Below are 142898 nucleotides of genomic sequence, written 5' to 3'. Positions count from 1 at the left end.
GAGCACATTTGGGCAAATTTTGGCGGATGAAATTATTAAAATTGTGTACTTTTATTTTTTTTATGATTTTAATTGTGTGCTTTTTATTTTTCTAAAAGTTTAAATTTTTTTTAATGTTGTGTGTTTTTTAATAAAGTGTGTTTATTTTTTAATAAAGTGTGTTTATTTAAATTGAATTGGGTTGGAAATAAAAAAAAATGAAATTGAATGAATAGTAATTTAAGGAACGGTTAAGGAACGGAGGGTTGCAGGTTCCGTTCCTTAGTTAAGGAATGGAGTAAAAAAGTACAGTGGGGCCCTCAAATAGTGGTTTAAGGAACGGTATAGGAACGGTATAGGAACAAAGTTGTGGATGGCCTTATGCCTACTTCACATTATTGCCTAATTCTAATTTCCAAATAAATCATTTTTTCTTATAAAGAAAAAGCTCAAGGCAACATCCGACAAGTTAAATCAAGAATTTTTTTTACAGTAAGCCTCTAAATATAAAATTCAAAATGATCCACAATTGTAGTTTGGTGATACTGTGTATGGACCTCATAAGAACAAGCATCTGACTAAAATTAAAATGACCTTACATGAGTTTCAAATGTTTGTCGTCACAAATTGTCGTTAACCTTATTCGCATACCATTGCCTGACAATTGTAGGGATAAGCAAGGTGGACGCATGAAAAAATGATCCATAGGGCTTATCTTAAGCTTATACTTTGTAGCATAGTTTTTTTGTTCCTTTTCCGCCCGTTACTTACTTAATTGCTAGGACAAGTAGGGGCGGACGCATGAATAATACAAGTGTCAAGACTTCTGTTAAGCGTATGTTTTGCAACAAAATTTGTTTTTGTCTTTTTGATAGTTTCAGCTCTTTTAATCGCCCAACCTCTTACAATTTAACCATTGTAACTGACTTAAGAAAACCGTTTAACTTGTTTTTATGTTTATTTGGATAGGCTTTCTAGTTGGGTCCATCATCACTAAAAATGTTGATAGCTACATAATTGAATGTGTTGAATAATGGACTCTGTGTCTTGGAATTGGGCTGGTTCTATATTTGAGCCCAATGGAATTAATAAGTCCCAATGCGAGGATGAGGGCCGGTACACTAATTCACTTACCCGAGTCCTCCGATGGCCGCTACGTGTGCACTCCACGCGGATCATGAGTTGGAGCTGTTGGATGTGGGGTGTGTTTGGTGAGAGATAAGTCTCGACACTTCCTTTTCCCTCATTCATTCAGTCAGTCTCTCTCTCTCTCTCTCTTGCGATTTGCTCCACCTTCTCTCTACACTTTCTCTCTCTTTCTCACGGTGGTTCCTTGCCGGTCATCTTCTCTGATCTTCTGTTCTCATCGATGATTCTCAGTTTTAGTGAGGTTCTTCAGTATAGATCTTGAGTTGGTAATTGTTTCGGTTTCCTACTCAGGTTTGTGGTGTTGTCTGACCTTAGGGTTAGATTTGGATGTGATCTGAGATGTTCTTGATAGATCTCGTGTTGTGAGGCCGAGATTCAAGGGTTTGTGGAGATCCGTGTGTTGAGTTGGCCGTGGTGAGCGGTAGTCGGTTGGATCTAGGGTTTACTGATCCTTGACGGTCAAGTCCGTTTGAAGCGGCTTGGAGTTGGCTGTTCTTTTAATGGTAAATTCTTAGGTCCAGATGATTCGCTAAAGTACAAGGTCTACGAGATCATGAACTTTCAGAATGCAGTCGTTGTCATAGCAACCCTGCTTCAAAATCTCAACCCTCTACACTATTGGCTAGCATAGGGAAGTCGGGATCGAATCCACGAGGACGGAAGGGTTAGAATGCATTGAGAGAACTTTTGGAGGTTTCGGTTGCGCCAGGCAACAAGAGGGTTGAGTTTTAACTACTAGGCCTGGGAAATTAAATCTAGTCTATTCTAACTACTGGAGAATTGAAAATACGTAAAATATAAATGCATACATGATTTGAACCAAATTAAACCTTAGAATATTCACCAAACTTCTTGGGTCAAGTAAACGAGTTTCCTAAAATAGCTAGACAATATGCATGCAAAAGCAAACGACAAAACAAATTTCCCTATCTGGCTACTGACAGAAATCTGCAATTAACAAACTAAAGCAAACTCGACTATAACTACCGATCGACTTCATCTTCTTCAGCAAACGAACACGAATTTGACAGAACAGAACATAAAAACAGAGCAATATTCAAATTAAACGATGAACGCTACGTTAGACAAAAAACTATCAGATCTATTCTACTGGACCAAGTAAATCAGCAGTAACAGAGGTTTACATGCAGATCCAAACTTACGTACTCAGATTCAAACAATCAAAAGGAAATCTAAGCTAGATCTATCAGATTCATCACCAACTAAACCAGATCCACATCGTTCAACACCATTTCGACTCCGATTCAACCTCAATTCAATAGATAAATTCCGATCTTAACTCCAATCAACAACTCAATTGCGAAAAGCATCCAAATCAATAAAACAGAACAGTAAGCATCAGAATCAAAATGAAAACTGAAAATGGAACTAGATTAACCATAAACTGCAAAATGAGTCACAGACAGTCGCCGAATTTTTGGAAAGGAAATCGGTGAAAGAGAGTACGTGCGAAAAGTAAATTGTTTCTTCGCTCCTTATCGAAGCGGTGTTACACCTTCCAAACTCAACAAAACACCACACTATACTACCCCAGATCTCCCATGGAACCAAGTGCGTAAGCTAAGTGAGTGATTTCCGAGAGTGAACCGAAACACCTAAAGAATTTTCTCTAACTAAGAGCCTCCTTTTTTTCATCAGCTTCCTTATATTTATAGGCGTGGCTCAAATCCCTAGGGCAACGGACTCCGTGATTTGACAATTGTGCCCTTGAGGATTTTGCTCTTTTTCTTCACTTTTTCTCTTCTATTTCTTCTGCCCTGGTAATTGTTCTTCCTTCCCGGGTCTGGCAATTATTTAACGCACCTGGACTTATAAATGCGCGTTAGCACCACAGAAAACACAGAATCATATCTAAAATAGATGCATGAAACGAGCCTTATCAAACTACTCACAGTTAAACCATACTTGTCCTCAAGTATGAAAGACAAGAAAAGAAAGAAATAAGGCAAGTTCCAATGCATCCTCCCCTTTAACCATCCTAAAAACGTAAACTCCTAGACCTAGACGCAAAAAGACAAGAAACAGACAGAAATCACAAGACAAAGTAAAGAAAACACAAGCGCATAAACTGGTATTTTCTTAGCAGCCATCCCCACAAGTTTAAGGTCAATCCAAGCATTTACGGCCTCAGATTCTTCCCCCTCCCTTCTTCTATCTAGTCAAGCTGTCAGTTCGTCTAGACAGCCTCAAATTTTTACTTCCTATTGGATTCGCTCGATCACTAATTCCTCACCAGGGACGTAAGGATCATTCACTCTTCATTTTGTCATACCATTGATGCCTTAAGATTGATGCCACAAAATAGTTCCTTAAGGTCTTTCACTGGGTTATAATGGGGCTAGGGGATTACAGTCTATTTATCGGTGGGAATCCTAAGGGACCTAAGTTCAGAAATATAAGTAAACACGATGCAGACATGTGAACTTAGGGACAAAACTTGGTAACAAACTCTCGTGTATGATTTTATCTTTCCCAACCTTATGGAAATGTTTTCTGGCTACTTAGCCTTATTTTCCTACTTTATTTTCACTGGGCCATAAAATTTTCCCGCCCTTCTCCTCTTTCTCTCTTTCTCTCTTTTTTTTGTTGGTTCACGTAACAACTGTTCCTGCCCATTTTTTGCATTTCTAATTTTTTTTCTTTTTCATGGGCCTGATAACACGTATACATTTTTTTCTGCCCATATTCTAACCACTTTTTCTCGGTTCAAGTAACAGCTTTCCTTGCCAGTTTATCATCTTCTATTTTTTTCATACTTCCTTTATTATTTTTTCAATCTGTCTTCTACCCCTACCATCGAGCTACTCCATCCCTGCCCCCTCGTTCACATGGTATGAAGGCTAAAGGTTCCAATAAATGGATATAATTTAGTACAGGCCCAAAGAGTTCACTAAGGGATGCCTTTCCAATGAGGCATGTTCAACAAGTTCGAAAGGATTAAGCTCAAAATGGTTATCCCTATTGCCTTTAGTCCTTACTACCTGTGTCACTTTTCTCTTAGCATCAATGGTAGCCACTTTATTAGTTTCAATGTGTTTAGTAGAAAGTGTTCTACTCTAGGCTTATAACTCACTTTTTAAGAGGGCTTCACAGTTAGTCTAAAATTCAGGCATTTTCTATCGTTCTTACTTCATCCAACTGACTTTGATTTATTAAGGAAAAAGGGATTCACAATTTAGCATGTATTCTCTCTTCAATTACTCTCCCTAAGGGGTTTTTTGCTATTTATTATACCAGTTATGCATAAACACAGATCCTAAAAAAAAACTTCTACTAATTCTTAGACCTAACAGAATATGTACATGACACTAACTGCACTAACTGCTTCCCCCTCCCACTTCATTTATGCTTGTCCCCAAGCAGTCCTCATGAAGTGGAAAGCAGGGCATTTAGTGGCGATATAACCAGAAAAAATAGAAAAGCACAAAGCACAAACTTCTCACACTTAAACCAAGCATTGGGCTAAGTGTAAGAAAGCAAAGCTCAACAAAATATATACAAAACAATCTTCTCACACTTAGGTCATGCCATGAGCTAAGTGTGAGCAGATACACAAGAAAAACATAGAAAACAACACATACTAAGCACACAAACTTCTCACACTTAGGCCAAGCCATGCCTAAGTGGATGAAAGCATAAAAAAACAACATCCTAGCATGCATACTAAAAATGAAACTAGACTAAGACTAGAAATAAAGCAGAAATTAAAATTAATTGGTTACTGGGGGGTTTCGGTTCAATTCTATCCCTGATCCTTGCGGGGACCAGGCTTCCGTGCTCCTCCTTTGGGTGGTGGTGGTGTCCATCCTTCCCGGCCTTGGACTGGCTTGGTGGGCCGACTGGTTGAGCTGGTATTTGCTGAACAGTGGTAGCAATGGGCGGCTGTGCTGAGGGAATTCGTCGTTCGACAACAATGGCCTGGGTCATTTTCCTCGCCTGAACCTCACTAATTCACCTCTGTGAGTCAGCAGCCTCGCCAAGCTTGACCAGCATTGCTTCTATCCGTTTCTTCCAGTCGTCCTCACTTTCCTTCAACGTTGATGCCTCTTCTTCTTGGGTTTGCTGTACAACCATCATATCCTGTCCTCCTCCATCGTAAAATTGGACTTCATTATCCTTGAGCACAGTGAGTCCCTTATTAAAGAAGAAAGGGAGATCAAAACTCCAGGTGTCACACATGGGAAGGTCTGTGACCCTATTAGCAATTTTCATCACTATGTTTCTCTTGAGGAATGCTCCAAGCAGGTTGCAAATAAAGAGGTGGCGATCAGGATGGGTCCGAACCATATGGAAAGTGTGTGCTATCCAATAGCCCAAATGCACCTTGACTCCATTGACCATGCACCACATAAAGTAGAGTTCTGGTGTGGTGAGAGTGGCCCCAACTTGTCCCAATAGGTTGTATCCAATGTAAACCTGGGCCAATCGGAGGGCGGGGTCAGTGATGTGTGCTCCTTTTGAGTGGCTTGTCTTAAACTTCCCCCATCTTATGTGGGCCACTATCTTCCAGGCTTCATCAATGTTGAACCCCTTTGTCTTCTTGGGCGGGCCAATGGTTCTTTCATTCCAAGCACCTTGTTCGTCCTCATCTGATGTGAAGAGGCCCAACCGTAAGGACAATTCCTTGATACTCAATATGAATTCCCGGTTGAACAGCCGAAAGGAAATCGAATCTGCATCTGGATCTATGGTGGATTTGAACACGAAGGTCGTAAAGAATTCTCTGGGCAGAGTCACGGGAACCTCTTCGGTAAAGTCGCTCAAGAGCCATTGAAATCCAATTTTCTCAAAGTAATTAGTGAACTTTTCATCCACACCTAAATCCTTTAGGTCCTCAAGACACAGCTTCCTTCCTGACTTAGCCATCTTTCCGCTAGACTGTCGCCCTGCGTAAGCTGCACTTTGCTTAGGATCCTCAAATCTGGTCATGTCATACAGCAAACTCTTAGTCACCAGAATTTCTATCCGCTCAAATGCCCCTTCCTCTTCCTGGGGTTTATCCATCTCTACTTCTTCTTCATCATCGGTCCATGATATCTCTGGATTAGATAGCTGATCGAAAGGGACCACAATAGTTTCAGGATCAGACCCCTGGACTCCCAAATTGGCGGTTATTTGGTGGGGTTTCTTGAGAATGGGTTTGACTACGTGTTCCCCCTTTCGTTTCCTTTCTGAGACATAGTGTTCATCCGGGGCCTCCTCTGTAGGTATCTCTCTGTTTTGGGAAAAATCTCTCTCTATAGCATTCGGCTCCAACCCCTCTTCCACAGCGACGTCTTCCAAACGTTTGAATCGCCGCAACTGCCTTCTGGTCAGCCTTTCATCTGCTAAGATTTCTTTGTCATCCGTAGTTGCATCATTGAGTACAATGATCTCGGCTTCTATCATTGTCTTCTCTTTCTCTTTCTCATTAGTGCCAATTTCATCCACAGTGGTTATCGGCTCTGCTTCATCAGGGTTTTCAAGCATCCTTTCCAACAGTTCTTGTAACTCACCGAATTACACATCATCTTCTGTCCCCAACCTATTTTTCCCCGACACACCTACCGCAGTTGGCTCCATATCGCCTTCATCTCTTGACTCTGCAACTACTACACTCTCTGTTCTGAACTCCACACCATCTACTCCCAACCGCGTTTCTTGTTCGTTGATGGTCGTGATGCCTCTTCCCGAGTGCTCGATAAGGGTTTCGATAACGTCTTGAGGAGGAAAGGCTTCTGCTGGAGTGCTAGGTTTTTTCCTTAGCGAGTTCAGTGCCCGTGCTGTAGGAGTCTCAATGAGGGATTGAGGCCTCGGTGGGATTTCCAAGGGGGTTAGGGTTTCGGTGGCCACTTCCTACTGACAAGCCGCAGCCATACGCGCGAAAAGCTCGCCGGCATTTACACCTTGGCCGAATCTACTGAGGAATTCTTTCATAATCTCCTCTTGATTAAGCTCGTCGGCTGTCGCGGTCGCAACATGGGCGGTTGAAGAGGTGGGTCTGCCTAAAGTTGGATTGGCTGCGGTTTCCCCAATTTGAGCAGCAGCGAATCCGACACTTCCAGACTCCTCTCAAAATTTCTGGGCAGCCCTTTGTGATGGCTCCCCCTTCGTCGTCTCCTATGAGTGTGCGTTATTCCGTCGGGGTTGACTAGTGGCGGTTTGATTCTTCATCGCAGTTGTGTGTAGCTACGGCGAGGGTTTCCTTTGTTTCCTGTAAAGAATATTTGTAGCGTATGAGATATTTAGGGGTTACGGGAGAGGGTTAGCAAATTGAAAGGAGTTTATTTTGAGGAAAGAAAGATTAAGGAAATATTGAGGGAAAAACGGAAGGTTGCGCGATGACATAAGCGACCGTTCGTTCCCTTTCACTTTTTCAAATTTCAAAATCAAAACTCCCGCCTTTTCCTCTGCTCTCCCTTAACCTTAACTGCTGCGTTCCTGCACATCTTCTCATCCACACGACTTTAAAACACATCAAATAAAAAAATGAAACACCGAACTCTCAGGTCAAACGAAATTAGATAGAAAAACATTTCAAAGTTCAACTGACCTTTCAAGGGTTGTTCGACATTTCAAAAATATTTTTGGGTTATGAGAGTTTTTTCTTTGTTTGGGTTTGATGAGAGAACTAAAAAAATATTCACAATATTTACGACAAACTGTTTAAGTATTTTTGGGAATATGGTGTTGTCTTTAAAATTTTCACACTTCATATCATTTCTTTGACCCCAGAATTCCCAAAGAATACCTAAACCTTTCAACCACTTAGGTGATAGTGGGGAGCATGCGCAGTGGAACTTCTTCCACCACACACTGCTCCGAACTATCCCTGAATCGCTTGACTTTATGACCATTAACGAGAAAAGGGATAGAGTTAGGAGTACATCCCTGAATTTCCACGAATCCATTAGCTCTAAGGCTCACAACAGTGTAGGGTCCGTTCCACTTAGACTTCAGTTTCCCGGGCATCAACTTCAGCCTTGACTGGAAAAGGAGCACCTTCTGTCCAACTTGTAGTTCCTTCACCTGGAGGTTTTTATCGTGCCACAACTTGGTTTTTTCCTTGTACCACATTGCAGCATCATAGGATTCGAGTCTTAATTCCTCCAGCTCTTGTAGTTGCAGCTTCCTTTCCTCTTCACAGGCCTGAGGTTTCATGTTCATCTCTCTGACTGTCCAATAAGCCTTGTGCTCTATTCCAACCGGAAGATGGCACATCTCTCTGACTGCCCAATAAGCCTTGCCAAACACGAGTCTAAAACGCGACATACCAATTGGGGTCTTGAACGTAGTTTGATAGGCCCAGAGCGCATCATCTAGCCTTCTGCATCCTTGACGGGTTAACGGTCTTCTCCAAAATCCCTTTGATCTCTGTGTTGGAGATTTCTGCTTGACCGTTGCTCTGTGGGTGATACGGACTGGAGAGTCTGTGATGTATCCCGTATTTCTTCCTAAGCTCTTCCATTATCCGATTGCATAAATGCGTTCCTTGGTCTGAAATGGCGGCCATTGGTACCCCATATCTACTGCAAATATTCACCTTGAGAAACCTCGTGACCTCCTTTGCCTCACATATGGCAGTTGCCTTGGCTTCTATCCATTTTGACATGTAATCTACTGCCACTAATATGTAAGAGTTACCATAGGAAGATGGGAATGGACCCATGAAGTCCATCCCCCAAACATCGAACACCTCGCAGACGATCACTGGAATCTGGGGCATCTCATCTCGGGTAGAAATTTCCCTTGTGTGCTGGTATCGGTTACAATTCTGGCAGTACTCATAAGCATCCATGTTCAATGTCGGCCAATAGAATCCGCTATCTAGAACCTTCCGAGCAGTCTTCCTTGGACTGAAATGTCCACCGCAGGCTAATGCATGACAGTGGTCCAGAACGTCTCTTTGCTCCCATTCTGGAATATATCTCCTAATTACTTGGTCGGATCCCATTCTCCATAGATACGGATCATCCCAAAAGTAGTACTTGGCCTCACTTCTAATTTTCATCTTTTGGGCCCGAGAAATCTCTTGAACACTGGGCAGTTCCCCAGTGACTAAATAGTTTGCTAAGTCAGCGAACCATAGTTCTGCATTCAGCGGGTACTTCCCTTTATCAGAAATTCCTGCTCCAGTTGCAGCCATCACCTTATCCCAACGAATCAGGCTCAAGGTCTCTCCTGTAAAGTATAGATGCTCTTTCGGGAACGCATCTGGAATAGCTTCCTCAGTATCTCCTTGGAAAATTCAGCTGAGATGGTTAGCTACCTTGTTCTCGGTGCCCTTCTTGTCTTTCACTTCCCAGTCGAACTCTTGAAGTAATAACACCCATCGGATCAATCGTGGTTTGGACTCCTTCTTTGCCAGTAGATACTTTATCGTTGCGTGGTCAGTGAATACTATTACCCTTAACCCCAGCAAGTATGGTCGGAACTTCTCGAAGGAGTACACGACATCTAGCATCTCTTTTTCCGTGGTGTCATAATTTTTCTAGGCTTGGTTTGGGGTTTTCGATGCGTAGAAAATCACATAGTTTCTTCCTTCAATTCTTTGACCTAGGACTGCTCCGACTGCATAATCACTGGCGTCAAACATTAATTCAAAAGGACAATTCCAGTCTAGAGCTCTGATAATGGGGGCTGATACAAGCCTTTCTTTCAGAAGTTGGAAGGCCCCCTGACATGCCTCGTCAAAGTTGAAGTCTACGTCATTCTGTAGGAGATGGGTAAGTGGTTGTGCTATCTTTGCGAAGTCTTTCATAAACCTTCGGTAGAATCCAGCATGGCCCAGAAATCCCCTAATCTCCTTCTGATTTGTAGGGTATGGAAGTCTTGAAATTACGTCTACCTTCGCCTTGTCCACCTGAATACCCTTTTTCCGAGACAACGTGTCCCAGGACAATCCCCTCCTGTACCATAAAGTGGAATTTCTCAAAATTTAGCACCAGATTTCTCTCTCTGCATCTTTGTAATACCAGATCCAAAGTGGCAAGGCAGGCTTCGAAGGAATCCCCGTAGACCGTGAAGTCATCCATAAAAATCTGACTACATTCCTCCAACAGGTCTGAGAAAATACTCATCATGCACCTCTGAAAAGTGCCTAGCGCATTACACAATCCAAAGGGCATCCTTCTATATGCGTACGTCCCAAATGGGCACGTGAAGGTTGTCTTCTCCTGATCTTCTGGATCAACGTAAATCTGGAAGTATCCACTGTATCCGTTCAGGAAACAGAAAAACTTCTTGCCTGCCAATCTTTCCAACATTTGATCTATGAATGGTAAAGGAAAATGGTCTTTCCACGTGGCCTCATTTAGTTTTAGGTAATCGATGCACATTCGCCAACCGGTTACTAATCTTGTGGGCACCAACTCATTTTTCTCATTCGTCACCACTTGGATTCCTGACTTTTTAGGTACCATATGGACTGGGCTTACCCATTTACTATCGGGAATGGAGTATATGATCCCCAATGACAGCAGCTTGAGCACTTCTTTCAGGACTTCTTCTCTCATGTTCGGGTTCAACTTTCTCTGTGGGTCGCGGTGGGGCTTCGCTCTTTCCTCCAAACGAATGTGATGCATGTAGAGGTCAGGACTGATTCCCACCAGGTTCGACAGAGTCCACCCTATGGCTTTCTTATTCATCCTGAGCACTTCCAGTAATTCCTCTTCCTGCTCCCTGGTCAGGTTGTTGTTGATAATCACCGGGAACATCGCGTTCTCTTCCAAATAAGCATATCTGAGGCCTGGGGGCAATCTCTTCAGTTCCTTCTTTGTTGAACTTGTATCTTGGGGTAACAGACTCTTCTTTACCTCCTTGGTAATTAATCCTTCAGACTCAGGCCAATTTTCCATCTTAGCTACACAAGTTGAATCCTTAGAACCGGTAGCTTTAGGACATTTACAGAATTCCAGAATTGCTTCGACTAACTCTTCATCTGCCATTCCCATTGTCTTTACTCCCTGCACCAATTGGCCACCTCCTTGTCAATGGAGTGACTCAATTCTGAATTTTCCACATGTTCCTGCATTAATTCTGTGTAGCACCCCGAAATTTTGCGATTTCTATTTCTATTAATGTGGATGTTGAATAAGAATTTCTTTTGTGGAAATTGAGTCTCTATGTGTTTAAGTTAATTATGTGAAATTAGTTGTTGTGGGTTATGTGAGTTAATGTGATTAAGCTTCCAATGTGTGAATTAAATTAAGTGGGATCATGCATAATCATTCTAGCCATTTTATTTGAAATTTTCGGCCCTCCTATTTATTGGAAATAATACTTTCTTTCTTGGATTTAATTAATTACTTTGGGATATTTATTCAAATTAAATCCAAACCAAATTATGCCATCCCTTGAGATTTTCGAAATCTCCTAGTAATTAGGAGAATGAATTTTTTTGTGGATTTAATTGGTATCTTGTTTGTCTCCTTCCTTGATTTAAAATCCAATTAAATCGTACCATATCTTACCAAATTTAAATCATATTCCTATTTGATTTGAGGATTTTAGTATTTTTTCCTTGATCTCTCCCATTCCACACGCCTACTTTCATTTTTAATTTTGGGATTTTATTTTATTCCCCGACAATTTAATTATTTTATTTAAGTGTGGGATTAAATCTAGAGAATAAATAAGCCAAACCCTAACCCTAGCCCCATTATTCACGCCGCTCTCTTCCTCTCCTCTCTCCCACACGATTATTTTGTCCCCCTCTCCTTCTCCACCAATTCTTCACCAATCCTTTGTTCTTGCATCAATTTGGAGTTGGAAATTCAAGATTCATCGAATAATCGCATCAATTCTCATTCCTACCGATTGTTTTTTAACAAGAAAGGTATATTTGAATTCTCTTTCTCATCCTTTCCATTGAACCCATGTTTCTTGATTCCCTCATGCATATAGTGAGTGTAGAAATCATAGATCTAAAAATTAATCGGTTGGGATTGATGTTTTGCATGAGAAAGTATGTGGATTTGCGTTTATGTATATGTATGTGTGAGGTTGTGGATGATTCGTTGGTGAATGATATGTGAATATATGAGAAATTGGTTGTGAGATCTTTTTGAAGCATGATTATGTGTTGGAAGCATGAATATATGTGTTTGGATGAATGATAGATAAACCCTAATTCGAATTTGTGAAGCATAAAAACTATGGTGTTCGGACAATAGATTCCGACGTGTGTATGACCTACCAAACGATCTTATTTTGGCACAAATTTTTAACTGCGTAAATTTGAGATGTCTTCTGTGTTGTGTATAAATTTCAGCCTATTTTGACCAACGATGAATTTTAAATGAATTGTTAAAGTTAACTGCGCAGTTCTGTCAGAATTTGTATTCTCGTCCAGTAAGTTTCGTTATTGATTTGACCGACCTAAAGATGTTATTTTGATTTTAAATTTTAACTGGATGATATTTGATGTGTCTACTGTGTTGTGATAAAATTTCAGCCCCAACGGAGCTCGGATGAAGTTTTAATGATTTCTACAAAACGACTGCGCAGTTCTGCCAGATTTCTGTCATGTTAAAATAATACTTGTTGTCAAGTTTTGAGTGAATAAATGATACATGTGTGAATAAGAAACGTATCATATGATGTGGCTATGTGTTACACGTTGATGTATGCTTGAGTGTTCGTTTCATTTTTGTTGATGAACGTTTGGGAATGGGCAATCTAAGAAAACGATGAAAGGAACGATAGGGCATGCATGAGTAATGTGTTGACAGAAAACTGGTTGTGTTGTATTATGTGGTTATAATGTTGATAAGGGTTGTTGTGCGTACGTGGGTACGAAGAGCAAGGATTTCAATAAAGTTGTGAACCGTGTTTGTAAGCAATCGAGGTGAGCTTTCGAACTAAAGTTTTACTGTGGGCTTTCTTTACTAAACTCTTTTACGTTTCAAAAGTATGATTGTGGAGCTATAAGGGTGGTTTAAAGTGTTATGTCATGCCGTGATTGTTTTGATGTTGAGATTGTTGCCTGATGCCTAGTTCGTTTGAGCTTGCTCCGTTAGGCTATAGGGCTATGTTGAGATTGTGCTTAATGCCTAGTTTGTGAGTTCGCTCCATTAGGCTATAGGGCTATGATAAACGAATTCGGATCTGAGTAGGGCCGCAAACCCTATCAGGCTGTGTACATAGAGAGGATCGTGAGCCTTCCTTGCTAGTCGGCCGGTCTCGTGGGTGAATAGTGTGGCCACACTTTCGTCGCACTATGGTAAGAGGATGTGAATGATTGATGGTTGAGAAAGTGGGGAGATTGTTTTGCCTGGCCAGGCTATGAAAATGTTTTGTGATACTCGATGATATTTCTTTTCTGAAATAATAAAACTCGAGTTCACTATGGTATGGATGACATAACTTTTATCAAATATTTTGGCGTGTGTTCACTGAGTATATCAAGTACTCAGCCCTGCATATATTTTCTCTATGTGCAGGTTGAGCGGTGTGTTGCGATGGATGTTAAGTCGGCTTAGGAAATTTGGATGCGTTGTGTCTTCATACATAGGCGTCATCCTATGACTCTCTTTAATAACTTATTTCCGCTGGTACTTTTGAAAACTGATGTCACAAGAGTTTACTTTACTTCATATGACTTTATTAAGTTAAATACTTTGAGACTTTAATCCGCTGCTTATTTCGTTAAACTAAAATATTTTTGTGGACTAAAGTATTTTTTCCTTTTGGGAGTTAATTAGATTTTTGCATTAAGTGTCAACTTTTATTGTGTCCCACATTTCTTCCCCGCTCCTTAGTCCCTTCCCTCATCACGATTTCCCCGTTTTTACTATCCTTAGTGAGGGCGGCCGTGACAAAGTGGTATCAGAGCTTCGTTCTTTCGCTTTGGTCCGAGAGTCTTCTTTTACCTTAAGTCTAGATTAGTGAACTTTAGACTAGAAGTGTCACGAAGGCTCTACATCCAAAGCATCTCGCTCAACCAAAGAAAGTGAGGTATGTTCTAAGTTGTTGAAAGAATGTGAGATCGATATATAAAAATATGATGAGGATGTTTTGGCAAGTGTACGCATGTGAATAAACGTTATGTGTGAAAAATGATACTGTGATGATATGATTATGTGGAACATGATCATGATTGGCATGATGATCTAAACACGTGTTATATGTGTGAATATGATAGTGTGATTATGTGGAATATGAACATGATTGGCAAGATGATCTAAGCACGTGTTGTATGTGCGAATATGATATTGTTATGGTATGATTATGTGGGACATGAGCAAGATTGGCATGATGTCCTAAGTATGTGTTATGTGTGAAAGTACTACGACGTAAGCATGTGAACATAGGAAGCCTTAGGACGGCCTCAAACTTGGTGATGCGTGACGAACTTTAGAACCATCACAAACAACGAGATAAAATATATTTTGGAAAATCTTCGTCTTTTAAGGAACATCTTCGTCTTCGCGTAGATGGTACGAACAAAACAAACTGCACGCAAGAGCGCTCAATATAATGTCAGAACGCGACAAGCATGGAACAAGTACCGCCGCTACCAAAGAGATGAAGGAAAATCTCTGGGAGAGTTTGTCGCCCGTTTCGAAACCCTATGGAAAGAGATCCAGGGATAATATGAGACGGAATACGGTGGCATACGAAAGCTAGTTGGGTTAATGCCCGAGAGTTGGAAGGAATGGATGGAAGCGACGACTAGACGTTTCACTTGGTACGAACAGCGAAGTAACGAGATGGACGGTGACATGAACGGCTTCTTGAAGGCCGTGAAGTACGCTCTAGTCGATTCCCAGTTTGAGCTACCACCGTCGGCGGAAGAGGAGGAAGACGAGATAGTATGGGAGGACAAACACATGATCGAGGTTGGACCCGTGGCAGGAGATGAAGCCGGAGCACGAGTAGGAATGGTTCCGGGCTTCGAGGATGATTATGCATGGGATGCCATGGAGGATGACGAAGACCTTCGTTTTCTTGACGAGTATCACGGAGAAGAGGACCCGGAAGAAGAAGAGAACCCCGAAGAGGAAGAAAATAACGATAGATAATTCGATGTTTGTTTTTGTCTTAAGTTGTTAGAAACGAGTAGAAGTAGTACCTCTTTTGCTTTTAGTCTTGAACGAATGTTTTGTCTTTCTTTTCCAAGCTATCTTTGGAAGTTCCACTTTATACTTAACTTTGCGCACTTGTGTTTTATCGTTTCGTACACGTGAAATAACGTAAGGAAGTTGTGTTTCTGATGACAACGAATACTAACAACAACGCTATCAAGGAGATGACCGAAATTGTGCATCAAATCCGTGCAAGGATCAAAGAAGCTCAAGATAGGCAGAAGTCGTACGCTGAGGTGCGTCGAACGGAGATCAAATTCGATGTTGGTGAAAGTATCCCCGACGAGAAGAGTTGTGAGGTTTGGAGTGAAGGGCAAATTAAAACCACTTTTTGTAGGGTCGTACGAGATTATTGATGAAGTAGGTCCTGTGGCGTATCGTCTAGCGTTACCTCCTAGTTTCGGAAATGTGCACAAAGTGTTCCACGTGTCGCAGTTGAGCAAGTACGTGTTTGATCCCAAGCATGTGATCCATCAAAAAGAGGTTGTCCTGACACCCGATATGACCTACGAGGAGAGGCCCGAAGCAATCTTAGATCGAAAGGTGCAAGAGTTACGAAACAAGTCAATAGCATCCATGAAAGTGTTGTGGGAACACCCTGGTCCCGAGGAAGCCACGTGGGAGTTAAAAGATAAGATGAGAGAGAAGTACCCCGATTTGTTTTTGTGAGACGACCAAATTTTGGGGACGAAATTCCTCTTAAGAAGGGAAGGATGTAGCACCCCGAAATTTTGCGACTTCTATTTCTATTAATGTGGATGTTGAATAAGAATTTCTTTTGTGGAAATTGAGTCTCTATGTGTTTGAGTTAATTATGTGAAATTAGTTGTTGTGGGTTATGTGAGTTAATGTGATTAAGCTTCCAATGTGTGAATTAAATTAAGTGGGATCATGCATAATCATTCTAGCCATTTTATTTGAAATTTTCGGCCCTCCTATTTATTGGAAATAATACTTTCTTTCTTGGATTTAATTAATTGCTTTGGGATATTTATCCAAATTAAATCCAAACCAAATTATGCCATCCCTCGAGATTTTCGAAATCTCCTAGTAATTAGGAGAAGGAATTTTTTTGTGGATTTAATTGGTATCTTGTTTGTCTCCTTCCTTGATTTAAAATCCAATTAAGTCTTACCATATCTTACCAAATTTAAATCCTATTGCTATTTGATTTGAGGATTTTAGTAGTTTTTCCTTGATCTTTCCCATTCCACACGCCTACTTTCATTTTTAATTTTGGGATTTTATTTTATTCCCCCACAATTTAATTATTTTATTTAAGTGTGGGATTAAACCTAGAGAATAAATAAGCCAAACCCTAACCCTAGCCCCATTATTCACGCCGCTCTCTTCCTCTCCTCTCTCCCACACGATTATTTTGTCCCCCTCTCCTTCTCCACCAATTCTTCACCAATCCTTTGTTCTTGCATCAATTTGGAGTTGGAAATTCAAGATTCATCGAATAATCGCATCAATTCTCATTCCTACCGATTGTTTTTTAACAAGAAAGGTATATTTGAATTCTCTTTCTCATCCTTTCCATTGAACCCATGTTTCTTGATTCCCTCATGCATATAGTGAGTGTAGAAATCATAGATCTAAAAATTAATCGGTTGGGATTGATGTTTTGCATGAGAAAGTATGTGGATTTGCGTTTATGTATGTGTATGTGTGAGGTTGTGGATGATTCGTTGGTGAATGATATGTGAATATATGAGAAATTGGTTGTGAGATCTTTTTGAAGCATGATTATGTGTTGGAAGCATGAATATATGTGTTTGGATGAATGATAGATAAACCCTAATTCGAATTTGTGAAGCATAAAAACTATGGTGTTCGGACAATAGATTCCGACGTGTGTATGACCTACCAAACGATCTTATTTTGGCACAAATTTTTAACTGCGTAAATTTGAGATGTCTTCTGTGTTGTGTATAAATTTCAGCCTATTTTGACCAACGATGAATTTTAAATGAATTGTTAAAGTTAACTGCGCAGTTCTGTCAGAATTTGTATTCTCGTCCAGTAAGTTTCGTTATTGATTTGACCGACCTAAAGATGTTATTTTGATTTTAAATTTTAACTGGATGATATTTGATGTGTCTACTGTGTTGTGATAAAATTTCAGCCCCACGGAGGTCGGATGGATTTTTAATGATTTCTACAAAACGACTGCGCAGTTCTGCCAGATTTCTGTCATGTTAAAATAATACTTGTTGTCAAGTTTTGAGTGAATAAATGATACATGTGTGAATAAGAAACGTATCATATGATGTGGCTTTGTGTTACACGTTGATGTATGCTTGAGTGTTCGTTTCATTTTTGTTGATGAACGTTTGGGGATGGGCAATCTAAGAAAACGATGAAAGGAACGATAGGGCATGCATGAGTAATGTGTTGATAGAAAACTGATTGTGTTGCATTATGTGGTTATAATGTTGATAAGGGTTATTGTGCGTACGTGGGTACGAAGAGCAAGGATTTCAATAAAGTTGTGAACCGTGTTTGTAAGCAATCGAGGTGGGCTTTCGAACTAAAGTTTTACTGTGGGCTTTCTTTACTAAACTCTTTTACGTTTCAAAAGTATGATTGTGGAGCTATAAGGGTGGTTTAAAGTGTTATGCCATGCCGTGATTGTTTTGATGTTGAGAAATTTGTCTGATGCCTAGTTCGTTTGAGCTTGCTCCGTTAGGCTATAGGGCTATGTTGAGATTGTGCTTGATGCCTAGTTTGTGAGTTCGTTCCATTAGGATATAGGGCTATGATAAACGAATTCGGGTCTGAGTAGGGCCGCAAACCCTATCAGGCTGTGTACACAGAGGGGATCGTGAGCCGTCCTTGCTAGTCGGCCGGTCTCGTGGGCGAATAGTGTGGCCACACTTTCGTCGCACTATGGTAAGAGCATGTGAATGATTGATTGTTGAGAAAGTGGGGAGATTGTTTTGCCTGGCCAGGCTATGAAAATGTTTTGTGATACTCGATGATATTTCTTTTCTAAAATGTTAAAACTCGAGTTCATTATGGTGTGGATGACACAACTTTTATCAAATACATTGGCGTGTGTTCACTGAGTATATCAAGTACTCAGCCTTGCATATGTTTCCTTTATGTGCAGGTTGAGCGGTGTGTTGCGATGGATGTTGAGTCGGCTTAGGAAATTTGGATGCGTTGTGTCTTCATACATAGGTGTCATCCTATGACTCTCTTTGATAACTTATTTCCGCTACTACTTTTGAAAACTGATGTCACAAGAGTTTACTTTACTTCGTATGACTTTATTATGTCAAATACTTTGAGACTTTAATCCACTACTTATTTCGTTAAACTAAAATGTTTTTGTGGACTAAAGTATTTTCCCTTTTGGGAGTTAATTAGATTTTTGCATTAAGTGTCAACTTTTATTGTGTCCCACATTTCTTCCCCGCTCCTTAGTCCCTTCCCTAGTCACGATTTCCCGTCTTTACTATCCTTAGTGAGGGCGGCCGTGACACTCTGTCTCAAGAAATTCTTGGACCAGGGGGTTAATCACATTTACAGCATGCATATTTTCTATGTCCAGTGGCTTCTTCATAGCCTCATCAATGTTAAAGTAAACTTCTCTCCATGATAATCTAAGCAAATAGTTCCATCAAAAACATCAATGATTGTCTTAGCGGTGCGTAAAAATGGTCTTCCTAAATTTAATTGCATTTGCTTTTAATGTGCTTTTAATGTGCATGAATCTGATGGGGATGAACCTCAGTCTTTCAAACATGCTCTTAAACCTAAGTTCTGGAATTTGTGGCAAAAAGCCATGGAAGATGAAATTCTCTCTTTGAAAATTAATTGTACTTGGTTACTAGTTCCTTGCCTACTGGTGCCTCTGTAGTTGACTGCAGGTGGCTTTATAAGATTAAAAATGAAGTGGATGACCTCAGGTACAAGGCCAGACTTGTGGCTAAAGGTTTTACTCAACAAGAGGGGGTAAATTATACTGAAATTTTTGCTCTTGTTGTGAAATTTACCACCCTTAGACTTATGCTTGCTCTATGTACCCACTTTGATTGAGAATTGAAACAAATGGATGTTAAAACTGCATTCTTTCATGGTGACCTAGAAAAATCTATCTACATGAAACAACCTAAGGGTTTTATTGATCCTAAATATCCTAATCATATTTGCTTACTTAAGAAGGCTTTGTATAGCTTGAAACAATCCCCTAGACAATGGAACATCAAGTTTAATTCTTGTATGCAGAAGCTTGGGTTTGTGATAAGTACCTTTGATGCATGCTTGTATGTGAAAAATCTTGATAAAGTTCCTATTTTCTTATTGCTATATGTTGATGATATGTTGATTATGGGACCATGCCTTAAGTCTATTAAGTCTGTGCAATCTGCTCTGTGTGAAAACTTAAAAGATATTAGGAATCAATATCTATAGGAATAGAAAGGAATTTGTTCTGGTCCTTCACCAAGAACCAGATGTGCATAAGATCTTGCAAAAGTTTAATATGTCTGCTGCTAAATCTGTTTTTGTGCATTTAGCTGCTCATTTTCTGTTGAGTAAAGATCTGTGCCCTAAGTCTGATACTGATATTGCTGCCATGAAAAAGGTGTCTTATGTTAATGTTATAGGTCCTGTGATGTACTTGAGGGTTAGTACTAGGCCAAATATTGCTTATGTTGTTTCTTGTCTTAGTAGATATATGTCTAATCCTGGACTTGTGCATTGGGAGCCCTAAATGGCTTCTTAGATATCTGAAACATACTGCAAAGTATGGTTTGTGCTTTTCAAAATGTTATGATGATGTTGAGCTATGTGATTATGTTGATTCTAACTATGCCAATGACAGGGACAAAAGAAAGTCCACTACTTCCTATGTATTTACTATGTGCAGGTCTTGTATTAGTTAGAAATCTCAGTTGCAACACATAGTTGCTCTCTCCACCACAGAGTCAGAATATATAGCCATCACAGAGGCTATGAAGGAAGCTATTTGGTTGAAGTGAGTTCTCTGTGAACTTAAATTCTTGAAAGTTATTCCTGTTGTGTATTCTGATAGTCAGCCTGCTATACAATTATGCAAAAACCATGTATTTCATGATAGAACTAAGCATATAGATGTTAGGTTTCATTTCATTTGAGATATTGTTGAAAAAGAAGAGGTTTTGTTGCACAAAGTGCATACTGACATGGGTACAAAGTGTTTACCTGTTGATAAACTGCTCACTTGCATTAGGAATTTGCATTTTAATTGTGGCTAGCATGTACATGTCCTGGGGGTAATAAGACCTTGTTGACTCTAATTTTTTTGACTCTTTAAAGTCACGAGGCAATTAAAGTCCTTCAAGACTAATTGGCTTGTCATCTAGTGTCTTGTTAGGCAACTTGGTTACTTCTTGACTAATGAGCTTTAAACTCATTGGTGTCAGGAATAAACCTTGTAGGCTATGATGAAGCAGCAGTGGGCCAAGGCTCTCCCATGCGTCTCTTGATGTAGTCCAAAGTGGAGAATGTTGAATATTGGACTCCATGTCTTGGAATTGGGCTGGTTCTATATTTGAGCCCAATGGAATTAATAAGGCCAAATGTGAGGATGAGGCTCGGTACACTAATTCACTTACCTGAATCCCCCGATGTCTGCCACGTGTGCACTCAACGCGGATCATGAGTTGGAGCCGTTGGATGTGGGATGTGTTTGTTTGGTGAGAGATAACTCTCGACCTAGGCATGCACAACGGTTCCGAACCGCTGGTTCTGGTTCATGAACCGGCGTTTCACGGTTCATCATATGCATGAACCGGAACCGGCCTGCCAAGGGTCCCAGCGGTTCCGGTTCCGGTTCAAAAAACCGTCGATTCACCAGGCGGTTCAAAACCGCCGATTTTTGGCCTGAACCGCCGGTTTCGAGCCGGTTCGACGGTTCAAACGAAATTTTAAAAAAAAAATTTATTTATAAAAATTAATTTTTATATTTAAAAACAATTTTTACAAATAAATGAATACAAGAAATTCATAATAGCCCATATATATTTGATGGGCTTGCGAATTTATGAAACCATTCTTGGTTGTTTCTCTTTTATAGAAACATCCTTGAATATTTTATGTTTCACTTTCGATGTGGGACAAAATCATTTTTGGATGGACAAAATCATTCTTGGATGTTTCTCTTTTATAGAGACATCCTTGAATGTTTTATGTTTCACTTTCGATTTGGGACAAAATCATTCTTGGTTGTTTATCTTTTATAGAGATATCCTTGAATGTTTTATGTTTCACTTTCGATGTGGGACAAAATCATTCTTGGATGTTTCTCTTTTATAGAGACATCCTTGAATGTTTTATGTTTCACTTTCGATGTGGGACAAAATCATTCTTGGATGTTTATCTTTTATACAGACAATCTTGAATGTGTTATGTTTCACTTTCAATGTGGGACAAAATCATTATTGGTTGTTTCTCTTTTATACAGACATCCTTGAATGTTTTATGTTTCACTTTCGATGCGGGTCAAAATCATTCTTGGTTGTTTCTCTTTTATAGAGACATCTTTGAATGTTTTATGTTTCACTTTCGATGTGGGACAAAATAATTCTTGGTTGTTTCTCTTTTATAGAGACATCCTTGAATGTTTTATGTTTCACTTTCGATGTGGGACAAAATCATTCTTGGTTGTTTCTCTTTTATAGAGGCATCCTTAAATGTTTTATTTTTCACTTTCGATGTGGGACAAAATATGTTGAAGTATTTTCTTTTATAACTACATGTTTAGAGCATTCATTCATCTTTTTCCATTGTGGGATACATAGGGCTGGGAAAATATACCGAAATACCGCATTTACCGTACCGAAAAAATACTGAAAATACCAAATTTTCGGTATACCATACTTTTCGGTACGGTATCATACCGTACCGACAGTTTTAGGTACGGTAAAGGTATGCATTTTGTATATACCGCGTTATACCGCAAATAACACGGTATACCGCAAATACGGTATATACCGCAATTGCGGTATACACCAAAAATCACGGTATACCGCATATTGCGGTATACCGAAATCACGGTACGGTATAACGACAAAAGCGGTACGGTAACGATATCTAAATTTTGGTATACCGACAAAAGCGGTACGGTAAAGGTATGGGTTTTGGTCATACCGCACGTTACGGTACGGTATGCGGTATGGCCATTTCGGCGCGGTATACCGTACCGTTCCAACCCTAGGGATACAAAACTTTCATTAGTCTTCTACTTTTCTTCATATTTTGTATGATATATATAAATAAAATTATTATTCAAATATATTCTTGACTGATAAAAATAAAGAATTATTGAGAAATATGATTTGTATATAGAAAATATTTATTTGTATAATAATTATTGTTAGGTTTATACAATTTGTATAAGAATTATTCTTTCAATGTGTATAATATTATTTATTAGTTAACATATACATAAGCAAATCATTAATGATAAAGAACTAATGAATAATAGTTTATGTAATTATATTTGTTGTTAAATTATAATAATAGAAGATAGAGTATTAATATAGACGAAGAATGATGGACTATCTATTATAAACTTACAAATAATGATATATCGTCCATCATTCTTCGTCTATATTTATACTCTATCTTCTATTATTATAAATTAATAACAAATATTATTACATAAACTATTATTCATTAGTTCTTTATCATTAATGATTTGCGTATGTTTATAAATTTATGTATATGTTAACTAATAAATAATATTATACACATTGAAAGAATAATTCTTATACAAATTGTATAAACCTAACAATAATTATTATACAATTAATATTTTCTATATACAAATCATATTTCTCAATAATTCGTTATTTTTATCAGTCAAGAATATATTTGAATAATAATTTTGTTTATGTATATCATACAAAACATGAAGAAAAGTAGAAGACAAAAGAAAGTTTTGTATCCCACATTGGAAAAAGATGAATGAATGCTCTAAACATGTAGTTATAAAAGAAAATACTTCAACATATTTTGTCCCATATCGAAAGTGAAACATAAAATAATCAAGGATGTCTCTATAAAAGAGAAACAACCAAGAATGATTTTGTCTCACATCGAAAGTGAAACATAAATCATTCAAGGATATCTCTATAAAAGAGAAACAACAAGAATGATTTTGTCCCACATCGAAAGTGAAACATAAAACATTTAAGGATGTCTCTATAAAAGAGAAACAACCAAGAATGATTTTGTCCCACATCGAAAGTGAAACATAAAACATTCAAAGATGTCTCTATAAAAGAGAAACAACCAAGAATTGTTTCATAAATTCGCAAGCCCATCAAATATATATGGGCTATTATGAATTTCTTGTATTCACTTATTTGTAAAAATTGTTTTAAATATAAAAATCAATTTTTATAAATAATTTTTTAAAAAATATTCGGTTGAACCATCGGTTCACGGTTCAAGAAATCCCTGACCCTGAACCGGCCCGCCTGAACCGCGAAACCGCCGGTTCTGGTTCCGATTCATGAACCGCGGGCCCGAACCGGCAACTAACCGCTGGGCCGGTTCGGTTTGTGCATGTCTATCTGTCGATCGATAGAACGCCGACTGGAAGGCAACGCACGTATAAGAGGCGGCACAGAAGGGAAGCGGACGAATAAAATATCTTAATTAATAATGTATATTGTGGGAATAAATAAATACAATACATCTATTTTTTGAATTGTTAGAATTCCTGAACCACTTGCAAATAGTTAGAATTCCTGCACTTGCAAAAAAATGAGATTATTTGATATGTACTAGTTAGTTTTGATATTATTAATAAATCTTGTTTCTAAAAAAAATTAAGGTTTTTTTAATCTTTCTATCATTTCGATCATTTATTTGTAGCCAGTTTTAATATTTGACAGGTATAGAAAGGATGTGACGAGTGTACTAGACGCGTGTGTATCAACTGGCCAAGAGGATACCTAGGCCTAGTCATGTCGTTGGGTCTGTGTCTATCTTCTCTATTAAAAACCTTAACTCACTTCTACTGGAAAATATAGTGGTGTAAATGATCGATCCCATAGAGATGGATAAAGGCGTTATACATTTTTTATGACACTTCGGTCAGGTTGGTTTGCTACCACGCTTTTGGGGTTGAGTTAAACTAGACGTGAACGAAAATATGACATACCTATCTTGACTAGTAGGACACTGGATGCTTCATGATGTGGAATGTGTACGTGAAAGTAGTGTGCATGTGAAAAGTAAAAACTTACTAAAAATAGATAGACAAAAGGTAAAAGGAATAACAGACAGTGTTGGCTAACTATTTACCTAGACATGCAGAAAGCTGTAAAGTAGAAGGACACGAAGCATAAAGTAACAAAAAGCAACAAGGTGGTCCCACACTTAGATTGTGACATTATCCTCTTCACCAAGTAACACAAATGATCAGAAAATCAAGATTCCATTGATGAATGCTCGAAATCAACTTCACAAACTTAGATCTAACTCAAAATCAAGTCACAAAATCTAGATCCATGCAGAAATCGACAGCTATATAAACTGACTAACATAAAAGGTGGTGGAATCGAGACAAAACATAGATCCATGCATTTTCGAAAGAACTTAACCAATTATATATAGATGTATTTGATTCCAATGCAAAATCAATGTTTAATCTTGATAAATATGCCTCAAATAATTTAATAATGGTGTTGTGGATGATCTGAGATAAAATATTACTCCCTCCATTCACAATTAAGTCACCTAGGTTTATTTAGCATGGATTTAAGAAATGTAATAAAAAATAGGTATAGGTTTATTTAGCATGGATTTAAGAAATGTAATAAAAAATAGGTAGAAAAAATAGTAGACTGTGGATCCTATTTTTATTTATTACTCCCTCTGTACCAACTAAGTTGAGTCAAAATTTTTGAGCTCGGAAGTTAAGAAATTGTGTTGAAAAATATAAGAGAAATAAAGTAAGAAAGATAAAAATAAAGTGAAGTAGTTGTTAGATAAAATAAAAAAATTATGTTTTATTTTTTGTCAAAAAAGAAAATGACTCAACTTAATAGCGACATCTCAAGTAGAGATGTCAACCGGGTCCAGCCCATCAAGGAAACAAAACGGGCTTGGGTTGGGTTTGTTGATTCTGATGGGTACCAATTGGGCCTGTTTGCAAACCCAGGACCAGGCCATCTAGAAGCCTAGCCCAGTCCAGTCCAGGTGCTGAACCGCTCAGGCCCAGCCCACATCTAACCCTCTTGAATTAGGAATAGGATTACTAACTTACCGTCTATACTAGGCCATTAGGTTCTATCAAACGCCTTTCTTTATTGTGGCGCTTCGATTGTCTGAGCCTGCGATAATCGATTGTTGTCACCGAACCTTACCGTCTATGCTGGGAATCCATTACTTCTCTCAATATTATTGCTGATTTTTTTTTTCTGTTCATTTTTTACTTAATGTTACTAGTTTAGATTATATAATTATTGCTATTTTTGTTTATTTTAAATTTCTTCTCCTTAATTTTTGCTACAACTTTTGTTTGGTATTAGTTAATATCACTATTGTATCGTTGCTTTGATTGATTATTATTGCTGGCTTCTTGTTATTATTGTTAGTTTCTACTTTAGTTGTTTATGTTTCGTTAATATTGTTGTCGATATTTTCTGGTGTAGTCATTTTTATATTTCATGTCCACTAGTTTAGTCTATCTCTGATTTTCTATGGGTTTTATTTTACTTTTGTTAAAACTCTTAAATCTTATCTCACCTCGACTTGGTGATGACCATAGCTTGTCTATATAAATATCGATAACCCTCCCCCTTATAATGTCTTTTAAGGGGTAAGTGGCTCATTTCTAATATGGTATCAGAGCGGACTCAAGTCGATAATGGATTTATCTCTTTATCTCTTCTTTTGCCTACCCACGTGATGGAAGTCCAATGTGTCATTTCGGCCCACACATGAGGGGACGTGTTAAAACTCTTAAATCTTGTCCCACATAAATGACTATTCTATCTAGTTTGTTGATTTATATTACTCCTCTATTAATTTATTTAATTTTATTGTTTTATGTTTTATTTTTTACAAATGAAAATAGTTTTGGAAAAATCTGCCAGTTCATTTTAAAGCATTGTAGAATAAGTCCATACCAGAAAGTAATCTCATATAAGAATTACTCAAACATAGGGCTGGGTCGATAAGATATATCGTATCGAAAATTTTGTATCGTTATCGTATCGAAAATATCGATATGAAATAATTTCGTATCGTTACCGTATCGAAAGTTTTGGTTTACCGGATTTCGGTATACCGAAATTTCGGTATGATAATAGCTATATCGTTACTATATCGAAATTTCGGTATACCGTTCTAAACGGTATATCGAAATTAAATGGATATCGATTTATATATTTTAAACTTTTAACCTTAAAAAAATTAATTATATTATTATTATAATCAGTATAAATGGTATGTATCGATAATTCAATATATATCGATTTTTGATATATTTCGGTATACTGATAATATCGATATATATCGTATATTCTATATAAAACGGTATACCGCGGTATAAGAAAATTCATATCGTTATCGTATCAAAAACTTACGATACGGTATTGTATTGTACCAAAAATTTCGGTATACCAAAAATTCAATATTTTTCGGTACGATATGATCGATATACCGTTTTTTCGGTATATTTACCCACCACTTATATTAAAAAATCATCAACTAAATCTATGACTACTCAAAGGACGCTAATTTTTATATCCGAAATGTTGTATACAAACAATTTTTTAATTTCATCATTTATACTCCATAGGATTCAAAACATAACCCAGTTCGACTCATTTATTTTATGGTTTTGGGCTGGGTCCAGAATATATGGTTGTAAACCTAGCTCGGCCCAGACCACCACCAACATGGGCCTGAGCCGAGCTGGGCCTAAAACAGGGTCGGTCTCACCGGTCATGGGGCAGGCTGTGTTGCAATTCAAGCTCCGATTTAGCTGAACCACAACTATTCCCCAACAACACAATACCAAAAATAGCAACACACAACAATCGAGCTAAGATAAGAACTGAAGGTATATTACGAAAAGGAAATGTGAGAATGATAACAACTACGATAAGCAACAACAATAACGAGATAGAAATGCTATGGATCCTGGATCCTAGACCAAGTGCTCACGCCCCCACACACACAATTCATGACTCCAATTGAAGAAGATGCCCTCTGTATTTATACTCCTCAGATTTGCCTTCTCTCTCATTTCTGTTTTAGTTGACGTGGCATTTCAGCTAGCATATAAGTCTTGTGATCGTAACAGGCTGAGCCGGCCCGACCTAGTTGACAACTCTAATTCCAAAAAGGAATACAAATTAACTTAGTTGAGATGAAGAGAATACTAGCTTTAAAATAAAAATGTGAGTGAGATAGTAAGTGAATGTAGACTCCATTACCAAAAGTAATAATAACATATGAGAAACTTATTCGACGAAAAAGAAAACTTGATACACTTAACTGTGGACGGACCAAGGAAGTATTGTATTAGTTTGCCAATTAAAAAATAAAAAAAAATAAAGAATCCAAGGAGTGTGGTCGAGTGGCATGGGACTCGTCCATCTTTAATCAAATGCCCAGGGATAGATTCGTGCCTTTGGGTATGAAGCTCTAAATTCTTGGCTAGCTGTCTCATCCGCAGGAAATAATCACTGGACCACCGTTCGCCAGTAGATAGATACCCTTTGTAATTATAAAAAATAAAAATAAAAATAAAATAAAAGTAGAAACATTAACAATAAGAAAGGAGATCTCTCTGCTCCAAAACCCCTCAACAGAATGAGAAGAAGCATCACCAAAATCCCTTATCGACCTTCGATTTCCGCCGCTCTCTCCACCTCATCAGGCGGCGGAGGTAGAGGCCGCGGCGCTCCTTCACATTTCCAGTTCACCGTCGACACCCCACCCGAAGACGAATCCAAAAATTCCAACCGCGACGGCGCTTCTCCGCCGCCGCACGGCCATGGTCGCGGCCGAGGTATTCCTCCTTCGTTCTCTTCCTTCGTCAACAATGAATCAAACACCGCCGCATCCGGCCGGGGCCGCGGCATTGGTTTTGTTTCCCCAAATTCCTTCTCGCCGCGGGGAGAAGAATCTGCATTTCAGTCGCCGCAACCTAATCCCAAAGTATCGTTCCTTTCAAAGTACGAAGAAGCAGAATTGGATTCCGCTGGATCAGAAGCTCCTCCTGCCCCAATCAAGTCGATTCCATCGAGTATCTTCAATGTTTTATCGGGTGCTGGTCGGGGGAAGCCCGGCACATCCCCTGCGTCGCAACCGGAGAAGCCAAAAGCAGTGACTCAACTACCCCGTGCTTCGGAGCAGCGCCGGTCATCTAATGAGGGCACTGCTCGAGTGCTATTGAGTGAAGAGGAGAAAGTGAAAAAGGCGGTGGGAATATTGTCAAAAGGAGACGTAGGTGGAGAGGGAGCTGGCCCCGAAGTTAGAGCTGAAAGATGGGGAGGAGGGAGAGGAAGTGGACGAGGAGGAGGAGGCCGGGGAAGAGGAAGAGGGATGGCGAGAGGAAGGGGAGGATACGGTGGAAGCGGAAGGCGAGATGATAGATACGAGGATGCAGAAGACGAACCTGCCGAGTTTTTGGGGGATCCTGCTGCTGAGGAGAAGGTGGCTAAGAAACTGGGGCCGGAGGTTATGAGCAAACTGTCAGAAGAGTTTGAGGAAATGTCGAGCAGAGTGTTGCCGTCTCCTATGGACGAAGCTCTTCTGGAAGCATACGAAACGAACTTAATGGTAATCTGGTTTGTTTTTTATTTAGATTGGATGCCTGAGATTAGTAAACTGGTTGCTTATTTTGGGGTTTGTTATGCAGATTGAATGTGAGCCGGAGTATTTTATGGAAGAGTTTGGCACGAGCCCTGATATTGATGAGAAAGCTCCTATTCCTCTTCGTGATGCACTTGAGAAGATGAAGCCATTCCTTATGGCATATGAAGGGATTCAGAATCAAGAAGAGTGGGAGGTAAAACTTGTATTACTTATGGTTCCTGTCAATTTAAATAATATATAATTGGTTCCTTTAAGCTTTTATTATGTGGCCAAAATTAAGTAGGGCACACATGATGATTTTTCATTTGAATCCTGAAACTTAAACGTATAAGTATGTGCAGAGAATTGAACTTTCTATGTTGGTGTTGTGCGGGTTAATTTATATAGGTCACATATAATTAGTACTCCAATTAGTAGTAGTTGTTTACAATATTGAAGAACTCTTTCATGTCCTAGGAAATTTGAACTACATGTTAGTAAAAGTGATTCTGTTTAAGATGGCAGAGGTAAGTAGAAGGATGTTATTAGGGGGGAAAGCTTGCAGGAGATGGAAAAAATCTCCTTTTCTGCTATAATGCCCTTTTTGTGACCATTCTGTACACCTTTTGCATTTGTCTTACGGTGTGTTTAGTAGCCCCCATTTTGCACTTATTATCCCATTATTTGACTTAGAAATCATACAGTGTCAGTGTCAACAAATAAGTGAGGTTTGTGAGTGAGAAAGATTGGTGGCTTTGTGCTTCAAATTTGGAGGGTCCCTGCTCATGGTAATCAGTACAAGGCGGCTCCATGGTGGTGGAAAAATTGAAAGATATACAAGGTAAAATAAAAAAGTAGATGAAAATTGTAATTTTGGCTTCTGAGGAGCTTTCCTGAGTGTTACTGAATTTCTGCATGTGTTGTTGATTTAAAGCTAGTATTGATTTTAAACCCTAAACCCTAAACCTATTTTTCTTTTTCTTTTTTCCTTTTATTTTTGGGCGAGGTTTTGTAGTTTCAATATGTTTTGTCTCTAGCTTGTACTGAAACAAACTGGAGGATTATGAAATCTGAATCACACATTTTGAATACTCGGCATTATTTTGGGAGGTTCTGAAGTTGGTTAGTGTATCTATTATTGGTTTTATGATTCTTGCAACTTCATTTCTTAACAGTGCACACAACAAACATATGTAGTACTCCCTCCGTCCTGCCATAAGCGAGGGATTTTTTGGGCACAAGATTTAAGAAAATATATTTAAAGAGTTAAGTAAAGAGAATGAAATAGAGAAGTAAAGAGAAGAATAAAGTAGGTGAGAGAATAAAGTTAGAGATAGGAAAGGTGTTATTTTTTGCTAAAAATGGAAATGATTCATTTTAGGTGGGACGTCCCAAAATGGAATGTGAATCGCTTATGTTGGGACGGAGGGAGTATAATTTGGTTTCATCTAGTACAAGTTTTTTTCACTTCATTATTGTCATTCAACATTATTGGTATTATAAACTCCCTTTCTCCCAAGGTAGTTGGGGCATTTCTTTTGGCACGTGAATTAAGTAATTGATGTGTTAAAGGTTAAAGTAGAGAGAGTAAAGTAAGAGAGGGAATAAAGTAAGAGAAATGAAGAGAAATGATTCATTTTAGGTGGGACAGTCCAAAAAGGAGTACGACTCAACTACCTTGGGACGGAGGGAATAGACGAATGAGTACTGAGAATGGTTGTGTGGGTTTTTTCCTATTGCAAATGCAACTGCACTGAAACATGTGTTGTGTCGAATAGAAACTACATTGAAAGCGATTAGAAGATGTCATATCTATTGGTGACTTTTGCATTGCATCTTTGTTGTGAGTCTTCATTTAAGGTTTTGAGTTTTCAGCTGTCATTGACTTAGTGAAAACATCCTGAATAAGCAAACAAACACTGGTTCCATGTTAATATTATTAATGAAATACTAAAAAATGAATAGCTTCTCCTGCTGCTTTAGCATTTTTTATAGTAATAAAACGCTTATGTCTCATATATAATCGAATTCAGGACACTGATTAATTTTCTGTTGAAGTTTTATTATTATTATTATGATTATGATAATGATCAATTGATCATCATCATCATCATCATCTGCTGCTGCTGCTAGAGAAGACATGTAAATTATTTGATGTTTGCCTTGTTTTGCATCAAATTACATTCAAAGAATGAGATGGCTTGGTTTGTTTTGTTTTAATTCCCCTTGGATATGGCGATGGTCATATTGTTTTATGAAGTATTCCGTAATTTGTTTTAACAATTGACACATTTTTAGTTGCTGTATGAAGGCATGTTTCATTTCTTATTGCAAGCATGTTACTCTTATGCGGTTCTCACTCTTTTACTCTCTTTTTTCATGAGATTAGGATGTTCGTACTACATCCTTTGCATTAGTAACTTTACTGGTTTGACTTATGATCCATCCAGGAAATTATGGAAGAAACAATGAAGAGGGTTCCTCTTATGAAGTCGATTGTGGACCATTATGCTGGTCCAGATAGAGTGACTGCGAAGAAACAACTAGGAGAGCTTGAACGAGTGGCTGAAACTCTCCCAGCTAGGGCACCTGCTTCTGTGAAACGTTTTACTGAGCGTGCTGTTCTCTCGTTGCAGGTAAAAACTCTGGCATCTTGAATGTATTGGCATGTAGGTGGTCCCTTGATTTGGGTGTGGCATGCTTAAATGTGATCTGCCTTATATTTTGATGGCATTGTTGTGCCACCTATTAGGGAAATACAGTTATATAGAGTACACCTTAAGTAATTACTACTATAAATTAGCTATAGATTAAAAGTTCTAAACATTTTAGTTTTGGATGACTTCTTTTACGTGGGTTGAGCTATAATGAGAGCTTCACTGGATAATAAACTTATTCCCAGGTGTTGATAAATGATTGAATTGATAGACTTGAGGTGAATTTATTTAGACAAGAAACAATTAGAAATTTAATTCAACACCTCGCACAAGGAGTACCTAGAAAACTCGTGCCATAGTATAGCTGTTCTTGAACAAACGATAAACCAGAATTAATAACCCTAGATGAAAAATGAAATATAACATCCTAAGCCCGGCAACATTTTTATCCATCCCAAGCCAAACTTCCATTATTTTGTTTTTTCTAGTTGTCTATATTTTGTTGTTCTATTTGTCTCATTTCAATGATAATCTAGAGTTCAATATATTTTATTCTCGTAGTAGTTTTGTTTGAATTCAAGCTTTAATTTGTTGGAAAACTTGAATGTTTTAAAGGGGCACTGCTTCTGGGTATGATATTTCATATCTCATTGTTGTCTCGTCTTTTTCATTTAACCAATTTGAATTATACAGAGCAATCCGGGATGGGGATTTGACAAGAAATGCCAATTCATGGATAAGCTGATAATGGAAGTTTCTCAACAATACAAGTGAGCTTTGGATCCTTGTATATATTCTGCTTAAAAAGAAACTTGATTCTTCCAATGATTGAAGAAGGACTGTCACTCGGTTATGTCCTTTTAAAAGTTGATCGCAGGTCAAGGTTGTCGGATTATCTTTTGGGATATTCGTCATGTAGGAGATTTTGTCCTGAGCACTCTTGGATTAGTTGGTACGTTTCATTTCATAAATTGATGTTTAAAAGCCCCAATCAATACAATAAAATATAACAATATTATACAAATTTAAAATATATAGTCTCTATTATAACATTTTTTTGTGTCTGTCCATGGGTCTACGAGGAGGGTAGGGTCCGTTCATAACATGAGATTGAAATTATATTATACGGAATTAAATTATAATTCAATTGGTGTTAAGAACATAGGTCTGTATCCAATATCTGGCTATGGTCCACGAAAGGCAAGTTTACTACTACATCACAAACAAGCAAATGAAAATATAGTAGTAAGTGATTTAGTATGAAAGAGGGGTTGTTTTGAATTTGATATACATACTACAAGATGAGGTGGCAACTATATCGTAGGAGTAATACTATACATACTACTCCTTGTTTTCAATAGATAAAAGCAAAGATGACTAATGTTTTACTATAACTAGTTTTGTACAATGTATATTGCAAGTTTGCACACAGATGAAGGTGAAAAAGCATGTGACAAAAAGCTTCATTATTCACATCCCATATCCTGTTTTTCGAAGAAAATTTTGGTGAGGATTTTCTTAGTCTTAGACTTTTTTAGGGGCAATCGGTTGGTTTTATGTTCAGTTTGAAAACCATTGTTAATACTGTAGGTTTGAAAACCCTTTAATTTTTAGCCAATACACAAAATTGATCATATTTGTGAATTAGTGATTTCTAATATTGAGGATTCTTACTAATCAAAAATATTTTTGATATTGCAAGTGGACTGTGTCGAAGAGTATATAATTTTCGTTCAGTATGAAATAAAAAAAAATGGTATTTTCTTGAGAGAAAAAAAAAGTAGCGCATAAAAACTTGACAAGCACTTAAAAAAAGCTGGCTCTCTAAGTATTTTATTTACCGTTATTTGAATTATGGAAATTTTAGTGACATTAATTACTTTTGACTGAAACCCTATATATACACTCCGCTTTCTTGCTTCTTTTACTATCTTCAATTATACTTTTATAATCCCTCTCTCTCAATCATCTCTGAATTCTGCTTGAATGGGGCGCGGGAAGTTAAAAATGGAGTTGGTTAAGAATGAGAAAGCAAGGCGGGTAGCTTTGAAGAAGAGAAAGGAAGGGTTGGTGAAGAAAATAGAGCAACTGACTACTCTCTGCGACGTCCCAGCTTGCATGATCATCTCCACCAACTCCTCCTTCATTTGGCCGGATGATTTCTCCCAAGTCCGCCGCCTCATCGACTCCTACAAGGACAATCCCGCCGCCGTTAAGCCGTATGGCCTCTCCGATTTCTTCAAAGGGCGGCAGAAGACCAAATACGACGATCGCCTCGGCCTCATGAATGAGTCCCAGTTGCGGGAATTGGGCCAGGCAGTGCGATCAAGAATCGACTTCTTGAAACGGGAGGCGATGGTGAAGAAGGAGAAGGATGTGGTGTTGGATTTGGACGAGTTTGAACACATTGATCAAGATTATATCTTTTCTGCTGCTGATGATGTTATGGTGAAGAAGGAGAGCGATGTGATGTTTGATTTGGATGAGATTGAAGAAGAAATTGATCAAGATGACATTTTTTCTGCTGCGGAAGATGTGTTTATTGATTTGGATAAGGTTGAAGAAATTGATCAAGATGATATCTTTTCTGCTGCTGCTGCTGCTGCTGCTGATGTCATGGTGAAGGGGAACGATGTGATGTTTGATTTGGATGAAGAAATTGATCAAGATGATATCTTTTCTGCTGCTGATGATGTTATGGCTGCGATGGTGAAGGAGGAGAACGATGTGTTTATGTATTTGGACGAGATTGGAGACATTGATCAAGATGCTATCTTTTCTGCGATGAGTGCCAACACTCAAGTTCCGGTGCCGGACTACTACTGCCCACCGCCATTGATGGATCACAATTATCTCAGCTATGTGAATGAGAATGTGAATTGGTGTGTGGATCAAAATCCCAACTGTTCTTCAGTGGATGTGAATCAGAATGTGAATTGGTGTGCTGATCAAAATCTCAACTGCTCTTCAATGGATGTGAATTGGTTTGCTGGGGATGGTGGTGGTGTCTTAGCTAGATATCTTTGGCACTAGATGCTGCTGCTGCTATTTGTGTATCCCCGTTTTTCATTCTTTTTCCATATGTGGAATTTTGTCAATTTAACTGTATATGGTTGAGTTAGATTATAAATTGTTAATATTCAAGAAGAGAATTGCACTGAGTTTTACATTTGTTAGAAATAATGAGATAAAATTCTCAAGCCGTATACAGGCGTTAATCTAACAATTACAATTAAAAGGAAACTTGCAACAAAAACACGAATGAAAATTACAACGGAAATAAAGCAAACTAATGACCACATGAGAGGTCTCGGCATTAAGGTAACTCATTATGCATTTGAGGGTTACCTAAGATGAAAGGGAATATGTCTTGGCCACATCAGAGGTCTCCCACATTTTCCACTTGTTTCTAATAATCCCCCGCATTGGTTAGAGTGCTGCCAACTCAAACCAAGATAAGACATGTATGCATGCAGACTCTTTGCTCAATTCTCGAGAAACAATATTGCATTTGGAATAGTAGCTTGGGGCTTTGAACTTTCCGTAGTCAACACTATCGGGCATATCGGCGGCCTGCTGGACGTGATGCCTTGAACCATTCCTCCTTGGTGTATACCGAGACAATAATATTGACACAATATTATTTACAAACTCATCAGTTCTCACGTTTGTGTCCTTTACTGGCCATGGAACACCACTTTGGACTCATAAGTGATTCACATGTTGAAGCGGCCTACACTTTTTCACTTACATAGGAGATTCTTTTCCAGGTATCCTACAATACCCACCTCATCGAGGTTTCTAAGAATCATTAAAAGTCAAAACTTAGCCTCTTACCACATGCAGGTTACAATACTCAATGCTTTCTAAAGAATGAGCGAAGATTAAAAATCTTCCGAGTGTTACAACTAGATTCATATAGCTTCATTTTCCCATTGAACCAAGCCCATGGAATCTCCAATCGTATGGTTGGGTTACCACTATAATCATCTTTTAAGATGTGGTTTTCAGTCTCATTCCTTTTAGCAATTTATGCATTTGATCAGGGTTTAAACCTTTCGTTAACGGATCCGCTAAGTTATCCACTGACCTTACATAGTCAACTGTGATAACACCACTTTTGATCAATTGCCTGACGGTATTATGTCGCCGACGAATATGTCGAGACTTACCATTGTATAAACCACTATGTGCTCTCCCTATAGCTGCTTGGCTATCACAGTGTATAAACTCGAATTCCATGGTGAATCGAGCTATACACGTCTGTTTCGTTGACTTCCACGAAACAGCTCCACCCCCCACAGTGAACACATAACCACTCGTCGAGAATGAGTCTTTTGAATCAGAGATCCAATTTGCATCACAGTACCCTTCAAGTACTGAGGGATATCTTGTGTACTGCAACTCAAAGTTAAGAGTATACTTCAAGTATCTCAAAACTCTACGCAGAGCTTTCCAATGTTCCTTGCTTGGGTTGCTCGTAAATCGGCTCAGCTTATTCACCGTACACGCAAGATCTGGTCGGGTGCAGTTTGTGATAAACATCAAACTCCCTATGATCCTTGCATATTCTTCTTGAGCTACAGGCTCACTCGTGTGCTTACTCAAATGCACATTGGGTTCAAATGGAGTTTTAGTTGGCTCACAATCAAACGAGTGAAATTTCTTTAGAACTTTCTCAATATAATGAGATTATGTCAGAGCAATTCCCTCTTGATTCCTTTTAATTTTGATTCCGAGAATCACATCAGCTAAACTCATATCTTTCATGTCGAAATTTCTCTTCAACATATTTTTGGTTTCGTTGATAATGGCAATATTGCTGCCCATAATCAACATATCATCTACATAATGACACACAATAACAAAACTGTTATATGTGTTCTTAATGTAAACACATTTATCACACTCATTGATAGTGAACCCATTTGACAACATCACATTGTCAAACTTCAAGTGTCATTGCAAAGGCGTTTGTTTTAATCCATATAGAGACCTCACTAGTTTGCATACCTTCCTTTCTTGGCCAGGTACTACAAACCCTTCAGGTTGCTCCATATAAATTTCTTCCTCTAATTCATCATTCAGAAAGACAGTTTTTACATCCATTTGGTGAATCTCAAGATTATGCATAGCAGCAATTGCAAGAAGCACCCGAATAGAAGTGATTCACGTAACAGGTGAATGTGTGCCGAAGAAGTCACATCCTTCTAGGTGCTTAACGTCTTTCACTAGGCGAGCTTTGTACTTTTCAATAGTACCATCAGTTTTATATTTCCTTCTCAGTATCCACTTGCACCCTAAGGTCTTACAACCTTCTAGCAAGTCTACTAACACTCATGTGTTATTTCTTATAATTGATTCAATTTCACTATTGATCGATTCTTACCAGAATGGCGCATCTGGGCCAGACAGCGCTTCATCCACTGACTTTGGTTCGTCATCCAACATAAAATTTATGAAGTCGGGACCAAATGTCTTAGCAACTTTAACTCTTTTATCACGTCTTAGTTCTACATCATCGGGACTTGACCTCGTCCTTTTTGGCGGATTAGAACTAGTGGATTCATCCATCATTCTTTCACTAGAACGATCCTCTTGCCTCTTGCAAGGGTAAACATTCTCAAAGAATATAGCATTCATTGACTCAATTGTTGTTCCTTCAGCCACACCAGACACAGCTGGCCTATGGACTATGAAATGATAAGCACTATTATTAAGTGCATGGCCAATAAAGATGCAATCGACTGTTTTAGGGCCTATTGCAACTTGTTTCGGAGGTGACACTTCTACGTTCGCTAAGAACCCCACACTTTGAGGTATGAATACGAAGGTTTCTTCCCTTTCAACAACTCATAAGGAGTCACATCCCTATTTTTTTGTGGAATCTTGTTCAAGATATAATTTGCCGTTAACACAGCCTCCCTCCACATGTTCTGGGGTAATCCTGAATTAATCAACAGAGCATTCATCATCTCTTTTAGTGTTTGATTTTTGCGTTCAGCAACACCATTCGACTGAGGAGAATATGGAGCTGTGGTTTGGTGAATTATACCAATTGCATGGCATAATTTAGCAAACGGCGCTACATACTCACCACCTCTATCACTTCAAACACACTTAATTCGACAATTAATTTGATTTTCAACTTCATTTTTAAAGTCTTTGAACGCTTCAATTGCATCATCTTTACTTCTTAATAAGTAAAGGTAACAATACTTTGTGCAATCATCTATAAAAGTGATGAAATACTTTTTATCACCTCTTGTTTGCACAATTTTCAAATCGCATACGTCTGTATGAATCAATTCAAGAGGTTTTGTGCTTCGCTCTACCAAATGGAACGGCAGCTTAGCCATTTTGGCTTCAACATACACTTCACATCTTTATTGTGAGTTAAACTTATCTACTTTAAGTAAATTAAGATTTACTAATCTTTTAATAGCATTTAGATTTACATGCTTTAATCTATTATGCCATAAATCAGAGCTCTCAAGCAAATAAGAGGATGTGTCATCTTCCTTATTGCTTATTTCTTTCCACGGTGAATGACCGTAACATTCAGCTCAAAAAATCCATTCACTAGGTGGCCTTCACCTATGAACTTTCTATACTTGGTCAATATAACCTTTTTCACACTCAAATTCTAGTGAAAATCCATGATTTACTAGAAGTGAGCCTGACACCAAATAATTTCGGATGTCTGGGACATGCAGCACATCCTTAAGGGTAAGAACTTTTCCAGATCCTAATTTTAAGAACACATTACCCACACCAACCACCTTAGAAGAGGCTTGGTTTCCCATGCGTACTTTTCTACCTCCAACAGATTTGTAAGTAGAAAAAACGCTTCTCTCAGAACACACATGACATGTGGCACTTGTATCAACAAACCATTCATTTGGATTGTTACCATGGTTCATGTCGGAGACCATTGCGACCACCTCGTGATCTTTGTTGTTTATAACAACACATTCAAATAATTTGCACAATATTGTTTTCATCAATAAGTACACAATTATATTGAATCATATGTGCATTGGTATATTCAACAACCCATGCATCCCAATTACTACCACCAAGTATAAATTGGTCTTGCTTGTCAAATGACAAACGATAAACACAATTCTCAAGAGAATGGATCTCAAGGAATTAACCACTTCGTAGCCCATGAACATTGCGACGGCTCGTTTCTTCATTCCAGCTTTGGAGCTCGTGTTTCCTCCAACTTTGATTGGTATAATCATGTCTTAGAAGAGTACACTAATTTGTCTTGCGATTGTTAGAAATAATGGGAAGAAATTCCCAAGCCGTGTACAGCCGGTACTCTAACTATTACAATCGAAAGGAAACTTGCAACAAAAAGAGGAATGAAAGTTACAACGGAAATAAAGCAAACCAAATTTATAAGTCGAGTCGAGGAAAGCCCTCTTTCCGCAAGACAAATTACGCCCCGGCTAGTGCTCACAGAATGACGTATTGCCCCCAAAGATAAAATGACTTCCTCCTAGCGTGTGTAGAAGCACCTCAAACCCGCTAGGCACCGGCGAACTTGATGGAGTTCCGAGAATCGAGCTAGACAATGCTCCTAAGATGCACACTATGATGTAGAGAGCTTGAGAGAAAAGATGATGATTTCTTGATGTGTATTTCCTCTCTCAAACTCACACCTATTTATAGGATTGGAGTGACCACATGAGAGGCATCGGCATTAAGGTACCTCATTATGCATTTGGGGGTTACCTAAGATGAAAGGCCATAGGTCTTGGCCACATCAAAGGTCTCCCACATTTTGTAGATGTTTCTAAAAACATTATCATTCAACTATATATAAAAAGATCTCAACTTTAAATTTTTGGTTTTACTCAATCTCTAAAGCAGAAAGATTGATGATGATGATGACACGAAAGTTAAAAAGCTGTCTTTTTTTAACAGGTGATCTTCAAAATTACATGGTACACAAATAACTATATCCAAACATAAGTTAATTAGATCCTCATAAAGCTTTTTAGTTGTGGGTAAAAACTCAGAAAGCTTTGCAGAGATAGTAAAGCAAATACTAATACTACGTAGATTTTCAAGCAAGTTCTTTTTGGCTCTTCTTCTGTCAGTAAATTTGTGTTTGTTGGTAAACTCGGCCAATTGGTAGTCTGCAGCACCATTCTGTGTCAGCTCTTCTTCTATGACTTGAGCTGAACAGATATAAGAAGACTAACATAACTGCATCTCAGTATATCATTCATTTTCATTATATGCTTTCATCTATTGCAGAAACACCAGAAGCAAGGGATGCTCTAGTCTCCCCATTGATATAGATTTGATTTATTATGGAGATTTAATTACACTTTTAGTGTTTTTTGGCTTTGCTGTAAATAGTTTGGGCTGTTAATATTTTAAATATGAATCTCTAAGTGCATCAATTGAAATACTCCAAAGCTCTAACTACAATGCTTGTTCATGTTCTTCCATATTTTGGATTACATACATATGCCAAAATGCTGCTGGTGTTTTAAATTTATTACAATTATTTCCAAATTGATGACACTTGTTAAGTTTATCATCAAGAATTGTGCCTTGAATGTTTGCCTTGTCATTTGTTTTTTTTACCTATGTTTTTTTACCTGTTGTTTAATGTATACTTAGTGCATGTTTGATAGGGATAAAGGGTAAGATAATTAAGTTATCATGGTTAAAAAAGTGTTTGGCAGCCTAATTAATTTATCATCATGGACCATGTTTATTTAGCGGCCCGCCTAAGGCCCGCCTCTTAGATGGACCCATGCTTCTTGAAGTCTTTAGATCATGATATCATAACTTGGCGGTAATATGGAGACAAGGATGGCGATAGTGGTTGATACATTCTATTAGAGCATGCGCAACACAATTTTTGTGACCCGTTCCGAAGGGACGGACCGCACAAGGGTTGTGTTGCAAAGGGCGGGTTGTGACTGGCGTCACAATCTGAAGGCAAAGAGGGTGAGATGTCTCGCCACTTGCCTTCCCCTTCTGCTCCAATAGTGTTGACGGTGAAGGCTACCCGTGTGACGTGCGAGTGTCAAACAACTTTTTCCTGACACTTGAGTGAAAGTTTTTATTGATTTTTATATGGTTCAAATATGAAAGTGAAGTCTAGCCTATTAGAAGATACTCTTTGCTGAAATATAAAGGTTGTGGGTTCAAAACTTGTAGAGTTATATGATGATGAAGTGTATATCACTTGGTACTTAATAGGTCGACGATTCGAGTCATCTAAGTGTGTGTCGCGCGTTTGAACGATAATATAAAAGACCTGGACCTATTTAAATACTAGAACTTCCATATATATATATATATATATATATATATATATATTTATTTAACAATAGAATTTCCGTATATATGTATACACATACAAGTAGTGAAATTAACAAAGAAGGAACTACTAATGTGTGTCCACATTATTCATAATTTTCATGCAAGCTAACTTTTTTTCAAATTAATATGCAACTACTTTTATGATAATTTTGTCTAAGCACCCATAGAGCCATCCCCTCCCTTATTAGCCACCCCCTCCGCCCCCATAGCCACCCCCATGGCCACCTCCTCCACCACCCCCATGGCCACCTCCATAGCCACCTCCTCCTCCGCCCCCATGGCCACCTCCTCCACCACCCCCATGGCGATGTCTATACCAGTCTTGGTTGACGAAGGAAGTTGTCTTCTCAGTATCTATAGCTGAGTAAATTCACATTGAACAAATATAGTTAGATTGAGTTGCCAAATTTTTATTTGGATTGAGTAATATTATTTGAAGAACAACTTGTATTTAATTCTTTCGGTTATATATGTAGTGTGCGGGATAAATCATAATACAAACAAGTTGAAAATGAGGGGAAAAAAAAGAAGAAAAATTCTTTAGGTGATTTACAATATATAATCTATATATAGATGAAGTTCGGAGTTCATTGTTTTCTTTATAAATATAGAAAATCGAATTTTGTTGTTAAATGGAAATGTTTGGTAATGTATTTATATAGTATAATTAAAATATTAATTTTTTTTTGCCATTTATCCTCATTTTGCACGTTTGTTTACAAGAAAGTAATAGATTGGGGCTATTTCTCCTCTCATAAATTAAATACACTAATAGACTTGGTTATGCAATGTTTTATGAAATGGAGGAAGTATTAATCTTACAATACTTTTAAATGGATAAAATAGAATAAAATTATTTAACAGAGTTATCTAAATTGATCTGCTCACACTTAGTTGTGTATTAATTTGTAATTTATTATAATCATCAAATCAATTTGCAATTGAAAACTTCATCTGTAATAATAGTACTGTTCAAACATTTTGCACCAATGTGATCATAAAACTTCCTCTATTCCATTTAAATGGCCTATTATATTTAGGTATAAATGGTCATTAATGAGTAGAAATAGAAATAGAATTAGAATTAGAATTAGAAATCAGCTTTTTTTTTGGGAGAACACGTTTTTGTGGGGTTTAATTATATGTTGAGTTTCTAATTTGAATGGTGATGTAAACAAGGAGTTTCAAACTTTTTCCAGAAAATCACTATAATTAATTCTATATATTTTACTTGCTCTGTGCCTATAAGTTCCATTTTACTTTGATATGGAGTTTTAATAAATGAAAAAGAAAATAGATTGTAAAAGTTAATATATACAATGTGAGATCTACTTATATATATAATAAAAATGAAAATAGACTTTTAAATTGGATCGAACAGAGTAATATTTATTGTTATAGAAAAATAGCTTACATGGATTGACGACATCTGAACCAACTTTATTACCATAATAGCCATCTCCACCGCCATAACCACCACCGCCTCCTCCACTACCAGAACCACCTCCATAGTCGCTACCTTCACCACCTCCACTGCCAGAACCACCTCCATAGCCACTACCACCACCACCTCTGCTGCCAGAACCACCCCCATAGCCACTACCACCACCACCTCCATAGTCGCTACCACCACCACTTCCTCTGCCAGAACCACCTCCATAGCCGCTGCCACCACCTCCGCTACCAGAACCACCTTCACCTTCTCCATAGCCACCCCCACCGCCTCTGCCTCCGCCACCATAATCATTGTAACCGCCCCCGCCTCCTCCTCCTCCTCCTCCTAGTCCGTATTCACCGTGTTTATAACCTTTATAGTGAAATTTTCCAAAACATTTGGAATCATTTACCTCATTACTCCCTTTGCCCTCATTACCTAAGAAAGACGCCGACAAATACAATTATGTACATTTATCTTTATTCTATTGAAAATTATAAAATATGTTGTTTTGGTAAAAAATATTTAATTACATATATAAATTATGCACATAGAGCTTACGTGGGACATCGATTGTGTTGGAAATGCGAGTCGAATCTGAGAAAACAAGAAGAAGCATAACACTCAAAATGGCAACTCCAATATTAACTTTGAAACCCATTATTGCAAAGTTTGCAATAGAATTAGACAAGTGATAAGATTAGTTATATTTCTCTTACCTATTTATATGAAAATCTTGGCGATTGATACATGTTTTTTATTGGATAATTTATGACAAAAGGCCAAAATTAGTTGGCTGTTGAAAACAAGAGTCACAAGACTAATCCAAGTCCAACCTATCTTAATTTAATTAGGTAAGAATAACTAAATGCTACTAACACTAGTGTTGGGACATAATCTAATTTTATAATTATTACATAGAATTCACTAATCCAACAACAATTTATTGTTCGTTTTGTAGTATTTCAATTGTAATTTTTGTGCTACAGAATTATTATTTGGGGTGAATATTCCTAACTACATTAATTCCATTTTTTTAATATAATTAATTAAGATTTATTATATAAGTAGTAAAAATATTATTTTGGTATGATTATAATAATAAAATATAAATAATGTGAATCTCTTAAGTTGTTGTGACGCTTTTAGTCTTTTTATTTTTTTGTCTTGTGTCATTCAATGAAATGCAATCTACTGATAACCAACTTCAGTAGCTATATTTATCAACATTGCCGAATTTTGAGAAACTCTACATCGTTATTTTAGCTTTTAATGTAAAATTTGGTAAACTATTTTTATTAATCAGCAGTTAGATATTAATGAAGAACAAGATATATATACATATGAATGAGAATTATTGCCTCAGAAGTCAGAACCTGTATGGTAATCTCCACGTAATTTACAACTTAAATTCGAAAATTACATGTGACGCCCCAGAATTTCGTTCCTTTCTTTCGAGATAAATTAGACTTATTAGCCTAATTAATTTTAGTTTAGAGGACGTGTGATCGTAGGATTACCGTTGTAATCCCGACTTTTGAAATTATAAGTGCTCGATCTTTGAGAATAAGAAATTATTCATGTAGAGGAAAAGAGAATAAATTAGTGCAGTACTTTGTTAAGAGGATTTTACATATGTTTTGGGAAGATAAAGTGAAAGAGACTACACTATGTTGCTTACATCATGTGGTACCACAATTGTGGAATGCAAAAACCTCCACTTTAAAGATTCTAACACCTAACATTTAGTTGTTAGCTAAAAACAGTAGTAAGATAGATTAGGATTGGGACAAGTCCCTTCCCTTTTCTTCTTCTCGATCGACGGCCACGTAAGACTCCAAATTTGACAACTATATGCCTCCTTCTCCTTGGCAAATTCTTGCAGCAACATAGGCAAGAGTACCTACATTTGTGATACTAAAATAGTTAAAGGAAAAAGATCAAGTATAGTAAGGACAAATATGACATCACCAAAAAAAGGACTCATGAGATCAACTAATTTTAAGTCATCCAAGAATTACACAAATTTGGCAAGAAGGCTTTTTAGCTCAACTCAAAAAGAGAGGTGAGTTGGTAGCTCAAAATAGAAATTGGAGCTCTTCAATGCCTTACACCAAGGAGGCAAGAGGCCTTTGTCATACCAAAAGGAAAGGAACCCATAGCTAGAAATAGAAAAGCATCCTTCTCAATGCTAACACCAAAGGGGTAGTAAAGCTTTTATCTCAAATTCAAAAGATGAGGGGATCTTTATCCCAAATTATCCACAAAATGCCAAGACTTTTCTCCTATAAAAGCAACCCACCACCACCTTCCTTCACACACCTTCCTGGCACTCAAAATTCACAATTCATAAGAGGAGCAACAAGGGATGGGAGGAATGGCAAGAGAGCAATTCAACAAACAAGAGGAATTACATAAGCAAGGTAACCAAAATACTCCCCTCTGCATCATAATAGAACCTCATGCTCAAGAACTTAGAGCTTTAGGATTTCCACATCACACGATTTGAAACCATGCTTGAAGTAAACATAGGTGTGAACAACAAATAGATGCTTTAAAAATCACATTGCCACTGCCCAAGTCTAAAAAAAAAAAAGAAATGCCAAGTAATGAAAGGGGAAGTGGGGAAGGAGACTTAGCTTAAGAAGAGAAGCAGCTCGGCGAGGACGAAGACGGCGGAGCAGCAGCCGGCGAGTTGCTGGAGCCGGCACCGAGCAGCCGAGGACTCCTCCGAACTCGACGGAGGAAGAGAAAACGATGGAGAAGTGAGTTGGAAATGTGAAGGGACCGATGGGTCATGTAATTGGAAGTAAGAAATTTAGGCCTAATGAATAAAAAGGGAATTGGGCTAAGTCCCATTTAATTGAACAAAAGAAGTGGATTGCCTCCTTTTAATTAGTTGGGCTCAGAGATGGCCTACAAATTAAATTAATAGTTCGAGCCAAGAATCATTTAATTGATGAACCGAGATTGAATAATTGGGCCAAGAATTATTTATGTTGGATTGGAATTAATTTAAGAATCGAGTTAGAGCTTGATTAATTAATTCCCGAATAAATTATTAAATTCCCAAGGATGGAAGCGATGAAGTGGGAGACGCGAAGGGCAGACCGGCGTCGTCCCGCGACACCATGGGCGGCCTTAAGAAAAATCCAAAGAAAAAGGATTTAAGAAGGGATTTTTCAAGAATCCATATTTAAGAGCACAAATAATTGTGTTAGAGAAAATAGAATTTTCCAGAATTAGTAAAGAGAATAATTAAACCCTGCAGAGCAGTGAAGCCCGAGGTAGGATTAAGAAAATCCTATAAGCCGAGACTAAGATATAGGTGCTATCCTTTAGGATGCATGCATCCTTTTCTCAGGAAAAATAGTTCAAGTACTAATTAGCGTAGTACGCTATTTTTTTAAAGGATAAATTATTCAAGGGCAAATGAGGCCAGACGAGAGTTGTTAATTGGAGATAAGCGTATCAGGTGAGCTTTCTTTTAATATCCATCACTATAGTGTGAATATAAAGCAAATATTCTTGAAGTTATGAAATTTCATCTTTTCTCAAAATGGAGCTGTGATTATTTGAAAGTTGTTGTCATGCCATAAAATGTTTGTTTTCGAGGCCTATCTGTTGGGGCTACATGCCGAGAGTTCCAAAACTCAGTAACGAATTCGGTTCCCAATAGGACCGCAAATCCTGTTTGGAATAACGTGCACAAGAGTCGTGAGTAATCCTAGAGAGGTTGGCCGGCCATGGTGCCCGTTGGAGGTGGCCACCTTCACGGTACACGACTTACAGACATGGTAAGAAATTTGAAGAACTTAGACTACAGTCAGACTTTTAAGATCACAAAAGAATTTAGTATGCTCGTGCCTTTTAAGAAAAACCCGCGTGTGATACTGTTGATGGATGACAACTATATAATGTATGCTTTGATTTTCGGCAAGTGTCCACTGAGTACTCCTGTACTCAGCCATGCATGTATTTATAAATGTGCAGGTTGAACGTCAAGAGGAAGGAGCATTGATCGGAGTCGATGTTATTAAGTAATCAAGTGGATTTCTCGACGATTCGTGTCTTCATACACGAAGTCGTTTAGCAATGACTTATTCTGTTGTATTTTGTTAAGTGAGAATTTCAAGTCTCACCTTCGAACTCTGATTTAGTTGATAAGATGAGTTATTCTATTTTTGAGACCATGTAATTGAATACTTGGCTCTTATCTTATGGTATTAATCGATTTGGCCTTTTCGGCAAGTTTCTTGAGTTCACTTCCTTTTCTTTCCCCGCTTCGTTAATCCTTCTTATTAGTCCCAGATTACCCGTTTTCACTATCCTTAGTAAAATAGGGTCGTGACAGAGTGGTATCAGAGCGCTCAGTTTCCTTCATGCTCTGAAATCCACACATTTCTTCAGTCAAGATTTAGACTTGTTCACTAGATCATTCCAAGTAATCGACTCGATCAATACTCCAAGACGTTCAACCAAACAAGTTGAAAGATGAAGGAGTGGACATTTTGAGATAGCTGAAACAAAGTGCGATGAGAATATTTTACCTAGTCAAGAAAATAGAAAGAACCGAGAGGGAATAAGTACTCTCCCTAAAGAATGAAGTTCAAACTGGGACTACGAAGGATGAACCATAAATCCAATTATTGTTTTCCCTAATAATTATCTTTGAGATGATGCAAGACAGAGTTAAGCACGAAAGTGTGACCCAAGTGACACGACTTTTCACAAAGAGATCCCATGCCCAATGCATAAGAGCACAAGAGGGGCAATTGTTGAAAAGAAAGACCAGAAACGATGCTATAAAGGAGTAGCACAAGGTAGATCCTCACTGTGGCCAAGCCACTCGTATAAATCCGAAGGAGATTGTTGACTCCATCACGTTTCGCGAGTCCCTATAGAAACGTTAGATTTGAGATGTGAACTCAGCTTGATGATGTTAGATCACACAGTATAATGACTCTAGTTGATGACTTTCCCTACATGGATTTTCATGCATCAATTCAACATGGATGAAATAGACAATTTTAATCAGCAGTACTTACTTGGATTCCTAGAAATTTCTTTCTTTGAACATCCTTAATGGAAATACTCCCAGCTTATTTTACACCCTTGATCGACCCGCGTTTTGCAAATCAAGATGACAATACTTCCCTTTTCCTATGAGAGTTGTGACCCATTTCCAGTTCAAAGATCACGGTTAAATATTCAATTTCAGACACTTTGAGCAACTTGCATTGCAAATCAATGTGCCACTTCTTATCTTGGGTACATCATATCGCTATTCACTTTCAGTTGCATGAGCACAAGCTTTGCTCTTGTATTTTCAGATATGTCGATTGACAACAACTTTTCTTACTCATCATTCGTATGAGCAATATTTTGACTTCGCAAGCCCAATCGCATTGTTATTCTAAATTTGTTTGTCTCCAGAACCTTCAGACTAAGCTCGTTTTCCTAGACCTCGTCTTTAATGAATGATGTATTCTCCTTGGAACTTCCGTCGACCCTTGTTATTTTGCGAACATGTATATAACAAGTTCTTTCTTGGAAGAATGAAATTTTCTCATGTTCAATTCCACTGCATGATTGTCCTGTTTGGGGAATTTTTACCATGTCTTCAATATTCGTTAAGACTAGCATACTCACTTCGTTCTTAACGAGTTACTTTGACTGTTACCCCAGAGGTTTATCTCCTTGGAAATTTCCTTTGACAAACTTGAGAATTCTTCAATATGATTCCCTTCTCACTAGCTTTGACATTATTGGAGAAAGGTCAACGTGAATTCATGACAATTGCCTACACTTCTACGTACTCCTGCGACTGACTCTTTCAAGCTTTAACGCGTTTGAGCCATAATACATTGGTGTAAAGATCTTTTCAAGACTGAACGGTCAATTAAACTATCTTATTCGATGCCTACTATGAGAATTTAAATTTAATTCGTTTCGTCCTATTTTGGAACATATTTCATTTCCTTCGAGAAACCCCCAAAGTTCTATGGGTTTTCTTGAAACCTCTTAACCAGTGGGATCTTTTGAAAGAATGTGATTAATTCACAAAGTCAAACCAAAGAAATTTTCAAGTCTACTTGAGCTTAGTCATGGTATCTTTGTAAACCAATCATTGAGAGTTGGCAATTTTAATTCACAAAGTCACACCAGAGATGTTATTCTTGCCACCTAGAGTAATTTGAGTACTCTCCTAAGACAATGATTTCTTTTCAGTATTTCATCGACCAAAAATCAGTACCATCCAAGTTAAGGCTGTTTGACTAAATTTCCAATGGGAAACTCTCAAAGAAGGCAAAGCCTTGATCATTTCAAAATATCTATGAGAAATAAGTCCTGATAGACAGACATGAATAAAGATGATACACCCAACGATCCCGTCATGCCGCGTAAATTAGATAATAATCGTTTATCGGCGGATACGCGTATAACGAATAGAAATAAGTGAGCTGCGAGAAATGGAGATTCACGCCATGGTTATGCAAGATTAGTTAGAAAGGAAGTACAAGTAGTCTCACAGATTACGTGCTAACGATTAAATGCCGACAATAAAAGAGGTGGTGAATTAGAAACCACAAGTATGAGACCACCGAGGGAAGAAAAATGGAGTCCCCGCAGTAGGAAACAAGCACGGCTGTCAGTGACGGCTTATGACCGGATATTTTGTGATATGGCTCGATACACACCAGAACAGTTGAAAACTAATGAAAAGATGACTCAAAGATTTTGTACCAGTCTGAGGTATGAGATTCGCATGGCACTGGCCAGAAATTGAGGACTGTCCTACTCAAGGACTCTGGGTAGAGCACTATACATCGAGGCAGCCATGCCGGGAGAGGAAACCGGACCAGCTGTGAGTCATGCTCTACACCCAGCACATTCCCAAGCATCCAGGAACAAGAGAAAGTGGGAAGGACATCGAGCCCAACCCGAGCCTAAATAGGAACGGACAGGGACTAAGCAGACCACTAGGTGGCGGATACCAAGCTACCCTAGACCATTCAAGGGAAATCCACCAAGGTCCAACCCATGCCCCAAATGCAAAAGATTGCATGGCGACATCTACAAGGCAGGGACATGCGTCTGATTCCAGTACGGAGAGAATGAACACTTTACGCACTGCCCAAACAAGACTCCAAGGATGGGAACAAGATCTCACTCGTCTGCATAGCGCCCCCGACTGCGCGCACTTCATGACCAGCCTGGAGTAGATCCACGATAGTCACCTAAGAACCATTAGCCGAGGCCGAAACTCCCGACACAGGCTCAAGCTTATGCAATGAGGCAGAAACAGCCGGAGGCGAACCAGGGAAATTTGTCAGGCATCGATAAGCTCTTCAATACACCTGTATGCTTCTGTTTGATACTGGTGCTTCGCATTCTTTTATTTCCGCTCATTGCGTGACTACCTTGAAACTCGCTACGAAAGAACCCGAACATAGAATGGAAGTATCTTCCCCAGTAGGAGGACGTATAGAGATCTCTCGTACTTGCTCGAACTTAGGAATCACTCTGGGCGAATTTAAGATTGTAGCAAACAACCTGAGTGTTATGATCATGTGGGATGTGGATATTATAATAGGAATGGACTGGCTGGCTGAAAACCATGCCACGATCTTGTGCAAGGAAAGACAAATTTCTTTTAGAACCCCCGAAGGTGAAGCGACCCTCTTTCACAGAATTTCCATAGGAGCGCGAAAATCTGTAATCTCGATGCTGCAAGCCAGTAAGCTGATGAAGAAAGGATGCCCGGCATATCTTGTCTACCTGAACAAATATGAGAAGGAAGGAAGAAAATTTGAAGAGGTCGAAATCGCTTGTGATTTTCCAGATGTGTTTCCTGACACACTACCTGGTCTACCGCCAGACCGACAAGTAGAATTCACTATAGATCTAGAACCAGGATCCGCCCCTGTATTGACGGCACCATATCGAATGACCCCAAAGGAACTGGATGAACTGAAGGTACAGTTGGAAGAAATTTTGGACCTGGGATTCATCAGACCCAGTGTCTCACCGTGGCGAGCACTTGTACTGTTTGTTAAGAAGAAAGATGGGACCATAAGGATGTGCGTGGATTACCGAGATCTTAATAAGCTAACACCCTCAATAACAAGTACCCGTTGTCAGAATCGATGACCTGTTTGACCAACCCAAAGGAGCCAATGTATTTTTCAAGATGGATCTGAAATCGGGATATCACCAGTTGAGGATCAAACCAGAAGATGTTCCCAAGACAGCATTCCGGACCAGATACGGTCACTACGAGTTTAGAGTGGTGCCGTTTGGACTAACCAATGCACCGGCAGTGTTTATGGATCTAATGAATCACGTTTTTCACACATACCTCGATAAGTTCGTACTAGTCTTCATCGACGATGTGTAGATATAGTCTAAGAACAGAAAGGAACACGAGAAGCATTTGAGGACTGCACTAGAGACGCTGCGGGCGGAGAAATTATACGCCAAGTTCAGCAAGTGTGAATTTTGGCTCAATGGTTGGTACGCGAAGCGAATTGAATTGATCAAGTTATATAGAAGATAACCGATCGGGTGGATCAGTTAGCAAATGTCGTTGCCCCTTGATCAAGGCGTTCTCGCTCTCGCTTGCCACCAATGTAATTTATAACTCCCAGACTCGCACTACTTTAACAGTAAAGCGGCAAGTACGGGGTCGATCCCACAGAGAAACCGGTGTATCGAGTGGGTGAGTAGTGAACAGGGTTCGGCTGCTGCCACGCTTTAATTTGGGAGTTTTTAACTACTTGATTTACCTTAGGCAGAATGTAAACTAACTACTTGATCAAGCTACTCATCATGCTGACACAATTTAATGGATCAAGTAAGCGACATGCGGAAATAAGAACTTAACTACCTAGGCATGCTACGAAAAACACAAACACTTTGTCGTTCATCATGATTAAACACTGAATCGAAGACGAAAAAGCAAAACTGAACTGGAACAGTAAACAGGATGACGAAAACAAAACAACTCCGATCTTTATAGCTCAGAACAGTGCGGTGAACATGTGGAATACAAAAAGATTAAAACTTGAACTACGGAACAACACTGAATTTAAACTAAGCTATCAACTTCAGAAAGCAAGAAAACGAGTAAGGCCGAGGAGCTCTCGGTTGGAAACTTGGGACGGAGCCAAACAGATATTGAGAATTCTATCGCGCTCCCTTCGGTCGCTCTCTAACTATTTCTTTAACTAAGCTAACTTCGGAACTGGAAACTAAACTAAAAGAAAATGAAAACTAAGCTAGAAGTCGAAGGAAGAAGAAGCTCCTTCTTATGGTGGCACATCCTCTATTTATAAGCTCGCCGCAATGACCTCCAGCTGGATAACGATCTCGGAAGAGGATATTCGCTCACGCTGTGATCGAGCGTCTCATCGATTGATACGTGCCTTCCTTCTAGAATGATGTCGCTCCTCAATAACAGAATGGTGACTCAGCTCCGTCCTTGCGTCTCGCGTTTCAGCACGTGTCCCCTTCTAGAACGTAGTCCTTGATAACAGAATGATGATCATCATCCAGCTCATTTGCCTCACGTGTCCTCACGTGTCAATAATTAACCAAAAACACGAATAGTCATTATTAACTAGTTTTAAGGTATTTTATAAAATTTAAGTTTAATGTCATTTTTAGATCATTTTAGGTCATCATTTATTAAAATGACCTAAAAATAGACTAACAATGACCTAAAAATGCCCTATATATGATTTTGGTCTTTATTTTTTATATTAATATCTAATTTTGTATATATCAAAACCCCTTACTATCATATTTATTTGATGAAAAATAACTTTGACTAAATAAGAGCCATGCTTAAATATAAGGTTTATATAGTGTAGGTAGAATATTGTTTTATTTTATCTTTATTTTACTGTTGTATTAATACTCATATTTTCCACCAATGAGATTATTTTCTGTAAAGAAAAAGAATATTATATTTTATTTAAAAAATGAAATGACTCAACTTAAGTGGAACATTCTAAAAAGGGATAAAGTCGCTCGTAGTAAAATGGAGAGAGTAACTTTTAAGAAACTCATGAATCAACTAGTAAAAACACATTTACCTCAATCCACAGCGAAGATAAACATTTTGTATAAGAAATTAGTAGTAATAATTGTGCCTCTGTAAAAATTACTACAATTTTGTGGTGGCATTACAAGATTATTCATTGTTATCAACTACAGTGTCTTTCGAAATTAGCCTATTCAATATTCATATAAAACAACACATCCCTGCACTTTTAATACTACATTTTTGTGTACAACACAGGAACAACAATTGCAGCTAGAATCATCAAAATGGCCAGGCCAAGCAGCATCACTCTTTGATCACACTTCTTCACCAGAGCCACTGTTTGGTTTACTTTCTCCGACAATCCTGACCATTCAATTTTGTTAGTAATTTGGACAACTAGTTACACCATGATAACGAAACCAGGCATCATAAGATGCCCCCAATTGAAATCTGACGTGACATCAGAATTTTTAGGCGCTTTCATTGCCATCAAAAAATATGATGCCACGTCAGTTTCATTGCGAAAATCGTCAAAGTTGATGTATTTATTCACCAATTTTATAGATTATGGGAAAAGATTGGATTTAGGCCTTACTATCTAATGTGAATGGTACTAGACCTTGCTTTGCTGCTGCTCCCTGCAAATGTAGCTAAATTCAAGTTGGAAACCATAAAGCAAAGCAACTGACAGTCATCATCTCAAGACACAAATTTCTCCACTTACAGAAGATGTATCTTGCTCCATCTTGCTCATCTTAGCAATCATACTGCCATAAAATTGTGCTTCTTTCCTGTTGTATTCCTTCACTTTCTCCATCAGAGTTTTGTATCCCAATTTCACATCCCTATCATTTTAGAGTGGTTATAAAGCTTTGCCAAACACCGTCTACATCGACGCCAAAAAACTTCAGAAAAGAAGAATAGAGGTTAAGGAAGGGTACCTATTGTTAGGATCTAACTCAAGTGCTTTCTTGATATCCTTTTTGGCCAATTCAAACTCAATCAGATTGGTATATGCTTGTGCCCTCCTATAAAGTGCTTTAACATTGTTAGCATCAACTTCTAGCACTTCACTGCATAGATTTTGCGCCTCCTTGTAATTCTTCAATTTCAATTTGCAAGCTGCATTGTTGAGGTTGCATGAGACTTTGAGCACTTTGGCCTGTTCCTTCTCTTCCTCGCTGAAAGAGAGGTCATACACAATAAACCCCACAGCCTGATAGCAATCTTGTTAGATTATTATTTGGCCAGAATTCATGGAAATTAATTTCAAACAATTTATCATGAGCTTACCTTTTCGTATCTCTGAGATGCTCGCGCATATTTTCCAGCTCGGAACCATGTGTTTCCCTCCTCCTTTTTCTTCCCTGAAGCTGCAATCTTTTCCTCGTTGTTCATATCCCAGGATTCCTTTTCCTACAAAGATGGGATGTTTTTCTAATGTGATGCGCGAATACATAACCAATGGGAAGCTGAATGTTTTAGGAGTACAGATTCCATAATATCACCAACCTTAACAAAGGAAACCATCTCAACTTCATAATGTACAGTAGAATTTCCAGGTACGACAGCGAGCTCCTGTGTAGAGTCCGATTGCCCAAATGCATATTCAGGTAGTATTATTACAAGGGAAACTTCTCCTTTCTTCATTGTCTTTACAGCTCTATCAAGACCTTCTATTACTTGGTCTGAGGGAGTATTTTTATAGGAAAATCACAACACTGCACAGATAAACCAAAAGAAAAAGGAAATGCTTCTAGAGTTGTAGCATGATATTACCTTCATCCACCCTAAACTCAAATGGTGGCTCATCATCGTAACCTTTTCTCAAAAAAGCCGTTCCATCAGGCAGCTTTCCTATTAATTTAACTGCCAAATCACAGAAATAAAAAATGTTAAGTACTGCAAATGTGCAGTGTAGTTTATCTTAGAATGAATTTGGCAAAGTTCAATGCTCTACGGCACTCATGATAGACATTCTCAGCATGTGTGCTTAAAAGTTCGCCATAAATCATAAATAGTGTACAACTTATTGTTCAGTAATCTTCATTTCTTTCTAAATTAATCAAACCTTCACCATGACATCATTCACTAATCACAACTCAATATGCTTTTTAATAAAAAAATATCCAAAAATCAATCAAGTACAGCTATGTCCTACTCAGCATCTCATGTTTACCATCAATAAAATAAAGCTAACCACACAAGACTTTTACTATGAGCAGATATGCATCTCACCGTGAACAGTGGTACCATCATTTGGACAATCATAACCCTCTCCCTCCTTCAAAATCTTTTTAATAATTTTCTGGTCTTTGGCAATATCAGACACTGTTATCCAGGACACCAATTCCAAGTTAATTTCAAGAGACACGTTGGGTGGAACGTTGCCTTCACCACTGCTGACTGTTTTTCCCATTTCTCCAAATCCATCTGTCGCAGACACATATGGTGTCAAACCTAATTGAGCCTCTTCTAAGATAGCCTTATTAACATTAAGTCACTTACATTGCGGCTTCACGGTCAGCAGTGCTTTTTCTCCTTTCTTCATCGTCTTCACAGCTTTGGAAAGGGCATCACAGAAATAACCTGCACATAGCACATATAACATCATAAATACATCCTGCCTCATGGCTCATGCTCAGAACAACAGTAAGGATGTTCATTAAACAACACATACCGTCTTTCACTGTAAATTCCACCCCATCTTCTTTTGACACTACTGTACCATCTTCAAGCCGGGCTTCATATTTAACTGTAATAGGAGATAAAGAACAGATGTCATTAAAAACTCTTTTAGTGCAGAGACAGATATTTAGAGCACAAACCATATACTTCATCAAGGTCTTTAGGATTCTGCCAGCCCTCTCCTTCAGCCAATACTTTCTTGAAGATACCACCATCCTTGCATATGTCTTTAACACTCGTCCAAGAGAGCAATTCTACTTCGAACTGAAGGGTTGCATTGGGAGGTATGGTTGGAGGGGATCCAGACTCTCCATAGGCAAGCTCAGGAGGAACGGTAAAGAGAGCCTTTTCACCTTTCTTCATTGTCTTAATTCCTTCATCCCATCCTTTTATTACTTGACCTGCATAAGAAAAAGAAAGACAAATTATGATCAGAAATCTCTCAAATCTCAAGGCTGCCATGCATTCATTAAATGGTTGATTCAAAAACACACAGATAATAATAAAGTTCAGAGTCAAACCATAATCATTCATTTCCAAACTGAAATTTCTATGGCATGTCAAACTAATTGTATTTCTAATTGCAAATGAAAAAACTTGTTTACGATATCAATATTGAGGAGAATCAATGATGGATATTCTTAATCAAAATAAAGTTTTTGACATTAGCTCCTATGTTTTTTAACTTGCATGCTGTTAATCAATATTTTACCTTAAATAGCACATAATCCAGAGTAAGGTTAACTTAAAATAGATTTTCAGACAGGATATCAGACCAAACATGAATAATGTGCTGGGAAACTTCTCTGTGAACCTAGATACAAACAAGATAAAAACAAGATACTCTTTTAAGTAGAATCTCAGATCTACATCTGACGAATTGGGTTTGAACTTCAAATAGATTTGATGTTTGAGCAATGAATATGCAGGGATATGGAAAACTTTTCAGTCTACGAGGCTTGTCCACATTAGGATTCAATTCAATACATCGAGATCAGAGGATGCTATATAATCCTGTTAGTTGTTACACATCCAGATTATATATCTTACACAAACCACTACATTTTTATAGAGATTTCAAATTTAAATTTATCGTGATTCTGAAAAAACCAACAATATAACGATAGATAGGTCAAAGGATGCACTGGACGATGCAAACTCGGACTTATACAGCATTGTATAGTATACTATAAATCAATGTGGATAAATTGATAACACAGTGCCAACTATAGTATGACAGTGCAATCTATATTTCTACTCAAATGTTAAAATTCCGATTAAATCTGTTGAATCAATTTACAAGTAGATAATTTTCATTTGTTACCTGCAATTTTTGTGTATAACATGCCTCTTTGAATTCAACATATAGCTTATTTCAAATTGAGCAGGATTAGTGCGTACTTTGAGCAAAGCAAGAACCATCTGCTTAAGCTCGGTTCTTTGCAGCCAGTTATACTAATTCACCCACATAGGAATCTATTGTTCATGATGCAAACCAATACAATACGGTAAGACTCAAGCAAATTATTGGAACATTATCCACAGTCCACACCATGTTGGATGTGGGTTCTACAATTAACATAACAGAAACTAAGTCTATGTAAAATGCACAATCTTATTCAAGAGTTGAAAGAGTCTGAAATTTTTATGCTCAATCCACCATAGCATTTCAGTAAAAGGCAATCCACAAAGAAAATCAGTTGACATCAACATAGTGGGGGATACCAGCTATGATAATGCTAATAATCAAAGAAAGTTATAACTGATTAACTGTATTGTACTATCTTTGAGTAAAGACAGAAACCAGCATCTTGAAACATACCTTGGCCTAACTTAAATATGAATGGATTGCCACTGTCGACACTGGAATCAAACTTAGTCCCATCCAGTAAAGTACCCACATAATGAACTGCATCATTTCAAACAATCCATGTTACCACTATATCCTTCACAATATCATATCAGCATAAAATAAAGGATTGATTTCCTGTAAATACACAAATTATAGAAAATTTTGGGTTTTATCCAATTAAATAATCTTGGTCAAAAATTACATAAGCTTTCTAAGTGTGGAATTCGACATGAATCCAATTTCACTGGCCAATAATTCAATTTTTTTTAAAACTAAGGACAATCTTAAATCTTAATTAGTTAGAACCCACAATTAGTCAAAAGTTTGCATATTTACATGGAATTTACCAAAAAAAAAATCCGCCAAAAATAAGAATAGCAAACAAACACAGTTTAGAAGAGTGGAAAGCTCAATTCAAAACTAAATGGAGAAGTAAAAGCATGAAATCGAAAAATCAAAGTATACCTTGGACTTCATCACCGGATTTGGGATTCTCCCAGCCCTCTCCGTCTTTGAGGAGCTTCTTCTTCAGACCATTGTAGCCGATTTCTGTCTCTTCTCCCACTTTGAGAAACGGGTCTACCTCTGGAAGGTCAGCTGCCTCCATTTCGTTGGCCCCAGCGGTTGGGAACTCAAAATCGTCATCCATATCGAAAGCCATCTATGCAAATACTAGCAATGATTTGATCACAAATTGAAGATAGATTGATTGCTGATGGAGAGAAGGGAGTTGGATATGTAAATGGGGGAGTGTTTCTAGAGAGTTCTATGCTCTCTCGTCGCCATAGTAGACTAGTAGATGGGTGTTTGATCTAAACAGTAGCCCAACAACTATAGAATTTAAATATACTCCTATTTAACTACTTCCTCATATATCTTATATATTTATGCAGAACAGATTTTATTAGGTGGAATAATTAGTATAATGTGGGTATATTTTTGTAGTATATCAATTTTGTAATAAAGATAAATAGAATGTAGAATCTAATTACTAAAAATAGTAAAAATATAATGAGACATTTATTGAAAACTATTTAAATAAGGAAATATAAGACATGGGTAAATGGAAAAAAGTATTCCTCTTATCCTATATAAATCTATAAACAGATAATTTTTAAAAATTCATACAAAAATTTCATATTTTTGTATGAGTAGGAGTACAAAATATACTCAATAAGTCAATATTAAATTCAAAATACAATCTACTCAGAATAACATTTTATTGCTCGAGAACCCCTGAGTTATATACTCTCTCTTCACAAATAATTGTCAATTAATTTTTTGTCTTATTCGTGTAGATTTAGATAAAAAAAATAGATTAGACAACTTTAGTCAAACGATTCGTGCTTTATTGTAGCAATCGGTCAGGTGAAATACTTATTAGCTTCTTAAATACTCCCTCTTATTCAAAAACTAAAAACATTTGATGTACAATTGATAAAGTAAATAAGAAAAATTAGTAAAGTATGATAGAAGAAAAAAAAAGTAGAAAAAGTTGAGTTAGTGGATTATGGGAATCATGTCCTAAAATAAAAGGATTCTAAAGTTTCTATTTTCAAGTAACGATCCAAAATGAAAAGAGTTGTTATTTTTTAAAAAACGGAGGAAGTAAGTAGGAATCATTATAACATGATTAAACACGTCCAACTACCCCTATTTGTCAATACAAAAAATGAAAATAAAGAAAACGATGTATCTGAAATCGAAATTAGTTGATAATTTGCTCGATCAACCGGCGTGAAAAAGACTTCTATCATGATAGTTATATCGGATAGTAGAAATTGTTTAAATTTTGAATATTTGCAGTATTCAAAGTTTTGAGTAAAAAAAAACATTCAAAGCATCATAGGAAATACTGAGTTACAATTCCAATGTTTTAAGAAAACAATGAATAAAGTTGCAAATGAAAATTTGGCATCCTTGGTGTGAGGGGACACATTTATAATGAACACACCCTGACGAAGTTGCCTATAAATTATTAACCACCATGTTAGCTAATGCACTTAATTATATCAAGAGTAAGTAAAGAATTCGATGGTTTAACTACCACGTTTATCCAAATTTGACTTGGTTAGCACTTAAATAAAGTTCAAATATACTTATGGACTTCATTCTCACTTAGTGTAAACGAAGTCATGTGCATATAAATAAGCTTTCCTAGCAGAAACATTAAGCGAATCTCTAGGATATTGTCCTAACACCATGAACGCAGTCAAAACACATCAGTTGATATCAGTAAAACTATCAACAGTTGGAAAAATGTAAACTACTAGCTGCTCGGATATGAAACGCACCATCATATATACATGAAAAGCATCCTTAGCCGGGTGATTGCCCACGTCCAGTGCGGCCACCTCGTACACTACGGCCACGGATTCGGCCACGACCTCTGGCTGGTGAAGAAGTAGCCCCTCCCATGCCAGCCTGTCTCATTTGTGCTCGCTGCTTTGCTCTCTCCTGTAGATTAATGGTTGTTGAACCACTGTTCAAAGGTGACACGGGTTTTCCACCAGCATCCTGTGGGGGAGTCGATCCAGCTTGATCTGAAGATCCAGCATCAACAGTAGCAACAGCAGTGCTAGTTGATACTTCCTCAGATGGAGGGTTGGACGAACCAGGTGCCCTGTTGGTTTCTGCGGTAGAATCTGCACCATGGTTAAGCTTATCAGAACTGTCAGTTTCAGCTATGGGCTCATTTAAGTCGCCTATCTTATCTTCCTCAAGTGTCTGGGCCGGATTAGTCTCCCCAGCTTCCATGCCCAATGGTTCAATACTAGGTGATTTCTCAGGATCAGTTGATTGTTCGCTTTGAAATTCTTCATTTCCTGGCCCTCCGGTCTCATTAATTGCACTGCTATCACCATCATTGTCAGTAAAATCTCTAACAAGCTGCTCCCCCTCGTCTTTCTCACCACCTGACTCTACAACTATGCGCTGAATATCTTGTTCGGTTTGATCTCTCAATTGATCATCAGATATTATAGTGTCAGTTGGTTTCTCCAAGTCTTCATCTGTGGCATCGACTGTTTCACTGAACTCATCATCTTCTAATGGCTCCTCAGTTTGATCTCCTCCAGTGTCAAGCTCATCCTTTTCAACAACTTCCTCCTTACCTTGCTGAAGGTTGCCCACATCATCTGATGATTCGACAGTGATAACAGCTTCAGGAAGCTTTGTAGGAGCAGCAGCTAGTTCATCACTTGCCACCTGTAGGGTATCTGGAGCTTTTGGCTTTTTAGGTAAAGGTGCTGGGACATCAGAGGCAGTTTCTTCTGAAGTGAGCATTTCCTCTTGCATGCGTTTACGTGCAGATGCTTTTGTGGGAGCTGTTACAGTTCCTTGAGTCTCTGTACTATGGGATGGTAATCCAGTATTAGATTCGACTCCTTCTGTCATCTCCACATCCCCTTGAGGATCCTTGGGCTTTGTAATATTAGGACGCACCAGCTTCCTTCCCATTTTCAGGGTTGCCTTTGTTAAAGCAGGTCTTCTCTCTTTCTCCTCAGCTCTAGCTGCAGGAACACTGGCAGCCGGAGGTTCAGGGGTTTGGAATGATGATAAGGCTTGACCAGGGGGAACTGCAACAGATGTTGCGTTATCAAGAGGTGGAGCATCGGTCGTGGTAGAATCGGGACCAGTAGTAGAATCCGGACCAGTACAAGCAGACTGTGCTAATTGTTCAAAATTATCCACAGCCTGGAAATAGGCGGAAGCAAAATCATCCAATATATTACTAGAGAAATGTGGGACCCCAGATGCATTCTCTGATTGACTGCTTCCAGGGTTCTTTATTTTTTCCACTTCATCTTGAAGTGCTTTCAAAGCTAATTTATGCTTTGTAAGATCATCTGAGAGTCTCATCTTTTCCTGATTGACATTCCCATGAGAGTCAGTTATCATTTTCCGGATGTTTTGAAATTTTTCTTTTTCTTTAAGATGGTCTTCTTTTTCTTTCTTCAGTTCATCTCTTTGCTTCTCCAGTATTTTTTCTAGTGTTTGAATCCTGGTATCTTTCGCCTTTTCCCTCAGCATATGTTCTCCTCCGGAATCGACACTGGTTCGTTTTACAAGTTTAGCCTCCTCCAGTTGTTTCGACAAGGCCTGTCTAGCTTCGTCTAATTGTTTGGACAAAGACTGGACCTCTTTGCTCATCTCTTGTTTCTCCTTTTCAAGATTATCAACCTTCCTTTTAAAGTGATAATTTATCCGCTTAAATTTATCAGATTCAGATTTCAGAGAAGCTGCAGTTTGTGAGACTTCATTAATCTTGTTCTCTCGTTCACCTACCTCAGTTTTGCTTCTAGCTAGGTCTCGCTCTAGAACTGATAATGTTTCCTGCTTTTCTGATAAATGTTTCTTAACCTCCTCCAACTGACTATCTTTTTCCCCTAAACTCATCTGAATCTGCTGGAAAGCTTCCTTCAACTGATTATATTCATTTGCATCAACTTCCTTGCACTTCTGTACCAACTCATCTATTCTGTTTTCAAGATGTGTTTTTTCTGCCTTAAAGATTTCAATTTCTTTTCTGTACGCTTCCAGATCTCTGTCTCTGTTTTTAAGAAGCTTCTCCAAATTCTCAATTTCAATCTTAGCATTCTGAAATGTTTCACGAAGTTTCTGGCATTCTTCAAAATTATGCCGGTTTTCCTCTCTGAGTTGCACATTGCTTTCACGCAATAAAGTTAGCTCTCTGACCTGTAGTTGAAGAGATTGGAATTCGTCCTCTGTATACAATGATGCCCGTGATTTCTCGCGTTCTGTTTGAAGCAATGTCTGTGCAGACTCAGCTGACTTCAAAGCGCTCTCTAACTGAGATTGCAAACGATGCTTTTCTTGTTTCAATAATGAGATTTCTGTTTCAGCTATTTCCTTTGACCGTCGGAGATAGCTCAAAACATTTTGCAACCCATCATCATCTCCAAGGTTCTTGGAATCGCTTCCAGAAGCTATTCCTTTCTCCTTCTCAGCCAACTTAATGTGCAAGGCTTCAAGTCGACAGTGCAAAATCTTGTTCAGTTCGTTTATTTCAGCATACCTCTTATCTGCTTCATTCCTGTATACTTCAATAGCTAACCTTTCCGTCTCCCACTTAGACTTCAGCTCCGCCTGCAAAGACACATAATTAGAATCTCACAGATTGCATAAACCTCTTGCAAGAAGAAACAGCATAACAATACTAGGATGGAATGTAGTCGAAGTAGCATAAACGACTTGCAGTGGACCTACAAGTCAATAGCACATTGAGCCTATATAGCAATTTGCAATGTTTGCTTAGCATATGTTTAGTAGGGTAAATAACTCATCTAGAGATGGAATTCTATGAACTAAAATGTCTCTAGGGATGGAATTTTTTTAACAAAAATGGCATCCCTAGATGAGCTATCTATCTTACCAATCAGTAGTGTAGAGTTCAATGTAGTAATTTATCAGTGCAAGCTTACTCACGTATCTCAAACTATTTGAACCACGCCTTATACATATGCCACAAGGAAAATAGGAACTTTTCGTACTTCTCAACTCCATTTGTACAATCAACTACTATTATGCTTCCAAATAATTAACACCTATCAAAAGAATAAAAGGGAAAATCACATATGCAGTGGAAAGGGGTAATACATTTTCTGTTTCGAGCACATCCACCACTTTACGGAGCTCAGATGCCCCTTTTTGTGCAGAATCCAAGGCTTGTGAAGTTTTCGTCAGCTCTTGAATGGTTTCTGACTGTAGAATAACCTGGAAGAACAAACATAAAAAAGAATGGTGATATCTACCTTTTCAGAAAACCAGCTACTGGAAACAAAATATTGTAGATACATAAACAATAAAAATAAACTTGATGCTCTTACATTGTTATGGAACAATTTGTTTTTATATAAGAAACAATTTTTATTACAAAATCGAAAAGAAGTATGAAACATATACGATGGCTAAACCTGAAATGGTGGAAATGGTTAGAAATCCAAAATGACAGGGTAAGTACTCCCTCCATCCCGACTTAAATGATACATTTCATTTTGGCACGGGAATTAAAAGTGATCGTTAGTGAGTTATATGGGAAGGTAATAAAGTAGGAGAGAGATTAACTTGGAGAAGAAAAGAGAGAATAAAGAGGAAAAAAATAAGTACGAGAGAGCTAAGAGTTAATTTTTGTCAAAAAAAGCGTCACTTAAGTTGGGACTTCCCAATAAGGAATACACATCACTTATCTTGGGACAAAGGGAGTATGATGGTATAATTCCAACATATTACACCTTCAATACACATTGTAACATAAAAAAATTATTATGATCATATAAAATGTTAACACTAAGAGAGAGCAAAGTGGCACAGAATAACCTGTCTCTCATAGTTGTCTTGAGCATTTCGCCATTTCTTATGTTCTGACTCCAACTCTTCTTTCAATGCAGAGATTTGGGATTCCATTACCACAATCTGTGACCTGTCAAAATACAGGAACATTAAAAACTTGTTACATAAAATAATCTGGCATGTAAGGAAATAGTAGTATATGATATTTACTCGACCATGTTTAACTAATCTTCTTTTGACCTAACCACTAGTTTGCATATTCCTATTGTTTAATGATAAGTGATAACTAAATTATTCCATCATGCTTATGACTCTGGCCTTACATCTTAGTAGCAAAGAGTTTTTTTTAAAGATAAGATACAACTTTTTTTTAGAAAGACAAATTTAGAACTTATGAAGGGTGACAAATTTTCCCATCTCTAATAGCTAACACATAAAAGACTGTAAAATCTCTGTCATCTGAGACACACCAAGCAATTATAATCTTTAATACGCCTGCTCGCTCTACAGAAGCTTCTTGTCCACAGAGCCCAACTATAAATAGTGGAGTAGCAACGATTTCAATGCTCTTTTGCCCAATTTTCAGTCACAGTGGGAACAAAGAGTAATTTTGATTTAAAGCATTTCCTTAGAAACATCTTCTTTATTCAGAAAGACTAACAATATATCAGTATAAAACTTTGCAATTTTGGTTTGCCTAATTCTGTCATGCTGAGACAATTCAGTAAATTTTCAAGCCTTTTTTTATTTGAGCCCCACCAAGCAATTCTAAACTTGACTACTCTAAAGCTCTTCAGTATAAACATAGACTAACCATACAACAGTAGCAAAGTTTGCAACGTTGCTTTGCCAAATTATGTCATGAATTCATGATGGAATGGTATATTTCTTACCATCACACTATTAAAACTACAAAAGAAAATTTGCAATTTATATCCAACATAATACACCTTGTGCTTTCCAAGTTTATTTGCATCATCTCATTTAGTCAATTATACTCTGCAAATTCTCCCACATTATTGGAATCACTGGCCTTGTCTAACTGGACAGCTTACTACACAAACTTTGCCTACTTTCCAGTATCACACACAAATTAATACACCTTGACATCAGCTTGTATATTCTCAGACCTTCAAAGAATACTGTAAATTATCCACCAAGAGGGTGTCACATAGGGCATAAGAAAGCTTACATTTTAACAGAATAGTCATCCTTCACACTGGCAATCTCAAACAAAGCACCAGCAAGAGCCTCTTCTTTCCCAGAATTTGCAGAAATAGCCTCTTCAGTCTTCAGTTTACATTCACTGTCAAGTTCAGTAACATGCTCCCTGAGCAAATGAACCTCATTCTCTAGAGACCTCTTAAATTCATCAGCCTATAACATGAACACACATAAATTGCACCGGAAAATGATGTCAACAAAGCACACAATTAAGGGAGAGTAAATGCAGCAATACCTCTTTCCTAAAATTCTCATGTGCCACCTCCAATTGTTTGAGAGCTTCTTCATTGACTTGTGCAACACTCTTGTACTGGCAGACAAATGAAACTCAGCACTTCCATCTAGGCAGAATATAACCACCCAAACAGGACAAGAACATACCTGAAGCATGTGATTTTTGCTTGCCTCAGCTTCCTCCCTTAATTTCTGAATTTCATCCCGGAATTTTGCCAACATCTAGAACATGACCGTGAACAATACAGTTTTCAGTGTGTAAGAAAGATGTGTTCATTACAGTCAAGTAAAGAAATCTAACAAACATTTACAGCAATTAATTTTGGAGATTATTTTTAACGCGTCTTATGATTATATTTCTAATTCCATTAGATAACAATATTACAAGTTCGGATCAAAGAGAAAGAATAAAGGAACAGAGATTTTGATTAACTAAGTGTAGGAGTGTTTAGCCCACACAGATTCCTGGAATATCAAATTATAGGTCAACCCTTCCATACAAACATGTTGGCCGAATCTTCTCAAAAAGATTCTTAAAGTGTTGCAAGCCCAGGAGACGGTTATCAGAATCATAAAGATATACCAAAAACTAAAAGCAATGATGTTACAAGGCTACAAGCTTACAGCATGGTAGTACACCTACAGTGCCTGAAAGTAAATATTCCTAGACCAATGATGAAGCAGTTAAAACAAATGAGCTATAACTTTGTCAATGACATGCCTACACTAGTTAATATTAGTGAAGCACTTGACGCAAAAGGGAAAATATCATGTGAGATTTCATTCTAATTTTTAAGCCACTGCCATTCATAAAGGAATTCAGAGATTTAGAAAGATCATATATCTACAACTGATTGTAGTTGTGCGGCAGCTAAGTGAGTAACAAGGCCTGAATTCTGAAGACCCATCTTATCAATAACCAGGTCCAACTGCAGGTGTGCGGTTGGGCACAAGGGTTTCTCCCTTCTGATTGTTCTGGTTATTGTTTGAATTAATTTATTTGGTTCATTCAACTATTCTCATAATTGGTATCACCTTATTAGTTTTAGTTCTCCTATACTCTAACAAATTGGTTCCACCTTTAAGATTGGTTCATGCCTAAAACACAAATTGTTGTTTGTATGAGACGACATTAGAATAAGGTGTTGAAGGAAATGAGGCTGTCCGGACTGAAATGGAACAGTGGCACCATCGGTTCGAAGAGATAGATCTAATAGATGACTCACAAGGTAATATTATGGATGACGAACAGGAAGAAAATAACAAATCTCGCTAGTCCAACAGAATGGGAAATGCAAACACTGGCGCATGCATCACACCAGGCATGGGACAGACAGCCACTGATATATATGGATGTTGGCACAAGGCAGCCTTGGCACCATGATTGGATGCCTGAGGGCACAGAAACAAGTGTGGCGCTTGGCGTGGGTGCAGGGTAGAATCAAGAATTCCAGGGCGCTGGTGCAAGGAAGCATGTGCATAGCCATGTCTGCCACGTTCTGCTAGTTTATGATTTAGTTATTTTATTGTTTGCTTAGTTAGTTTGGTACTGTATTATTTTTAGTACTTAGTAGAGCAGCAGGCTCCCTTCTGGGGTTTGTTTGGCCTAGGAAATGAAAGGGCTTCTTCTTACTAGAAGAACCGTCCAGGTTTTTCCTTCTGAGATCAGCATGGCTGTGCGCATGGGAAGATAAATTCTACCTTCCAAATGTTCTGTTAGTATTCAGTTTATTAGAGTACTCTTGTTTTAACAATCAGTGTTAGTTCTCCTTTTACTGTTACAAAATTTTCCTTCAGGTTCCCTTTATTCAGTCCAATTCATATTGGAACTTTAAGATGTTGTTACTTTTGCTGGTTCTTCTTTTACTCTAATACCAACCATCCTTGACCCAGATTGTCCATAAAAACTAAAAACGGAATAGGTGCAAACAGCAACTTCATGAAAGACTAGAAATAGTACATTTATAGAGGTCATCCAAATTATCCAATGTAAAAACAATTCAAACATATGACATTTACACAGACAATCCATTTCAGCAGATGTATTCTCCAATTGATTAGGATATCTAAAAGTTTAGGTGTAAAAGCATGATTTTAGAACTCAATTCCATAACCACTAGCATGAGGATTGATCAAGGAAAGCCAATGTGTTTTTTGCCGTACTTATACGATTCATCAAAGCCATATATAATTGCATGTTTTAGCATTTGCAGTGTAAGAATCACTGAAAGATGGGACACATGTTACAAAGTCAAAAATGTTGATCTGCACCAAGTTTTATAGGGTATTATTCAAGTCAGCACACGAAAGATAAGATACAGAACAAATATTAGAAACCTGAATGTTTTAAGTACCTTTTCAGTAGAAGAAGAAGATAGTCCACTATCAACACCATCGGAATCCTGCAGTGTATAGAAAAATATGAAAAACAATGTCAGAAACATATAGTGTCTTGAGGGGGGGGAAAACACTCTATGACCCATCAATCATTTGATCATATTCATGTCGAAAAACTGAAGATGTATCTTGAAAAGTGACAACAAAACATTAGAGAGATTTCTGAAATTTTTTAACAGCTGTTTAATAATTTATTCAGAACTCACAGAATTTAATGGTATTTGAAATTTTCAGTAGCTAATATTACCACAAAAAAATTTAACAGAATTTATAAAGCTCACTAATCCTTTAAACTAGTTATGAGGAGAATATCTCACAAGAGTTCATAATTACCAATTATTATGATGAAAGAAATTGCAATTTCATTCATACGGGATTCCTTGTAATTGTAAATTCCAGACACATGAGCTAGCTCTTCATATACATCATTAACTTCACATCATCACTCCAATTTCATACCATTCTCACCTTATTCCATTCATGCATACCAATCAATCTCCTAAATTCCATAGAACTCTTGAAGTAGTAGGATAACTCACGAACGTGCACGCAAATGTAAATTATTATTATAAATGCCAATGCTAATAGCAGTTCATCACTACAAATCTTTCATACTTTGATGTGTATTATGCATGACTGTTTCCATACTATTTTCTGACTGTTATGTGGGAATGAGCCAAGACAGATCCAAAATGCCTAGATCATACCTTTGTCCTTGTAGATTCCACAATCTTCTCCAGATCAGAATAACGAGCCTGGATAACATATTCAGACCAGTCAATAAGACCATTGACTCAAAGAAAAGAGAGAGAGAAAAAAAAAGATGACGGCATCAACTCAATATAACAATCACTAATAAAACTGAAGCACCTCTGCAATTGCTGCTCTAGATTCAGCATTTGCCACAGATCGCAAAGCATTAGCTAATTCTTTATTCAACTCGTCAACTTGTTTTCGTGCATCCTTCAAGTCACTATCATGCTCAAGAGAAAGGTTCCGAACAAGATCCCGTTGTTCCTGAAGTTCTCTTTTTGCCTCGGCCCATTCTCTCTGCATAGAAAGTATTTTATAATGTGTGACCAACAAAAGGAGCTTTTTCATGTTGACAAACTTCAAAATTGAATCACAAGACTTGTATGCATGCTGGCAATGTTTGAGAAACCACGATCCTGTCAACTGTCTCAGTATGCAATAAATCACAGTAAAGAAGTACCTCGATTTTGTTTACATAATCTTCTTGTTTTCTCCTCTCAACACCTCTAGCCTCCTAAACAATGAAGATGTATTAGAGTCACAACTGCTAACCATAAAGAGTAACAAGATGGCGATTGAATAGATACCTCACGCACTTCCTCAGCACTCCGCATGGTGTCCAAAGTGGCCTGAATAAAGATACAAGCATGGTTAAAATATTGTCATATCAAAAGTGCAGAGTACATAAATTCAATCATTTGATAACAATGATGTCGAACTTGCTGAGTCCAGATACCCACGTAGGTATCTAAAATGAAGTCCTAGTTATATTGCATATTGTAAAATATAAGACAAGCTGACCTGAAGGCGATGAACCCTCTCACTCAAACTACAAACTTCATCAGACGCTCTCTTCTCAGAGTTATGAAGCATTTCTTTTTCTTGATTCAAAATTGATACCTAAAAGAGCAAAACAACATTTGTAACCAATAAGAATCTTCGAGTTAACATGACTAAAGAGAGAGCAAAAAGGATACCTCCATTGTTAACTTCCTAGATAGTTCATTGGCAGCATCCAATGACTCAGCACTTTCGCAGAGTTTCCTTTGGTAGTCAACTATTATCTGAGAGAACTCAACATTTCTTGCTCTAATTCCATTATGCTCTTCCCTCTGGTATAAATCATAAATTAAACAGATGCATGTCATGCAGCAGATAAAAAGGTTACCCAACACTGAAATCAATACAAAATAGTCCAAGCAAAATAATTTTCCAAAAACTTCCACAACTAAAAAGGTTAAGACTTAAGCCACTCATAAAGTAAAAGCTCCAAATAAATAAACCTGTTGCTCAAACTCCTTCAGAAACCTGGCAAGTTTTTCTTCTGCAAAAGTCGCTACCATTTGCAATTTATCGCGATCAGATCGCAATGATATGATATCATTCCTGAAGCATAAGAATAAATACAAGCCAATTAGTATATAAAGCTAAGCTTACTAATGAGTAATGACCGAAATAACTGTTTATATATCCAGGAGACAATTTAGTTAATGTGTTAAAACTTAATACTAGAAAGCATAGGAAGTCATCTTACTACCAGAAGCATCTTCATGGGAATCATAAGAAAATGTTGTGAAAAATCAACTAAAAACTTAATTTCCTAAGCATTCTCAAATAGTGAAGGCATTGGAATTGCATTGATTTCTAAACAATTGGTCTGAAATCAAATCCCATTAACCTCAAAGTACATGTATCTTGTTTACCTATAAGACTAACCAAGTTCATCAACTTCACAAAAAAGAGGTAACCTTCGTCTGCCTATCCTCTCTGAGACAGATCATCATCACCACGTTCCTAATAATACTATAAATTTGCTTCTGCTCTATCCAGTAAGGCAGTAAGGTATAGCAAAATCTAGGAAATCCAATCAACAGTAGTGGGACATAGTCTTGGACAATGTTTACTTCATTGCAAAAGTCTATCTGAGATATCTATTAGAAAATAGAGCTAATGAACTACACTCAAATATAACTGCAATGCCCCTGGTGGCATATTATGAATTACAGTTCCGCAGTTAAGAACATACACATGTAAGTAGATGTTGATGAAATAATATATTGGTGTAACAAATTTTCCCAAACAGATTAGCTTCATAGGTAGCAACCAATCATATTAAAACATGTATACATAAAGGTACAAAGTACACACAAATGCTGCATTAAATTCCACACGTAATACCCAATTGGGATCGGAGAAATCTTACATCTTAGTAACTGAAGGAGCCATAATTTCTTAACAACCTAAGATACTGTATTACCACTCTAGGCATTAGCATTCTGTAAGTTGTCATCCATATTTGAAATTCCACTACCCAAAGTAAAAGTATAAAGCTAACATACCATGATCTATTGATTGATAATCTAACCCGGTGCTCTTCAGACATCAGAAAATGTCTTACTTGCCCAGGATGACCTATAAATTAACTTACATTGTGAAAGACTGCAAGTTTAATCATGCTTTACCTAAACTTTACTTCACCACTATGGAGGTTGATAAAGCCAAGCAACTTTGCCTTAGCTTTAACAGAAAAAAGGGAAAAGGTGCAAAACTCATCTTACAGCAACAAAGTTACTGACAAGATTATCATTAAATATAAACAAAAACAAAATATGAGCAAGACAACATAAGTAAGAAGTTAGAAGATAAAACACAAGCATATCATATGCTTACTTGGACTTCGCCAAATCCTCTTCCAGACTTCTCAGGCGCTCTAATGTATGTTCATGCTTTCTTGATGTCTCCTATCAATTATCACATTATACAAACAAGGCTGAGGAATTCGAGACAGAAGAACAAATGTATGTAATTATTATCCTAAGGAGATTTTCATGGAACCATACATGGATACTTTCTTGTATAGGTATAATCTCCCTGCTTCCTCGCTCTGCAAGATGAATAGTGCTAATGAATCACCAGTTCTTTAGACAGAAAGTGTTGCCTTTGGAACAATAGAAAAGGGGAATTTTTTAAAGTGTTGTGCAAAACAACAGAAAAGGGAAAGCTTTTAAAAGAGTGTTGTAGAAAACCAAAGAAATGGACAAAAGCTCAAATAAAAAAGATAGTGTATGATGCATTGTTCATTAGTTAGAAAAATGAGCTTAACAAAATATCTCAATGTTGGGATATACAAAACCCAGATGAAGCTATTGTATTAGAAGCAACATAGAAGTTAGTATGTCCAAATACAATATTAGAAACATAAATCCATAAAAACGTATCCAAAGCATGTTCAAAATTTCTAGCTACATTGATTTCAACAGCTTGTAGTTTTAAGAAGTCCTGGTAATAGACGATTCTAGACCAAACATCCATATGATGACAGCGCTCCTTTCACTTTGCACTTTCTTTGTAGTCAGTATCTTCCTGATTTTGTAATATACTGATAGTAAGAAGCTTAGTAAAACAGAGAATTATGCAGCACTTCCCAAATATCCAATAAAGTAACAAAATCCAAGACATTCTAGTTATGAAACTTCAAGAAACCCTAGTAATAGACACAGACACTTCTAGTTTGTAGTATCTTCCTGGTTTCGCGATAGTAAGTAACTTATTAACACAGAGAACTACGCAGCATTTATGGAAATTTACCAAAATTTGATGGAATTTGGAGGATGAATAAAGGACATGAGAAAGAACACAGCAAAGAACTTATAACAGCAGGAAGAACCTGGAACTGTTTCAGGCAGATGAGTAGGATAAGCATGGAGTTTTTGCTCCTCTTCATACAGCTTCTTGTACATGGCCACCTATTTTCATATCAAAATAACTTGTCCAATATAACTTCAACTCGCACAAAAAAATACTACTACCCCCATCCACAAAAAAAATAGACAAAGTTGTAAATGGCCCCGGTTTTAATGCTCAACTGGTAAAGTGTGTGTGTGTGTGTGTGTGTGTGTGTGAGAGAGAGAGAGAGAGAGGGAAAATGTGGTGAAAGTAGTGTAGGTGGATTGTGGGGTCCACATTATTAGTAGTGTTTAAAACTTTCCATTTTTTATAATTAGTTTAATTTTGGTGGAAGGCCCAAAATTGTAAAACTAGTCCATTTTTTGTGGATGGAGGTAGTATGAGATTCACAAACCTAGCATTTTAAAATTCTTACAGAGGTATGAAGTGACTCAATCATGCTCTCCTGTTCCTCTGCCCTTAACAATACCGCATTAACCTTAGACGCAGTCTCTTCCATATGCATCTGAAGCTCCTTCTCATATTTTTCCTGCAAGTGTATCAAGATCCAAAACAAAGTTTAATACTATCACCAAAATAAACACGATATAGAAAATATAATACATCATAGAGGCTGCATATTGCCTTCAACTCTGCTCCGTTATCTTCAATCTGATCAGATAAATTGCGAACAAGACTGCGCAGCTGGACATTCTGTTCAACTAATCCATTTATGTCTTTGAAGGTTAACTGCAAAAGTAAAAAAGTTCAATGGCCATAAACTCCTCACTCAAATAATGCAAGAAAACTGGACAACCATATACCAGGTGGTCTAATATGATGTTCTCAGCTCTGGATTCAGAACCCGCTGGCACAGAAAAACCACTAATGAGCTCATCATCTTGATAACGGGTAACTGATCCACAACGCAACTGAACATCTCGACACTCTTTTAACAGTACAGCCACCTAAGACAACAAAAGAAACAGGAAATGAATATAAAGGCTCTCAACCTCAACCATGCATTACCTGCTGAAGAAAGCTACATTGTTTGTATACAAAGTTAAGAGTTACCAAAATTCTATTTTCAAAGTCTCATAGTATCCAAGTTGTACTTATGATAAACCATCAAAATATTATTGTATTCAGAAAATGAAATCTTTCAGAACCAAACCTGTTGCTGGAGCTCAACAATCTCCTTCTGAGCAACCGCGAAGTCACGCTCCTGCCTCTTTAACTTAGCCTGAAATAGTAATCGGAACAGCTACAACGTAAAGAACAGTATCCAACAGAGCCAATGCGCTAAGATAAAAGCGTTTCAAAACAGACCAAGAGACAAACCTTGAGCTCCTGAATGGTAATCTCCAGAGTAGAATGTCCAGATAGTGTCTGCTGCAGTTTCTGATCTAAAGCAGAGTAGGCCTCGACAAGTGTTTCATGTTCTTCTGCAAGAATAGCTTATTTCTTATGGCTTTGACAAAACGTATAAAATTTGAGGATGGACTAAGACTTAAAGAAAACATGAGAAACACTCCCTGATTGCATCAAAAGAGAATTATACCAGTAGCTGGTATTTCGATAAATAAGTATTATTCAAGATGGCAAGAGAATACAAGAATAGAAGCTTGAAACACAGGAAAGAAGGGAAGGACAGATTGACAGGCCAGAGTATATATAAGAATCAACTTGTGCTTAGTAATACATTAATGTTTCCATAACAAAGCATTTGATCAAAAACCAAAACAGCTTCATACAAGCATCGTATACCTCTTTCATCCATAATTACTCCAGCTTTTTCTTCTATTTCATAAAGTACCTACAAACAAAATCAGAAGGTAAGAAAAGAGTAGTAATTCAGTAAAGAACATTAAAATTACTTCCAACAGCTGCAAAAAAAGCATTTATATTTTATTGAGATAATGGCCCAGAGAAATCGTACACGCTCCAATATAGCTTGGGATTGCTTTCTCCCCAACTGTTCATGCTGAAGAGCGTCAACAGCCTCTTGATATTTGGCATATATTTTCCCCAGCTTCGGAAGGTATAGAAAGAACAATGTTAAGGAAGGATCAAAAGTGTCAATCAATGAGCTAAAGTTAGCCCCACGAAGTTTCTTCGCACAAAGTACTAAAGTGAATATTATACTTCTCTCTAATATATGCATAACAAGAACCATAAAAGACAGTACTCACACTCCATCCATCCCTAAGAAGTGAAGCTGCCAATGCGGTTCCAGAAACTCCGGCAGGAATGCTAGGAATAATTGCTCGATCATCCAAAACCATTTCATCATCGTCAACTGAATTTGTCAATCTAAAATAAAGAACGTACAAACAGTCACTATAATTTTCGATTTAGTGCATGTTAAGTACAGAGAAATGCAACCACACAAATATGATTGAATGGTCAAAAACAGCTTTTCATCGATAATGTTATATGCAATCATTGTTATTATGGTCAAATTAGACAAAGCAAACGAGTATAAGCTACATGAATTTTTTCTAAAGCAAATAGCCAAGTAGCAATATGCATAAATAAGCAGGCATACTAAGTTGCATTATCAAGTACTACCTAACAAATCATACAGCAATGACCCTTCAATTTAGATTGGCAAATGTAATGGTAGGCTACAAAAATCCAAAAGAAGCAAAATAATAAAAATAAGGGGTACTAACAAGTAGTACTACCTAATAAACTCATAGTGCAATGACCCTTCAATTTAGATTGGTGAAGGTAATGCCAGGCTAAAAATTCCAAAAGAAACAAAATAACCAAAATATACTTGGAAAAATTGAAGGCTTGGGTTGCAAAATCACACTCCATCCAGGGTCCAATTAAATTAAGGCAATCCTAGAATTATACTCCCTCCGTTCCACAAAATTTGTCACATTTCACTTTTTACCATTTTTGGTAATGGACCCCACATTCCACTAACTTATATCCACTCACATTTTATTATAAAACTAATACTTTAAAAGTAGGCCTCACACCATACCAACTTTTTCAACCCACTTTCCATTAAAACCCGTGCCCGGTCAAACTGTGACAAAATTTGAGAGACGGATGGAGTACATAATAATTTGTGTATCTCAAATGAATAAACTAATTTTGAGGAAACGCATAAAAGTAAGTCATTCTGCAGAACGCAACTTCCAAATTAACTGCAACTATACTAGAAAGGCAAATCATAACAGAGTTATGAGCTATGTATATGAGCACAGATTTGCCCACCAAGCATATGTAGAACAACGCATAAATAAATCATATACCATAATGTAGTGGCATATTTCCCGCTTACACAGCAACTTTGACCGACTTAACTATGTACTAGTAAATATTAGAATGAGGGTCAAGAGACTACAAGGGTACCTGGTTGACCCGTTTGGAGACAAGGGAGTGGAAACGGAATAAAAATGGTGGTTGATACAAGGAATCCGTTAATGAACAGTGATTTCATATCTCATTCATTTGAAATTAACCATACCACCCCCTATGTTAGGACTTAGGAGGCATTCTATCATTTTTTATATATTTCCCATTTCCATTCCACCAATTTCATTAAGCACCAATTAAGAAGAAAATACTACATATTGAGGATTCTGAATAAAGAAAGAACCAAGAGCTGATTAACATATAACAAAGTCAAGAAAACTCCGCCTTCAGCTGTCTCACCATGAAAATGGGCAACAAAACTAAAATAAGGGAAAGCACAAATATCAGCTTGTCAAATATGCACTTAAGTGCATTTAAAGATCCAAGGAAACTCACAAGCCAGTTGTAAAACTACTCAATGGAAGATGTTGAAGCTCATTTCTTCTTTTTAACTTCTCCAATTCTGTTTGGCAACTCTCTAGCTGATATTTCAAATCAGTAGATTCCTACTCCAGCAAAAAGAAAATGAATGCTTGTTAAATATGGCACAATCCAGAAAATTGAACAGGTAAACTAATGAAGAACTTGCTGACATATATACCTTTTCCACTTCCTTCCTCGCAGACACTTCTTTATCAAGCTTATCTTTATATTCAGCTTCAACTTGATTTAAGTGAGTCTGCATAGAAAAAGAAACATAAATTATAGCATCAACATGCATAAAATATTTAATGAAGCAAACTGGTTTTGAAAATAATAGCTATAATCAGAGCGCACTTCAAGAGCCTTGATGACTCCCTCAAGTTCTCCTGCCTTCTTGGACCATTCCTCCGAACTTTCTTTATATAAGTCAACAAGTTTGGTTACCTACAACGATAATGGCCTTTAGACTGCATGGGTACAGCAAACTTATATGCATATGCATAGATGACTCTTGTCACTCACATCAATGTAAATTAAAACATAAGAAGAAATACAGAATATTTAACACATTCGAGATCAAAATGTAATAACGATCTTTCCACCCTAAACCTCTTCCCTAAACCTCTTCAAAGTCCTGTACCAAGTTTGCTTCAATTTAGAAATTGAGCCAATCAGATAACAATCAAAACGGGATAAGACAAATCCATGACTGACAGAGTGCAAAAGTGTGCAAACATTTTTACCCAATGCATTGATAATCTTTATATTACAAACAAATATTATAAACAGTGGTGAGTGTGACTAAAAGTAAGTTCACCCACATAATCAATTTAGAAGAGATGAACGAAATTCATGCAGCAGAAAAGATAGGTGTCTGATTCAATCATTCAGATGAAATCATAAGCATGACTACAATGTGAAACTCACTGTTGAAATTTCGGCCAAGGAACGTTGCTCAGCACATGCAGCAGCATCTTTAGTTGACAACAACTCCTATACAAACAAGACAGATAACACATATTAATTTAACATTGATGTGACTGAAAGAATTTGTAGATTAGATATGGAACAGGAAGTCAGGAACACACTCTTTCCACCGATGCCAGTTTCTCCTCCAACTCCCTCGCTCGGTCTTTGTGAAATTTCAAAGAATTGGCACTGTCCTTCAATTTTTGCTCAACCTGGAATAATAACAACTAAGGTAATGAAGCATATTCCAGAAAAATAAAATCAAAAAACAGAAAAAAGAAAGACTATGCATGCTAAAATTATTGAATCATTCTTCCCTTTCTCAAGAGGTACAAGAGAAACTGAATCTTACATCTGCAAGTTTACCAGAAACATCAGCTTCACGTTCTCCATATTCTTTCCGAACCTGGATCAGATTATTAACCTTAGTCGTCAACTCCTCATTAAGCCATGAATTATGCCTCTCAAGAAGCTCCTTCTCCTGGCAGCTCCAAATCAGAATATTATGAGTACTACTACCATACACCAAACTCAAGTCCACTAGGAAAGAAATATCAAGAGGCAATCTTTACAGGTCTAAGTATAGAAAGCATAGTATAGCACAAAACATGGGAAAAAGACATTCGGAAGTCAAATCAAAGATATTCTCAATTTGAGGGCCACCAAGTACACATACTATTGTAAAACATGTGCTAAATCCATTTGTATTTTCCCACCTGTAAAATACGGTCTGTTGTTGCATGTAATCGCCCCGATTCAGATTCTAGGTCTCTTATCTGTGCATCTTTTGATGCAGCATTTTCAGTCAAATCAACCTTCACACCAAGACATTCAATAAATAAATAAGCAACACTTCTTGTTATTGAAGGAGTTTGGAATTTGGTCAGCATTCTAAAGCACATATTATCAAAAAACGTTCTTGTCAAAAATAAAATGAGAAATAGGTTACAGAAACTATAGGTCACATTTCAATGACCTGTACATATGGAGCAACATAGTCTGAATGTCTGATAAATGTATTCCACTAAAGCCCAGTAAAAACATATAGAGGTAAAAATAATGAACTATGACTGCGTACAATTTTATCAAGATAACTCTTTATTGTGGCATTTTTCTCGTTGATTTCCAAGTCCCTTTGTTCCACCAACTCCAACAGTTGCCTCTTCGATCGATGAAGCTCTGATGCTTCCCTCATCAACCTCTCTACCTCCCCATCCTTTTCAATCTAGTACCAAAACAGAAAGCAACCGCTAGTCAACAATTATCCAACAATCAACCAAACAAAAAAAAGTAGAAACAAAGACTCACAGACTGAAGGAGAAATCGCTGCTTCTCGACTTTCAGCTCCGCGATTTCAGCATCGCGCTTTTCGAGCAAAGCATTTATCTCGGAGTTGTGCAGCAGGAGGGAGGAGTACTCCGCGGAAAGGGAAACGTATTTTTGTTCGTTGAGAGCGCACGTCTGCTCGAGAGTAATGGAGGCGGCGTCGGCCTCCGCCTTCACCGTCTCTATTTGATTGAAGAGTCCACGGATGAAATCGTCCGCCTTCTCCGTCAAAATCGCTGCATCGTGCGAGCACCGCCGGAATTCTTCGTCAGATACGAAAAGCGGCATCTTCGATTCAAACGGAAATCTCTTCAGAAATGTATCGCATTCAGATGGAAATCAACGACGATGGAAAACCCCTAGATTTCAAATTTGATTATGGGGATGTTTGCGCTTTAGGGGAATGCTAGGAATGGAGGGATGCTGGTTAAAACTATTCGAATTTAGTGAGTTTATATTAATTAAGCCCAACTCCAATATTAAATCAGCTTATAACTTGGGCCTCTCAAATCACAATATAATCATAAACTATTATTCTAGGATAATTTGGTCATTTTTCATCATTTCTGACAATTAAGAAATTTCCCTATTTTAATCTGGTTTTCCTTTACATGATTACCCGATTTGAGTTAGGCATACTAATATAAATCCAATTTCAAAAAAAGGAATATAGTCAACCTTTCCATATATTTCCTTAAATTAAAATATATAATTGAGCATTAGAGCATCCACATCCGTGCTCTTGCCAACAAGTACGGATGTGGGTCCGGACCCACTTTTTCTGTCTGCTCTTAGGCAAGAGCACAACACTCACATCCGTGCTCTTCCGCAAGGACGAGCACAAGGGTCTCACACCATTCCATTATTCAATCTAAATAAAAACATTTCCACAAAATTAAAATACATTAAAAATACCCGGAATAATATTACAAAATACATTAAAAAATAAAAATTACATAATTAAAATCATAAAAAATAAAAATTACATAATTAAACTCCTAATCAATAAAAAATACATAATTCAACTCCTAAAATCAAAAAAACCACTACTCGTGGCCGAATTTCGCCCAAATGTGTTTGATTAGGTCTTCTTGTAGCTCAACGTGGGTTCGGGTATCGCGCATTGTGTGCCTTGTTTCGATCCTCTCACCGAATTTCGCCCAAATGTGTTTGATTAGGTCGTATGCACACCTCGGCGTGGGGGAGACCTCGTGCTTGAGCTTTCGGCTTCATCCTCGTCGTAAAAGCTAGCCGCCCTCGGTCCTTCGTCGGCTATAATCATGTTGTGTAAGATAATACACGTGTGCATGATGTCGACGGTATTTTTCACGTACCACAGCCGAGACGGGGCCTTCACAATGTTTAATCGGGCTTGAAGGACCCCAAAGGCTCTTTCGACGTCTTTCCGCGCGGATTCTTGACGCTGCGCAAAAAAGAACCAGTATCAGGTCTTGCGGGTTGCTGAGCGTCTTCACGAAAGTCGACCACCTTGGGTAGATACCATCGGCGAGATAGTAACTCATGTGGTATACATTTCCATTGACGGTGAATGTAGCGGCGAGTTGATCTAGTTGGTTGAGGAGGAAGGGCGGGGGTATTCGCTGCGACATATGCTTCATAAGCGGCACGATGTTGTTCGTAGTATTCTTATTCTTCGGGCTCCGCTTCCGCAATGAGATGAGTGAATTTCATTTGAGGTTTTGAGTGAGAGATGATTTGATGTGAAAAATGGATGATGAATGTGTGTATTTTTAGATGATTTGGGGGGGGGGGGAATAAAAAAAATCAAAAAATCAAAAAATCAAAAAAAAATACAGAAAAACGGGCAAAAAAACGGCCATTTTTTGGGATTGTGAATTTTTTTTGGTATTTTTTTGATTTTAACAAAAAATTAAAAAAAATAATTTTCCAACGGATATGCCGTTGGCCAATCAGAACGCGCCACGTCGCCTACTCGCTGGCACGGACGTGCTCGATGCATCGAGCACGTCCGTGCCAGCGGCGGACAGCGTCTCCGTGCCGCTGGCACAGACGGACGACGCGTCCCTGCTCGCCGATGTGGATGCTCTTATGATCATATCACATACAAACTTCAAGGTCTAAATAATTATTATTATTATAATACCACAATTTTTTAGCTTAATCATTGTATTTTTTAAAAAATATTTTTCAATTTCTCTATTTCTTATAATAACAGTACTACAGAATAGTATGACGTAGGAGTGCTGATTAAGTGTATTTAGTATACCTTTTTCACACAAAATTTTCTCATATTTATAACTTATTAGTGTATTAGGAATGGCAATTTTCATACTACCTTGTCAAATTTATGCACTAGGCATACAATTACACTCACAAGGGATATGTCACGTGCCCCTCCGTTAAATGACCTTTGTTTGTTATGTTATTATTGAATTAGTAATTTGTTATATAATTTGTATTTTTGATATCAGTTTTTTGTAATCTTATTGATTTCAGCATTGATCATACATTTGAGGAACGTGTTATGAACACGATCCCACAACCTCCTATTTTCGAGCGGTCATTATTATACATTCCTACTAATCATATAGCACATTGAAGATTACAATTACAAAAGTAATCCTCAACTAATTTTATAACAATTTAGTAGAGTAGTAGTATAAATCGAACTTTCAATATCAATTTATACACCAATCATACAATTAAAGATTGTATCACATGCATTAGGTGCCACAACCTATGTCATCAAGTGGCCCAATCCAGCACAAACGGGAAAGCCATTTTGGAGAAGTAGTCGAGCAGAAGTCGTCCCATAAGACACAAGACAAATGTCAAATAGAATCCTTAGGTGGTGTTCGGTTTCCAAGATAAAATAATATCAAGATACAATCTAGGATTGAGTTGTAAGATTATTTTAGTCATTGGGGTTTAGGTATGACTAATTATCTCATTATTATCCATCTATAATTGAGTTGTGGGGGTTGAATCTCATGAACCAAACACACTACAAATTTAATCTCAGATACAATCTTACAAACCGAACACCCCTTTAGTGAATCAAACCAAGGTAGTAGTCAATTGACGAAGACCAATGGCTGGCATGATATGCTTGGATGGTTTGAAAACCATTGTTCCCGGGGATCTTATAGGATGATTCTAAAAAAAGTACTCTAAACTAGTATATCGCATTTACACAGACAGTGGATTGGATAGTAGAGATTCTAACCATAGTCATACGGATCAAAAAAATACTCCCTCCGTCCCAATTCAACATATTGATTTCTTTTTGGCCGTTGTTTTATGAAGATGATAATACATAGTTAAAGTGAACAGAAAGTAAAGTAACTGTAAGGATTGAGAGCAATTTGTATGAAGTTGAAGAAGGTTGAGAGAGATGTGCGAAGAAAAATATTGTATATCGCTGGAGAGAAAAAACGAGCTACAATCAAGAAAGGAATAACTTGGGGAAGAACAGAACTAACCAATATTTAACCTAACAAATCTAACGGCTAGTTAGATCCAACGGCTACGACCTAATCTTCAAACTAACACTCCATCGGACGGCTGCTGAGTGTTGCTGAGTTTGTGATGCTCGATTGAGCTTCTCTTTTTCTTCCTTGATCTGTGCTGATGCAATTGAGCCATCAACCTACAAACCTCCACCTTGATTGCTCAGAATGCCATCAGTCCATCTTGCATACATTCACAAGCTTCATGCATAGCTCAAGCTTGTTTTTGGGCAACGGCTTTGTTAACATATCCGCTGGATTCTCAGCCGTGTCCACTTTGAATATCTTCACCTCACCCTCCTCTATCTTCTCTCGGATGAAGTGCAAACGCACATCTATGTGTTTGCTCCTTTCATGATACACCGGATGCTTAGCTAAACATATTGCACTTGTGTTATCACAACCAATAGCCACCGAGCTCTGAGTTATTCCAAAGTCATTTAGTATCCCTTTAAGCCAATAGCTCTCCTTGACAGCTGCTGCAAGAGCCATGAACTCGGCTTCTGTGGTGGACAAAGCAACCACAGCTTGAAGGCTACTCTTCCAACTTATAGCAGATCCAAAGAGTGTAAAAATGTAGCCTGATTGGGACCTTCGAGTGTCCATGTTCCCTGCATAATCAGAATCTGACCAGCCAACTAAAGGCTCATCTGCTAACTCCCTTGCACCATTAAACAGAATTCCCAAGTTGCTGGCCCCCTTCATATACTTCATCAACCATCTCAAGGCTGACCAATGTTCCCTCCCATGATTTGACATGTATCTAGAAGTTGCAGATACAGCCTGTGCAATGTCAGGCCTCGTGCTAATCATTGCATACATAGTACTCCTTATTATACTAGCATAGGGGATCTTCTGCATTTCTGCTGCATCTTCATCAGTTTTAGGCTCTTGATCCATTGATAGTTTATAATGCTGGCTCATTGGAACCGAAACTTCCTTTGCATTGTCGAGGCCAAACTTTCTCAACATCCTTAATACATAATCAGATTGAGTCAGCCAAATCTTCCTTTCTTCTCTATTTCTTATCAGTGTCATGCCCAAAATCCTTTTGGCTGGGCCAAGGTCCTTCATTTCAAATGCAGAGTTCAAATCATCTTTGACCTTTTGAACCTCCTTCATGCATGCTCCGGCTAGTAGCATGTCATCAACATAGAGCAATAAGAAAGCCACAACAACTCCACCAACCTTCTTGATGTAAACGCATTCATCATATCTGGAACTCACAAAACCAGTAGCAACCATGTGATCATCAAATTTCCTATGACACTGCCTCGAAGCTTGCTTTAATCCATATATGATCTTCTTAAGGAGACAAACCTTTCCCTTATTTTCTGGTTTGATAAAGCCCTCAGGCTGTTGCATGTAGATTGTCTCCCTAAGATCACCATGCAAGAAGGCGGTTTTTACATCAAGCTGCTCTAATTCCCAGCCTCTATTTGCCACAATAGCCAGCAATATTCTGATTGATGAGTGCTTTACCACCGGGCTGAAAACCTCATCAAAATCAATCCCTTGCTCTTGTGTAAAGCCCCTAGCCACCAATCTAGCTTTAAACCTTATCCCTTCATTTTCTGAAGCTTCAATCTTTTTCTTGAAGATCCATTTGCAGCTCACAACTCTCCTTCCATCCGGTTTCTCCACCAACACCCAAGTGCCATTTTTTAACAGAGATTCTATCTCTTCTATCATAGCTTGCATCCACCTTTCCCATTCCTTACTCTCCATGGCTTCATTGTAGGAGCAAGGCTCTGAATACTCAACTTCCTCCGCAACCAACAGAGCATAGAAAAGGAACTCAGCATCTGAATACTTAGCTGGCAGCCTGATAGTTCTCCTGGTTCTGTCCCTCGCAAGTCTCCAATTTCTCAGACTTGCTGGTGCTGGCTCTAGTTGTTGTGCATTTTCTCCATCTATCACTGGATCATTAGATGCTTCAGGAGTATCATTTAATGGTTCAAGCTCCACCTTAGTTGAAGGCTCCACCTCAATAGCTGAAGTGGAACTAGTGCTGCACTGTCACTGTTGTGTGTCTTCTCTTTGAATGGTAGATCATGCTCCCAAAAAATCACATCCCTGCTAATTACAATCTTACCATTCCCAGGCTCTATACACCAAAGCCTATATCCTTTAACACCTGGCTGATACCCGAGCATGACACACTTCAATGCCCGGGCTTCCAACTTGCCTTGCTTCACATGAGCAAAGGCTTTGCACCCAAAAGTTCTAAGTTCAAAGTAACCACCATAGCTCCCATACCATCTGAAATCAGGGGTCTCCCCATTCAGGCTAGAAGAAGGGCATTTATTCATAAGCTTGGCCGTGGTAGAAGCTGCCTCTGCCCAGAATCTTTTTCCCAATCCAGAAGCAAGAAGCATGCATCTAACTCTTTCCAACACTGTTCTATTGAACCTCTCGGCCACCCCATTTTATTGGGGGTTCAATGGCACCGTTCTATGCCTCTTGATGCCTTTAGACTTGCAATACTCATCAAACTCCTTAGATAGGTACTCAAGTCCATTGTCGGTTCTGAAACACTTCAAACATGTCCCTTTCTCTGCCTCTACTTCTGCACTCCACTCCTTAAATCGGCTGAAGGCTTCAGATTTCTCCTTCAATATGTACAGCCATAACTTTCTTGAGTAGTCATCGATTATACTCATGTAGTACCTGCCTTCTCCAATCGATCTCTCTTGAGCGGGTCCCCAAAGATCACTATGTGCATAATCTAGAGGTTGAGAGGATGAGTGAGTGCCTCTAGGATAGGGCAATTTCTTGGCCTTTCCCAGAACACACTCCTCACAAAATATGGTCTCATCATTGTCCGAACATCTCAGAACTCCCTTCTTCACCAATTCTTTCACACTCCCGGCTGATGGATGGCCCAATCTGGTATGCCACTGACTCAGTGTGCAAGATGTTACCATATGTGCTTCCCCAGATCTCTTGTTACAGATCAATGCAGTCATATTGTAAAGACTTCCTCTCCTTTTTGCTCTCATGAGTATTTTTCCATCTTTACACACCTCCATCCTTCCATTGGCAGACCTGAATGAACACCCTTTTCTTTCCAGGAATCCTAGTGATATTAGGTTCCGTTTTACATCAGGAATATACCTTACGCCGCTTAGAACAATTGAAGCCTTTGTATCATCAGATTTCAACCTTACTGAGCCAATCCCCTGGATCGAACATACCTGATTATTTCCCAAAATGACTGAACCAGTGGCTTCTCCTATCTCCTCAAACCACTCAATGTTTGGACACATGTGGAAGCTGCAACCGGAGTCCATGATCCAAGACCCCAGAACTCGATCATCAACAACGTTTAGAACCTCATTGATCTCCTCATCTTCTACCCCCTCAGCCGAGTTGACCGCTTTTCCTTCACTCTCTTGCTTCCTCTTCCATGCGAAGCAATCTTTCTTCAAGTGGCCCGGCTTCTTACACCAATGGCAGGAGCGGGTTTCCTTCTGCCTTGGAGAAGCGTTCTTGAAGAATTCTTGAGGCTTCTTGAATGGTTTCTTCGGCTTGAACTTTCTTACAGTGAGGCTCTCTGCATTTGATGCCGCGGCCTTCAACTCACCCTTTTGAAGCTCATTTGCTCTTAAAGCCGTCTGAACTTCAAGCAATGTAATAGTTTTGTCCCGTCCATACAAGAAAGCATCACGAAACTGATCATAGGAATGCGGCAGGGCATTGAGCAACAAGATCGCCTTGTCTTCATCACCTATCGATACATCGATATTTTCCAAATCATCAACCGCTTTATCGAACTCTTCTAATTGCTCCAAAACCCCAGTTCCCTCCAAGAACCTATATGAGTAGAGGCGCTGTTTCATAAACAGCCGGTTCGCGAGAGACTTCGTGAGATAAAGATCTTCCAACCGAGTCATCATATTCGCCGCGGTCTTCTCCTTTGCCACTTCACGCAGCACTTTATCACCGAGACAAAGCACAATCGCACTGTGCGCTTTTGCCTCGATCTCAGCCTTCTTGGCCATGGCCTTTTCATCTAAGACCTCCTTCCCTTTCTCATCCTTATCGACGACCGCAAGCTCCGATGCCAGGCCTTGCTGGATCAACATGGCTCGCATCTTCATTCTCCAGAGGGCAAAATCATTCTTGCCCGTGAACTTTTCCGCCTCAAACCTAGAGGCCATCAATCTTCGCGGATTCGCTTCCAAAGAGACGTAAAATCAGCTCAAACTCAAGAACTTCACTTCGACTTCCCACAGACGGCGCCAATTTGTAAGGATTGAGAGCAATTTGTATGAAGTTGAAGAAGGTTGAGAGAGATGTGCGAAGAAAAATATTGTATATCGCTGGAGAGAAAAAAACGAGCTACAATCAAGAAAGGAAAAACTTGGGGAAGAACAGAACTAACCACTATTTAACCTAACAAATCTAACGGCTAGTTAGATCCAACGGCTACGACCTAATCTTCAAACTAACACTCCATCGGACGGCTGCTGAGTGTTGCTGAGTTTGTGATGCTCGATTGAGCTTCTCTTTTTCTTCCTTGATCTGTGCTGATGCAATTGAGCCATTAACCTACAGTAACAGAGAATAATATATCCTTTCTCTTACTTTACTTTCTCTCTACTTTAACTATTTATTATCATTTTCCCCAAATACATGACGAAAAGCAGTCAATCACTTGAAATAGGATGGGGAGAGTACTTTTTATGTTGATCTTTATAGACGATGGCTTGCAACTTTTGTCAATCCACCATTCGAACCACAAAAGCAGAGACCTCATTCCAAGCATTCCCAAGCCAAAAGCAAAAACCTCAATGTGGAAATATTGTTCCCAATATGATAGAAATGGCGAAGGGGGCAAATCCCCAAAACACGTTATCACTGGAGACTAATATTACCCTCACCTAGAGACCAATGAATGAAGACATGCATACCACATCAAATACGACACATACAATACTCAATAAGACTATCATGACCATATCAAGCAACTCAATAAGCACGACAAGGATAAAAACAATACAGTGAATTGTGGCCAAAACGAGTCCCAAGCAAAGAGCCTCTACCCAGTGACGGACCCAGATTTTTCGGTGGGGGAGAGGGGCGAATTTGAGGTATTTTATGGTTTTGATCCCGTCGAAAGCATATATATCGTGATAAGAAACTGCGAAAGATATGAGTATGTAATGCCATAAAAAGAGTAGAAGATAAGTGACAAAACAAAAGATATGTACGATTGCGACCGTTAAAAGTATCGTCAATATAGATAAAGAAGTTAGTGACACTACCTAAGCATATAATTTGTGAATAATAAAAAACTTAAAAAAAATAGATTTCATAGAAAGAAACACACACACACACACACATATATATATAGGGGTGCATTATAATGATAACCCCAATTTCCGTAATAACCCTATAACTAAATCTGGACCACACATTTTTAAAATCACATGGTCTAGATTCAAACTTAGATTTACTTCATAAAAAAAGCGAGGGGGTAAATATGTCATTTCGCTCATGATAAAATTTACGTATCCAAATTTCACTCATTTAATTTCTGAATTTCGCTCATTTTATCATTTTATCAGTCAGTCAAAAGTATCATTTTATCAACTCAGAGTATCATTCTATCCGGCAAACTATCATTCTATGCAATAAACCTAACATATATCATTTTATCATTTTATCAGTCAGTCAAAAGTATCATTTTATCAACTCAAAGTATCATTCTATCCGGCAAAACTATCATTCTATGAAATAAACCTATCATTTTATCACAAAGCAGTAAACGTATCATTTTATCAACTCAGAGTATCATTTTTATAAGGTTACTGTCATTTTATCCGCTTAGATTATCATTTTATCAGGTAAAAGTATCATTTTATTAAACAAAAATGTCATTTTATACACCAAAAATACCTATAATTCTATCGGCTGAAAGTATCATTCTATCCGGTAAAACTATCATTTTATGCACTAAACCTAACATTTATAAGCTAAAAGTATCATTTTATCAACTCAGAGTATCATTCTATCCGGAAAAACTATCATTCTATGCAATAAACCTAACATTTATCATTTTATCATTTTATCAGTCAAATCAGAGTATCATTCTATCCGGCAAAACTATCATTCTATGCAATAAACCTATCATTTTATCATAAAGCAGTAAACGTATCATTTTATCAACTCAGAGTATCATTTTTATAAGGTTACTGTCATTTTATCCGCTTAGATTATCATTTTATCAGGTAAAAGTATCATTTTATTAAACAAAAATGTCATTTTATACATCAAAAATACCTATCATTCTATCGGCTGAAAGTATCATTCTACCCGGCAAAACTATCATTCTATCGGCTGAAAGTATCATTCTATCCGGTAAAACTATCATTTTATGCACTAAACCTAACATTTATAAGCTAAAAGTATCATTTTATCAACTCAGAGTATCATTCTACCCGGAAAAACTATCATTATATGCAATAAACCTAACATATATCATTTTATCAGTCAGTCAAAAGTATCATTTTATCAACTCAGAGTATCATTCTATCCGGCAAAACTATCATTCTATGCAATAAACCTATCATTTTATCAGTCAGTCAAAAGTATCATTTTATCAACTCAGAGTATCATTCTATCCGGCAAAACTATCATTCTATGCAATAAACCTATCATTTTATCATTTTACGTGATATTTGGCGAAATTCAGAAATTAAATGAGGGAAATGACATATTATCATTTTATCAACTCAGAGTATCATTCTATCCGGCAAAACTATCATTCTATGCAATAAACCTAACATATATCATTTTACGTGATATTTGGCGAAATTCAGAAATTAAGAGCATCTCCAGTAAGACTGGACGTCAAATAGCCCTCACATAGCCTTCACACTGCCACATAATCAGCACTACAATTCTCCTGCCACATCAGCTTGCCACATCAACTAGACATCAAATAGCCCTCACATAGCCTTCACACTACATATCCACATCACTAATAACAATTATATAATTTAATTTACAATCGTATCAACATACGGAATTTAATTTACGAGACAAATACATTTAAAAGAATAATACTATTAAAATTTCAAAAGGTACAATAATTTAAAAAAATTACATTTAAAAAAATTACATTTAAAAAAATTACATAAATTTACATAAAAACAAACGCCTTGCAATCCTCCGCGCCCACAACTCTTCAACTAAATCCTTTTGGAGTCGAATATGAGCCTCCGTCTGACGCATGTCGGCATGTGCTTTCAAAGCGTATATATAGTGTTTTCAAAAGAAAAAAAATAAAAAATAAAATCTGACGCTGGTTTGACGCCGATCCGGGACCCACAATGGCGCCGTGAGGATCGGCGTCGGAACCGGCGTCATCGCGCGAATCGGCATGGCCACGCCGATTTTTACGCCGATTTCGCCGACGCCGGTTCCAATGGTTCGGCGTCAGAACCGGCGTCGGCGAAAAATCGGCGTCGCGATTTTGACGCCGGCATTGGAGATGCTCTAAATGAGGGAAATGACATATTTACCCTCGCGCTTTTTTTATGAAGTAAATCTAAGTTTGAATCTCAACCACAAGATTAGAAAATATGTGTGGTTCAGATTTGGTTATAGGGTTATTACGTGATTTAGGGGTTATAATATGATCACAACTCTCTCTCTCTCTCTCTCTCTCTCTCTCTCTATATATATATAGGGTTTTGATCTATGCAAAACTAGATTTAAATACAGAAACGCAGAACAATATCATAATTAGGGCACTTTTAGGTCATAATTAGGTAATTTGTAGGTCATGCTAACAAAGTATGACCTAAAACGATCTTAGTATGACATTAAATCCAAATATTATAATATGACCTAAAATTGCTTAATTATGACCTTCCGTGTTTTTGGTTAATTATTGACCATTAGATCATCTAATCCTAGGGCTGAGATTTGGTCTGCATTTCTGGATTTAAACACATACTTATTTTGATCATCTCCCTATATATATATATATATATATATATATATATATATTAGGTTGAGATTTTTGGGCCTAACTGAGAATTGAGATGCAATCTCAGCCACCCATTTACAATTTTCGTGCGATGTCAACAGCGTGTAGTTTATGTCAACAAGGGGGTATTTTTGTCATTTCAGTTCTAAAATGTTTAAATGATATTAAAAAACATCTGTAAAACTCTCGAACGTTTCTCTCCCAAGTTTCTTATACAATTCTGCATCTTCTCTTCTAATCTAGACTTCGTTCAGTTTTCTACATCAATTAATTTCCAAAAATGAGGATCGAAGAAATTATTGAAGCTGAAGCGCCGATTGTAGCCAGAAAAAGGCATTCCAAATCGGCGGTCGTTGAAGCGACTTCTTCAGCTTAAGAAATTGATTCAAATTTTAAGTATATTGCTTCGATTTTAGTGTATTAAAACACATCTGGATTTGTTTTTTTTATGAATTCGATTTCTGCTGTTTTTTTTTGTTGATTAGCGATGGTAGAATCGGAAGAGATGGAAATGAACAATGCTGCTGGAAAAAACGGAAGAGAACAAGCATCTTCTTCCAGTTAAGGATTTGTTTAAATTTTAAGATTATTGACATTTCATACAATAGTTATTGACATAGTTATGATAATATACTTGTGTTTTCTATAAACGGCATATACTTGTCGTTGAGATAATTTTGTATACTGTGACATAGTGTAAGTTTGTTTGGATTGTTGTTGACATTATAAATTTAACAATTGATATAAAAGTAAAAAGATAATTGTGCTTGCTTTAACCAGGATATACTTGTTATTGACATAGTGTATACTTATTAGAATCGTTGTTGACATAGTCAAATTGACATTCAGCCTCTGCTGATAGGGAGCGGGCTAGTTTTGGGGCTGGCGCCGTCTTTCGAGTACACATTTTTGGTGTATGCTTCTCCAGTTGGAAACTATTTCAAGGTTGTGTTTACATTTTCAATTTTAATTCGGTTGAATCAAGCTGATATTAAGGATTTTGTGGATAAGGTTTAATTGTTGTGGTTTGCAGGAAGGGACTGCGCCGATCAGCTTGTACGTTGAGGATGAGTTCCATCGCGCTGGCCGCGGTGGTTTTAGAGGTGTGAAGAGCGTCACGAATTATGCGCCGGTATGTAAGTGTTGCATCTTTCTGCCAACTGTTTGATGAAAGTTCTAAATGAAGTTGGCTACTGAAAGTTCGTCAAAGTGTTTTTATTTTTTTATTTTTATGATTTTGATATCAATTAATTTTGTCCTGCTTGTAAAAACATGTTTCTCAGTATGAAATATCGGAATAATGTTTTTGATGCATGACTAAATTTAATAAATTTACAAAGTTCATTTGATATTTAACAGTAGTAAATAAATTATAGGTGAGGTCATGAACTGCTAGTAATCATGGAGAGCAAGAACTACCAAGCAAGCCACTATGCCACTCAGGGCGATGAGCAGACGTTGCTCCAGCGTCTGCATCAAGAGCTTTACAATCTCAAGTTTCTAATCGTCGTGGATGATAATGCTTGGGATCGGATCGCGCACGCCTTGCCAGATAAGGAGAACGACAGCCGGATTCTTCTCACCACTAGGCTTCGGGAGGTCACTGATAAAAATTCTGAAAAATCTAGTTTACTTCATGAGATGCAGCCGCTCGGGCTGGAGCACAACTGGCAGTTCCTCTGTTATCTTACCTTCGGTGGTATGCTGAAAAATGATAATGATGATGTTACATTGCTCTGCCCTCCTCACTTGAAGGAAATTGGAAGATCAATCGCCGAGAAATGTAAAGGTCTTCCTCTGTCACTGGTTGTGGTTGGTGGTCTTCTCATTCAGGAGACAGAAAAGATTGATTTCTGGAAAAGGATAGAAGAAGATACTGCTGATGCTGCTGCAATGGGGGAGGGTTCCTACTTGGAGATCTTGGTACTCAGCTACCTTTACTTGCCCGCTAGACTTCAAGGTTGTTTCCTTTACCTGGGTGCATTCCCGAAAGATTGTGAGATACGTGCCTCTAAACTCATCAAACTTTGGGTTGGTGAAGGCTTCTTTCTAAAACCTGCACTACCCACATAAACCATGGACAACTATTGTGGTTTCTGACTTTTGAACTTAGGAGTATGTAATATATATGAAATGGCAATTAGTTCAACAACTTGTATTGAAATGTCAACAACGCAAAAACAATTCTTATAATTTAAAAAGAACAACTATTTTGTCTTAATTTTTTTATTTGAAACAAGTTCTGGTATCATGATCATGCAATACATGTCAATAGCTTTCGTATCAAATATCAACAACTTATATAAAAATATCAACAGCTTGTATATCAAATGTCAAGAACTTGTCAACAATTTGTATATAGTGTCAACAACTCAAAAACAATTCTTGTAATTTAAAAATAACAACTATTTTATCTTCAATTTTTATTTGACACAAGTTTTGGCATCATGATCATACAACACATGTCAATAGCCTGCATATCAAATGTTAACAACTTATAGCAAAATGTCAACGGCTTGTTAACAACTTGTATATAATGTCAACAACTCAAAAACAATTCTTGTAATTAAAAGATAATAACTATTTTATCTTAATTTTTTTAATTGACACAAGTTCTGGCATCATGTTCATACAATATATGTCAATAGCATGCATATCAAATGTCAACAACTTATAGCAAAATGTCAACAGCATGTTAATAGCCTGTATATAAAATATCAACAGCTTGTCAACGACTTGTATAAAGTGTCAACAACTCAAAAACAATATCAATAGCGAGATTATCAAATGTCAACAACTCTATTAAAATGTCAACAACTAAAAAATAACACTTATAATTCACATATCAATAGCGAGAATATCAAATGTCAACAACTCTATCAAATTCAGAAACATCGCAGAGCTTCCACCAACATACACAAAATTTATTAGTCAATTAAAAAATCTAACAATTTCGACATGAGGATTCAATATCTCACAAATCTTATTGTTCCAATTTTTAGATCTACAAATTCCAATTAAGGAAAAATGAGTAAAATCGCAGATCTCACTAGAAAATCCAACAAAAAGTAGAAATCAATGTTGTCTGCGAGGAGCTCGGGATCCATCTTGAAATCGGGCAAAACGTCGCTCTTGTCGATTCCGCGGAAGAGATCGTCGAAATCAATACTGCCGAACAGATTGATGTTGGAGAAATAGGGGAACTCGGCAGTGTCGATCGAGAAGCCTTCCATTTCGCCTTCCAATTCGGAGGCGCAACAATGGCAGCGGCGGTGGAGGAGGATGTGGAGTCGTGCGACAGCTGCGAAGATGAAGTGCGGCGGAGATGAGGAGCGGCGGTGGTTGACGAGGAGGAGATTTTTTGAGTGAAATTGGGAAAATTATTGATGGCAAATAAGATAAAACATGAAATTACCATTCTGCCCTTTCATAATAAATTAATCTAAAAATATTTTTTTGTGGCAAAATCTGGACCACTCATTTAATAAAAATGAGTGGCTAATGTTGCATCTCATTTCTCAATTAGCCTAAAAAATCTCAATTGATCATGGACCTATATATATATAGGGGTGTGTTAAGGTCGTTCGCAGCTTTTCAGTCCAAGCTTCTTTTTAATCACAACCCTTGGATCCTTGAATTGGATGGTTGTGATGATCTGCATTATTACACTATAATGGTGCATTATTAGTCGATGTGCATTATTCAACTGAAAATCTGCATTATTACACTATAATGGTACATTATTAGTCGGTGTGCATTATTCAACTAAAAATCTGCATTATTAAATGACACGTGGCATCAATCTAACCGTCGGATGACAAAATCGTGGGGCTGAGATTAAAAAGAACAATAGAACAAAAAGATACAAAAAGGAAAAGAATACATCCATATATATATATATGGGTGCGTTATAATGATAACTCCAATTTGTGTGATAACCCTATAACTAAATCTCCACCACACATTTTAAAAATATGTGGTCTGGATTTAATCTAACAAAACTATAATTTTATCAAATAAAACTATCATATTTCGGATATATTAAGGGCAAAATTGTCATTTCGTTATAAAATTGGGCGGGTAAGAAGAAAACGTGAATCAAACGCTGCATTCAATTTATCTCACACTCAAACCCTCCGAATCGCATTTCAAACCCTTGCTTCTTCAGTTTCGAAGGAAAAATCATCCAAATTATGGAATATGTCGAGGGAAAACGCTCAAGCATCATCGAAAGAAGGCTGAATGAGGTTTATTACTTATTTCACTTTTGTTTTTGCTCGATTTTATCATTTTACCAGAGATTCTCGTTTTTTTAGATTCTATAGTTTTTTAGTGTAGACTTAGAGTTACATATGACAGCATGATGAATTTACTTCATACTTGGTTTTGTATCATCAATTCATACCTTAATTCATGATGAATTATTGTTTTAAATTATAAAATGATAGTTTCATGGGATAAAATGATAGTTTCAAATGATAAAATGATAACAGGGATAGAAATCAGCTGCTTCTACTAATGTATTGAATTTCATACCAATCATTGGCTTCAAAGCATCATCACAAACAGGAATGTACATACCTACAAATCAGTAAAACTATCATTTTATCAACTTAGAGTATCATTCTATCCGGCAAAACTATCATTTTATCAACTCAGAGTATCATTCTATCTGGAAAAACTATCATTTTATCAAGTCAGAGTATCATTCTATCCGGCAAAACTATCATTTTATCAACTCAGAGTATCATTCTATCCAGCAAAACTATCATTTTATCAACTCGGGGTATCATTCTATCCGGCAAAACAATCATTTTATCAACTCGGAGTATCATTCTATCCGGCAAAACTATCATTGTATGCAGTAAACCTAACATTTATAAGCCAAAAGTATCATGTTAACACATAATTGGCAATGCATAATATAATTACATAATATCATGAACTGATTTGTTGCCCAGTTTACGAATACCGAAACCAACTGAACAAGCATAATGTTCATAGAAATCAACTGCTTCTACTAATGTATTGAATTTCATACCAATCATTGGCTTCAAAGCTTCATCACAAACAGGAATGTACATACCTACAAATTAGTAAAGCTATCATTTTATCAACTCAGAGTAACATTCTATCCGGAAAAACTATCATTTTGTCAACTCCGAGTATCATTCTATCCAGCAAAACTATCATTTTATCAACTCAGAGTATCATTCTATCCGGCAAAACTATCATTTTGTCATTTTATAGGTCAGAAGTATCATTTTATCTGCTGCGAATATCATTTTATCATTTTATCAGTTTATTGGCATATTATATGCTGCGAGTATCATTTTATCATTTTGTCACAATTCACAATTATGCGAGAAATATGGAAACAAAATCTGGAGATTATGGAATAATGAACCAAATCGGAAGAAAATCTGGAAACAAAATCGATGAGAAGAGGAATATGGAAACAAAATCGCTGAGAAGAGGAGAGAATCGAACTGAGAGAGAATGAAAGAATGGAGCGAAATTCAGAAATTAAATGAGAGAAATGACATATTTACCCCTATGCCTTTTTTATGAAGTAAATCTAAGTTTGAATCTCAACCACAAAATTAGAAAATATGTGTGGTTCATATTTAGTTATAGGGTTATTACGTGATTTGAGGGTTATTATATGATCACATTTCTATATATATATATATAATGTAATCACAAAATATAAATAGAGAAAAAGAAAAAAAATACTCCTACAAAATATTAAACATTAGTAAACTACATTCCATACCATTCCCTGGACCTCACTTTACCATGCCCAATTTGTTTACCACTTGCATTGATAGACTTGATATTAATTACTAAATGCACATAGGAATAGGTATTATAAGTTCAATTTGGCTCCCCATCTACCATGTAGGCATGTAGCTTCACCAAAATTTGAATCCGAAAGCAGTCATCATCTCAGGATATTTTGTAACGGCGGATCCAGAAATTAATTATTTGTGATTGGATACTTACATAAATAATTATTTTCCTTGATATTGCACTTTACGACTACAATATAATAATATTAAATTTATTAATTAAATGCAGCAGTTTTGAATTTACAAGGACCAACCAACAACCTTTAGCTATGAAAGCCAGCTCTTATAAAAAAGAAAAGTTTGCACCAAATTCATTCATTCATTCAATTATGATACTCCAATTTCTCAATTTCGGCGGCGGCGGCGGCGGCCTCCGCTTCCCCAACCTTCCAAGCCCCAAAAATGCCCCTTCCGCCAAAACAACTCCCATCTCCTCCTCCTCTTCTTCAATCCGCTGCGTCTCTCAACTCACCGGCAACGGCCTCCCCGCCCACGACATCGCCGCTATTTTGCACAACAAAGTTCGTCTCCTTTGCTTATATCTTGGGTTTTGTTTGTCTTTTTATTTTTTGCAGTTTTGAAAGGCTCTGCCTTTGTTCTTTTCAGGTTCTTGTATCAGCAGTTGCATCTGCAGCAGTTGGGCAGCTCCTCAAACCGTTTGCTTCCACCGTTTTGTACGGCAAGAAATTTGATTTGAAGACTGCTTTATCATCTGGAGGCTTCCCTTCTACACATTCTTCTGTAATTTCACTTTCTTTTTTATTTAATTGATTGGATTTCTATTAGTTTATTACTAGTTGGTTTGATCTAACTAGCCTTTTTTTTTAAATTGAATTCGAAATTCCAGTCTGTTGTGGCGACGGCAACTTGTCTTGGCATGGAGAGGTAGTTGTTGTTTGTTAAAGATTCAGTTTTTATCTTCATTTTTTGTTGAAATTGGTTCTTGATCAACTTTTTATAAATTGATTTGCAGAGGCTTTAGGGATGCACTTTTTGGTTTAGCTGTAATTTATGCTGGCCTTATAATGTATGATGCACAGGTTTGTTTGCAAAGCTCGCTACTTTCTATGTCCATTGATGCCAAAACTGGACCTAACTGAAATGCTGATATTGAAGCTTTGTGAAATCATAACTTTGAAATCTTGAAATGGTGATGTTTTGTGGCCGTAAAGATGGTATCTTGTACGTGAAATGAGGATGCTTAATAGCCTTAATGATAGTAGTATCTTTCGTGTGAACTGCTGGTTCGCTTTTTCTAAGTAATGAGGAAGAGGATGGAAATATGAAAATGGAAGATTATTTCTTTTTTGAGAGGAATGGACCACTACTGTATTCTTTTGTTGAGTTGGGCAGGTTAGTTGGAAATTAGGTGTGGAGTATAATAAAACAGATCGGCTCTTTTTTATTTTCGTAGTGCTACTGTGTGGTCCTCAGTTCTGTGTTCTAGCTTACTCCTTATCTCTGAATGTTGGACCTGGATAAGCCTAACTTCCTGTCTATGTCAATTAATCATCAATCCACCAACGAGATGCTCGTTTAGCAAAGTACGGATGCCAAGAATGCACATCCATGCGTGGCCCTTTGGGTTGTCGGGGAAACTGTAGGTTAGATCATTGTATTCTCCTTTTGTATGAGGGTCTGTGGATTGTGACTGTATATGGAGGCAACTTTTAGATGCAAAAGGGGTGATTGCGCGTCTTAAACATAAGATGTTTTCCCAAATTCTACTTTTGCACATGAACTGAAAATTATGCCTCAAAATGCAAGAACTTTCAATTGTTTTCATTTTCACATGGTTGTCAATTGCCTCCGAAGTATTGTTGAGGTGCGAGAAGTACCTATATGGCTTCAACGGCCTATGTACTAAGCGTTTTAGGTTGGTGTCTATGCAACTGCAAAACTGATATGTTCCCCTCAATTCATCAAAAAAAATTTAGCCAACTGTAAAACATTTCTGTGTAATGTTGATTTTATGCACAAGTCCCTCAGATGTTTGTATTGCTATCATATGCAGCAATTATCATTGTTTGTTTTGTGAAAGCGTGCAACTTCAGCTTCATGATTTTAACTGCAGGGAGTTAGAAGGGAGGTTGGATCTCATGCTAAACTGCTGAACAAAGTGGTGCCAAGAAGCAGATTCTACACGCCTTCCTCCACGGACGATGCAGATGGTGTAGTAAATTCGTATTGCAGAGACTCATCTTCGGACTTAGAGATCACTGATCCTGTTCTTTCAGAGGAGTATACCTCGTTGCAGAAAAAGCAAACGAGTTCTCTGTTGCTCGAGCCTGATAAGCGGAGGCGTGTAAGATCCTCGGGCGTAGTACCTGATGGGAAATCAGAAATTGTAGCATCTTTGTTGAAGGAATCGGTCGGCCATACAGAGGTTGAAGTTGCTGCCGGAGCCTTCGTAGGTTTGGTAGTGAGCTTAGTAGTGTGCTCCTACTTATAGTACTTGTTGGTTTAAGTTACACCATTCATGTACCAATAACATACATATTACATTTAACTCAATAAAATGCTATGCTCTTTCTTATTGTATGGAAATTGATATTGTTCGGTTTATTCAGGGAATAAATAAAGAAACTTTTATATCCCTAGTTCATTTGTAATTTTGTATTGGTAGCTAAAATGTTAAAACTACTGTATAGTATCTGATGAAATAAAATAGCTTATCGAAAATGAAAGAGAGACAAGATTCGATAATCAGAACATCAAGAACTATCGCATTCAATACAACAAGGTGACAAAAGAAACATACATCAGAATAGATTAATTTTGTCTCTATTGGTGACCCTAATTTTTGCCTGCAATGGATAACCCGGATAAATGATCTGACTATTCTCTTGCCAAGAAATTAGAATCTTGCTCCTGATAAGGGCTCGAGCTCGACTCCAGCACTGAGTGGCTCAGAACCATTTCTTGTCAGTGCTCCCACGTTGCTTTTCCTCTGGTCTCTCGCTTGGGCTGGGAAGAGGTGAAGACACACGACAATCAGAATCAGGTGTTCGTGGCTCGTTATGAGAGGAGGACTCGTCGAATGAAAAGCTCTTGACTGGATTACATACTTTGGAAATCTTGTCAGCAAACGGGGGCTCAGAAGTTGCAGCAGGGGTCCCTGGGTCAGTTTTGTTCTCAGAGTCGGGGCAAATTCCCTCCGAGGCAGGTTCTTCTGGGAGAGCTCCACTTAGGCGTTGTTGTTCTTCAATAATCTTTTTTAAATACTTTCCTTGAGCTTCTATCCGCAACTGCAGCTGCCTCTGCACCTGTAAGGTTCTCTAACAGTCATATATCGCATAGACAATAAAAGAAACAAGCATCTTTCGCGAAATTCATTGCTCTACCTGTCCCCCAAATTAGTAAAATAACAATACCATGCATCTTAGTTCATTAGCTAAGAAGACTTCTAGTCCCACTAAAATTTCTTCTCTTTCAAATTGTTTTCCATAATGAAGTGTGAAATGAACATAAGTCACACAACAGGTCAGGAGCGTGATGTACGCAGCATCTATATGGAGCATATAGGAAGAAAAAAACTATGACAAAAATAAAAGTGTACCTCCAATTGCTCATGCAATCGCTTTTGAACCTCCATCTGCAGCTTCAGTGCTTCAGTTATTTGCATTCCCCTGTAACGAAAAAAAGAAGTTCCTCTAGTGAACTGTCATAATATATTCACCATTAAGGAAGATACATCAAACAATAAGAATAACTGAGTCTACATTAAATTGAAATACATTGTATGGAAATACCAGAAAAGGTAAAAAGGATATCAAATGAATAGTTTCCAAGTTATTGTAATGAGAAACTATAAATATGCTGTAATTGTTTGATGCACTTACGATGAACTATCTAAACCAGAAAACATGTCTCCAGAGTCTTTCTTTTCAGCTTTTGTCCCTTCGAAATCATAGCATATATGAGTAAATATATTAATCGACAAAAAATATAATTTCTGCAAAAAAGACCAAGGTATTATAGTTACTATCTGCACACATAAAGAAAACAGTCAAGAAAATACCTACCATCAGAGGAAGAATCTGGAAGATAGTTGGCAAGCCGGTATTTCTGTGGGAGATTTTAGATTAGTGCTACATACTAGACTGATGAACAACACTAGAAAAAGGGATCTGATGGTGTGTATACCTGTAAGTGACTTTTTACATGGTAAATTGTTAGCCCTTGAACCCCCATAACTCTAAGAACGCCTTTAGGAGTCGCCCCTGAAGGCAAGAACAAAATATCAGAATATGATTTCATCCAAACAGCTGTAAGGATGACAGAGTAAGACTATCCATTTAAGACATCCCTTTAAAATATAAAGATGTTCAACAATTTGGGATTCTAACAAAGTCTGTTCTAGGGCCAGTGAAAGTCACACGATAGTGCAATTCCTTACAGACTTACAGTATATCGTGACGTGATGTACGGCAACTCTCCTATCTTCCCCCTCAACCATTACATGCCAAAATAAAGTTCCTCCAGATTGATGGAACGATGTAGCTTCAGCTAGGCTAGCAACATATAGCTTCTTCTTATTCTCTTTTATTGGGTTACTCATCTGTTAATCTTTTCCTATTGTTACTAATCCATACTATTTCAGCCCCAATAGTAACTGCAAATGTGGCTTGGTCCAGAAACACTTACTATCTGGTCCACCGAGTTGTGCAACAGCATCAACAAACTGCTCATGAAGCTCATGGGTCCAACGAAGACGATGCTTCGATGCCAAATTGGTATTGCTGGTCACATTGCTACCTCCACCCATAGAATCCATCGTGCTCGTACCGCAGTCTAGCAGCTTAATTTGAACTACTGCATCTCCCAGACCTAAATTTGACCTAGAAAATACGAGCCAATAAACCCCCAAACTAACATGAAAAATACTGGTCAGCCACACACTAGAGCATGAGAAATCCCTTATTCGTAGCTTAAATCCCAAAACATGCACTAAAAATAGTTCTTATCATCGTTATCATGATGCCATTAACATGTTAATATGTAATCTATAGATTAAAGAGGAAAAATTAATATTGCTGCAATTAAAATAGTGTCAAAATGACAAAAGCACAGCTTCAATGTTGCAACTCCTCCAATAAATTAACCAGAATTTAGCATGTAGCATCAGAAATCAGAATTCAGAAAAAAATAATCGAGAGTCGACCAAAAACATGGAACCCACAAAAAACAAAAATAGTTCCAGATAATCGGGCTTAAGTTTCCACATCAAAATTTTAGAAATAGAGAGAAAATTCTCACACAGATCTGCAGAATTCCACGGCGCATCAACGAATCAGCGGGGTGGGCTGAATAAAGCAGCGATGAGCTAAGAGAGATATTGGCTTTGGCTGTGACACCAGGAAAATTTTTGACTGGACTTGCTATTTTTATCAGTTTTTGGCGAATATTATTTCTTCATGTGATTTCTCTTCTTTTCTTTTGTGTGAATACTTATTGTGAAAATTTTGAATAAATATGTGCACGCCTGCACATATCTGGCAAGATAATTTCTAAATAAGTACTAATTGAAACACTTGAAATTCGAAAAGAAATTGTAATTAAAACAAATGCGTACAAATTAATTAATTTATAAACACAATTTATTAGAATAAAGAAGTAAATATAAAGATTAAACTAATAGTAAATTGAAATGGGAAATTAACTTGATCTCAACTATTGACATGAATGTTTGGTTATTAAATTTTATTTGTGATTCTAAGAGTGTCCACCGTGGAGCTGCCGTGGCCGCAACGCCATCGGTTAAAATTTTTATTATTTTTATTGTTTTTTATTTTTTAATTATTTTCTATAAATACACCTTATTCTTTTATTTTTATTCCAATCCAATTAAAATATATTAATAATTGGTTAAATAATGTGATTTGTGGTTGTGGCGTGACTGTTATTGGGCTGGACAAGTTTTTGTGACTGTGGAAGTATTTTCATGGCTGTAGCGTGGCTGTTCCGCACCACTGTGGACACTCTAATGATAAACATATTGCTATTTCTAATGTTTACTGATGAAATGGGTGCTACAATTTTTTAAAACGGATTATGAACTTTGTATTGTACTAGAAAATTTTCTTTCTAATAAGGTTAGACATATTTTCCACTAATATATTTAAATTATTTTTTTTTTCTCTTTTACTTTACTTCATTGTCAACATCTATCTCTTCTGGATTTCCTACTTGGCGTGCCAATTGTGGAGACGTGACGGATAAGTAGTGAAGTCCGAATTTGGCAACAAGTGACTAAACATTTTTCTTCTAAAAAGCTTTTAGGTGATGAAACAATTTTCTTCCTACAGTAGATGCAATTCAAATTCGTAGGCACTGACGAATTTGACGTTGAGTCAAGGATTGAGCAACATAATAATTTGCAAGCTAAGATACTAAAATAAAATTATATAAGTGATAGAAAATAAAGAAATACTTTGAGTTGTCACGTGATATCCATCTGCGTGCGCCTCACACCGTTGAGGATGTGAAGAATCATGAAATCAAACACTATTAAAAATTAATTATATAAAAGTAACTATCTTATTTTTGGGTTAATTTAGCCTCCAAATATGGGCATACTAACTTAATAATACAATTGATGTAATGAAGAATAATCCAAGTGGTAGGTATGTAAGTTTCATGTCTTCTTTCTTCCCAAAATGACGACGTTTCTAGTATCATGTCTTCTTTCTTTATACACAACTAGCCACACATTCAAGAAATGCAGCTACACAAACTTCCCATGGAAACACCGGAACAATGCCATCTTGAAAAATATTAGGGTTGTTGAAGTGTTGGAGCATCAAATCCGTGTAGTATTTATGTCCAAACTAGGGGTGGAGAATTATACCGGAATACCGGACTTACTGTACCGAAAAAATACCAAAAATACTGATTTTTTGGTATATAATTTTCGGTACGGTAACGGTATTAGATTTCCTATACTGCGGTATACTGGTGTATACCGTCATACCGAATCGTCGATATATACTGACACTCCAGTATACCGATTAAATATTATATATAAACATACTATTTGAATAATTGATTTGAAATGTTTGAAATGTGGCTGTTGTTGAAATAACTAGTTAATTCCTTTTGATTGTGCAAGAGATTTGGAGCCGGGATATCAAACTTGTTCGACTTATTTGGGACATTATTAACTCCTTGGTACATGCTGCCATCTTTTGCTAACTCTCATTTGTTTGTTACTTTCTGATTTTTATTAAGTTGATTTATGAAACTTTTGTTCATTACTTTTATTTAAACATTACATCATTGTTCTCAACGAGAGACTTCAAAAAATCAATGTATGATAAACACCAACATGTTGTCTTTATTTAAGGGGATATTTCTTAAGCAACAAGGTTGGAATACAAAACCTCAAAATCGGCAATGTTAAATATCTTAGGATGATGTAGCTTGTCGGTGAACTCAATATCTCTGATGGAAGGCTAGTTTCGATATTAATTATTTGAATTGTCAGACATCCCATGGATATGTGGACTCGTGCACCTCATGAAGGGTGAGAAAGTGCACAAGCAAGTGGTCGACACCATCTTCCCATGGAAACACCGGAGCAATGTCATCTTGAAAAATATTGGGGTTGCTGAAGTATTGGAGCAGCAAATCCGTGAAGCTATTAGGTCGCAACAAAGTAATAAGCCAAAGGATGATTCGAATTCACATCCAATGAGGTACAACAGTCCAAAAGACCCATGTAGCTACACAATCTTCCCGTAGAAACACCGGAGCAATGTCATCTTGAAAAATATTGAGTTGTTAAGTGTTGGAGCGGCAAATCTGTGTAGCTATTAGGTCACAACAAAGTGACAAACCAAAAGGAAATTTGATTTCCCATCACGATTATATCACGATGAATGCAAACTAGTCCAAACGAACCAAGCTAGCAAAAAAAAGGACGCTTCCATGGATTCTCAAAACATACTATATTTTTTGTTATCCTGGTAGCAGATTCTTCTTGTATCCTTTTTTATTTTTATTTTTTTTATTTTTTTTATTTTTTAAAAATTAACTTCATATATTTATATCATATATATGAAGGAGGAAATTACAAATCAACTCCTATAACAAGGAGGAAAGACAAATTACGCCACCCAGGGTTCGAACTCGAGACCTCCAGGATGGACGCGGTATCCAGCACCCTTACCGCTAGGCCAAGGGGCCCTTTTTTATTATTGTTTGAGCATTTCTTGAAATCTCAAACCTCTCTAGATTTCTTTTGGCCTATAATATACAATTCCTTCGTCTTAGTGTAGGTGAAAGATTTCGTTATTTAGTAAAAAAATTTATACAATTTTGTTTTGTTAATAGAGTGAAAAGAGAATAAAGTAGAAGAATATTTAAATTAAATATAATTATATATTCCCTCCGTTCCACCATAAACGAGTCACTTTCCTTTTTGGGATGCCCCACAAGTGAGTCATTTCCATTTTAATAAAAAAAAATTATCTCTTATTTATTTTTCAACCTACTTTATTATTTTCACTCCTCTACTTTTCCCTCTCTCATACTTTACTCTCTTCATTTTAACTTTTTAAATATCAATTCCTTAAATTTTGTGATAAAAGAAGTGTTTCGCTTATGGTTGAACGCACGAAGTACATATTTTTTAAAAGAGGGAACATTTTTTTTAGTACATCAACTATCCTAAATGAGCAAATTTGATCCGTAACATTTAATAATATCTTTTGAGGTCCATTAACTATAAGTTAATATCAATTCAACTACTATTTGGGTATTTCTAATATTTTCATGACCAAAGTACCCTTAAGGCCATGAAGGGCAATTCAATCTATTTTATTATTATTTTTAACTCTGTATTATTTCTTAAAATCGTGTGAAAAATATATAGGTGTTAATGTGTGATTCATGTTGATGGATAGGAGTATCATGCAGTACAGTGTATTGGTCCTTGCATCTGCAAATAATAATAATAATAATAATAATAATAATAATAATAATAATAATAATAATAATAATAATAATACTCCATGCAGTACAAGAGTATTATTATTATTAAAATTAATAATAATATAGTAAAGCTGAAGTTCCAATTTTCGTAATTCTGTTTTGAATGAGTTTGCCCTTGTATTTGGGTTGATTTATATTTTATAGATGCATGCTTGATTTCCACAAATATCTTGAAGAAAAAGTTCAATAACGTGAGGAGCAAGAATGATCCTTTGAGAGGTTTTAGGCTTTTTGAGGTGGGTCAAATTATTATTCAATTATAGGAGGCCTATAAAAATCGGATATTTCCGATTTGGTTGCGGGCTCATTCATCCACATATTTATGAATCTATAAATTTATTTATGAAATACTCTCTCCATCCTCAAAGATTATGCATTTTAGATTCGATATATGTTTAATGTAAAATTAATAAAGTAAGAAAGAAGTAGAGAGAAAAAAAAATATTATTAGTAGAGAATGAGACCCACCTCATTTTAGAGAAAAAATAGTTTTCAAAATTAGAAAGTGTATATTCTTGTGGGACAGATGGAGTATGAAACAATATCTTTATATAAATTCTAAATTTATAAACTCGCATAATTCTTTTGATTAAATTAATTTTTCTAAAAATATACTCCCTTGTCCTCAAAATTAGATTACATTTAGTAATATATACCACACATATCACTAACACTATCTTCATTATTTCTTCTCCATTTCTTACTCCCTCTGTCCCAAGATATTTGATTAACTTCTTTTTTACACTCGTTTTGAAAAAAATGCAATAAATAGTTAAGAGTGTATATAGTAACGTAAAAGCAAGAAGAGTGGATATATAGTAACGTAAAAGCATGATTATTCTCGCTTTTACGTTACTATTTATTCACTCTAAGAGCATCTACAACGGTGGACGGCGACCCCGCGTCCGTCCATGCCAACGGCGAGGACGCATTCCGCCGCCCCTGCGCTCGCGCCGTGCCAGCGAGCAGGCGACGTGGCGGCTTACGATTGGGCAACGGCATAGCCGTTGCCTTTGAATTATTATTATTTTTATTTTAAAATTCGATTTTTAATTATATAAAATGATAAAAATAAAAAAAAATATTTTCCAAATCCCAAAAATATGGCTGTTTTTTCCCGTTTTTTCTGATTTTTTTTGAATTTTTTTTATTTTCCCCCCCAAAATCATCTATAAATACACACATTTATCATCCATTTATCACATCAAATCATCTCTCATTCATCTCTCATTCATAATTCTCATACAAACTATCAACACATTCATCTCTCACTCAAAACCTCAAATGGATTTCACCCATATTATGGCGGAAGCGGAACGCGAAGAACAAGAATACTACGAACAACATCGTGCCGCTTACGAAGCATACGTCGCGGTGAATACCCCCGCTCCTCCTCCTCAACGAACCAGATCAAATCGCCGCTACATCCATCGTGACCGGGAGGGAGCCCACGAAAGGCTCGTTGCCGACTACTTTGCCTACCAGCCGCGGTTTCCGACAGATTACTTCAGGCGCCATTTTCGCATGTCAAAGCGCTTGTTCATGCGAATTGTCAACACATTGTCCGCACGTGTTGAATTCTTCCAAACAGGTCCAGATGCAGCCGGCCGGCAAAGTATCACGCCGTTGCAGAAGTGTACGTGTGTCATCCGACAACTCGCTACTGGGCAAACGGCCGACATCCTCGACGAGTATTTGCATATCGGTGAGTCCACTGGAATCCTTTGTCTAAAGAATTTTTGCAAGGGCGTTCGTTCAGCTTTCGGGGATGAATTCCTTCAGGCACCCACCACCGATGATTACCAACGGTTGCTTCGTCTTCACGAATCAGTCCATGGCTTTCTCGGAATGCTTGGCAGCATTGACTGCATGCATTGGAGGTGGAAGAATTGCCCGACTGCTTGGAGGGGGCGACACTTGAGCGGTCACAAAGGCGGCGGCCCAACGCTTATCCTTGAGGCGGTCGCCGACTACCGCCTATGGATTTGACATGCATATTTCGGCGTTGCTGGATCCAACAACGACTTGAATGTACTATATTCTTCACCACTCTTCAATGATGTGATGAATGGTGTAGCACCGACGATCGACTTCACCATCAACGGAAATAGATACCACATGGGTTACTATCTCGCCGATGGTATCTACCCACGGTGGTCGACTTTCGTGAAGACGTTCAACAACCCGCACGACCCAAGACGGGTTCTTTTTGCGCAGCGTCAAGAGTCCGCACGGAAAGACGTCGAAAGAGCTTTCGGGGTCCTTCAAGCCCGATTCAACATTGTTAAGTCCTCGGCTCGGCTATGGTACGTGAATAATATCGCCGACATCATGTTCACGTGTATTATCTTACACAACATGATTAAAGCCGACGAAGGGCCGAGGGCGGCTAGCTTCTACGACGAGGACGAAGCCGGAAGCTCAACAGCTAGGTCTCCCCCACGCCGAGGCGAGCATACGACGGTTGGCCAGAGAATCGAGACAAGGCACACAATGCGCGATACCCGGATCCACAATCAACTACAAGAAGACCTAATCAAACACATGTGGGCGAAATTCGGCAACGCTTAGTGGTTTTTTTAATTTTATTTTAATTATGTAATTTTTAATTTTTAGGATTTTAATTATGTCGTTTTTATTTTATTTGTCATTTGTAATATTATTTAGGTTTTTTTAATGAATTTTAGTATTATTGAAATGTTTTTGTTTAATTGAATTTTAAATTAATTGTGCTTGTCCTTGCGGAAGAGCACAACTGTGGGTGTTGTGCTCTTGCCAGAGAGCAAGCAGAAAAAGTGGGGCCGGGCCCACAACCGGCCACTGGCAAGAGCACGGTTGTGGATGCTCTAACTATTTATTGCAATTTTTTCAATACGAGTGCAAAAAAGAAGTCAATCAAATACCTTGGGGCGGAGGGGGTACTTTTTTCTCATATTTCTTTTACTCTACCATTTGCACATTAAAACTCGCGTCTTTTACAAGTTTGTCTATTTTTGAGGACGAAGGGAATATCGGATTAAAGATCATTTTATAAGGTCTCTAATAAGATCCTAATTGTATATGTTCAGATGATAAAAGCAGACGATGGAAGTACTTTTTATTTTAGTTTTCGTATAATTCGCTAAAAAGTTTAATATCAACATATCTATCATACATGTCAACACATACATGTCAACACAATACATAAAACAATAATTATAATACTTTGTTTTAATATACTTTATATTTCAAAAAATTAAAAAAAATTAGAAGATACCTTTAGCCCTCATCAAATTAATGTCTTTAATGTTTAAATTGCTGAAGGTTTAACTTTTTAAGGGAAGAAGCTGGAATTCAAAATTGGAGAGGACAAAACTTACAACAATAGCGCTATGCCTATCACCTATGGAGTTGGGAAGAAAATGAATTAACAAAAGTTGTAAAATTAATACTCCTACAGTTTTAATAAAATTGGAAAAGCCATTCTCCTCTTACCTGTATAAATGTGTAGCACTTTTTTGTGTTTATAAAAATAGTAAAAAGCGTCAGAATATTAAATTTTGAGGTATCATCTTTTATTAAAATAAATTGTCGTAAATTTGATAAATTCACATTTTTATTATATATACTTCCTCCATTCCAAACTAATTTACTCAATTCTCTCACGTAGTAGAGGCATTTCGTTTTAAACACATATTTTGAAAAAAATAGGAAGTAATAAATAGTTAAAGATGAGAGAAAATAAAATAGGAGAGACTCTCTATATTGTTGTCATATTCTCTACATTATTGTCTCTCTAGATCATTATGAGATACATATATGTTTTATGAGTTAAATTCACCGTTGCCAATGAATTTGAACCAAATATTTATAGGAACGTAACACTTGATTGAACTTCAAAATAAGTTGGCAAAAATAATTAGATGCACTTAATACTTCAATTTTTAAGTGGTGAATTAAATAGTTATACATATGAATCCGTCCTCCATTTTGAACTATATATAGATAAATAAAAATAATAAAATTAATTTGCTACTATATATTTTTCAAAAGTAATAGTCTTTATTCTTCTAGGTAAAATTAAATAAGACAAAATTTGTAAAAGGTCATCATACAAAGTTTTTTTTTTGTTTTTTTAAAAAAAACTCTACTTTAAAATTATATATGAATCTAATATCAAACAAAAATTTCAGAATCGTAAAATTTTAGAAATTTGAAATTAATCATATAGAAAGAAATTACATGGAAATTTTAGATGAATAGTCTTGAGCTTTGTTGTTAGTCTCAAGTTGCGTTTGGGAAAGTAGAAAACAGAGAAACTTTTCCTCTAAGTAACAGTTTTCTTCTGAAATGGATAGCTGTGTTTTGAATTTTGAATGCCAGAATAGTGGAATTGATAATCATTTTTATCAATTTTTTGATTTTTTTTAGCTAAATTGATTATTCGATATAAAAATTACTTGTTTGATCTTTTTTCTCAGGTAGAGTTTCTAAGCCAATTTTTAATGAGAAAAACAAAGTCCACTTTTGTAGGATAATTAACTTATACAGAGCGGCCATGACATATCCAGAAGACCAAATTTTTGGGATCGGAAAATAATTAATAATATATAATATTTAAACAATTATTATTTATATAAGTAAAATTTAAATATTACTTTATTTTTGTTTAGCAAGATAATTAATTAATTAATGCTAGGAGTACCATTATATGCTAGTATCCATATTTTTGAAAAATAGTAAAAACACATAAAAAAATTATAAAATTTAATTGTTTGGACGGTTATAAATTTTTTTAATGTTTCATGTTATTTATATTAGGAAAATTCGTCCCTAAAATCATAAACTTGGACTAAAATTTGATACTATTTCCTAAGAAGTAGCCAGGGCCCAGGGGTAATAATTATCAGGTTGGGTTGGGCCTGAATGAAATAATTTCTTAAAATGAAAAAAAGCCCAAGAAAATTATCCATCTTTATTTCTCACATTTACCGCGCTTCAGCATCGCCAGCCGCGCCGTTTACGCCGGAGTTCTCCAACGCTAGCCTGCCACGCTCTGTCTCCATTTCTCATTCTCCATAAACAATTACTCCACATCCCTTGCGAAAAATTGGTAAGAATTTTTTAAGTACCATATCTTATTCCACGAATTGAAAGATTAAAGTAGGAGAAAGTTGTTGAATTGAGCTGGCGAAGGGGACGAGAATTTATGACTTGAATTGGGGGTACTTTATAGTAATTGACTTCATGTCATGCTCAAACTTGTCTAGTAGACTACGTTTTGAATTTATAACTTAGAATTAGGGGTATTTCGTAGTAATTTGGGACTGTATTTCTGTTTATGATGCAAAAGGGAGCAGAAAACTGAATTGCAGCAATATCCTTTGCTACTTGTGAATATCCTAAAAGGAATTCTTTGGAGAATTCCATATGCTGCAATTGCTGCATAATACAGAAGCAACTTGTTTCTTTACTGGATATACACACATGCATATATACTTATATTTTATGTATTACTATATACTGCGATCATGGTTGGTTTCTACTAACTTGGAGATGATTGAATTGAGAAACTTAATTATCCCTGCCAATATATCAATTTATCATCTAGATTATCTGATTATGTCAAGAATAAGATGGATTCAAGTTTGACTTGTATGAGTGTATCCTTAGTCACGACTACATCTGAATCGTTGGCCAATTGGAAGATAATGCACCTATAGAGATCACAGCATGTTCAAATGTTAAATTTTAACATGGATTTAAAGTTTAAAATTTTGGATTGTTGGGATTATAACTTAAACTATTTTTAGAACTCATATATATACGTTGCTGACTATCTTCTATAAAAGAATGAAATTTACAAAACTACAAAGTGCTTAGTTCCGGAGACAGGTACGGGTGGTCTGTGCAGCACCCTCTCGAGGGAAATAGCCGTGTCTATATTTGCATATGTTCTGGTGTGCATACCCATGTCTGTCACTAAGCAAGCACGATAAGGGTCACAAAGCAAGCACGATAATATGTGAATATGTGAAACCTTTGTTTTAACTCTGAGGCCTTGATACATGAAACAAAATATTGTTATGTGTGTTTCTGCTGAGTTCTGATATAAGTATTAAACATTGAAAATTTGAGATTTGCTGATGTGATTTGGTGGCATGTGTGTAGTGTTGTACTAGTGATACCCAACACCACCTAAGACAGCTTCTTGCGAGTGGCTAACCAATAATGCTGGGTCACGATGAGGGTGGAGATGACCTCTATGTCTCAATTCCGCTCGGTGGTCCAATATATGTCACTGATCTTGTTGGTCCTCTCACAAGAGTCCCGGACTTCGAAACTAGTGTCACTGAAGAACTTGAGGTATGCTATTAATTTTCTTGTCATGTCTTTCATGTATTCATTAGCTTCTGTCTCATTTGAGTGTATTGCTAGCATTTTCCATTAAATTTTGTGCAATGTTTTTTTGCATGATTCATGCAGAGTTTGAAAGAAGAGGTATATGGAGACATGGCACAGGTGTGTGATGAAGATACATCGTAAGTATTCTTTATTTCCATAATCCTTATTAAAAACATTGAGATCCAATGGCTTAGATGTAGTTGGCTATGCAGTTAGCTTCTTGATATTATGAAATAATGTCTAATGCTTGACCATATTTAGCATCTAAGCGTCCCATTGCAACAATTTGTGTGCTAATGAAAGAACTCTAGGAAAGAGAGCGATAAGCAGTCAGAATGTATTCTAAATTTCTAGTTGTGAGAACTCCTTTTAACTGATTCACGTTGAGGTATCTGAATGTCCTATAAATTTTTGTTTATGTTGTGGTTTCGAAGATAAATATTGCATATACCACTTCTATATATCAGTTTATACTATATTCTGTGAGTTTCATGTTGGTTTGAAAGCGGGTACTTAAGTTAAAAACACCGTCGGTTACTGTGTTACTTATATTATTTTTTTACCTTATTAATTATGACTTTGTTAGAGTAAAAAGGAGATGGAAGGCTAGCAACGAATAATGGGAACAGAAAATATATTTGATATATAAATTGGAAGAAAACAAAAGATAATTCTTTTGTGAGGCCACTCCTCTCACGAGGTCCTACGGTGTAATATCGTCCTTTTACTAAATTCAAGACTTGACATTCTTCTCAAATCTATAGGGACTTATTTATAGGACCCCAAAATATTAAGGAAATAAAGATGACATTTAAAGATAGACTTATTGACTTCTTATATTTAAGGATAAGACTTTTAGACTTCTAATAAATGAAGACAAACTTATGGACTTCTAACTTCCAAACTCTTGATGCGTATCAGACTTTCTTGTGGTTTTTAGTGAGACTTTTATGTCTTGTTCTGTTTAATTATTTTGGTCAATCAGTACTGTTCATTACTGACTTCTACTTTAATATTCAATCTTGTGCACTTTACATTTTAAAAGTGTAGATGAACTCAAAATAATTCAGGAGGATGAGTTGGTCAGTAAAGCATTTGAAGAAGCTTTCAAGGTAATTGATCTGAAACTTATTCGAAAAAACCAAAGCTTAAATTAGCATTCAGTACCTGATAATCACTGTTTTTTGTGTATAATAACAGGTCGATGAACTGGCCGGAGGTGCTCCAAATGATAACTCTGCACTTGGCATTGAGCAGAGCTGTTTGCAAAATCCAGAAGAGAATAAGAAGGCTATTGTCTTAAGTGAATCAAACAAAAACCCACCTGCGAAGAAGAAGAAGGGGAAGGCTGTTAGCAAAAAGAATGACTATTTTGATGTGCTTAGTGCTTACTAGTGACCTCTTTATCCGGACTCTTTCTTATTACAATTGTGTTTACTGTTCTGGTTTATATTTTGTAATTGTGTTCCATAAATTTTCCTTCCTTCCAGGAGAGCTATATGGTAAAGGTGGAGCAGCTAGCTAGAATTAAGTCAAAACAAGAAGAAGACAAAGCATGTGTTAGATTGCATTCCTTCAAGTAAGCATCTCAAAAGTGGCTGATTGTTTTGCATCGATTTGATCACAAGTGGCATTTATAATTTATTCTTATTCCGTCTTCACATCATATGATCATACCCCTAGTAATTCCATGGTGCCTGGACACGGAGTTAATGCAAAAGCTGAAAAAATAAAACATCTGAAATCGGGCAGTGTGTCAAAAAAGGTTTGTCATTCTTTCCTTCCATATTCACATTTTATTGATATAGACTGATTAGCATGGCTAATTTAAATCTAATTTTCTGCATGGTGCGAAGCTTAGTCCTTGGCCTTAACCATTTTTTTGTGGCCTTCAATATTGTATGTGGTCCAATCTTTTTAAATTTCTATGAGTTCATGTGCCAAAAGTGATTTAGTCAATTTCACGATTCAGAAATGGCAAATGCTTTCAATATCACATGACTTAATGCTTTCAACTTTATAAGATCTTAGATGTTTAAGAGAAGCATATGTTATCACCACAATTTTAGCCTTTTATGATGTAAATGGAAAATTAGACAGTCCTGCTGCTGGGACTTCAAGTTTAATACACATTTATTTATTTGTGGGTGGTATGATCTGCTATGATGGTAGCTTTTTTCTCTTTGGTTTTGTTTTTGCAACGATAGTACTCTACATTCATCTCATAGCTATTTCTTAACATGCAACTTAGCAAGAAAGCTCACCTGACACCTCACCATATCTTCAAACATTATTTGGCTTGATGGAGAATGTTAATAAACAAACACAACATAAAATAATTACCATCTGTTCAGTGATGTGAATGTGAGTCCCATGCTGGGTAGCACTAGTTGGATCACATGTCAGTGAGATAGAGGAACGAATCTATCTATCCATGTTGAGCCCTTTAGCATCTTATATCAAATATGTAAAACTGAGGATAAATATTAGTATTAACTATAAAATACAATGAATTCTAATTTAAAGGGGCAAATTCTCTATTAACTAGGTTTTGGTGTATACTCATAAACATAACATGTGTACTATTTGAAGTGCACTGGTTATCCTCCCATGGGGGGTTAAACCTTTAAGTGGTTGTGATGTTTTTGACTCTTGATACATAATTAGCTAAACCAATTTGTTTTAGTATCTAATGAAATTTTTAAATACATAGCAGGTGAAAGCCTCAAGTAGTTATGGTGATGTTCCAGTGCAATTTCCTGAGGCTGTTCTCTCTTTTGAGGTTTACCATAACAAAAAGACAGGGTTGAAGGTATTTTCCTCTTACGTAGTACCCTAAAAGAAGGCTATATGTTTGGTTTTGTGCTACGTATTAGATAATCATTCATGATGGAATCTAGCGGAACGTTTGTTCCATATGTACCTTACTGGGTTTGGTGTAAGCCTTATTTATCTTTCATACAATCTTCCAGGATAAATTCCACTGTACCCTGAGCTTTATGTGCTTTCCTGAAAACGTCCAAACTTTCTAATTAATAAAGTAATACTCTGGCATTCTACATTTCACAAATCTATCATGAGATTAGCTTTTTGGCATTTGTGAATTGTGCTCCATTTGTTTATCTTTCATAAAACCCCTTATTTGTCTCTCTACTCTCAACTATTTTATCCAGTTAGGGAATGGTATTAGATAGTATAACTTGCTGTCTATTAGTGTGGTATACTTAAGGATAAGAACATTGTAATTGATATTGTGCTTCCAATTTCTTAGATAAGAATAATTTATGGTTGTATTTGATTTTAATATGATGTTTGGTATGGTTTCGTAATTCTTGTAACTGGGGAAAATGGTAAGTCATTGAGCTAATTGTTTGTAAACAAGTTCTCAGTTTCCTCTTCCTGGTATTGACTGGTTATTTCCATGGTAATATTTTCTTCTTGTTCCGTTCAATCCTTTTCTATGTGTCATATCTTTGCAACTAATAATGATTTTTGTTTTTAAAAAATATGTAGACTCAAGAGTTCCTGGTTCTAGGACGCCAATTTTTGACTGAAGTTAAAGACAAAATATATTGTTTGACAGATGAGATAATGAGGAGGGCTGGGAAGTATGATCCTTCTGGATACTTTCTAATTGAAGTAAGTTTTCTCACTGGCAAAAGAGGACGTAATGACAAAAAGAAATCTTTGTGTTGTTGATTCTTCCTGATACATTTGTTTGTAGGATGTTTTTTGTAATGACATGAGAGAGGCCTCGAATGAGGACTACAGCAAAACTATTCTTGATTGGCTCAAAAACTCCAAGAATGATGCACTTGAAAAGTGGGAATTCATTGTTGCTGGTGAGGTGCGCAAGAAACAAAAGGCCATTTTGGGCACTGAAAATAAGCAGCAGTTGCCCAGATTCAAATCTCTTCACATGCAGAGTACAAGGTTCTGTGACTTACGTTTCCACCTCGGTGCTGGGTATCTTTACTGTCATCAGGTATCTGTTTCTAATGATTCTCATTTGGATTGTCACGCAACACTCATAATCTCATATTCGTGTGTGAACATGTGTTCCTCTATGGCTAACTTCATCAGCTTGGATTGATGCTATTGCTCTAAAATTCTTCTTTCATTCAAATCCTTCATAGACTCTCATCTTTTTTGTGCAGTGCCATTTTAGCATGAAATTAACTATATAAATATTAGTATTTTGATGTTGTTTCACCAGGGGAACTGCAGGCATCTAATCATATTACGGGACATGAGGCTTATACATCCGGAGGACGTACAGAACCGATCGGCTTATCCACTTATCACGTATCAGCCAAAGCTGTTATTCAAGAAATGCTCCGTTTGCAAAATTTACAGGGCAGATAAAGTGACTGTGGATGATAAATGGGCCTCAGAAAATCCCTGTTATTTCTGTGATATTTGTTATTATATGCTTCACTATGTAGATAGGTCTTTGCTTTATAGTGACTTCAGTGTCTATGATTATCATCATGACTAATTGTTATTATATGCTTCACTATGTAGATGAGTCTTTTATTTATGCACTACTTGTTTTCGTTTACTTGTCAGGCATTGCTGATTTAATCTGTGAAGCATTAGTGAAAAGCCACAAATTCCATGATACATAGTACTAGTATTCCACCTTTAATGCAGAGTTCATTGAGTTGGGTTATAGTAGTTCAAAGTTAAAACAAGTCTTTCTCATTCTAGGGAAATAATAACTCATTTTAACCTTTGACTACCAATAAATATTTGTTTGGATTATTTTATATGTTTCTTTTTTAATAACTGAGCATTTGATTCATAACAGACATTTTATACATGGTAAGACTTTCGTTGGTACTATATGATTTTTAAAAAATGGACGTGGAATTTATGGTCAATTAATGAATGATATAGAACATAGAACATATTTAATTCAAGTATTTTTGTTTCTACTTTTTTTTCTAATTATTATTTGGTAGTATATTTAAGTATAATTTTCAATCATACCCTTTAATTTCTAAGCTAAAAGAAACAGAAAAAATTTATAAATCCAATTTTATCCTTGTAATTGTGCACCAAAAATGTATCACTTGAAAACAAGATGTGGCTCTTCAGTCAACAACTCAATAACATAGCCAAGATTATTAGTACGTTTATGAATCATTAATATGTACTAGTAAGCATAATCAATGGAGTTACAAAAGCCAAGATTGTTTTGGCACCCTGATTAACTAAATCCATGTTTGCCAAGAATATAATTTAACATGGTATCAAAGCACGATAGATCAATCATGGCTCGAAACATACGAACAATGCACAAATCAAATCAAGCCCGCGAACAGCCACAAAATTCTCGACTGAATGAAGGGCTAACCAACAGAAGATGACTTAACAAACATCCAACGATAATGAAATTGTTCATTGTTGTTTTCATGGGTTAGTTAGCTTTCAAAGTAACAAGGCAATAGAGAAATTACTGCTGATTTAAGTTGGTTCATATACAAAGTAAATCAGAACACGAATATTAATAGAAACAATATGTATGGGTAGTAGTAGCCTAGTAGACATCTATATATTGTAAAGAAATTCTAGTTCATGTCTGAAAAAAAAAAGTAGTTGCACCAACAGCTGTACCGGGCCGAGACATTACCGAGCACCATCAATGAACTGAAACAAAAAACGTTGAAAGAAATAGTATGCGGCATCATTTATATACATGTTCATTTGCTCTACATAAATCCGAAACTAGTATATACTACAAACAAATACACCTACACAACTTATGCTTCAGTTTTGAAAAGTTAAAGACCATCAGAAAGTAGCACGGACCTGGGATATGTACTGCCATGACACTCCAGAATGACATCACGATGTGGCATTTTGCATTTAAGGGGTGATGTTGCACTCACGCAAGTATAGCTGATCATAGTCCACAAACTTTGCCCAGTAGTTTCGGAACTTTGGGATGGCAATCTCAAGCCATGGTTTTAAATTTCCGTTGTAATGTATAACTGCTGCTCGTTCAATATCCTTTTGAGGTATATTTGGATTATAACCAAGTCCCAAGACATGCCAAGATCTTTCAAGAGCGTGGGTGTGATTCTGAAAGGTTATCAAACCTGGTGGCAGGGTTCCTAGTTTCCATAAGAGTCTATCCCGATTCTGCACATAAATATCACTTATCGTGAGATTTCAGGAATGTTAAGTTTGAACAAAATATAGGAGCATTTAGTAAAATTCAGGCTTCCTTCAGTATCAGACATATTTATTTAAGAATTAATGTTCAAAGGAGCAAACATGATGGAATAGATTAATAACAAAATTAATAGAACAGTCATTTCTTAGAAACCTCAGGAGTATATCGATATGCTTATGCAATTGAAAGAATTTTTCCAACTATGCTGACAATTTCCTATAGACATACTCAATACAATTGCACGTTTTCATAAACTACATGTTTATATTTACTGTTTTTTTCATAACCAACGGGGATCTGCCTAAGATTTTGTTTTTATTCAAGTTTTTTGTAAGACTAAGAAACTAGTGAAGAATATATGACAACCCTTAAACAGTTGACACCCTAAATTTAATAGATTTACTATGGTATAAGTTGACATGCAATACTTGTGGCCAACTAATGAATATGTATATATCCCTAGTGAAAGAGTTCCCAGCTAACATGTAAATGATAACCTTACCAGGTTCTGCCATTTGTGGTACACATCGGTGATATTTTGTTTCCTCCACTTGTTCAGATCAACTATATTCATGCCAAATGCCCATCCACAAGCTCGTGGGTCGAAACTCTTTGAGATAATAGGATTTGAAAAATTAAGGTAGCGGTCAAACCGGTGAAAGCTTTCTCCACATGTTTCAACGACACCTATGACTTTACCCTTAAGATCAGTAGACCACAGGCCAGTAAGATCCTTCTGCACTACAATATCATCATCTAAGAACAAAACTTTGTCCAGCTTCGGAAAGATCTGTGGAAGGTAAAAGCGCAGATGATTCATGATTGAGAGGTATTTTGGATTTCTATATCTAAAGCCCGAATCAGATTCAGCACGACGGCCTTTGAAGTAATAATTTGTGGATGGCAGCTGCCGAAGAATTGGACTGTAACTTGAATTAAACCATGTGAACTCCTCGACATTCTGAACCTTTATTGTTGCTTTGCTAGGGGGATTTGCTATAAACCACATGTTCATTGCAGCATAGTTTAGCCTATCAGTGACAATGTGGAAGACATGTTTTGAAGGATCCTGGATCATGACAAAGAAAATCTCAATAATGGAAATTAAAGAACGTAATCAAATAGGATTATATTCCCTCTGTCCCCGAAAAAATAGTCTCTTTTGCTATTTTGGTCACTCCCCCAAAAAGTAGTCCACTTTTCGTTTTTCGGAAACTTTTTCACCACAATTACACTACTAATGAAGTGGGTCCCACTATCCACTAACACTACTTCAACTACTTTTCTCTTTCTCCCCCATACTTTACGAATTTCGCATTAACACTTGTGTGACCTCCCCAAAGTCTCTATTTTTAGGGCACAGAGGAAGTCTTAGCATATTAAAAACAGATAAATCAAATCAACATACTCAACACAATAAAATCCTGACCTCTGCATGGGTTATTGTGGAGTTCACAACAACTGCTGCAGCCAGTATATTATCTGAAAACAAGGCATAGTGGTATAACTTGGGGTCATCTAATATTTCCTTGTCAGGGAAATGCATTTGAGATGAGTTCAACAAGAAATATTCTGTCGAAAGGCGCAAAGGAAGACAATGAAGCCCTTTAGGAGTTGTCTTTGCAGTTAAGTGCGTCAAAAATAAGGCCTGTTTCTTCTGGACACGAAGCTGCTCCTCAGACAAATGAAGCATTGCACGGAGTCTCTTTATCATAGCAGCACAATCATTTTGTATCTGTTTCCCTTTTAACAGAGTTTGCTCCATTGCTTTCAATTTCTCATGAGCGCTACAAAGCAAAATCATAACTAAATGAGACTGATAAAGAACAAGAAGATGCGAGCTACTCCAATTACTTCCAAGGCCAAATAGTGATGGTGTTATTGTTCCTAATATCTCTAGTTAGTTTATATTCAGGGTTAGCTATATTTAAATTAATTAAGTTATTTAAGGTTATAATAAAGGGATTGGAAGAACTTTGTTTCCAGATCCCCAGTTACTTTAGTAGGTTAAGATGTAGAGTTTTGTCAGTTAGGGGACAGAAAAATTATTGATGAGGTTTAAATCAGTGAATTGTTGCAGCAAGACAGGCATCGCCTGTTAGAGAAAAGAAGCAAATGGAAATTTATATTGAACTCGTTGGAAGTGAAATGCAAAATACTATAATTATAAAGATAACTCCTTCTAAAGAAGGCCCTCTTCCCTTCTAGGAAGCCTCGGCAAAGCCGTACAATACTCTTAATCTCCCCCCTCCTTCTAACCTTAGGACACTATATATAATGGAACAATAATTAAGACGCAACAAATGATAATTAAGACTAATAAACTAGACAATTATTAATAATAAAGACTGCATAACAGCCACTCTCTCATCATGGGTTCTGTAACTGCCATCCACTTATTCTAAGGCATGTAACTGATGTGTATCATCGCCTGTGAACTTGTACTTTCGAGGTATAATTCAGTTTGTTCCTTAACTCTATCAATAAATCCGACCTGCCTTCCTGTTCATGATGATTCAGGAACAACACATTGAGCGATAGGGAAGGTGGTTGCTGACATGAGAATATGATACTTAGAGGCCGTGGAGCACAAATGCACAATCAATATCTGGCATTTGCAACTCAGTACTCACTCCCATCAGTAACCAAGTACAACAGCCTCTCCAGTCTTCCGATGCCGAGCGTGTCTTTTGTAGATGTAGTGCCAGACTGCCAGTTCATCTTGCTGCAGTGCAACCTGTGTAACACATAGTGTCTACTTGAAGTAAAGGGCTGGGATATCTTTAGAAATTGAGTTAGGTATGTACCATGCTTTTGCTTTCAGGTTTATTTCCTAGAATATAGGGATTGATTCGGCTTATGTTTCAGGAGCCCAAAATCTTATTGTCATTAGTAGAGTGTAGTCATTTCAGGGATTACAATAATAATTGTTGAAGTTCAGATCAGCAATTTGGCTAAGGCAGCTATTGCTTGTGAACTTGTATTTTTGAGGTGGTTTTCTATTTGATTCCAGTTTGTTCCTTAATTCCTTTAGTGTCACCCCAACTCCATCCATAGCAAGCACTAGTATATCTTTCGCATCAAGATATTCAAATCCTATGGCAGTATTAATAGAGTGAATAAAACTAACTTCTTCGGCAGCTCGGAATCATTGGTGGAATCCCCAATTGCGCGTCGAACTTCCTTGATACGCAACCGCAGCTCCTTAATAAACTGAGCATTATTTCTAGTTGCTGGGAGGGAAAGATAAATCATTCCCTGCATAAGTTGATCCTTAAGCAGGCGGAGACGTGCATCTGGAAGAACTGTTCGTTCATTCTGTTTCTCGGTCTTAGTGTGCACTTTTTCTCTAGGACCATTTATATGTTTCATTTCCTAAAAGATGCAGCAGAATAAAGACAGATAAGTTAGATCAACTTTAAAAAGTTGTGTGTGATTCATGTCAATGGCTAAGAAACTATCACAGGATTCAGAATCTACATGAAAACAGAAAATATTTGCATCCATCCAAATTTTAAACTACAGGTATAACAATAAATGCTCAGGGGTAAAACTACTCTATGATAAAACCAACTGCATTATTATGTACGAGATTTACAGAATATCTAGGGTCCAATCAATAAACATATTCGCATTAGGATGAATACTAAGACTCCTCCTAATGCACCGCGAAGCCAATTGTCACCAGCATAATAACAAGAGCTTTACACATAAAATAAGTGTTGAAATACTAGGACTATAAAACCATAGGAGAAAGATCTCAAGTTGAAAAAAGGTTTAAGTTGAAGGACTGATTAGAGAAAACAAAAGGTACAGCAATCTCACCTTTCTCTCTAAAGACTTTTCTGTTGTGCCATCAGAATGGAGGGAGAGAATCTCTTCATTCTCCCTTGATTTAATTTTATAAGACGTTCCCTTCCCTGTCACAACCTGAGTCTCATGCACATTACCTATCACCTGTCTTATGGCATTCCCATCCAAGGACTGCTTGTTGCTTCCACGGCTGGATGAGTTTTCAGTTTCATCTTCAGCTGAATCTGTACCAAAAAATTCAATCACTTTATATGATTCACAAGTGAGTTTGAGCTCATTTCAACTGCGAGAAGGTAAGCAAAATAGAACCTTCAGTTAGCTGTCTTGTAATGCGAGTAATCTCTCCAGATGATGCTCTAGGGTAAGATGTGCGCAGTGGTTCTTTCAGTGGTACTGATAATTCCTGTTCGTTGAAACAAAAATCACCATAAACCAGAACAAGAAACATCTGAAATTTCAATAAAAACAGCACACCAAAATCAAATGCAAATCGAAATAAACACAAAAGCTCGTGTGCAATTCAATCCAATTTAGATTCACCAATCTCCAATTAGAGTGTACGGATCCCTAATTAGGGTTTATTGCTCCCCAATTAGGATTTATTAATTAAAATTACGATTTAAGTAGCGTGGATTCCAGATGTGCCCAGACCTGTGGTAGAACACTCGAAATTCAACATCTAAGCTCGACGGAAGACAAATAGAAACCGCATTACAACCGAACAGATATGATTAATATATAAACAAAACTTACAAATGCGGAAACATCTTCCACGAACTCATTCCTAGCTGCAAATATCAGAAAATGTGAGGATCTGACATCAATGAACATCTTTCAAAAACAACTAGAAGATCGAAAATTTACAAGTAGAGGAAGGGAAGTAGAACTGAAGAGTGTCGGTGCAGAGAAGAATTGGAGCAACAAACGTCAGCGGCAGAAAGAGAAGTAAAAACTTCCTCAGCTTCATTTTCATCTTTCCCTTTGTTCTTCCACGGCCAATCTTGGACTTCCCCTCTCGAAGAAATTAGTAACAATTTACGCCATTATACAAAAAACGACAAACCAAATGCGCAGAAAATTCAATCAAATGTAAAAATGGATTATACTGTGATTCAGTAACGAAATAGAGAAGAAGATGAGTTGAGCATAAACTGATAAAAGTACCTAAAACGCAGAAATTAATGAATGAAACGCAACTATGGTTAATGCCAGTATTTTTGTTTTTATTTTTCTTATGGATTAATTTACTCAACACATAAATTACTTCAATGAAAATCAGATTATTTTCTATTTTTCAGCACAGCAGCATTGAATTAACGTTTATGAAGTCTGATTATTTTTGTAATCTTACTATTATTGTGGATTAATTGAAATGCCCACTGAAATGCGCTGGGTTTTTTTTCCCTCTATTACTTTGTTAATAGTTTTTTCCCCCTAATTTAAATCCTTCGAAGATGGATTTGGTATTTTTATATTAGTAAAGTATATTTAATTTTGTTGATCTTAGTAACAATAATTAAAAAAAAAGTAGCATACAAAAAGAAGAAAGTAACCACATATGCGTTATTTTATGGAGTGGTTAAATAAAGAGTGAAGAATATAAAATCAATAATGTGATATTTTCATTTCGTATAGTTTTAAATGGGATGTCCCAAAAAACAAGTCATAAATAAGAGAGAGTTATTTTAGTCCATTTTTATTCCTCTATAGGTTTTGCTTAAAGTCCAAATGTATTTTTTTTGGCATGTAATTTTATTTAGAGTTGTTTTATGAGTTAAGTATATAAGAAACAAAATAAAATTGACATTTTGTATAACTTTAAATAGAATGTTTCAAAAAAATGAGTTATTTTAAATGAGATGGAGAGAATAAATTTATGTGATTATGCATATGCAATTCTCAATGTAACCCATCAACATCAATATTACTATACGAACATAGTTTTTTTAAATGAAAATAAAACTATTTTTTGTGACCAGAGAGTAACAACAAGAATTCACTTTTATAAAACATAATTATAAAATGCTACAGTACTAATTCAAAACTAAAAGTACAAAGTGGAAAATTAGTTGAAGCAGCAAATCTCTGAGAAGAGTCTTGTATGAGATTGTGTTATACCCAAATAATTCAGCAATAGAATGTTTAATCCAAGTCATAAACTATACTAGTACAGAGCTTAAGTAAATTAAGAACTCTACAACTAGGATTATAATTTACTATAACAATATTTAATATTTCCTGCAGTATTATAAATGAAAAATGGATCTCAATGATGAATATCTATCTCCCATGAAGTTAACTGTCAAAAAATGCTCTTCACTGCTAAAGTTAAACTGCACCTCTTCCATGTTCACATAGCAAAACTTAGGTTCCGAACTCATATAGGTTCCGAAAACACCTCTTCCTCTTCCTCTGATTCGTATTTTGTTGAACGAATCGCTGATAGCCTCAACTGCATCAATGGCCCCTCCTGCGTTGTACATGTTTATCAAACCAGCTCCTTGGCAGTTGAACACAGCAAGCACTCCACAAAATTTGTTGTGGTTCCATATGTTCATAAGGCCTTTTATGAGTGGGCAAGAAAAAAGGCGTTGAGTTTGAAAGGTAACGATGATCAGAAACTTTAATCGTATGACAAATAGCTTTTCCCATCCATAACAGGATCGACAAAAAAGCAGTCACGGGAAGGCCTTCCAGGATACTTCGCCATCAGGCAGCACAAGCACAAGCCTTTTCAGTATCTCGAAATCATGCTTTCCAGGTTTGTCACTGGCTCCGGCATAACAATGCAAGGTTAGGCGAAAGGCAACTAAATATCTAATTTTGTCATTTTTAAATATTTATTATATACATCTAATTTGATTATTAATATATTTAGTAACTATTGATTAAGATAATTAATGTCTTAAAATTGTAGCACTCTTAGTGCTGGAGACACTCTCTACAATAATCATAGTTTTCAGTAAAGTAATTCTGGTATGTAATAAACTTTTAGATAGGCTAATTCCAATTCTCTCCACATTTTTCGTAAATTGGGTTTTGCAAATTATTATTTTTTTAAATTAAAAATTTAGAATATTCTAAAAATCCTTACATATATATAAATAATATTTAAAGGATACTAATATAATTTATCTATCAATCCATAAATGTCCAATTTTATAATTTTGAAATATCTGTAGTTTTATGTCATTAATAACTTTTCTATATACTATTTCTAGTCTGTAATAAGATTTTTGATAGGATTAAATCATTAACTCGACATGTTTTGTAAACCATTTCTTATAAAATAATTTATTTTTTAAAAATATAAAAAAGTTTTTTATATTTTTTAAAAATCCTCACATCTATGGAAATAATAGTAAAAGTAATACAATAGCATATCCATCGGTTATTAAATGTCCAATTTTGTCATTTTAAAATATGTACTTTATTTGTCACAATTGACTTTCAATATGGTAACTATTACTAGTAATTAGGAATAGTTAACGGCTTATAAATTATAATTGTAGCACTTATAATGCTGGAGAGCGCACTCAAGAGACTCTCAATGGAAAATAATCATATTTTTCATTATACTAATTCTAGTCTGTAATTAGCTTTTAGATAGGCTAATTCCAATTACCTCGACATTTTCCGTAACTTGTTTCTTGCAAAATTATTTAGAACAAAATAAAAAATAATTAAAAATAAAATTTACATTTAATTAATTTTTCTTATTCACTTTCTTTCACATTTCTTAAAGGTACATAATTAAGATACTAATGTAATTACAATATAATTTTTTTAAAAAAAATTAAAAACTGCATAATTAAAATATGAAATGACATAATTTTAAACCTTACAGTCATTTTCAAAAAATAATCATATTTTATAAGAACCTAAGAATGTCAATTCCATCCGAAATAAATTCACGAATTGGTTAGAATAGCCCAACAATTTGAATTCACGAATTGGTTAGAATAACCCAACAATTTGTTAGGGTTAGGCAGAAAATTCTATAATGCCAAAAAAATAATAATCCAAATGATACTAAACCAAATATCCCCAATCCGGGGTTGATCCGAAATTAATTCGAACCGCAGGCCCAAAATGGATTAATTTTCATTATTTAATTTTCAACTTTCTAATTTTTAAAAGTTAGCAAATAATTATTTTTCAAATATACATAGAAAATATATTTTGAATAATTATTGAAAGTTACTCATTCCTTTATTATTTTTATTTTACTCGTATGTTCATTAAAAAACTATGTATATAATAATTTTAAAATGATAATTATGCATGAAAAAATGTATTTTCATCTTTCCATGAGTTACAAAGTTTTTAGTTAAAATAACACTCACTTGTATATGTTCTCCAATTAGTTATTATAGATTAACAAAATATCAATAGAAATATATTAATTAAATATAAATATACAATTGTCCCATAAATAAACATTATTTCTATTTTCGTTTGTCCCATAAAAATAGTCCACCTCCATTTACGGAAAGTTTTTTCTATAATTATGGTTCTATCACTTATTTTTGTATCTCTCTCTTGCTATACCAACTACACACAAAAACTAATATTGTTCCCAAAATGTGTATTTTATGGGATTGCGGGAATATAATTATTAATGACCCATAACCATATGCGGACACACATTTGAAGCTATAGGGGGCTTAAGCCTCCTAATAAACAAGTATTTTTTAAAACATTTTCTTGTTAATTTTAAATTTATATCAAATTCATGTATATTCTTATACAAAAGCCTCCTAATCTATAGAATAGTCCTCGCATCAAATAACCAACTAAGCAATAGCCAAGGCAACAGAAACCTTCCATTAAGCATATTTTACTAACAAAGTTTTTAAAATTTTGTACACAACATTACATTACCCTCTAGTAACATGTATATAGTTTAACAACAGCTGTTTCATTGCATCATTTTTGACATATATGTCTATGACTTTGCAATGTATTCCTTCTCCAATATGCTAAACACAAGCTTCACACGCTTCTTTAATATCGAGGTGATATTTTTTGTGACTCGTTTCTGGTTTCTGGTGTATTTCAGCCATGCAACTCCGAGTTTCACTTGAACACTGCACGCTGCATACTTTGCTGGGATATCCTTGATGTGATATCTTAAGCGAAGCTGTAAATAAGCGAAACAGCACATAATGGTTTAGAACGAGGAGATAATAATGACAAGCTGATAAATTTATAAAGCATGTGCCCGTACTGAAAAATTGTCACCGAGTGGGAGGCCTTGGAGATTCATGAGCTCGTTGATGAGCCAACCATTTTTAACAGAGAGGCGAAGCTTTTGCTGAGTACTCACGACTTCCCCTTTGTAGAGAGGTATGCATTTTTCAAGCTTATAGTAAAGCTGTCTCTGATGCACGTCTGCCTTATCAGATTCCCACGGGCTGTGAGAGTAGTTAAGGCATCCTGCTCCCTCCATCACCCTTTCCTCAATTTTGCTTCCTCCGAACAATTCCATGCAGAAACTAATCTACAGGTAAACAATATCAGATTTTTATAGTGTATCACAAGCAAAGGAAATACAAAACCAACATTCCCACAATATGAAAAAGAGTGAAAGTTGAATGCCCTTATAATTTTGAAGTACCATCTTCTAATATTTACATTCATGTACCAGTGAAATTATACGGATCTAATTATTTTCCTTTTCCATATTTCATTAGTGATGTCCAGTGTGGGTGTGTGGGGGAATACATCTACTCACCGGAAGTGGTAGGATGGAAGAATAGACCGTGGAAACATTAACGTCATCTACTCCCAGAAAAGAAGCGATCTCCTCAGTGTGGGTGATTTTAGCATCAGAGTCATTGTCTTCTATCAAATCGCAATGAACTTCAAGTTCCTCCTCTGCAGCTTGAATGGTTTCTGGGACAGACTCGTCTTCAGAAGCACGGACATCATTTGCTTCGGATTCTTTCTCCGGTATCATCTCCTCCTTCTGTTTGGGTGGCAAGGTTTTTGCCCTCCAGAGTGCCAACATTGTTCTGTATAATACACAGTAGGACGATGTGAAGAATTGATGTGTGTACATGCTATATGGAGTAACTATCTGACATGCACAAAAGGTTACATAAGAAATTAAATGAGAATAGGTTGAAATATGCTAATGGAAAGACAGGTATTACAAATCACTTATAACATTCTTTCAAATAACCCACACATAATGAACTCATCCATTTATTGTCATTTAACTCACATTTATTGTAATGACTTTCATCAAATTTAGCTTCTCATTAGGCTTCTGTTTAAATTTCGCATATATATAATTCTGAATTTTCTTGATCACAGATAAACAATTTTTGAACTCTTTATGACTGACTGGTCTTACTCAAATCTAGAACTATATCAAGAACTGTGCTACAAAACCTTAGTTTTGATTATACTAATAAAAGTAAATATCAATTCTCATTCCTGTAGTCAGATAAATAAAAAGAAGTCCACCAATCATCTACGTGGATGCAATGGCATGGAGGATGTGAAAATAGAAACTCAATATCCTAGGCCTGAGAGTTATGAAAAAAGAAGGCAACTTGTCACACTATCTAAGCAACAAGCAAACTCTGACTCCGGAAAACACATCACAGGAGAAACAAAAATAAAACCAAGAATGGCACTGAGAGTAAAACATAATGGGGAACGATAGCTGTTTATACAGTAAGGATAGAAAAGAAACTAATAAGCTCACACCTTGACAGCTGAAAGCCAGAGGATAAACATGCAAAAGCATTGCTAGAAGTAATCGTGTACATATACTACATTAAAAGTTATACTATATGTGAATGTTACCTGTGGGCAACATTGAGAGATACAAAAGAATGAAAATGAAACCCCAGCCTGCCTTTTGCATCTAGTGACCGTGCTCCATGCCGTGCATCAGTTCCTCTTCCAGGCTTTAGAATCACGCTGATGACAGGGCTTCCCATTGATGATAGAGTGGGAGGGATGCGTTGAATATCTTCCACATCTTCCCAGAGAAATAAAAACTTCGACTTCTGACCAAATATATCTGCACGGAACCCGACCGCTCTTGCTGAAAGAAACAGACGGCCCTGGCGCATGAAGTAATCAATTGGTCAAAGCACTGGTAGACACACACTAATCCACTCAGATAAATGACCCTCAACAAACATCACTAGTTTTACAGGATAATAGTAAAGCGTATTCGTATTTTCCAATAAATGGCAAAAAAAATTGAATAAATATTTCAAACCCCTACCTGGAGAGGAATTTTACGTCTCAGGTAGCAGTTGAAGTCATTGATGAGAAATTCCTCTGGGGGTAGCCCAAAAAGCTTCTGGAATGTTGAATTTGTGTGAGGAGACCGTAATCTTATCTACAAGAATGTCACGAACCTGAGTGATCAGCTCAAAGAAATATGTGGCGGAGAAAATTGTGACGTTAAAGTGAAATGAAGCAGAAACTAATAAAGAAGATACCTTCTTGCCAACCTCCTTCTCCACCTTAGCTATATACTCTTGGAAACTATTAGTAGCCTTAGTACTGTTCAAGAAAATTCTTAAGTGTATCTTTGACTGACATGCTTGAGACAACTTTCCTTGTAGAGGTATCCAGACATCAGATAAGTCGGAAACATTAGATTTCAGGAAATTAATTTCAGCATGCCCAAGAGATGAGGGTTCAACAAAAGGCCCATCGAAATCGAACACTTCCACGTCCAACCTAGATGGAGGCTCATTCATAGCATCAAATTCAAGGATTTCTGCAAGGAACCATCCATCTCAATGAAGAAGCTGATGACATACACAGATTCTAATTGTAGCTGCTTATTGCTTTAGTTAAGAACTACGATAACGTATGAAAAGCTAGCTAAAGGGGGAAGCATATAAAAAATACCATTCCAAAGAGGTTCTGATTTTCGAAACTTGACAGAGCTGGTTCTTCTATTCCCATTGCAAGTAAACACCACATAAGGATCAGATGACGTTGAAGTTGAGTTAGGTGCTTCCAAATTGCTTCCTTCAATTAAGGCAACCGTTAGCAACCACCCATCTCCTTTTCCTTTGATTCCATGATCACTTCCTATAGTCAGCACACCACAAAAACAAATTAAAAAAACAAATGACCTCTTAGAAATAGTTTTATAAACTGGATAAAAAAATCTGATAAAATGACAGAAAAAGCGTATATCTCGTTGAAGCCACTCTTTCTATCCCACATCGACTAGGTAAAAGATCACGTTTTATATAGAAGATTGGAGTATCCTCTACCCATCTAAGGCTTTTTAAGGGCAAGATGGACACATTTCTCAAATCGTATCATAGTAGGCTAAAGTTCGATGTGGATTTAGGCCTATAAAGGGGAAGATGGGCACATTTATCATATATCTTAATCGGATACCTGTGCATACTAAAGGTTCATTTGAATAAAAATTAAACAGTCCATCCATCATCAACTTGCTAATTTGAAATATTAGACTACCTTTCTGTGCTCTCGCTTGCATGAAGCGGGACACTAACTTCAGCACCTGTTTTCCTTGCAGAACCAACAAAATACTTACTATGATCTCACCAACGGAATCAGGCAAGTCTAAACCAACAAACTCAAGACCCTGAACTTTGCTAGGCATAACCATGCATAAGTGTGTGAGCAGATATAACCACGTGAAAATAGCCGAGACTACTGTGAAATTGGCGAAATATTGAACTGCCAATGTCCATTCAGAGTGATGCTCTACCTGAAGAGATGCCATAAGTTGGTCTTTCTCAGAACTTATATCTTTAAGATCAAGGGGCTTTACGCTGCGGCATAGAAACTTCTCATACTGATCAAAACTTTCTTTTATGCCTTGTCTTGCTCCATTTTCAATAATACTTTTCATCATGGTGCTCTGCAAGAAGTCAATTCTCCACGAAACAACCAGATGGGAAGATTGCTCCCCCGATGGCTGCTCTAGACCAGGAGTTATGCAGTAAAGCAATTCTATCTTAAAAGTTTTGCCATATGGAGCATCCAGGGTTCTCACAACTACCAAAACAACAAAAGTCCCATCTTTAGCTTTCAAATATGTTTGCTCCTCTGTGGCTTTCAAAGCTTTAACCAGTTTGGTTGGTGGCTTAATGTATGACACCATTCGTTTTAGACTCTCACCATTGTTATCTAATTCCCATGCTCTTTCTTGTAAATCAGTTGATCCTTGCATGTCCGCAAAAGACTTGAAAAGGCTTGAATCTGAAGAAAAGAGTGTGGAGTTCAATTCACGAGGAGTTATTGCATATAATTGATCAATAACTACTCCTCCAGGTAAACAACTTGGAACTTCACCACTCTGTTCTCTCGTCTCCAAACTTCTCATTAGTTCTTCGAAATCAACTGATGACGAAGGTTCCACACACTTGCTCTCTAGACTCAATGAATCATTACTTTCAGCCTCTGATACATCACTAGTTTCAATAGAGCTAATGGCTGGTGTCTCTACATTCTTATTGAAAATTTTTGCAATTCGACCAGCTAATGTTTGTGCATTAACCTTTGCTTCCTTCAACGGGACTTCTTCCTCTAACCTCATAGGAGAAGACGCCACTGAGGAAGACATTGAGATTGAGGGGGAATCATGCAGAGAATCAGCATATTTCCTTGACAACATTGCAGAATCATTGGTGGGTGGCAAGTCTAACGGCGTATTCTTTTGCAACAAATAAATGGTGAGAAGAATTTCACCTAGTAGAATAACAAAGTAGCATCAATCTAGTGAAAACTAGCCATATCAAGACTTCAGCAATCCCAGAAATTAACGCACCAGCAATTACTATATGCATATGTATTCAACTTCACAGAAGTAAAGCCTCCAATTCTCTGATTTTGGAATAAATCTACAATAATCATAACTAAGCAAATAAAACTAGCTCAAAGAAACTGATAAAATACAAGTACAGTATGTGCACAGAACAGCTAATTAGAATGCAAAACATTGTACTGGCATTATATGCATAATTCATTTAATTATAAACCGCGTAAAACAACTAAAATGTGCACACACAACCACAACTAATTGACACGTTAATCTCTAAAACAACAAGGAAATCGCCATACCACAACCCTTGTTCTTGGCATTATTGCTCTTGGGATGCAGAGTGTACCAAGAAGTGCCAAGAGATTGATCCTTCGCCTCGAAAACCCAAGCTACGGGCACTCTGATCTGCCCAACAAAATCATTATTGAAACACCTTTCTTCATCCAAAACAGATACAACAAGCTTTCTTTTCAAGTCGTCCACTTTAAATATGAATTCCTCGGACCACAACGGATTTAGGCATTTCTTCACAGCTTTGCTCCTGAACGCCTGCCGCCCCAATTCTAGCTTAACATACGGATTGGTAAAGCCGTTCGACTCCATCGGAGGCAAACTTTTGGCTTCGCTTACGCGGACCAAAAGGTTCATATTTCAGCATGAAGAATGAATCCGAAATTGTTTGATTTTGTAGACGATCGAGCTTAAAAGGAAACAACCGTGAACAATCAACGAACATTAGGCAAAAAAAAACAATCTAGAATTGAATTTGCGCGGAAACAAATTGACGAATGTATAACCGAAAAAACGTAAATAAAAAAAAGGAAACGCATAAAATTGGTTATCCTTCCAAAAACTCCTTGGATAAAATGGATGAATTTTACGAATAAGATCGAATTTGAAAACTGCAACTCAAATTTGAAATGAGGAAAAAAATAAATCACAGAGTTGGCGTGCAGGAAATGGAGTTAATGACCAAATCTTTGCTGCTTCTGGTGATGAAGAATGCGGATAAAAATCAAATTCGCAATGCTAAATTTAAGGAAATGATTTGGGATATGAAGTTGCTGGGCATTGGAATTGATTTTGCTCTCACACGTAATTTAGAGAGAGAAGATGAGGAAATGCATGCAATTCCCTCTTCCTTTTTTGTACAGTATTTTCTAAATTTTCTCTTCTATTTACTGTTTAAGGCAACTAATAATTATCACTCATTGCTGTTCTCAAATATTTTTATGGATCATAAATAATATCTTAAAATAGAATATCGCAAATGCATGACAAAATCCACTAGATTTCCGTTATTATCAACCTCTATAAATTGTTAATCCACTAGATTTCCGTTGTTATCATTTATCACATTGTAGGACTATAATTTGTTCAAATAATATCATAAATTTTTATTTTCTAATAAAATACTCGTCCAAAATTTTCTGTATCACTGAAGGAGGATAGTAATTGTTTTTAAGTGAAAATATGATTAATAAAATCTTACTTTCAATTTGTGTGGATAAAAATTGCAGACTAACCTATAGTTTTCATTGCATGATACTACCTTCGTCGTTTAGAAATAAAAGCTTTAAAATAGCAGTATGAGTTTTAATGCAAAGATAGTAAAGGAAAATAGTGAAAAAGAAAAAGTGATTCAAGACTTGAAGTATTATTAGTAGAGAATAAGTCTCATATGTTAAATTGAATTTTATTTTTAAAATAAAAAAATTATAATTTTAATAGAAAACAAAGTGAAACTAATTTCTATTTCAAAGGACGGACTATACATGTGTTTCTAATTATCAGTAATTTATATTGGGTTTGTTTCTTTTTAAAAAAGTTTATACTTAGTGTAGAGCAATGTAGTTGTCCTTAATTCGTTATTATAATAATAATATCTAATAAAATTGTTTATTATGTCATATATGAATTTTCATTACTTGATTGTCTTATACGGAGTATAATAGTAATTATGTAAAATACTAAACTTACTCCTACAATTTTTTTAGTTTCACAAAATTTCAGTGGGGCTCCATAATTTTACAAAAAATGACCTAAAAATGTAGTATTATTTGAAATGTAATATACTACGTATTTCCTTATAGTTTTTAATAGAATAAAATATAAGTTGTGTTATTTTCAACTAGAATTTTTTTGTTATAATCAGTGATTAGCCTTGCTAATCATGTTATTACCACGATAATCGTTACCAATTTACCATGGCCATAATGTCCCCTTGTGATGATACATATATTCTCCCTCTAAAAATTAAAATGATGTTGGAAATGATGTTGCTTTATGCCATGAGATTAAAGCTAGCTAGACTGCTAAACTCCCCATCATTGAAATTACTTCTTTCATGAATCATGATAGCTTGTCTACAATAAAAAAAAAATTTACTATAAGTATTACATTTTCTTGAAGTTCTATCACTATTAATCCCTTTTCTCGTAATTAAAAGAAAAATAAGTTTTGAGTGGGATATAGCATGTTAGTCCACGGTTTTCTTGGAAATGACATGTCCAAGCGGAGTGCTATTATAAAAGGTTACTTCTGTAAATTTTAATTAAATAAATGATAATGCTTGAAGAATTTTTAATTATTACTAGTATTTAAATTTTAAAACTTTTCATATCTAGAAAGCTGTCTAATTTTGATGGACGATCCAAGATGGTAAAATTTATCTATTTTTTTAGATAGAGGGAGTACTATTTTTAGATGAATTAAATATTTTACTAAATCACTAAATAATGAAGTAATTTTTATTTAAATCGAATGACATATCATATTATGATTGAATAACGTCATCACACCTAAATATCATAGCCTATTTTGAAGAAGATTAACTCATTCGTTCGATAGTTTCCAGTGTTTTGGGTTTAAATAATTAATTACTACAATGTTTGAGTGCTTAAGAGCGAACAAAGGAGAAAGGACATCATGATTTCATTTCGATATTCACCAATATAATTTAATCTGCCTATTGATTGAACGATCGTGAAAAGAAAGAAAAAGACACTAGTGGCACTCTAATATTAGTCTTGTGTTAAAATTATGAAGATTTTTTTTCTCTTTTTGGATAATTATAATTTTAATTAATTCCACATTCTATAAGTTTTGTTAGCTTAATTATGACCAATTTTTTTTTGTTCTTTTATTTCAACAATTGATTCATGCATCCATCTTAGTTAATTATTTGCCCTTGCATAATTAGTAGTTTTTGTCCGCTAAGGAATTAAGATACATCCTAAGTGAAAAAGAAAAAGTAAAATATTAGAAAAAATGGTATTGATTTGTGGGTTATTGTCGGTCATGCATGTAATATCTTGTCTAAGTAGAATTGCTTTTCCCACATTATTAATCATATTGACTAAGCCCACATACACATTTTCCTTTTTTTGCTTCACTTCATTCTACAATGGCTTTCTCTCTCTATTATGATCATTCTCTAATATCTTGAATCTGCTAAATTTGAGGTATGTTTGCAATCTTGATGCTTAAATTCCCTAATTTGAAGTTTGGTGACTTGTAAACTGATAGGTAAAGCAAAGCAAGAATAAAGTTAAAAAAAAAAAGTAAACCTATTGCTACTAATTTGGGTAGCTACCATATTTATGTAAGATAATTGATAGCCCTTTTCAAGAAATTATGTTTGTGGTATTTGAATCCAAATGTTAATGCATTAGTCATATATGGTTTCTTGCTTTTTATTTTTGCCTCCCTCATTTTCATGAAAAAGCAAGTTCCATTTTTGTTTTGTGCAACAATACTTGATTTCTACCTACCACCATTTTTCTCAACTTTTTTCAGGATTCTCATTTTCAAATTAGCTCAAAGATCACTTTTTTCTAGTGTGCTAGATAAAGAATTTGAGTTGATGTTTGAAGTGTGTGATAAATTATGATCTTGAATTTGCATTTTTCTATCCCTTGATCCCTTTTAAGAAACATTTTACTAGCAACTGATTTTTGCTGTCAAAATCTTGTTGCAGAAATGAAGTTTATGAAACTTGGATTAAATCCAGACACATTCTACACAGAGGAGACAACTAGGTAGGCCCACCAAATTTGAGTATATGTAACTGCTGTTTAATAGTAAGTATATAATTTGTACCAGATAATAAATTTTGAAAATTTGATCAAGACTGTGCTATCAGATGTGCCAACTGACCTCACCATTAGGATAGATGGCATGACCTATCTTCTCCACAAGGTAAATTTTTTAGTTGAAATCCAATAATTTAGAATGATCAAATTGGTAATGCTTGCTTTTGTGCCTAGCTCAGTCTTGTCTTGTTCCAAAATGTGGCCTATTGCAAAGGCTTTTCTCTGAGAAGGACGACGGTGGAGGCATCTCCGTGGACCTACACGACATCCCGGGAGGTGAGGAGGCGTTCGAGCTATGTGCTAAGTTCTGTTATGGGATCACAATCAGCCTCAGTGCACACAACCTTGTGCCAGCCTTCTGCGCTGCTAGTTTCCTGCGAATGACCGAGAAATTCGAAAACGGGAACTTGATTCCAAAGCTGGAGGCCTTCTTCTCGTCGTGCATCCTCCAAGTGTGGAAGGACACTCTCATCGCGCTACAGAATGCTGAGAGATTGCACGAGTGGTGTGGGAATCTTGGCGTTGTGAGACGTTGCGTTGAGTCCATCGTTGACAAGATCATAACGCCTCAAACGAGGGTTAGGTGGTCTTACACGTATACAAGGCCGGGATACATCAGGAAACGGCGGAAATCAGTGCCAAAGGACTGGTGGACAGAGGACTTATCCTGCCTAGGCATAGACATGTTTAGCAGCATAGTCACAACAGTCTCTTCTACGGGAATGCTGCAGCCGCAGCTCGTTGGCGAGGCATTGCACGTGTACGCGCACTGCTGGCTGCTCAACTCCTCCCGCGAATCTCCCAACAGAAAACGCAGAATCGTTGAGACGATTGTGAAGCTCATTCCAGCGGAGAAAGGGTCTGTCTCGGTCAAATTCCTGCTGAGGCTCCTCAGCGCCACGAACTCTCTTGGCGCGTCTCCACTGTCGAAAGCAGAGCTCCTGAGGCTGTCCGGGCTGCAGCTACACGAGGCCACGCTTCCGGACTTGCTGCTTTCTAATGCAGCAACATCTCACGACGTTGATCTGGTTAAGACGGTTGCGTGGAGCTTCTTGAGGCAGTGGAAACGTCGCAGCTCAGCAGGCGAAAGGGAGTCGATGCGAGAGATGCAGAAGGTGGGGAAGCTCATTGATTCTTACCTGCAAGTAGTTGCAAAGGATGCAAGAATGCCAGCTCATAAAATGGTGGCTCTGATTGAAACTCTTCCAGCAATAGCAAGGCCTCAACATGACCATCTCTACAAAGCAATCAATATCTATCTTAAGGTATATACATACTTGAAAAAAGCTTTTAATTCTATAAAATATGTGGTTTGCGATATGGTCAGTTGATAACTATCTTATAAATTGATAACTGATAACTGCCGCAACAATGTCAACACATTGACATACAAATGTCTTCTTGTTATATTTTGGTTATCAATTTAAGATAGATATCAACCTAACATGACCATACGTGGTTTTATATTTCTTATACGACAAACAGGCACATCCTGATGTGAGCAAAGCAAATAAGAAACACCTCTGCAGCTTCTTAGACAGCCAAAAACTGTCTCCGGAAGTGCGGTCTCACGCTAGCAAGAACGAGCGGCTGCCACTCAGAACGGTCGTGCAAGTCCTCTTCTTCGAGCAGGAGAAAAGCAACACCACGGCTTCGAAGGTAAGTAGCACTGAAGCAGAGGAGCAAGGGAATGGTACTAGACCTAAAGGAGCCGGAACAAACGGAGCACAGCTCAGCAAAGAGTTGAGCTTTAAGGTGAAGGTGGAGACGGAGAAGGAGAAGAAGAGGGAGGCCGGGGGAGACGCTGCACCGCAGCTAAACCCTCATAACAAAGCTCAATTGAGAAGTTTATCGAAGATGACATATATTAAACGCTGAGAAAGATAGATCACAAGATTTTGTGTTAATTTTCGTTGGAGTTGTTGTAGTGAGATTTTGAACATACCCTCTGCAAATGAAGAGGCAAGACAAAAAAAATATATATACAAGTACAAAGTTGTTGCGTCATATGTAGAAAGAAATTTAGTTACTAGTATTATTCTCGATGAATTTGAATAAATATAATGCGTCATGGTAAACTCGAACCCGAAATTATATATTCAGACATTAACCACAATACCACTCTATGTAAACACACACGTGTATGTTGCCCTATTCTCTTTCTTTCTGCTTGTGTCCTACATGAATTTTGGTTATTTCATTGAGAAGTCAAATTTATTTGATGTTACAATTAGAATTAGTATCTGTTTCATTCAGAGGTTAGTCAAGCCGGTTTACCATGGGCTTTAGAGATTAGGATTTGGGTCCTTAACATTGTGAATTGATCCATCAACATTTTATTATCAAGCCAACCTCCCTGTATCTCACAGCCCATCCCACAACCTTATCTCATTTTCATATCAACACTATTTTATTTTATTTTTTACAATTCTTTGTTAACATGTTATCAAATAAATTAAATTAAAATACATAAATAATATAATACATAAATATTTTTAAAAATCTAACGAGAAGCAAACTTAAAATAAAATTGAATTACGCATCAGCATTGAAATCGGAAAATATTTCTATTCTATAGAGAGAAAACTGGGGAAGAGAAAGAGATGTACATAGGAAATGGAATGGGATATGTGGTAAGGGGTGGGAATATGGGTATCTGTGGATACTCGATCAGAAAAAATCGGGTATCCAAACTCGAAAAATCATCTAAAATGTCCATCCGATACCCGACCCGATATATTTTCGGGTAACCCAGTACCCGCCCTGGGTATCCAAACCCGACGAATCGGGTACCCAAATATCCAACTCTTTAAATGTGTTAATAACTAATAGAAAATTTCAAATTATAATTATTTTATATAACTATAGAAAATATTTCAAATTATAATTTCAGAACTTGCAACATTTGCACAACTACCACCATCAATAATCATTATGCAAAGTTTACCTTGGACCAAACACCTTGTGTGGAAGATGTTCTCCCTTTGTTGATCATCGTTTCTGTTTTGCATGTTTAGAGCCATTCGAACCACCAAAAGTTCTCCATGTTCTGGTCCAATCTCCTCCAATTGTTTATCCTCCTCCTCCTCATCATCATCATCTTCACGTTCACTTTCAGATTCTATCTCTCCATTTGGCTTCAAAATCATCACGCTTTTGTTTGGACATTGAGATGCAATGTGTCCAACACATTGACAACGAAAACATTTGATATCTCTATTTCGAGTAGAAGTTGAAGTAGAAATATCTTTACCCTTCTCAAATTCTTTGAACTTGGATGTCGACGCTTCATTTTGGGGTTTAGAAGCTGCCCCAAAATTGGATTTGGATGAAGTCCACTCTGTTGTCCTTGAAGAATGAGAGCTTGTTGAAAAATTCTTTTGGATTGTTCCCTTCTTCTTCTTCTTCTTCTTCTTCAACTGTCCCTCCACCTTCATGGCCATATGAACCATGTCCTCCAACTCCACATAGTGTTGAAGCTCCACAATGTTTGCAATCTCCCTATTCAGCCCACATAAGAATCAAGCCATGGTTGCTTCTCTATCTTCTTCAACATTTGCCCTAATTATAGCAATCTCCATCTCTTTGTAGTACTCATCAACAGATTTAGTACCTTATTTCATAAATTGTAATTTTTGATACAATTCACGAAAATAATGAGAAGGTACAAATCTCTTACGCATTATGCCTTTCATTTCTTCCCAAGTCGAAACTGGTCTTCCTCCATATCGCCTTGTACTGGTTGTCAATTGATCCCACCAAACTATAGCATAGTCAGTGAATTCAATAGCAGCAAGTCTAACCTTTTTCTCCTTGGAATAGTTGTGACATTCAAAGATGAGATCCACCTTTCTCTCCCACTCCAAATAAGCTTCGGGGTCACTCCTTCCTTGGAATGTTGGGATCTTCAGTTTGATGCTTCTCAAATCACCATCAACTTCATTTGTACGCCCTCTTCTACCATTTCCATGTCTCTCATTTCGATGCCTATATGAAGCATTATCCTCTCATCCTCTCTCTTCTTCCTCGTTATTGTTTGCATTTGCTTGAAGTTCTTGCCTCTCCAAGCGCTCTGAAACACTTTCCAGAACACGTCCAAGCCTTCTAAAATGTTGTTGCATGGCTTGCAACGTAGGATCAATTTGATTGTCATTAATAGAATCCATCCTCACAGTTCACTCGTGTATCACACAAAAATACACATCACAAAACACTCGTGTATATCACTCGTTGGCAGGGGCGGGCGGAGAAATATATAATGATAGGGGCTGAGATTTATAAATTTTGTTTTGAAGTATATTTTTGAGTAATTTAGATAATTTGTAGGGGCTTTTACATAATAATTTACACTAAATTTGAAGAAATTTTAAAAATAATTAGTAGAAAAAATATTCATTGAGGGATTAAGCCCCACCCCCAATACACATGGGTCCGCCCATGCTCGGTGGCTTTTACCTCCCCTCAAATAATCTCACCACTCAAGCCTTTTACCATTCTTTCTCTTTTGCAAAGATAACACAAGTAAAAAACAAATCAAGAACAAGCAAGAACTAATAACGACCAACCAAACTTCAGCCCTTGAATGAAGGATGAAAGGAAATGGTCAAGAAAATATGAGGTGAAAATATGTATTTGGGGTTTTTTTTCATTTTTTCCATTTTTTTTCTTTTTTCTTTCAAGGATATGAAAGATAAACAATGTAAGATAAAGCTAAGGATAGATCAATACCAGTTGGCTCTTGATACCAAATGATATAGATTGGGATACGACGAAGGACCCGTTGGATATATTGATCCAAGAACCCCACGTATAAGGTTTGGCAGCGGACTCCCTTGATTGATAATCTGGTTTGATCCACTTCCATAGCTTGAAAAACCTCGACCCGTTGGCTATATGATCAGCCAAGAACCTTGGTATGATTGAAAGCCACAAGAACTTGCTCAAAGTATCTTGATAAGTTCCAAACATGTGAAAAACTCTACAAAGAGAATTCAACTCACAAGACAAAGTCTATTTTCGTATTTGATCAATGGTGTGTTCAAATGATATGCTTACAAGCCTATTTATAGGCTAGAATGGACTCTTGAAAGACTCATATCATTAGTACAACTGAAGACACTTAAAATGACTCATAATAAAAGAAAAGTAACTCCTAAACCTTTGGTGTAACTCTAGGACATCTAAAGTCACTTATTTAACATAAAATGTAACTAAAAAAGACCCTTGGTTTTGACTAGGGTTGGAACGGTACGGTATACCGCGCCGAAATGGCCATACCGCATACCGTACCGAAAAATGCGGTATGGCCAAAATGCATACCTTTACCGTACCGTTTTTTTTTGGTATACCGCATACCGGTATACCAAAATTCCGATACCGATACCTTACCGACATTTCGGTATACCGTACCGTGATTTTGGACCGAATACCGAATTCATCCCCAATTATGTATTATGTTTAATAAAATTATATAATAATATATTTTATAAAGATAATGACAATCATTTCTGAATTCGGGCTTTACATATTTACAATAGAATATATTGAAGGCGAATATTCAAATTTTTATTTATGAAAAAAAACATTTAATCCCTATATTTTAAACATATATTTTTTCTTATAGAATGGAGTTCTATATTTTAGCTCAGTAGCTAGTGTTGAATGGTTAGATTTGTGTTCTTATTGTGGAATGATTTAATACATGAGATGAGAGTAATATTGACATTGATTAATTTCGTTCTTAAACACTATGGATAATCTGATTAAATGATACTTTTGTTTCATAATGATAGTTTTAGATTTTTGAATGATAAAATGATACTTTTGCATCATAAAATGATAGTTTGAGGGATAAAATGATAGTTTCAAATGATAAAATAATACTTTTGTTCCATAATGATAGTTTTAGAATTTTGGATGATAAAATGATACTTTTGCATCATAAAATGATAGTTTGAGGGGACAAAATGATAGTTTCAAATGATAAAATGATACTTTTGCATGATAATTGATAGTTTTAGTTATTTGGATGATAAAATGATACTTTTACATCATAAAATGATAGTTTGAGGGGACAAAATGATAGTTTCAAATGATAAAATGATATTTTTGTTTTATAATGATAGTTTTAGTTATTTGGATGATAAAATGATACTTATGCATCATAAAATGATAGTTTGAGGGGATAAAATGATAGTTTCAAATGATAAAATGATACTTTTGTTTCATAATGATAGTTTTAGATTTTTGGATGATAAAATGATACTTTTGCATCATAAAATGATAGTTTGAGGGGATAAAATGATAGTTCAAATGATAAAATGATACTTTTGTTTCATAATGATAGTTTTAGATTTTTGGATGATAAAATGATACTTTTGCATCATAAAATGATAGTTTGAGGGGACAAAATGATAGTTTAAAATGATAAAATGATACTTTTGCATGATAAATTGATTGTTTGAGTTCTTTGGTTGGATAAAATGATACTTTTGCATCATAAAATGATAGTTTGACTATGCAAGTTTAATGTAAATTATCATTTTAATGTAAACAATAGTTGGAACGTCCAAATGAAATGATACTCCATATTTATTCTTTTTAATAAAAATGAAAATTTAATTTTCAAGTACTTTATTTATTTTTCTTTATTCTACCTCATTAGTTCCTTAAAAATAAAGATTTTATGGACTATGCGAGTTTTAATGTAAATTTAGTTAAGTATGAAAAAAAGAATAATAGTTTTAGATTTTTGGATGATAAAATGATACTTTTACATCATAAAATGATAGTTTGAGGGGACAAAATGATAGTTTCAAATGATAAAATGGTACTTTTGTTTCATAATGATAGTTTTAGAATTTTTGATGATAAAATAATACTTTTGCATCATAAAATGATAGTTTGAGGGGACAAAATGATAGTTTCAAATGATAAAATGATACTTTTGCATGATAAATTGATTGTTTGAGTTCTTTGGTTGGATAAAATGGTACTTTTGCATCATAAAATGATAGTTTGAGGGGACAAAATGATAGTTTCAAATGATAAAATGATATTTTTGTTTCATAATGATAGTTTTAGTTCTTTGGATGATAATATGATACTTTTGCATCATAAAATGATAGTTTGAGGGGATAAAATGATAGTTTCAAATGATAAAATGATACTTTTGTTTCATAATGATAGTTTTAGATTTTTGGATGATAAAATGATACTTTGATGGAATAAAATGATAGTTTCAAATGATAAAATGATACTTTAGTTTCATAATGATAGTTTTAGATTTTTGGATGATAAAATGATACTTTTGCATCATAAAATTATAGTTTGAGGGGATAAAATGATAGTTTCAAATGATAAAATGATACTTTTGTTTCATAATGATAGTTTTAGATTTTTGGATGATAAAATGATACTTTTGCATCATAAAATGATAGTTTGACTTTGCGAGTTTTAATGTAAATTATCATTTTAATGTAAAAAACAGTTGGAACGTCCAAATGAAATGATACTCCATATTTATTCTTTTTAATAAAAATGAAAATTTAATTTTCAAGTACTTTATTTATTTTTCTTTATTCTACCTCATTAGTTCCTTAAAAGTAAAGATTTTATGGACTATGCGAGTTTTAATATAAATTTAGTTAAATATGAAAAAAAGAATAATAAATGAAGAAGTGTTTATGAATAGTGAGACTCAACTTAAACTTATAAGTAGTGTAATGTGTGGTGATTTTTTTTAAATTGATCAATTTTGTGAGACAGTCTAAAATAATAAAATGAAACTATTTTTGAAAGATGGATGGAGTACATTATACCTCATCTCATATTTTATTAAAATATAAGGCCATAAATTATTATTTTTCATTGAATTGGATGGAGTATATTATATCTCTTACTTTATCAATTCTTTTATTTTATTTTATTAATTGTGAATTAAAACTTGTGTCATTTCAAATGTTTCTATTTTTTTTATAAAAAGAGGTAGTATCAAAATAAAATGCACCACATCATGTGAACGTACGAAATACAGTAATATAGTGACGTGTTAAACGTCTAAATACGCCGTATTAGTGGTTAGTAGGTCAACAACTACACAAACTAATTAATGAAAAATAGCTTATGGCCTTAATTTTGAATTGAATTACATATATGATCTTCAATTCTTCATAATACTGCCAAATGTTAAATTAATTTTGCAAATATTGTAAACTTATTCAAAATTTCATCAATAAAATAATTACTACTATTCGATAATCTATATAGCGCGCGTATGACTAAAGAATGAGTAATCACCCACGTCAACAGATTAACTCTTAATCCTAATTTCTCGATTAAAGAAAAATCCAAATAAAAATTAAAAACCCAGGTATATATCTGCGGTATATACCGTATTTGCGGTATACCGCATCATACCGAACCATACCGCAATTGCGGTATGATGCTGTATACCGCGGTATATGCAAACTGCATACCTTTACCGTACCTAAAACTGTCGGTACGGTATGATACCGTACCGAAAAGGACGGTATACCAAAAATTCGGTATTTTCGGTATT

The 142898-nt window shown here is 36.6% G+C and overlaps 10 protein-coding genes, 1 long non-coding RNA gene and 1 pseudogene across 23 annotated transcripts; 5 read left to right on the top strand and 7 right to left on the bottom strand.

The window, feature by feature from the left end:
- Positions 1-7896: 7896 nt before the first annotated feature.
- Positions 7897-8400, bottom strand: LOC121786828. Its single transcript, XM_042185443.1, has one exon. It carries the CDS (start codon positions 8398-8400, stop codon positions 7897-7899), a length of 504 nt encoding a protein of 167 aa, XP_042041377.1.
- Positions 8401-28017: 19617 nt separating this feature from the next.
- Positions 28018-32711, top strand: LOC121787188 (translation initiation factor IF-2-like). 4 transcript variants are annotated; one of them, XM_042185847.1, is made up of 5 exons: positions 28018-29015; positions 29095-29244; positions 31481-31666; positions 32381-32457; positions 32565-32711. In XM_042185847.1, the coding sequence occupies exons 1-5, from the start codon at positions 28044-28046 to the stop codon at positions 32695-32697; spliced, it is 1518 nt and encodes a 505-aa protein (XP_042041781.1). In that variant the 5' UTR covers positions 28018-28043; the 3' UTR covers positions 32698-32711. The 4 variants fall into 4 exon arrangements, 2 of the variants coding, with proteins under 2 accessions (XP_042041781.1, XP_042041783.1); XM_042185849.1 differs by having other exon boundaries at positions 32555-32711; XR_006047291.1 differs by lacking the exons at positions 32381-32457; positions 32565-32711 and adding an exon at positions 29735-29871 and having other exon boundaries at positions 31481-31617.
- An 8514-nt stretch (positions 32712-41225) lies between these two features.
- On the bottom strand, positions 41226-43168 carry LOC121786827 (glycine-rich cell wall structural protein 2-like). Its single transcript, XM_042185441.1, has 3 exons — positions 43038-43168; positions 42456-42914; positions 41226-41401 (listed from the first exon to the last, which is right to left on the bottom strand). The coding sequence occupies exons 1-3, from the start codon at positions 43135-43137 to the stop codon at positions 41226-41228; spliced, it is 735 nt and encodes a 244-aa protein (XP_042041375.1). The 5' UTR covers positions 43138-43168.
- A 935-nt stretch (positions 43169-44103) lies between these two features.
- Positions 44104-46503, top strand: LOC121786493. The gene is made up of 3 exons (XR_006047204.1): positions 44104-44899; positions 45889-46273; positions 46470-46503. It is a non-coding gene; the product is annotated as an uncharacterized LOC121786493 (long non-coding RNA).
- A 6068-nt stretch (positions 46504-52571) lies between these two features.
- On the bottom strand, positions 52572-57887 carry LOC121787644 (peptidyl-prolyl cis-trans isomerase FKBP62-like). Of its 2 annotated transcripts, none has more exons than XM_042186444.1 (13): positions 57533-57887; positions 57038-57124; positions 55356-55616; positions 55208-55282; positions 55036-55116; positions 54766-54960; positions 54307-54396; positions 54040-54215; positions 53821-53943; positions 53469-53743; positions 53252-53372; positions 53123-53177; positions 52572-52890 (listed from the first exon to the last, which is right to left on the bottom strand). In XM_042186444.1, the coding sequence occupies exons 1-13, from the start codon at positions 57726-57728 to the stop codon at positions 52760-52762; spliced, it is 1866 nt and encodes a 621-aa protein (XP_042042378.1). In that variant the 5' UTR covers positions 57729-57887; the 3' UTR covers positions 52572-52759. The 2 variants fall into 2 exon arrangements, with proteins under 2 accessions (XP_042042378.1, XP_042042379.1); XM_042186445.1 differs by having other exon boundaries at positions 53123-53165; positions 57533-57886.
- Positions 57888-59150: 1263 nt separating this feature from the next.
- Positions 59151-78171, bottom strand: LOC121785678 (nuclear-pore anchor-like). The gene is made up of 34 exons (XM_042184082.1): positions 77726-78171; positions 77496-77642; positions 77134-77232; positions 76770-76898; positions 76537-76629; positions 76376-76441; positions 75803-75892; positions 75627-75704; positions 75422-75531; positions 73846-73966; positions 73593-73685; positions 73421-73469; positions 72995-73098; positions 72828-72896; positions 72478-72621; positions 72299-72403; positions 72090-72203; positions 71655-71733; positions 70828-70871; positions 70658-70728; positions 69271-69373; positions 68965-69099; positions 68789-68887; positions 68575-68616; positions 68448-68501; positions 68105-68284; positions 67942-67989; positions 67192-67239; positions 64985-65059; positions 64839-64913; positions 64572-64756; positions 63407-63509; positions 62687-62803; positions 59151-62176 (listed from the first exon to the last, which is right to left on the bottom strand). The coding sequence occupies exons 1-34, from the start codon at positions 78029-78031 to the stop codon at positions 59387-59389; spliced, it is 6165 nt and encodes a 2054-aa protein (XP_042040016.1). The 5' UTR covers positions 78032-78171; the 3' UTR covers positions 59151-59386.
- A 17196-nt stretch (positions 78172-95367) lies between these two features.
- Positions 95368-97635, top strand: LOC121787394. The gene is made up of 5 exons (XM_042186103.1): positions 95368-95609; positions 95695-95829; positions 95936-95973; positions 96062-96128; positions 97163-97635. The coding sequence occupies exons 1-5, from the start codon at positions 95418-95420 to the stop codon at positions 97538-97540; spliced, it is 810 nt and encodes a 269-aa protein (XP_042042037.1). The 5' UTR covers positions 95368-95417; the 3' UTR covers positions 97541-97635.
- A 156-nt stretch (positions 97636-97791) lies between these two features.
- LOC121787393 lies at positions 97792-99923 on the bottom strand (annotated as a pseudogene).
- A 9117-nt stretch (positions 99924-109040) lies between these two features.
- LOC121786036 (snRNA-activating protein complex subunit-like) lies at positions 109041-115027 on the top strand. Of its 3 annotated transcripts, none has more exons than XM_042184547.1 (11): positions 109041-109174; positions 110233-110427; positions 110548-110603; positions 111512-111578; positions 111667-111843; positions 111957-112045; positions 112150-112231; positions 113183-113278; positions 113980-114105; positions 114191-114451; positions 114683-115027. In XM_042184547.1, exons 2-11 carry the CDS (start codon positions 110293-110295, stop codon positions 114962-114964), a joined length of 1371 nt encoding a protein of 456 aa, XP_042040481.1. In that variant the 5' UTR covers positions 109041-109174; positions 110233-110292; the 3' UTR covers positions 114965-115027. The 3 variants fall into 3 exon arrangements, with proteins under 3 accessions (XP_042040481.1, XP_042040482.1, XP_042040483.1); XM_042184548.1 differs by having other exon boundaries at positions 114661-115027; XM_042184549.1 differs by lacking the exon at positions 109041-109174 and having other exon boundaries at positions 110286-110427; positions 111517-111578.
- An 865-nt stretch (positions 115028-115892) lies between these two features.
- LOC121787340 (probable galacturonosyltransferase 4) lies at positions 115893-121614 on the bottom strand. The gene is made up of 9 exons (XM_042186046.1): positions 121325-121614; positions 121214-121248; positions 120770-120863; positions 120473-120684; positions 119778-120022; positions 118077-118434; positions 117150-117716; positions 116281-116613; positions 115893-116118 (listed from the first exon to the last, which is right to left on the bottom strand). Exons 1-8 carry the CDS (start codon positions 121431-121433, stop codon positions 116338-116340), a joined length of 1896 nt encoding a protein of 631 aa, XP_042041980.1. The 5' UTR covers positions 121434-121614; the 3' UTR covers positions 115893-116118; positions 116281-116337.
- A 3720-nt stretch (positions 121615-125334) lies between these two features.
- On the bottom strand, positions 125335-131373 carry LOC121785784 (C2 and GRAM domain-containing protein At1g03370-like). Of its 3 annotated transcripts, XM_042184220.1 has the most exons (10): positions 130544-131373; positions 129189-130171; positions 128933-128978; positions 128348-128533; positions 127930-128213; positions 127710-127826; positions 127280-127542; positions 126198-126477; positions 125691-125963; positions 125335-125603 (listed from the first exon to the last, which is right to left on the bottom strand). In XM_042184220.1, exons 1-10 carry the CDS (start codon positions 130890-130892, stop codon positions 125409-125411), a joined length of 2976 nt encoding a protein of 991 aa, XP_042040154.1. In that variant the 5' UTR covers positions 130893-131373; the 3' UTR covers positions 125335-125408. The 3 variants fall into 3 exon arrangements, with proteins under 3 accessions (XP_042040154.1, XP_042040153.1, XP_042040156.1); XM_042184219.1 differs by having other exon boundaries at positions 128933-130171; XM_042184222.1 differs by lacking the exon at positions 125335-125603 and having other exon boundaries at positions 125774-125958; positions 128933-130171.
- A 2226-nt stretch (positions 131374-133599) lies between these two features.
- Positions 133600-136397, top strand: LOC121785834 (BTB/POZ domain-containing protein At5g47800-like). Of its 5 annotated transcripts, none has more exons than XM_042184291.1 (5): positions 133600-133708; positions 134224-134284; positions 134389-134444; positions 134518-135603; positions 135824-136397. In XM_042184291.1, exons 3-5 carry the CDS (start codon positions 134424-134426, stop codon positions 136214-136216), a joined length of 1500 nt encoding a protein of 499 aa, XP_042040225.1. In that variant the 5' UTR covers positions 133600-133708; positions 134224-134284; positions 134389-134423; the 3' UTR covers positions 136217-136397. The 5 variants fall into 5 exon arrangements, with proteins under 5 accessions (XP_042040225.1, XP_042040227.1, XP_042040228.1 ...); XM_042184293.1 differs by having other exon boundaries at positions 134376-134444; XM_042184294.1 differs by having other exon boundaries at positions 134349-134444.
- The last annotated feature ends 6501 nt before the right edge of the window (positions 136398-142898 follow it).

This window comes from Salvia splendens, chromosome 22 (assembly GCF_004379255.2).
Source record: "Salvia splendens isolate huo1 chromosome 22, SspV2, whole genome shotgun sequence".
Taxonomy (NCBI): domain Eukaryota; kingdom Viridiplantae; phylum Streptophyta; class Magnoliopsida; order Lamiales; family Lamiaceae; genus Salvia; species Salvia splendens.
The sequence above is the reverse complement of the archived record's forward strand: the minus strand, read 5'-3'. Positions and strand labels throughout refer to the sequence as shown.

Excerpts from the sequence above, each read along its gene's own strand:
- LOC121786828 (XM_042185443.1), bottom strand. The coding sequence starts at position 8,400 with ATGTCGCGTTTTAGACTCGTGTTTGGCAAGGCTTATTGGGCAGTCAGA.
- LOC121787188 (XM_042185847.1), top strand. The coding sequence starts at position 28,044 with ATGAGAAGAAGCATCACCAAAATCCCTTATCGACCTTCGATTTCCGCC. Across the intron at positions 29,016-29,094 it reads CATACGAAACGAACTTAATG|ATTGAATGTGAGCCGGAGTA; the intron begins GTAATCTGGTTT and ends TTTGTTATGCAG. Across the intron at positions 31,667-32,380 it reads GTGCTGTTCTCTCGTTGCAG|AGCAATCCGGGATGGGGATT; the intron begins GTAAAAACTCTG and ends TGAATTATACAG.
- LOC121786827 (XM_042185441.1), bottom strand. The coding sequence starts at position 43,137 with ATGGGTTTCAAAGTTAATATTGGAGTTGCCATTTTGAGTGTTATGCTT. Across the intron at positions 42,915-43,037 it reads CAACACAATCGATGTCCCAC|GTAATGAGGGCAAAGGGAGT; the intron begins GTAAGCTCTATG and ends CGTCTTTCTTAG. Across the intron at positions 41,402-42,455 it reads TTCAGATGTCGTCAATCCAT|CTATAGATACTGAGAAGACA; the intron begins GTAAGCTATTTT and ends GAATTTACTCAG.
- LOC121787644 (XM_042186444.1), bottom strand. The coding sequence starts at position 57,728 with ATGGCTTTCGATATGGATGACGATTTTGAGTTCCCAACCGCTGGGGCC. Across the intron at positions 55,117-55,207 it reads GGAATTTACAGTGAAAGACG|GTTATTTCTGTGATGCCCTT; the intron begins GTATGTGTTGTT and ends TGCTATGTGCAG. Across the intron at positions 54,961-55,035 it reads GCTGACCGTGAAGCCGCAAT|ATGGATTTGGAGAAATGGGA; the intron begins GTAAGTGACTTA and ends TGTCTGCGACAG.
- LOC121785678 (XM_042184082.1), bottom strand. The coding sequence starts at position 78,031 with ATGCCGCTTTTCGTATCTGACGAAGAATTCCGGCGGTGCTCGCACGAT. Across the intron at positions 75,705-75,802 it reads GAGTCATCAAGGCTCTTGAA|ACTCACTTAAATCAAGTTGA; the intron begins GTGCGCTCTGAT and ends TTTTCTATGCAG. Across the intron at positions 68,617-68,788 it reads AGAGGGTTCATCGCCTTCAG|GCCACTTTGGACACCATGCG; the intron begins GTCAGCTTGTCT and ends ATCTTTATTCAG.
- LOC121787394 (XM_042186103.1), top strand. The coding sequence starts at position 95,418 with ATGATACTCCAATTTCTCAATTTCGGCGGCGGCGGCGGCGGCCTCCGC. Across the intron at positions 95,610-95,694 it reads CCGCTATTTTGCACAACAAA|GTTCTTGTATCAGCAGTTGC; the intron begins GTTCGTCTCCTT and ends TGTTCTTTTCAG. Across the intron at positions 95,974-96,061 it reads ACTTGTCTTGGCATGGAGAG|AGGCTTTAGGGATGCACTTT; the intron begins GTAGTTGTTGTT and ends ATTGATTTGCAG.
- LOC121786036 (XM_042184547.1), top strand. The coding sequence starts at position 110,293 with ATGCTGGGTCACGATGAGGGTGGAGATGACCTCTATGTCTCAATTCCG. Across the intron at positions 110,428-110,547 it reads GTGTCACTGAAGAACTTGAG|AGTTTGAAAGAAGAGGTATA; the intron begins GTATGCTATTAA and ends TGATTCATGCAG. Across the intron at positions 111,844-111,956 it reads AAAAGAATGACTATTTTGAT|GAGAGCTATATGGTAAAGGT; the intron begins GTGCTTAGTGCT and ends CCTTCCTTCCAG.
- LOC121787340 (XM_042186046.1), bottom strand. The coding sequence starts at position 121,433 with ATGAAAATGAAGCTGAGGAAGTTTTTACTTCTCTTTCTGCCGCTGACG. Across the intron at positions 120,864-121,213 it reads TGGAAGATGTTTCCGCATTT|GAATTATCAGTACCACTGAA; the intron begins GTAAGTTTTGTT and ends TTCAACGAACAG. Across the intron at positions 120,685-120,769 it reads TACAAGACAGCTAACTGAAG|ATTCAGCTGAAGATGAAACT; the intron begins GTTCTATTTTGC and ends TTTTTGGTACAG.
- LOC121785784 (XM_042184219.1), bottom strand. The coding sequence starts at position 130,892 with ATGAACCTTTTGGTCCGCGTAAGCGAAGCCAAAAGTTTGCCTCCGATG. Across the intron at positions 125,964-126,197 it reads CTTCCATCCTACCACTTCCG|ATTAGTTTCTGCATGGAATT; the intron begins GTGAGTAGATGT and ends GTTTACCTGTAG. Across the intron at positions 125,604-125,690 it reads CACTCGGTGACAATTTTTCA|CTTCGCTTAAGATATCACAT; the intron begins GTACGGGCACAT and ends GCTTATTTACAG.
- LOC121785834 (XM_042184291.1), top strand. The coding sequence starts at position 134,424 with ATGACCTATCTTCTCCACAAG. Across the intron at positions 134,445-134,517 it reads TGACCTATCTTCTCCACAAG|TCTTGTCTTGTTCCAAAATG; the intron begins GTAAATTTTTTA and ends TGCCTAGCTCAG. Across the intron at positions 135,604-135,823 it reads CAATCAATATCTATCTTAAG|GCACATCCTGATGTGAGCAA; the intron begins GTATATACATAC and ends TACGACAAACAG.